Consider the following 119,120-nt stretch of genomic DNA (forward strand, 5'->3'; position numbering starts at 1 on the left):
GCACCAACAGCAGGAGAGCGGGAAGTGACTCGGATGAGCTGTCATGCTACCTTCATCATCATCGCCACCTTTCAGTCAAGTCGTACCTCACACAGGATTTGAGTGGCATTCCTTGCTCTCAAACGCTCCGGAGTTTCCTCCAGTGCATACAGCCCTTTACCCTTCACTCCCTCTTCTAGATCCCTCCTGTACTCTTTCTACAGGATGGAAAAAGAACAGAGAAACTGCCGAGAAGGGCACACAGACAGGCCAGGCCAAGGCATACATACAGACAGTACAATAGCCCTTTGAGCTCAAAGTCACCAAGGCTCCCAAAAGATAAAAACAAAGCAACTGGGTTCAGTTCTCTGCTATATTATTATTTAAAAAGACAAAATTGTAACAATCACTGTGGAGACATTGGTGACTTTGGCAAGAATCCTGATGAAAGACACTGTATGAACCACATTTGTCAAATAGAAAGTTGGAACAACAACAACAACAAAACAAGTCCACATTTCATCTTAAAAACACTGCTCATCATTCACATAATCACATGCATGCATGCAGACTTTATACTTTTTAGCTATTTGTAGTCCCCCACTGGATGAAAGGTTGATTGTGAAATTAGAAACCCAGGATGTCAGTGGATACAAATACAAATACCAGTACACTAAATGGGTAAATGTTTCATCATTAATAGTGTAATCATGCAACACATTAAAAATAAACTGCATTGGCAGACTTATGGTACAAGAGGGGAGGAGACACTCATGGGATTAAAGAAAAAAGTGGGACTGTAGTTGTGATGTAGTCTTAGTATGAAGATCCATTGTCAAAGGCACTTAGTATTAAGAATGAGTGAGGTAAAAATGGGAGGTTGTCAGGGATAAATTGTCCTTTAGTTACCTCACTGGCTATTTTGGTGGCGTGTCTGACATGTATCATTGAAGGGGTGACCTCCAAGCCTGAGAGGTTCTTGCCCCTCATGTTTTCCTCAAAATCCCTCTTATAGTCTTTCTATTGGTCGCAAAGATAAGACAAGGAACAGACAGAGCTCAGATGCTGATCCACTCAGGTACAGTACCTCATCCTGATTTTTACACTTATATAACACCCATGTCTGCATGCGAGGTCTCTTGTGGCACACAGTGCATTGCAGCAGCACCTATTATTTTTAAGGCTCATGGAATAATACAAGTCATATAAAGTGGATAAAATGATACAAAACACTGTTAGTTCTTTCAGAGACTGTGACAAACATGTTTAAGCTTTGTCCTCCCTGCACCATGGAAAGGATTGTTCAGCTACCAGAACTTTAAATATTAGGAAAAACCAAGTCCAAAAAGCCTGGAGCTTTTTGTAACCCATTTTAAATGTTTTAAAAGGCACATCCAGCAATGATAGACAGGTAGGGAGGGAGTATGTCAGGGATCGTAGTCTTTAATCTAAATTGTAAAAATAATAACAATAACTTGAAAACTAAAGTAAATTAGCAAGTCACAAAACTCTGTAACTAATCAGCACCAAAACCTAATTTATTAGCCTGGCATTAAACGCACCGTTAAAACTTCCACAAACCTTAGAAACATTCTGCAAGTCTAATATAAAGCAAAACTTCAACTCCAACAAGTTGAAGCATTTAACAGGACGTTAACGTAAAGTCTGGCACCGGAGAGTCTGCAAAGTGACCTGTAATGGAAAGTGTTGAAACACAGAGGAGAGTGACAGGATACAGTATTTACCTGGCTCTGCATGTGCTGGGCCTCCTTAGCAGTCACATATGTGGGTGTTTCAAAGTCCAGCATGGCCTTGCCCTTTTCCTTCTCATACTTCTCCTTGTATTTCACCTGGAACAGCCAACACAAATCAAATGACTAAAGCCTTCAGTGGGCAGGTTTGAAAATCCTGCCACTACATTTTACTGTAAACCTGTTTCTCTTCACTTCTATCCACTAAAACATCAAACAGAACGACTGCATTCACTTACATCAGCGCTCTATAATTTAAAGGGCACCTTCCTGATTCTAGTTTGGGTAGCGCATATAAATAAATTTGATTAAACTTCCCTCTAACCTCCCTACATTAAAATATCTCTCGACTTCTGGCTGAAAAATGCCTCTCCATGACATCACTTGGAAGGACCTTCAGTTCAGATGATGTCGTCTTGTTGAACAAACTATGGAGTTTGTAATTATAGTGTACTTCCTTTTCCAGGGCTCCTCCAGATGACATCATCTGACCTCCTAATGATGAAAAACCCCTCCGGGGGATGTCATCTGGAGGTTTTCACCAGAAGCAGAGAAATATTGTAATATAGGGAAGTCAGAAGGAAGTTCATAAGCATTAATGCACATTTACACCCTAAACTAAAGCCACAGAGAGCAAGTTGAGAATCGGTGAAGTCACCCTCCAAGTAAAGGACAACATGCAAGAATATGGTTGTAACTTCATTAATTTGCAGTTCTTTTTGAAAGAATGCTTTGAATGCATTATTCTATTTGAAAGAGAGCACATTCAGCATTAAACATAAATGTCACCCTTTAGGGTTTTGTATTAACTTGGAGCTAATGTCTCACCAAATGAACAGTATGTTTTACCGTCTCCAACACAATCCAAAAGTTAATGCAACACCACCCTCTTGTAAGTCCAGCAAAATGGAGATGGTGGAATCAAACATCACATACAGAAAAAAGGAATCAGCACTGGTGTGGTTTTGTTAGGCCCCCAAGTCAGTATAACTTACGTTACTCTGCAGTTCAGAGGCCTCCTTGAGATGGAGCTGCTCTGGTGTGTCAGCAATCATATGGTAGTGACCCTTACTCTCCTCAAATTTCTTCTTGTAGCAGTACTACAGGGAGAATTCCCAGTCAAGTAAGACAGCTCAGTAAGGCAAATGTAAAAAATGCACGGCGCTCTGCAGTTTACTCGGATTCATGACTTTATATATTATAGCCTTTACCGTGATAATTGCGGGGGGGAAAAAAAGACAAAATAACAGTTGAATTTTTTAAATGGTTGTTAAAAAGGATATGAAAATGAAGGAGGTTTGTGTTAAGTATTCATTAAAAAGACTATTTTTAGAAACTACAGGAGAAAAAAATCCAACTAAAAAGGTCAGAGTTGAGGTTACGGGAGGTGAAAATGTGCGTAGGTCAAGGGACAAAAGGTAAAGGATTAAAAGGGTAAGGATCACCACCAGATGAGGTCACAGAGTAATGGAGGTTTGGATGATGGAGCTTAGTAAATAAATCCATGAAAAGGTCAATCATCTGAAACTTGAATAGTTACTGATGTGGATGTAGGGATGATGGAAACACTGGGTTCAGACACATTTCACACCCGAGGGTGCACTGAAACTGAACTGACTCCCAGCAGCTTCCTGGGTGGTTATGAGAGTGGGTTAAAGGGGGACGGTGTCTTACGTCGCTGGACAGTTTGCTAGTGCTCAGGCCGTGCTGCATAGACAGGGACTCGGCCATGTCAGTCACGGGCTTGTGGATCTTCTTCAGGTCGAGCTTGTACTTCACCTGGGAGTTAGAAGAAGAAGTTGACATTTTATTTACACATTAGCAAATCGTATGGCACTTTGTATTTGAAATGGGGCCATTCTGAAATCACTAATGATACAGAAATAAGGCCAGAGTTAGCTGTGATGTGGGTTTTGAGGATAATTCTGTTTTTGGATAATTTAACATGTGTTTAATTAATTGTTAATTTAATGGAACATGTTTTAAAAAAGTTTAAATAGGGTCAACAAAACTATCCACAAATACAAGTTAAAATTCTAACATACATACAAACATACAACAAAACCCACAATTGTATTTTAAAAAAATGTTTAGAGAAATGATGTGGAATAATACAGCTTACCTCACTAGCCAGCACATTGGCATCCTTCATAGTCTTGTAAATCTTACTCTCTTTCGGGTCAAATTGTGGTTTCTTTCCTTTCATCTCCTTGTCAAACTTCTCCTTATACTTTAGCTGTTAGGGAGGGATATATGTAAGGCTCAGTATATACTTTCCTTGGAGACCAAAACCAGTGGAACATTTACACGACTCCATCACATGGTAAACATTTAAAGTACAACATAATGGTTCTTTGACTGTGTATAGCAAGGGATCTGTAACTCAGATTCTAATACGTTTGTGCACACTGAGTAACACTGCTGTTTATTGCATGCCTCTCACAGTTAAAGGGTAACTTCACCAACTTTCAACTTGCTCTCTATGGCTTTAGTTTAGGATGTTTATGTCCATTAATGCTTTCAAACTTCCCTTTGACTTCCCCATATTAAAATATTTTGCTGCTTCTAGATGCAAAACTCCTGGAAGAGTTTTTCATCATTAGGGGTTCAGATGATGTCATCTGGAGGAGCGCTTGAAAAGCAGGTTGTCCATGATTACAAACTTTGTGGTATGAGCAACGAGATGACATAATCTGAACTAAAGGTTTCTCCAAGAACCAAAAGAACCAAGTTAAATATCAGTGAAGGCATCCTTTAACACTTTGTTTATATCCCTTGTTATCCAGGAGTCAAATGGTGTCTTATAAACAATAATGAATATTTCCATGCATCAAATTCAATTCTTCACACTTTACATTAGAATGCATCTTAAGCAACACTGTGATTTGATTTTGTTTCCCTGCTCCTATTTGGTTTCATGTTTTGGAAACTGCTGATATACTTGAGAAAAAGTTCTACAATTTAAAAGTTAAAGATGACAAATTGGGCCTTTCAGGCTGTGTGTGTGTGTGTGTGTGTGTGTGTGTGTGTGTGTGTTAACACTAAACTACACGATGTGGTATCATTGTCTGGTTATACAAGTGTTATATATGTATTGTTTGCATTCATACCTATCTTTAGAGCTACATTACCAGCCTCTGATACCGCCACCGCCAAGATGCATTTTAAAGCTAAGTGTGAACAAAGCTTATAATACAGTAGACCTCTGTGATCCACGTAAAGACAATATCAACTTCATATATAATGAAGTACATATGGGAAAAAGCAAGGCCATATGATGGTGATTGTGTTTGACTGGGAGCTTGGGTTGTTCTTTGAATGCACAGATTAACCAGCCTATGAGAGAAGGGGTGACAAAGCAATAACTTTAAACACTGCCTCAGAAAAACTTGCAAATCTAGTATTATTAATTATAAGCTAATCTGCACTTTTAGCACATTTGTAAACTTGTACCAAATAAGCCTACGCTGCCTTCCAGTGTTCAGATTAAAAAGGAGCAAAACCTGCGAAATTAACTACTGGATGTACAGATTTTAGGAAAGAATTCAAATGCAATAGCTTGTTCATTTTTGAATAATCCACATATTTTACCATTCAGAGACAGGCAAAATGACTTACTGACAAAGGAAAACAGAAGACTATTAAACAGAATAAAAAAAAAAAAAGAAGGATTGAAATACAGTGTTTGGACTCTTGCAACGTAAAGCAGCAATGTTATGCTTGTCTATGCTTAGCAGTGAGCCAGAGCTTGTCAGGGAAATAAAGGAGCAGAGGGAGCACAAAATGCACGGAAGGTTTACAAGCCAAATCAAAGTAAAAACAACATAACAACTGAGAATGTGACTCAAATTATTTTTAAGATAAAACCTTCTTCTTATTTCTATCAATGAAGTTAAGTCACAGTAAATCCTGCAGTAACTTTAGGGATCACCCAAGTTTTCCGTCAATAAACAGATGTGAAGGGAACAGAAAGACAGAGGAGACACACCAGCCCAGTTTCAAAGCATAAACCTCCTTACATCACTAATCACGGCATTCGTTTTCTTAATGTGGCGCATCAGGGGGGTATCATAGGAAGCTGCTCCATGGAAGGAGGGCTTGGCCTCCACCTACAAAGCGCAGTGAGATGGAGGGATGAGAACACACAAACAAGGACATAATGGAAGGACAGAGGAAAGTGATGATGACTAAGGCAACTAAAAGAGAAGGATAGAGAAAGAGAAGGAGGACAGGTTCAGAGGTGTGGGTGAGACATGTACAATGATATGAGAAGTTAAACATTTAAAAACATTAAGACATGGATTATAATGCGGGATGGCAGAGGAAGCACTATGGAAGAGCTGCTAGTTCTATCGTTAGGCCTACAGGAATGCTACTAAGCATCTATCACAGCAATACTAGTCTGCAAATATTAGCTTATGGAAGCTGATGGTTGCTGGTGTAATATTCCTTCCAGTCATTGATTCCATCCATCTTCTATGTAAAATAAATTCAGGAAAGACACATGAGTGGCCCAGGGGTCCTGCAACAGATGGTTGATTAGGTTAGGTGTACCTGGCTGTTCAGCTTGGAAACCTCGGTGGCCAGAGCAATGTCTGGGCGGTAGGTCAGCGAGCCACCACGGCTTGCCTCCTCACGGGCCTTTTCACGGTAGCCGACCTGATGGAGACCAGGCAATAACAATCAGTGGAGCATGTACAAGTGTTGTTTTTCAATCATTAATTGCGCATTGGTGATAAGCCATCGCTGTTGTGATGACTGTGACACACACATATAACGATTTTCTGAAGAATTGTAAGAATTGCGTTTTTTTTAAAGAGATCATGCCAGTATGAAATATTTGTTATTATTTTCTGCCATTCTTCTAATAACCTGTGGAACAATGGGACATATTCACAATATATGCCAACATGTGATTAAGGGCAATTCGCTATTTATCCTATTTATCGCTCAATCTGGGACTGAAAATTAGGCTTATGAAGAACGACATTTGCAAAACATAAAATTGTTTCCATTAGTTAGTACTTCTGATGCAACAAGGACTTTGGCAGTTTTTTTTGTGTGCAGTTGTTAGTCTGATAACTATAGTTACCTGGCTGATAAGCTTGGCGGCCTGCGTAGCCTTCTTTATGTCCGGACGATCAGCAACAGTAGTGTAGGAGAGGTTGGCTTTAGCATCCTTCTTGTAGGCAATCTGAGGCATAGGGCAATAGAGAGGACAGAATAGGTTATGTGACCAAACTGACCCGAACATCTAGAAAGAAAGACCAACCAAAGGGGTGTGAAACTAATCCTAAACAGAGATGAGGAAAATTAATCGAAATGTTATTTTAGCACAATAGTGGAGAAGACTCACGCTGCTCTGTGCCTTGGCGACATCTATGGCATGCTGAACATCAGGTGGGACAACCATGTGGTTATACACTGACTTACCCTTTTCCTTCTCAAACTTTGCTTTGTACCGTTTCTGTAAGGAAAAAAAGGAATGTCGAGGCCAGCAGCCCAAAAATAGTGCAGCAATGTAAGATGGTTGAAAAAGTGTGAGTCAGTTGTACCCCGCTGACAAGCTTGTTCATCTCTTTGCTGTGGGCAGTGTCACGAGTCTCAGGTAGGGTGGTGAATGAGCCAGACTGCATTTCCTTCTTACTGGCCTGCTTGTATTTGCTCTGAGGACGAATATATAGAACTTATATCAATATTGATGTGGTGTTTTAGTCTGATGTAGCTTATACTAAACCTGAATCAAAGGTTCACAAAAATGTATTTTGTACAGATCACGTCTTACCTCAGATGCCAGAGTTCGCACTGCCTTGGCATGAAGGATATTAGGAGTGTCCAGGACAGACAGATAGTGGCCCTTTGCCTTTTCATACTTCTCTTTGTATTTCACCTGGGGGCAGAAACGAATAAATATATAATAATATAAATAATACATTCAGAAGTAGACTTATTTAAGTTCTCAGCACTTTAGTAATTTCATTTCATCATAGAATTGATAATAAAAAAACATGGGAAACCTTACATCACTGGCCATTTCAGCATTCTTCTTGCAGAGGACTGTGTACTTGTCATCAACTATAGGTATCACACAGCCCTTCAACATCTCTTTGTCATACTTGTACTCAGCCTGTTGGGGAAATAATCCAGTTGTATTTACAAAGCAAAAATGGATGGTATAAAAAAATACTGATTGCATGTTGACAAAATTAAAAATTAAAATAGCACATGTGAAGAAGCACCAACTCACATCACTCATTTGCAAGGAGTTTCTAGCAGCGTTGACAAAGTCAGGTCTGTCTACTGTCCAGATCCATTTGTTCTTGGTGGCTTCATACTTTTTCTTGTAGTCAAGCTTCAAATAAATCCCCACCCCCCCACCGTTATTTTGAGTTCAAATTAAATCAATAATAATTAGAACATGATATTGCCACAATGACACATCCTGTCATAAAGATACTTACATTGCTGATGTTCTTATAGGCCTCCTTGGCGGCACGAATCTCATGAGCCTCGGGGCCCATGTTGATCTGAGCCTTGCTCTTTTCATACACTTCTTTGTATTTCAGCTGCAAGATGTATGCAAAATACAGCATTAAAAATAAAAACGTACTTCATATTCAGGCCTCCATTCCACATGTGAAAATGTGCTGTAGGTAAAGGTGGTTTGTGGACGACTTACATTGCTGGTGATGTCCTTGACCCGCTTCATGTGCTGCTGGTGTGGAGTGTCATAAGGCAGAGTGTATGCCTTGGCTTTCGTCTTGTTGTACTCCATCTTGTAAATGATCTAAAAAGTAAATATCACAACAGAGTCAGCAGCAATTCAAAGCAAACCAAAAATTAAAAAAGGTGTAGAATTCCTGACATTGTGGACAAGAACAAAGCAACACAAAACTTACATCGCTGATCTTTTTGCTGCGTTTCTGGGTCTCATATTCAGGAGTTTCCAGAACGTAGGTGAACTTGTCCTTGACGCGTTCATACTGCTCCCTGTACTTCCACTGGTGGAGGATAAATGATGTGTCAGCACAAGAAAGGTGATATCCCTAATAATCAACATTTTTATTTGTGTGTATTCTGACTAGCTTCTCTTGGTTATTATTAAAGAAGCTTTAAGCAATGATAAATACAGTCCAAGAAAAGAAGCATATGAATTTATAAAATTAAAATTTTGAAAAGACAAATTGTTCTGATACTAAGATAGAAACAGTCGTATTCCCGCATCAAACGATGACCTTATCGTATTCAGCTTCAGATTTAATAATAAAAAAATTATATGTATAATGATGGAAGTGGTGTCATGCAGAACATGCCTTATGAAACATGCACAAACACAACAGGAATTATTTTCCAGGCGAAAATGAAGACAAGAACAAATTACCATTATTCAGTGATGAAAAGCTGCAGTGCCCACGCTACTCATGGTGAATAGCAGTCCATCTAATGCTATTGTTCACTAATCTGGGTTCAGTAAATATAGCTTACTCAAAAAAAAAATCATTTAAATTGAACTAATAAAGAGAAATGTCTATTTGGCACTTTACTAGTTTCAAAATGACAAAATCACCATCTGTCAACAATAAGATCACCATCTGTCTCTGCAGAAGCTGTAATGCAGCAATGTGCTTCATTTCTAATAACTACGAGTTAAATTAATAAGACATGAAGAGAGAGAAGTATGTGATCTAGGGATTAAAGCATGAAGGGTGGAATGTATAGGAGCAAAAACTGCTTTAGTAGTTAAAATGAGTTGAATGGAAGGAATGAGTTTCTACAGAATGAGATTTAATGTAATGAGGTCTTGTCCAGAAACAGCAGGGAGGACCAAAATAATTTTTTGACTTTCAAACCTGTAGGTTTTGAAACTATACAGGGGTTTCTCCTGTCTGTTTATGGACAGGGATGAGGGTTATTATGGTTCAGGCTTGGTGCCTGTTTACCTTACTGCCAATGGTGGACTGGTAAAGGGCTGTGAGAATGTCAAGGCGGAGTAGGTCATTGCAGCCAGTCTTTAGCAGATCCTTTGCTCTGGATTTATACCTTGACTGTCCACACACATACAACAACACACACGCACACACACAAAACATGCCATAGTTGAAGACACATGACAAATGGCAGTAACACTGGGAGGACTGGAGAAATACTCCTGGGATCCAAGTGTGCCAGTAGAGCTGCTTGTCCACATCTGTGCCCTCAGAGTGACAGAAATCCTCACTTATTCAAGTGTGACTCTCTCATTATTTGGTGATTTATTTGTTTGGATGCATTTCGAATTTCAAAAGAATAATTTAACCATGAGAGATAAAGCTGCCTTTCTAATGGCACAGATTACGGAGGATCCGGCTCACTCAAGAGAGCACTCCAGCTGCTATTTGAGTGGCACTGTTTACAGCAACCTACGTAGGACGAAAAGAATTAAGGAACAACCAGACACCGACAGACAGTGAGAGAAAATTCTCAATTTGGTAGAAGTATCATAGCCATGCGATGACGACCACCAGCAGATCTGTCCAAGTTCATGCACCAGTGTCATTGGTGTGAAGGACTGAACTGGAGGTAGCAGTAGAGGAGGCAGGCCAGTCATTAAAGGCGACCAAGGCGTTTACCTGGCTCATCTTCCTGTTCTCCCTGGCCAGTTGGTATCTAGGATCGTCTGTTGTTATGGTGAACTTATCCTTAGTCTTTTCATAGTTATCTTTGTAGATCCTCTACTCAGAATGTCAGAAGGAGGTTAAACACATATATCCAGAAAACAATGCACACTGTGTGGAAAATGTTAAACAAGCTGACATGAAAAACAATTAATACACTTTATAATGGACAATGAACACTTGCTTTTATCTTTACACATAAAAAGCATAAATGTCACAGACTAATAATATGAATCAACAGTCTTTTACCCCCAAGCTGAAAGTCTGGTTGAGGAAAGTGTGATTAACAAGTAAAATATAATTTTTTTAAGAAAAGAGATTCAACAAACTAATAATGATTTTGTATCAATTATTCAGTTATTGCATTGTGTTAGAGAATGAAAGGACTCACTTCATTGATGAGATTGGAGGCGTTCTTAACAGTCTGGAAGAACGGAGTGTCACAAGTGTATTTGAAGTTGCCTCTGTTTTTCTCATAGGAGGCTTTGTACAGTCTCTGTTAACAAGAAATGGAACATTTTTTAGAAACATGCAGAAAACACAGCTCTCTACTAAAGATCCCCGCATATGCTACAATACAAGACATTCTTGTCCGAGGACAATAAGAGAGCAAACAGTAAGTATTAAAATAGTATTTTCTTTAGTATGACATTATATATAGTTTATTCATGTTAAATAAAAATGTTTAAGAAAAGTTAAATAATAAATTAAATAGACACTTCACCTCACTGTACAGCTTCTTGTTCCTCTCAGCATGCATCAGGTCAGGTGTGTCCCATACATAGCAGCCAATACCCTTTAGCCAATCCAGGTCCTCCTTGTATTTGACCTAAAAAGAGACATAATAAAGAGATTTAAAGTATATATCACATGGTATCTCAATGATACTATGTGGCAGTCTTCTTGCTGTGGGTCAATATTTTATCCGAGGGTACGTCATTTTAGAATACTCACAGTGCTGACATTATCATTAACAATTTTGTTGAAGTAGAACTCAGGACGGTCAGGGATGGATTTCCATGTACCCAGCGAACTAATGTACTTCTCCCTGTATTTAACCTGGGAAATCACAATGGAAAGATGGAAACAATTATTTTTGATGTCTTAAATGAAAGGTGCAAAGATATTCATAACCATCCACCAGGTAATTTCTAATTGCTGACCTCGCTGATGTCATCGGTGACTTTGCGATGATAGACGATGTCCAGAGCATCTTTGACTGTGCGGTAGTGGCCCTTGGCGAGTTCAAAGGTCTCTTTGTAGCGCAGCTGAATAAATGAAGAACAAAATGTCTCACATATAATTTCTGTATTTTGTAGTACAGTAAACTTTGTGAAACAATATCTATATGATCATAGCCATCACATAATCCATTTTACTTAATCAAATTCCTCCTAAATTATAGCTTCTTCCAGTGAAGTAACACATTTTTTCTGGCCTACTCTGCTAAAATCTATTTAGCAAAACTGACCAGTTAATATTTTAAACTCTAATTCAATTAAGTATTAACAAAAGGGTCGTGCCCTGGTTCAGAACAATGATAAAATAATTGTTATTATAGGAAAAAGATATTCGGTGAGTATACTCACATCACTGGACTGAAGATAGGCTTTCTTGGCACGGATCAGGTAAGGTGTATCAGCAATGGCTGTGTACCTGTGCTTCATTTTCTCATACTGTTCTTTGTACTTGTTCTAAGGGAAGAAAGACACAGCAACAAATTACACAACACATTGGGAATCTGTTACATAATTAGTCTTATAATATTTTTCATAAACATTCACTAAGATGATCTACAGCAATTCACATTCTGCAGCAGAGAATATTCTGCAAAGACTTACATCACTGTAGACCACTTTCATCTTCCTAGAATGGCCCATGTTTGGAGTTTCAACCTCTTGAGTGAAGTGAGCTCTCTGCTTGGCAGCCAGATCTGTGTACTGGTACTGTACAACAAACACAATTGATTGTTAGATTATCAGATAAACAAAATTAAAAAAGTGTCAAATATTTCATTTAAATAGTAAAGCTCCATCTGAACTTACGATATTAGTCAGCTGTTGGGCCCATTTGGCTCTCTTGAAATCCACAGAGTCCACAGTGGTGGTGACCTTGGCCATTTCCTGCTTGCTCTGGGCTTTGTAGATCATCTAAAAATAAAGAAGAAGGAAAGAGTATCTTCTTATTTTATGTTTTTAACCTGTTTGGTCAACCTAGTTGACGCTTAACAATTTAAGTTACAAGTTACAAGAGTAAAAAAATAAACAGGATTTTACCTTTTTTATGAAAAACCGTTAAAGAAATTGTTATTTAAAAGCTGCTTAACCGCTTAGAAACTTTCATGATGTGAAGATATTAGAGTTACAAAAATGTGTGACTCACATTGCTCAAGTGGGTCTTCAGCTCAGTTACACGTTTATACTCTGGCGTGTCGAGGACCACAGAGAAGTTAGCAAGGTTCTTCTTGGCCTCCACTGGATAGTCCGTCTATAAAAGGGAAAAACCAGCCTTTCATATGGTCATACAGTAGCAAATTGAATATGTACCGACAACTAGTATTCCATCCAAAAATAAGAACATACCCTCAATTTGGTTATGTTGCGCACATGGACCATCTCTGGAGTGTTATACAGGAAGCAGCCGAGGCCTCTCAGCCACATCAGATCTTCTTTGTATTTTAGCTAAAAACAACAGGAGATTTTAAGAAACAATTTCTTACATATGAAGTTACTTTTTTTAAAAACGTTTTTCTTTACCATACCTCACTGCAGATATGATTGACATGGTAGCTGTGCATCAGCTCAGGTGTAATGGGCAAAGAGATCAGCTGGCCTCTGCTGTTGTAATATTTCTCTTTGTAGCACAACTAGAATGTGAAAACAAAAAGGTGTCATAAATGGAATGTACTTCTACCACCCCGTCAATCCTATATGGACACGAGTTGCATAAATTGTGAGAAAATTGTTTCATACGTCACTGAGGTTCTCCTGGTTCTTCTTGACTTGTTTGATATCAGGGGTGTCGTAGGTTGTGTGGATCTTGTCCTTGTGCTTGTGGTAGTCCTCACGATACAGACGCTGCAGAGAAAAAGAAGCTTCTGGATTGTTTTATCCCATAACAGTGTGCAACATATTATCGACTACTGTGTTGGGGTCAACACTATCTTACATCATTTATGATCTTGTGAGCTTTCCTTGCGCTGACAAAATTGACACCCTCTGGATGAATACTGTAAGACTTAGCTTTTGTCATCTCATAAGCCTCCTTGTACTTCACCTACACAAATAAAAGCAGAAGCATTATATTTAGAAACAGGGATATACACTGGCAACATGTCGTACTTGCTGTCATAAGAACAGATTGATTGGGTGATTGAAGAAAGTGAAATACTGACATTGCTTGAGACAATTCTATTTATCTTAGCCTGCTTGATTAGAGGAGTGTCCAAGGGTAGAGAGTAACCAGTGGCCATGGATTTCTTGTTTGCGTCTTTGTACAAGTTCTGAAAGAAGCACAACCAACACAACAGAATGAGACAGGGTGCAGCAGTTCAGCTCAATAAATAAATAAAAAAAACAATGTAATATTTTTAATACATTTGTTTTATTAAAAAGGTTAGAAATGTGTCTAAAATTATAGATTTGTGGCCAAAAGTATTACACTATGTTCACCTTTAATTTTTAAGGCACATACAAGTTTTCACACAGAAATAAAACAGGTTCTGTAGCAGATATTGTAAGAGTTGTGAAATTTACACTCATGCAGTGAAAGGATTGTGATTGTGTTATTATATGTGAATATCAAATCTCTGCTAAATACAGCATAATCAAATAAGTGGGGTAGTATGTGTAGGTTGCTCCATATATGTATAATATGTGCCAATATCTCTGAAATATATATAAGTATACTGTACACATAGGAGAGTAATTGTGCGGGTTCACTAAAAATGAAGAAACTTACATCACTCTGGATGTAGTTTGCCTGGCGTGCCCTTTCTGTTTCTATGGTAACAGCAGGGGCAGTGTTGGTGCCCTTGATGTTGGCGTTGTAGTCATAGCGGTAGTGCAACTGTAAAAGAAAATGAAAAATACGAAATGTATGGTCAATTTTATTTTGTTATGTTGAGAAACAAAGATAAAAATGTATTGACATCGTTTAGAAAATGTAAAGGGTCACTGACGTCGCTCAGGTTCTGAGCACTCTGCTTGACAGTCTCATACACTGGAGTCTCTGTCACCACCGAGTAGTTCTTGAAAGCCTCAATGCCTTTGGCTCTGTACTTGTTCTGGAATAACAAACAGAATAACATAGTCAGATTTGCTTCTACGAAAATCACCCTCGAGCAAGTCTATTGAAGTCTTGCAGGATCGGAAAGGAATATGATGTCAACTTTGTGCTAACAATAGAGGAATATGAAGAAAATTTGAGCAACAAAAAAAGCTCAAAGTTATAAACCACAATACTGACGAAAAAGACGAATGTATATATTGACTGGCCATGAGCTAACCTCACTCTGGAGCTCCATAGCATGCTTGACACGGATGATCTCAGGTGTGTCCCAGGCGTAGCAGCCAATGCCCTTCAGGTAGTTCATATCATCTTTGTAGAAGATCTGGCGAAAGCACAGACAAAAAACTATCAGGTTAAAGGAGCCTTCCTTGATACCGAACTTTCTTCTTTTAGGTCTAGTTTAAATAGTACATTTGAATGAATGCCATTAACCTTCTCTCTGACTTCCCTAAATTTAAATACGTCTCTATATCTAACAGAAAAATGCCTCCACATGACATCACTTGGAGGAACCTTTAGTTCAGATTATGTCATCTTGTTGATCTCACTATGGCATATCTAATCATGGTCACCCTGCTTTTCCAGAGCTCCCACAGATGGCATCATCTGAACTCCTAATGCTGAAAAACTCCTCCGGGTGATGTCATCTAGAGGAGTTTTCCAGCTGGAAAAATATTTTAATATATGGAAGTCAGAGGGAGGTTTTAAAGGATTAATGTACATTTACACCCTAAACTAAAACCACAGAAAGCCAGTTGAAAATTGGTGAAGTCAGCCTTAAAATAAAAGACAACATGCGAGAATATGGTTTTAACTTCAACTAATCTGTAGCTATTTTGGCTGCAAAGTAACAAGTACAGAAAATTACACTGAGGGCGGTTACTCACATCACTGAGCTGCTCATTGACTTTGCGAGCTTGGACGTAAACCTGCATGTCAGGCAGGCAGATCCACTGATGCAGATACTTGCGGTAGTTGACTTCACTGACTGAGGCCTGAGTGTTGTGGGCTGACAGGATCTCCAGCATGTCAGGTGGGATGTGGTTCTTGGCCTTAGTCTTCTCATAGCTCTCCTTGTACAGACGCTATAAAGATGGACGACAGATGGCTCCTAGGTTTAGCATTGCTTATTTTGGGCGTATAGTGCAACTTTTGTATTTGTCATTAAAAAAAAATGAACATAAGTAAAAGATTAAAGTGCAAAACTAATTTAACTTACATCTAAGACCAACTTTCCAGCTTTGATGCAGCGAGCAGTGCCAGGATCGTCCTCAAGACACTTGGGCAGACTGTAGAGGGATTTGAACTTCTCGTAATCTTCCTTGTACTTCACCTACATGGACAAGATGAGGCATATCCGCTGTTAAATGTCAATCAGTCACACTCTCATGCCAAATAAATCTTGGCACAGTAAAAACACTGGAGGAATTCAAAAGAACTTGTGGCTGAACTCACGTTGCTGAGAATGATCTTTTGGCTCTTGGCATGCTGCATGGCATGTGAGTCATGTGGAATCTGGTAGCTCGTGGCTTTGATTTTGTCCCAGGTAGCAGTGTAGTTTTTCTGTTGAGAGACAAGACATTTTCAATATGTAATATGTTAACAATAAATAAAAAAAAAAAAAAACGGAATCTTCTAGGTCACAAAAAATAGATATATATTTATCTGTATTTACGTTGCTGAAGAAGAGTTTGAAGTTTTGGCATCTAGCGTAGTCATGGGTATCCAGAACAGTGGTGTACAGGTGCTTCTGCTTTTGATAAGCCTCCCTGTAGTTGAGCTGTCAATATAATCAATGCAGTTGATTAGGTCATATTAAACTCAAAACAATATACATGTTTTCTTGTTTTTTTTAAATCAAGCTTACTTACATCACTGGCCCAGGTGTGCCCCAGGACAGCAGTCACATAAACTGGTGTGTCTGTCACAATGGAGTAATTGCTGAATTGTTTCTTGGCATCGTGTCTGTATTGCAGCTATAAGGGAAGATATTAGACTGGTTAAAGTATCACGGCTACACAAATAAAGCAATTTCTTTTATGAATTCCGTGACCAATCTTAAAATAAAATGGTCACTTCGTAAAAAACCAAATATCACATATAAATAGTTTTAAAAGTTCCCTATTCTCTTCCATGGTATTACTCACATCGCTCTGCAGTTCGTATGACTTCTTGGCGCGAACAATCTCTGGTGTGTCCCAGATATTGCAACCGATTCCCTTCATCCAGTTCAGATCATCCTTGTAAAACACCTAATAAATTACAACATCAAAAGGTACAGAATTATATGTTAAGTAATTGAGAGTTCACTTGGACATTTACACAATCTTTGCTTGTGAACATCAGCACCAGGGAAAGACCTACATCACTGAGAATCTCATTGGTCTTGCGGGCACGAATGGCGTCCTCCTGTTCAGGATGGCAGGTCCACTGGTGCAGGTAGGTACGGTACAGGACGTCACTTAACATGTCCTGGCAACGCTTAGCCACCTGGTTGGCAATGATGTCAGCTGGGATGTGGGTTTTGGTCTTGCTCTGATGGTATCCCTTATGATAGAGCCTCTGTGAAGACATGTCATGGAAAGTAGGAGATCTAGTCATTCAAAATGTGAAACAAATTAACCAAAACATATTATTATTACTATTCATATTATAACTAAAATAGATGTTTTAAAGGCTAGTATGTAGAAACATTTCATCTTAAAAGAAATTTCTATACCATTGTTTACCAGACTGCTTATATTGCGGTTGCATGTTGCATGTATTATGTATGTATTAAAGAATAGAACATAACTTTGGATAATTATTATCTTACCAGTCCCTTGTTTTTCTCCTGCTGTCCACAGTGCACCACTTCAGGGAAATCCACCAGTGTCCCAGCCATGTAATGACCTTTGGCCTTCTCATGGGAATTCTTATACTTGACCTAACAGAATCCAGAATAACAAATGTCAAAATTTCCTTTGAGAAGAAAACGTGATTGGATGTGTTTTTGTCTTATCAGTAATGATTAGTAAGTGTAAAATACTTACATCACTAGCGATTTCCCTGCTTTTTTTACCAATCACAAGTGGTATGTATTCATGGTTCAGCTGGTAGCTTGTAGCCTTTGTCTGGTCCCAGCTCTGTTTATATAGTTTCTGGAATCATACAAAGTAGTCACATTAAGAAAAAGGTGATAAAATATGTGATATATACTCTACAAATACAACAAATTAATCAGGAAATTAATGGATTTGCAAAGGATTTTACCTCACTAGTGATCTTGGAAACCTCCCTGCTATGGGCCAGTTGAGGAGTGTCATTTGAACCAATGTAATGACCTTTCTCTGCATTGAAAGTCTCTTTGTACTTGAGCTTTAGGAGGAATAAGATAAGATATTGAAGATTTCAGATTTGTTCATTATAATTGTTCATTATAATATATCGAGAAACGTGGCCAGATTTGATATTTTTCCATACATCACTGAGGTTGGCAGCATTTATCTTCGCTAAGACAATCTCAGGGCGGTCCACAATCAGGCTGAATTTGCCAAAGCCTTCGATAGCATTCTTCTTGTAGAGCCTCTGCAAGAGAAATTAAAACACCATGGTGAGACACCCAGATGAGCAAAATGTGCAGAAAACAAAGTAGCCAAATCCAATCAGAGTCAATCAGAGAGTCATATGGCCCACATACATCGTTGAGAATCTGCTGGGCCTTCTTGACCTTGACATGGTGAACTGATTCAGCTGGCATCCAGCCACAGCCACGGATCCATTCCATGTCAGCTCTATACACATTCTGAAAACAGAATCACATGTAAGTTTTCAGAGAAAAAGATCTCTCAAATTATTGTCAAAAAGATAAATGGGTCCTAATGTGATATGATTTTTATAGCACTCACATCGCTTTGAAGATCATAAACCTTTCTAGCCTGGACAACATCGTTCGAGTCTGGCAGACAGGTCCACTGGTGCAGATGAGTCCTGTAGTTGAAGTCATTGACTTGGATCTGGCATTTCTTGGCCAGTTCAAGATTAAGCATGTCCACTGGCAGGTGGAACTTGGTCTTAGACTTGTTGAAGTCCTTCTTGTACAGAACTTCACTGGCAATCTTGGCTGAGTTTATGGCTAACATGATTAGGGGGTCATCTTGGACACACCGTGCACCAATGTGGTGGCCAACCTGCCTACGATATCCCTCGTGGTACTTGTACTACAGGAGAGAAAAAAATCATTATCCACATATTGTCATATTAAAATAAAATAAAATAAGGAAACCTTCAGTCAATGTTATTTTTTTTTAAATCAAGTACATGTAACCTTCATCTGCTGCTTACCTGACTCTGCACTTTAGTTGTAAGAATGCACTGCTTGATTGGTACAGCATCTCCTGGCATGAAATAGCCGGTGGCTTTGACCTTATCCCACTGTTTGGTGTATAGTTTCTGCAAGAAATGATAATACGTATTAATATTTGTTTCATAATGTCCTTATTAGTGTGGTTTAATTAAAATACATATGAAATAAGTGGGGAGACATCTTACCGGGTGAATGTTCTTAGCCACCTCTCTGGCTGTGGCAAGAATTGGAGTGTCCACCAGGGAATACTTGGTCTTGTCCTGGTGCCAGGCCTCACGATACTTGGCCTGAAAACAGTACGAAATCAAAACTCAATTAATTTTCTTAACCACTTTGCTTTTAGGTGACAAAACAAAATTGTCCTCCTTACCTCATTGAGGACCTGGGCAGCATTCTTGGCGCAGACGAAGTCCATTCTATCGCTCAGAACTGTGTATTTCTGCTCATCTAACTTCAAACGGTAGCCTCTCTGTAAAAAAAAGGTAAGAAGCAAATGTATGAAAAACAATTCAGCGAATTTACTGAAGATACATATGTATCATTTTATTTCTTGCTTGTACTGCATACTTAATATTTTTGTAAATGATGATGTTTTTTATATGAACAGTAATTGCAGTCAGTGTTACATTTATCTGGTACAAACTTACATCAGCCAGGATCTTCTGTGCATGCTTAACCTTAATAACATCCACACTCTCATGTGGGAACCATCCACATCCACGTATCCACTCCATGTCAGCTTTGTACACAGCCTGAGAAAAAAATTCACCATTTGTATTTAAGTGTGTGGAAACAAAAAATGTGTACACTCAATTATAAGTCATCATATAACGTCAAACATTATTCATCATAAACCTACATTGCTCTGGAGATCGTAGGCCTTTCTGGCCTGGACCACATCGTTAGAGTCTGGCAGACAAGTCCACTGATGCAAATAAGTTCTGTAGTTGAAATCATTGACTTGGATCTGGCATTTCTTGGCCAGCTCAAGTGTGAGCATGTCAGCTGGCAGGTTGTACTTGGTCTTAGACTTGTTGAAATCTTTCTTGTACAAGGCATCACTGGCAATCTTGGCTGAGTTCATAGCCAACATGATAAGAGGGTCTTCTTGCACACACCTTGCCCCAATGTGATGACCAACCTGCTTACGGTATCCCTCGTGGTACTTGTACTTAAAGAGAAAAAAATGAAGCGTTAATCAAATTTCAGCAAGTAGCTTATTTATTAATTGGTTGCAATGAAATCCTATGTGTTTCATCTTCTCTTTTTTTCTTACATCGCTAATGATATTTCTGGATGCTTTAGCTTTCAGCACAGAGATAGCATCCTCCTTGATTTGGTAGCCCCTGGCCTTCTGGTCATCCCAAGCCTTTGTGTACAATTTCTGCAAAGAATTCACAGTGCAAGTACAATCAACAACGCTGTAAGCCGTAGTGTCATTATGGCATTAGAAATTTTCATACTTGATATTTATGACAGTGTCTTATTTGATTCAACATAGTCATGCAAGGTATACTGATTGTAATTATACAAACTTACATTGCTAACATTGATAGCATTGGCCTTAGACAGTTCAAAGGTGGGGGTGTTAGGTGGCAGGTGAATAATGAGCTTGTCTTTATTCCAGACTTCTTTGTATTTCCTCTGCGGAAAAAAAACACAACTTTTTTATTTTTACTCATTCATTTATACAGATATTTTTACAAAATGTTTATTGTTCAATTTAAATTACATTTCCAGGGAAAGCATTTAGAGTCCAAAAGGTTTTTAATACTCACGTCACTGAGCATGTCAGAATTTTGCTTGGACAAAACAATAGCTGGGAGGTCAACAACGCTGGTGAACTTGACAGTGCTTGGATGCTGGCGGTAAAGCCTTTCATTCAGAATAGTCTGGGCATGCTTAACTTTGAGGACATCCACAGATTCATGTGGTGACCAGCCACATCCTCTCAGCCACTCCAGATCAGCTTTGTATACGGCCTAAAAAACAAATGTGATTTTTAACCTCACCACTTGTCATTGTTTCTAACCTGATACTGTATGCTTTGCTATTATCTTTTGGTTCCATTATATTTGCGTGATGCATATCTATCTTCAAGTCAACGACCCTAAGGATGTGTTTGCAAGGTTAAGATGACTTTGGTAGAGATGGTGCAGTAATGCAGTTTTCATCATGTTCATTGGTAGCAGGTGTTGCAGTGAGAGTACGGTAAAAGCTACAGCCAAAATCTGAGCAATTCTCCTTTAGTTCGTCAACTAACCATAAGCCAAATATCTTAACACATACTTACATCACTCTGTAAGTCGTACACCTTTTTAGCCTGTACCACATCACTGGAGTCTGGCAGGCATGTCCACTGATGTAAGTGAGTTCTGTAGTTGAAATCATTCACTTGCTGCTGGCATTTCTTAGCCAGTTCAATTGTCAACATGTCCACTGGCAGGTGGTACTTGGTCTTCGTCTTGTTGAACTCCTTCTTATAGATGTTGTCACTCGAGATGTTGGCTACATGAGCAGCCAACATAATCAGTGGGTCATCTTTAACGCTGAGCGCACCAATATGATGGCCACACTGCTTGCGGAAACCAGCTTTGTATTTGTACTGAAAATTTGGAGCGGAAACATTTATAATTTTAATTTTTTAATACAAAAAACCCAGATGTGAAGTAAAAAAAAAAGAAAAACAAAACGCATGCAGTTTGGAAAGGGAGAAAATGAAGGGATATGAAATTTAATAAAACAGAACTACAGACTCACATCACTGACGATGTCTCGGGAGGCCTTGGCTGCTAAAACAGAAATTGCATCTTTGGGAAGGATGTAGCCTTTGTTGATGGTGTTCACAAAGCCTTCACGATAATATTTCTGGGGAAACAAGCATGATGCTGTGAAGGGTTCCAATAGTGTATATGCAGTGTGTGCTAATGATAGAAAATACAGCAGGTATACAGAAGAGAACTTCCTTTTAAATAGAATTTGTTCATTACTCAAACTGTTACACAATTTATTCCTTATGTTATGTAAAGTGAGTTAATTCATTCTTGATTTGATAACATTCTGCAATGGGCTTATTACTTTGTATTACTATGAGAAGAGGCAATGCATTTACCAGACTGGTGTTGAGTTTATTCTGTCTTGCCAAGAGGATCTCTGGTGTGTCAGGCATGATGTGAAGGATGGTCTTATCCTTCTCCCAGGCAGAAATATATGCTTTCTGTAAAGAGCAAGTTAAAATGGGTAACACAGTGAGACGTGACTTCATTTGACATTATTTTAAAACAAACTGAGGTTTTTCTAAATCAAGTTACTCCCTGATGTGTCAAACAATGGTAACTGTTGAAACATAATTTTTTGTCCTGTTTCCTAAGCCCACCCAATAGAGAGAAAATACAATAGAAAAAAAAACAATACAATGCAATCAAAGAACATCAAGTAATTTGTCCAATTTCTACCTTGTCCATGTTCTGGGCATTGGCCTGAGCAAGGGCATAAGGCATGTCAGTTGTCTTAGCAGTAAATTTAAAGTTGCTGGGATGCTGACGGTACTTCCTTTCATTCAGGATTTCAGCTGCTTTCTTGGCTTTCTCCACATCAAGTGAGCCGATTGGCACCCAACCTGTACCCTTGATCCAGTCCATATCAGCTTTGTACACAGCCTACAAGTAGGAGGACAAGAAGAGTAGGTGTATTCTCTAAATAAAAAGTATGAATACAATGCACAGCAAACATCAGATATTCGCAATACGTACATCACTCTGCAAGTTATAGGCCTTTCTGGCCTGGACCACATCATTGGAGTCTGGCAGACAGGTCCAGTTGTGCAGATGAGTCCTGTAGTTGAAATCATTGACTTGGATCTGACATTTCTTGGCCAGTTCAAGATTCAGCATGTCCACTGGCAGATGGAACTTGGTCTTAGATTTGTTAAAGTCCTTCTTGTACAATGCATCACTGGCAATCTTGGCTGAGTTCAGAGCCAGCATCATCAGTGGATCATCCTGGACACTGCGAGCACCAATGTGGTGACCGACCTGGTTACGGTATCCTGTTTTGTACTTGTACTGTGTAGAAAGAAAGAGTGAAGTGAGAAGTAGGAGAATGAACATTAACACACTTTAAATAAAAGAGAAAATCCTCTAATGGTAGGTGACGTACATCACTGATTATATTTCTTGCATGTTTGGCAGCAATAACAGATACAGCATCAGCTTTAAGGTCATAGCCCTTTCTGAAGATTTCCTCAACACCTTCCCTGTATAGTTTCTGAAAAAAAAATCAAATACATGAATTATATAATGAAAACCATGAAACCTATGACACTGATATTCACTGACAGGAAAGTTATATAAATACATCAGGACAAAAAACAAAAAAACAAAAGTACCTTGCTGATGTTGTAAGCATTAGTTTTGGAAAGCAACAGTTCAGGGGTGTCAGGTTGTATATGAATCTTAATCTTCTCAGCCTCCCAAGCAGCAATGTATTTTTTCTATGGTGACAAACAGAAAACGAAAGATAAAACACAAATGCAATCAAAACTGTGAAAATGTGAAACAATATATACATAAAGAGGTCAGCAATATCATTTACCTGGTTGATTACATCAGCATTTGCTTTGGCTAAGACCATGGGCATAGAAGTCATGTCAGTCTTATACTTAAATGTGTCCGGCTTCTGTCTGTAAAGACGTTCGTTGAGAATTTTTGCAGCATTCTTGGCCTTCACTACATCCAGTGAACCAATGGGGATCCATCCTACACCTACAACTTCATCCATGTCAGCTTTGTACACAGCCTGGTAGAGAGAGCATATACACCTTAACCACAGTCAACATGTTATGTTGAGTTATGTTTGATATGTCACAAAAGTGCTTACATCACTCTGAAGATTATAGGCCTTTCTGGCCTGGACAACATCATTGGAGTCTGGCAGACAAGTCCACTGGTGCAGATGAGTCCTGTAGTTGAAGTCATTGACTTGGATCTGACATTTTTTGGCCAGTTCAAGATTCAGCATGTCCACTGGCAGGTGGAACTTGGTCTTAGACTTATTGAAGTCCTTCTTGTAGAGGAAATCACTGGCAATCTTGGCTGAGTTCAGAGCCAGCATAATCAGTGGATCATCGTGGATGCTGCGAGCACCAATGTGGTGACCGACCTGCTTACGGTATCCTGTTTTGTACTTGTACTAATAAAATCAGCAGAAAATAATTGAGGTTAAGACTACAACAGCTCTAACTTTGTCTTATTCTAGTATGTCAATCGGATGTACAGGGATAGTATATGATGCCAAATGGAATACTTACATCACTTATAATCTCCCTGGAGGCCTTAGCAGCCTTGACAGAGATTGCATCTGAAGGAAGGAAGTAGCCCTTTTTAATTGTGGCCTCATAACCTTGTCTGTATTGTTTCTGCAAGGAGAGAGAGAGATTAATGATAAATGATCGATGCATAAAAAAACAACTCAATAACAACACTAAAAAAATCCATTTAAAGATTTCATGAATGGAGGTAGGTTATAACTGTGGCATTTAGACAAGCTTAAGGACTTGCAGAATAGGATGGTAAAGTTTTTAGTATGTTTAAGATTTCACATTTTTAGAACCACCCACAAGTATTTCAAGTCAGAGCAATCTGAATGAAGTTTAAGGTGGTAAATAGGTACATTCAAATGCTAGCAAGAGGCTTCTAAATATTGTGTTGATTATTTTAAACAGTTATGAGACTGCCACACCTCCACCATGACAACAAATCTTGTCAAACAGAGATATCCAGCTTCACATACCAAATAAAGTAGGATTCTTCTTCATAAGAATTATACTAACCTTGCTCATGTTGAAAGCATTCTGATGAGACAGGAGGATCTCGGGTGTGTCTGGGTTTATGTGGACCTTTGTCTTGTCCTTCTCCCATGCCTCAGTGTACAGACGCTAAAACAATGTGCAAATAGTCCCAGTGTTAATGGGTATAATTACTTAAAGAGACTGAGAGAAATATCTCTCTGCCAAATCCAGATATAGAGAATTCTACCTTGTTCATGGTCAGGGCATTATTTTTTGCCAGAACAATGTTCATGGCATCTGTGAGGCTGGTGAAGGGAACAGTGCTTGGGTGCTGGCGGTACTTTCTCTCATTCAGGATCTCTGCAGATTTCTTTGCTTTCTCCACGTCAAGTGAGCCAATGGGGACCCAACCCAGGCCCTGGAGCCACTTCAGATCTGCTTTGTATACAGCCTGTAATATGCAGTTGTACAAGATTTAGTTCTGGACACACTTTGTACAATGACAGAAAAGGACCAACAAAAACAAATTACCATTAGGATACACTCACATCACTTTGTAGGTCATAGGCCTTTCTGGCCTGGACCACATCATTGGAGTCTGGTAGACAAGTCCACTGGTGCAGATGAGTCCTGTAGTTGAAGTCATTGACTTGGATCTGACATTTCTTGGCCAGTTCAAGATTCAGCATGTCCACTGGCAGGTGGAACTTGGTCTTAGACTTGTTAAAGTCCTTCTTGTACAATACATCACTGGCAATCTTGGCTGAGTTCAGAGCCAGCACAAGCAGAGGGTCATCCTGGACACTGCGAGCACCAATGTGGTGACCGACCTGCTTACGGTATCCTGTTTTGTACTTGTACTGAAAAAAGAAAGTATTAAGGTTCCATGGTTATTGTATGTGTACAGTAATAAATGTGTGGAAACTCTTCACCAATGGTCAAATCTAACAGCTTACATCACTGGCAATGTCCCTGGAAGCCTTGGCAGCGATAATGGAAACGGCATCATTGCGCAGATCATAACCCTTCTTCTTGGCATCTTCATGAGCCTGCTTGTACTTTTTCTGTAAAAAAATGCAATCAACCCAGAGATATTAAGTTTAATCCATTCATCATCTGTGATGTGTGAACTCCAAGGAACTCCAAGTTAAGATAATAACTTAACTGTGTAATTTTTCACTTACCAAACTGTAGTTGAAATTGTTTGCTTTGGCTAATAGGACATCCATTGCATCAGGCATGATGTGTATCTTTGTCTTCTGATTTTCCCAGGCTTCAATATACCCTTTCTGCAGTTAGAAAAACCAACGACATGAAAATGTACAGACTGTATGACCTTTGCAAAGATGCATTTTACTATAACATAATTTACTTATCACATCCAAATATATGCAGCCGTTTTGTTATATATATTATATTATATTTCTACACATGATATGATACCTTGTTCATAAGCTGAGCATTTGCCTTAGCCAGCACTATGGGCATGTCTTCAGTAGTGAGTTTGAATTTGAAGCTGCCTGGGTGCTGACGATACTTTCTCTCACTCAGGATCTCACCAGCTTTCTTCGCCTTCTCAACATCCAGTGAGCCTATTGGCACCCATCCAATACCCTGCATCAAACTCAAATCCTCCTTGTAAACAGCCTAGATGAAATAATAAATTTTTAAGGTTACAAATGTTGCACAAATTCAAAAGTATACTTTACATCTACAAAGAGGAAAACATTTGAATGACTGAGTAAATAAGTGAGTGATGCATTTGAAATAAAGTTTAACATTCTGTAGGTCGGTGAAATTAAAAATGTATACAATAATCGATTAATAATCGTTAGGCTAAAGCAGGGTATATAATCCAAAATGTACATATTTAATTTCACCACAATTAATCATCATAAACCTACATCGCTCTGAAGATCATAGGCCTTTCTGGCCTGGACGACATCATTGGAGTCTGGCAGACAAGTCCACTGGTGCAGATGAGTCCTGTAGTTAAAGTCATTGACTTGGATCTGACATTTCTTGGCCAGTTCAAGATTCAGCATGTCCACTGGCAGGTGGAACTTGGTCTTAGATTTGTTAAAGTCCTTCTTGTACAATACATCACTGGCAATCTTGGCTGAGTTCAGAGCCAGCATCATCAGTGGATCATCCTGGACACTCCGAGCACCAATGTGGTGACCGACCTGCTTACGATATCCTGTTTTGTACTTGTACTGGAAGAAAAATTAAAGAAAGTTGCTTAGTTAAGTGTATAGTAGAAAATGTATGTAACTGTTCACCAATTGTCAAGTCTCAAAGCTTACATCACTGGCAATGTCCCTGGAAGCCCTGGCAGCGATGATGGATATGGCATCATTGCGCAGATCATAACCCTTCTTCTTGGCATCTTCATGAGCCTGCTTGTACTTTTTCTATAAGGAAACACAAACATCCAGCAGATGTTTTCATTTTTCTTTGTATATGGGGCTATGTGATAACTATACCAAAAGTATTTAACTTGAAGTTGTATTTTGACAGTATGATAACATATTACATTCTGTTGATTCCAAGCAATAAGAATAACAAATTTAGCTTATATTTTAGGTTTAGATATATTAAGAGTTTGTCCGAAGAAGTGCATAGTGGAATTACAGAATTATACAGAATTATTAATTATTATTAATTAAACAGAATTATTTCACAGGTAATTTAGTGCCTTTTATGTGACGTTGCATACCATGATATATATGTACCAATATCAGAAATGTACCGCTAGTAATTTCAAAATATTGATTTAAAGCACATCTCCCAGCTTAATCGAGAATAAACGTAAATAAGAGAAGCTGTACTACAACATATATATACATATATATATATATATATATACTTTCACTTACCAGACTGTAGTTGAAATTGTTGGCTTTGGCTAAAAGAACATCCATAGCATCAGGCATGATGTGGATCTTTGTCTTCTCATTCTCCCAGGCTTCAATATACGCTTTCTACAATCAGGAAAAACCAACAACTTGAGAATTTACTGACATTGCAAACTCTGCAAGGATGCATTTTATGACAAAATACTCCTTTATCATATCTATATGTAGCTTATATATTTGTTTGATATGATGCTATATAATGTATCAGAATACGATTTCATACCTTGTTCATAACCTGAGCATTTGTCTTAGCCAGTACTATGGGCATGTCTTCAGTAGTAAGTTTGAATCTAAAGTTGCTTGGGTGCTGACGATACTTTCTCTCACTCAGGGCCTCACCAGCTTTCTTCACCTTCTCAACATCCAGTGAACCTATTGGCACCCATCCAATACCCTGCATCAGCCTTAAATCCTCCTTGTAAACAGCCTAGATGAAACGGTTTTAGGTAAAAGGTTTTAATAGGTAAAAATGTTGTAAGGCATCACAAAATGTAAACATAAAAACTTTCCACAGTATAAATGCAAGAACTAATACTCACATCACTCTGTATGTCATATGCGTGTCTGGCCTGGACAACATCACTGGAGTCTGGCAGACAGGTCCAGTTGTGCAAATGAGTCCTGTAGTTAAAGTCATTGACTTGGATCTGACATTTCTTTGCCAGTTCAAGATTCAGCATGTCCACTGGCAGGTTAAACCTGGTCTTGGACTTGTTAAAGTCCTTCTTGTATAGAGCATCACTGGCAATCCTGGCTGAATTCAGAGCCAGCATGAGCAGAGGATCATCCTGGACACTGCGAGCACCAATGTGGTGACCGACCTGCTTACGGTATCCTGTCTTGTACTTGTACTGCAAATTATGAACAAAAGTGATCAAAATATTATGGGTTTTGTACAGCAATTATACCAATAGTAATACTGTTTTCCAAAATATATGTTGGCATACACTAAGCATATAAATATGCATGTAAACAATGTATTTTTACTAATATTTAGCAATAGTATAAATAGTATACTGCATGGAAAATAAATCTTTTAGTCAAATGATGGCTTTACTGCTAAATGTAAAAATGGTATTAAAATGTGAAATGTATATTACATTTTTAGATCAAATATTATTTGTGCTACTTGCAAAGAGTTGAAATTAAATGGCTTTACATCGCTGGCAATGTCCCTTGAAGCTCTTGCTGCCTTAATGGAAATGGCATCATTACGCAGGTTGTATCCCTTCTTTTTGGCCTCTTCATTTGCCTGCTTGTATTGTTTCTATATAAAGGGAAAAATACCACAAGAAATTGAAACATCTTCTGAGAAATGTTGAGGAATTTAAGAGTATATTATTTTAAAGCAAAGACAACAGCTCAACTTTTTTTTTCTTAATACTTGATAGTCACCTCACTGTAGTTGACTCTGTTTGCTTTGGCTAGCAGGATGTCCATAGCATCAGGCATAATGTGAATGGTAGTCTTGTCTTTCTCCCAGGCTTTAGTGTAAGCACTCTGTAAGGGTTATTTGTTCGTTAAGTTTCCACACAAAATTAAAAAACCAGAGATAATGTCATCAAGATGCATTCATATTAGAATGAATACTAATTTTAGACAAAAGTGTTGTTGGTAACATAGACTTTGTGAATTGGATTTACTATATTTAATCTAGTCGATCAGAGAAGCCACAGAACAGAATTCTTTATCACTGTTGTGGTGAATATAATGAACCTTTCACACAAAGAATTTTGGGTTAAATATCAGTAATAGTTAAAAGGATAGTAAGCACAGATCTTTTTATGTAGATGATGTCATTTTGTTTTTGCTACAGAGCTAGAAAGACTAAACCATTTGAATTATGAAAAACTGCAAAAGAAATACCTTGTTCATGATATCAGCATTGGCTTTTGCCAATGCCAGGGGCATGTCTTCTGTAGAGACCTTGAATCTAAAGTTGCTTGGGTGCTGACGATACTTTCTCTCACTCAGGACCTCACCAGCTTTCTTCGCCTTCTCAACATCCAGTGAACCTATTGGCACCCATCCAATACCCTGCATCAGCCTTAAATCCTCCTTGTAAACAGCCTAGATGAAACGGTTTTAGGTAAAAAGTTTTAGTAGGTAAAATTTTGTAAGAAATCACAAAATGTAAACATAAAAACTTTCCACAGTATTCATGCAAGAATTAGTACTCACATCACTCTGTATGTCATATGCGTGTCTGGCCTGGACCACATCATTGGAGTCTGGCAGACAGGTCCAGTTGTGCAGATGAGTTCGGTAGTTAAAGTCATTGACTTGGATCTGACATTTCTTGGCCAGTTCAAGATTCAGCATGTCCACTGGCAGGTTGAACCTGGTCTTGGACTTGTTAAAGTCCTTCTTGTATAGAGCATCACTGGCAATCCTGGCTGAATTCAGAGCCAGCATGAGCAGAGGATCATCCTGGACACTGCGAGCACCGACGTGGTGTCCAACCTGCTTACGGTATCCTGCCTTGTACTTGTACTACAGAAGCAAGTGTGAGAGTTTTCAGGACCAAAAACTGGTGAGAGCAGAAACATCACACATATGTAGGAGTAATAAAGCATAGAAATAATCACACTTACATCACTAGCAATAGCAGTAGAGGCTTTAGCAGCCTTGACCGAAATGGCATCAGCACGAAGATTATGGCCCTTCTTCTTGGATAGCTCATTATCCAATTTGTACAGTTTCTAAGGAGAGAAAATATATATTTTAAAAGGAAAGCATATGTACTCTCAAATTAACACATTAATACTCTAACTTGAGTATTAAAAAATTACTATATAGTACATGGTGTCCTTTGCAAAGATCCTTCACTTTACTTCTGACTTCTAAAGCTTTGGCACAGCACTATATATTTCTTTTCTATTAGAAACGTTGACAGATCTTTTAGAAAATGGGGAAATTCTGTAGAATTTTTTTAGATATTACGCTGTACCTCACTGTAGTTTCTTTTGTTTCCTCGAGCCAGAGCAATGTCCATTGCATCAGGCATGATATGGATTGAAGTCTTGTCCTTTTCCCATGCTTTGGTGTAGGATTGCTATATGGCAAAATGTGGTAATTTAATTACATACATACCAGGAAGGATACATTGAATCTCATTGAATATTGAATATTGAATTTTGTTTTATGACAAGTCTCATCCAGTACCTTATCCATAATCTGGTTGTTGGCAGTGGCCAGCATCAGATCCATGGACTGCATGTCCTTAGTGAATTTGAATTTGCTGGGATGTTGACGGTATCGTTTTTCACATAAGGCCTGGCCAGCTGTCTTTGCTTTCTCAACATCGAGTGACCCAATAGGAACCCATCCTATTCCTTTCATGAAGCTCTCATATTCACTCTTGTACTGGTTCTAATGAAGAATATAAACAGAAACAGTGATCCTTCACAATGCCGCACAACTACAAACAGTAATGGTTAATGTAAATGTAAAGAAGTCTTAGTTTTAAAATCTTCCAAAAATAAATATAATTTAAACTATTAAGTCACACCTCTATTGTACATACATCACTGGCAATGAACTGCTATTCCAAGGCAGCTTCTACCATGTAGAAAGTTTATGTGTATTTATTAATTTCTTCTACTGGATATCCATCAGTTATACTGTATAAGAACTATTTCTGCTAACATGCATCAATTATACTAACATTACATCATGCTAACGTACAAAAAACCTACATCACTCTGAATCTCCATCATGTTGCGACACCGTTGAAGGTGCAAATTGTCAGGCAGAAGCAAGAAGCTGTGGGGGATCTTTCTGTATCCAGCCATAGATTGAACAGCAGAGGCCTGCTTGGCTTGGACCACACTCCACATGTCCACTGGGGTGTGATACTTCAGCTTGGCCTTGTGGTAGTCCTTCTTGTAGTTCTTGTCACTCTGCATTTTGGCTACTTGCATGTAGTGAACCAACAGAGGATCATCCTGAACACTGCGGTGGCCGACATGGTGGCCTCTGGCCTTCTCGTAAGCCAGCTTGTACTTATACTGCGACAGCAAACACATACTTTATCAATTATAAAGACTCTAGCCTAGTGCTTTGTAATTTTAATTTAGGCCAAGGGGTACAGATATTCTACATTAGCTAATGTTCAAATTATGTTTTAAAATAAATTATAATGATATAATATAATTGTATTTTATAGGAATTTTTAGATTAACATGTATTCTACAACTTACATTACTGGCAATAGTGGTACCGGATTTGGCAGCAAGAATTGGGATGGCATCTGCTTTGAGGTTGTAGCCCTTGTTGGCCATCTCCACAAGACCAGCTTTGTAAAGTTTCTGTAAAATACATAATAGTAAGACAGCAACAAAACTAAGTTTCCATTTATGAAAACATCATACTTAACCGTATTAACCATTAAAAGCATTTTTGTTTTGTTTTTTATCAGTTGATGATGTTCCCTCTTACATTGCTCATATTAAGGGCATTAGCCTTGGCCAAGATGATGTCGGGAGAATCTGGCATGATGTGGACTTTCAGCTTATCTTTTTCCCAAGCTGCAGTGTACGCTTTCTGTAAATAAAGACATCAGAAAAACAAAAAGGAGTACTGATGACAACAACCTTCATGAAAATGTTTGTAGCACTGCACGTTCGAGTACAGTTAAGGAGGCTGAACCTTGTTCATGATCTGATTGTTGGCAGTAGCCAGGGCCACGTCCATGGAGTCCATCAGCTTAGTGGACTTGAAGTTGGATGGATGAGTGCGGTACTTCTTCTCACTCAGAATCTTGCCGCCAAGTTTAGCAGTCTCAACAGTAAGTGAGCCAATAGGCACCCATCCAATACCCTTGATATAGTTGTTCCATTCTGACTTGTAGTCCCACTGGAAACAAATGTAAGATCTCATGAATCATGAAAAGTGATCATACAACAATTATCTACATTTAGAAAAACAATACAATTGTTGTGGACATAGTACAGTTGACATTTCAAACTCACATCACTAGACTGGATGCTCATGTTGCGAGCCAGCACTAGGTTTAGGGCATCAGGCAGGAGAAGATTACTGTGATGGATCTGCCTGTATCCAGTCATAGTTTGAGCAGCAGAGGCCTGCTTGGCATGGACCACACTCCACATGTCAACTGGGGTGTGATACTTCAGTTTGGATTTGTGGTAGTCCTTCTTGTAGTTCTTTTCACTTTGCATTTTGGCTACTTGCATGTAGTGAACCAACAGAGGATCATCCTGAACACTGCGGTGGCCGACATGGTGGCCTCTCGCCTTCTCGTAAGCCAGCTTGTACTTATACTGTAAAAGTAATCAAACACATGCTTATCATTTATGAAGGGATTTAGTAGGTTAACTTTACACTTAATGATTTGATACACAAAGTTCCAACTTACATTACTGGCAATATTAGTACCAGACTTGGCAGCCACAATGGGAATGGCATCTGCTTTGAGGTTGTAGCCTTTATTAGCCATCTGCACAAGACCAGCTTTATAAAGTTTCTGTAAAAGACCAAAAAAAGTTTTATAATTACAAACATTATATCATTTGTAGCAAATATATACATTTTCAAATGTTATTTATCATTTTACATTGCTCATATTGAGGGAATTAGATTTGGCCAGGAGAATCTCAGGAGAATCAGGCATGATGTGCACTTTCAGTTTGGCCTTTTCCCAAGCTGCAGTGTACGCTTTCTGTGGAAAAGAACATACCAGAAAACCAAATGAATTCTAATGCTTATAGACAAGATTATTAGTAGCATTTTGCATCCTGCACACCACACGTAGCATGCTGCACCTTGTTCATGATCTGGTTGTTGGCAGTAGCCAGGGCCACGTCCATGGAGTCCATCAGCTTAGTGGACTTGAAGTTGGATGGATGAGTGCGGTACTTCTTCTCACTCAGAATCTTGCCGCCAAGTTTAGCAGTCTCAACAGTAAGTGAGCCAATAGGCACCCATCCAATACCTTTGATATAGTTGTTCCACTCTGATTTGTAGTCCCACTAAAAGGTGAGGAGGTTAAGATAGTTATTAATTCTAAACTTAAGATAAATGTGTGAATTTCCAATTCCTTAAACACTGCAGATTCAAAGTTGTTAAATTTCAAACATGTTTTTGATCTTAAAAGACATAATTCATGATCAAAACTGGCACTGCCACTCACATCGCTTGACTGGACGTTCATGGTGCGACACCGTTGCAGGTGCAAATTGTCAGGCAGAAGCAAGAAGCTGTGGGGGATCTTTTTGTATCCAGCCATAGTTTGAGCAGCAGAGGCCTGCTTGGCTTGGACCACACTCCACATGTCCACTGGGGTGTGATACTTCAGCTTGGATTTGTTGTAGTCCTTCTTGTAGTTCTTGTCACTCTGCATTCTGGCTATATTCATGTAATGAACCAAAAGAGGATCATCCTGGAGGCTGCGGAAGCCAACGTGGTGGCCTCTGGCCTTCTCATAATCTTTTTTGTATTGGACCTAAAAGATAAAAAGGCAAAGGTGTTGTTACCTGTAGATAATAGTGACACTTTCAGTTAAATGAAAGGAACTTCTAAATAAATATTGTGTTGCAAAGATTTATTATTTCCATACATTGCTGGCAATATGTCTGCCATGCTTGGCATGTAAAATAGGAATAGCATCAGGCTTCAGGTCGTATCCCTTGGCAATAGTTTCCAGCCACTTGTGTTTGTAGTGACTCTGTGGATAAACAGTAAAGTGTTAGGACAATGTTTCGAACACAAATGATGCTGACCTAAACTCAGCTTTTCATTTAAGTCATATTCCTTTGGCTTGCACATCAGGCCGATAAAACGGCATCAACAGTAACTTTAGCGTTCAGGAAATGTATTGTCTTCTAACCTCGCTAAGCGTCTGGGCATTGAATTTAGCTTGGAGGAATTGAGGGCTGTCAGGGGGCAGATGGTAAGTGTGCATGAACTTCTCACCAGAAGCTTTGTATGCAGTCTAGAGGACAGAGAAAGAACAGAGGATATGTGTAAGGCACTTGTAGAGGTTTTGGTCAAACATGCATTCATAATTTTAAATAATGTGGAGAAAAGACATCCTTACTTTGTCCAGCTGCTTCGTGTTGGCCATAGCCAGGACCATGTTCATGGCGTCAGTCTTACTTGTGAATTTCAAAGTGCTGGGATGCTGCCGGTAGTGTATTTCGTCCAGTGCAGCTCTGGCAGTTTTGGCTTTCTCAACATCCAGAGAACCGATGGGGACCCACCCTGAGCCTTTGTAGTAGTTGGTGTAATCTGACTTGTAGACATTCTGTGAACATAAAGACAGAAGAACAGTTCCTGTTTCAAGGTTTTGAGAACTTAGATTCATCCCAAGTGCATATTGCTTTGCCATTGTGTATACATTGCAATATTCTTTTATATCAAATATACTAGCATTACATCTCAACATTCAGGTAAAAGTGAAAACCTACATCACTCTGAATCTCCATCATGTTGCGACACCGTTGCAGGTGCAAATTGTCAGGCAGAAGCAAGAAGCTGTGGGGGATCTTTCTGTATCCAGTCATAGATTGAACTGCAGAGGCCTGCTTGGCTTGGACCACACTCCACATGTCCACTGGGGTGTGATACTTCAGCTTGGATTTGTTGTAGTCCTTCTTGTAGTTCTTTTCACTCTGCATTTTGGCTACCCTCATGTAGTGAACAAGCAGAGGATCATCCTGGAGGCTACGGAAGCCAACATGGTGGCCTCTGGCCTTTTCATAAGCCAACTTATACTTGTACTGTATAGAGAAAAATGTTACATATTATGAATAACTCTACTAAATGCAGTTACATTGGAAAAGTTTTATTAATGATATTATAGTAACATACATTACTGGCAATGTCTCTGGAGGTTTTTGCTGCAACAATAGGAATGGCATCTTCCTTCATGTGATGTCCTTTGAGCAGATCTTGACGGTGTTCATATTTGTAGTAATTCTAAATATATAGATATTAAGATAATTAGTGTTATGTTATAAATATGCTACCAACTTATTTCATACATGCTCAATGGCTGAAAACTATTATACAGGAAAGTTTAACTAACCTGGCTGATGTTGACAGCATTGTATCTGGCTTGCATTAGTTCAGGGGTATCAGGAGGGAGATGGTAAGTGTGCACGAATTTCTCTCCACTGGCCCTATATGCTTTCTGCACAAATACAGGGAAAAGATTGATTTATATGCATTCTGAGAAATAATTCCTGGACAAAAATGGTAAGAGCAAATTGTCTCGCTCCCCTCACCACATTTAGGGTCTTGGCATTAGTCTTGGCCAATTCCATGTTCATGGAATCTAGGGGACTAGTGAATTTGAAGGTGGCAGGGTGTTGACGGTACTTCTTCTCATTCAAAGCGGCAGCTGCTGTCTTGGCTTTTTCCACATCAAGGGAACCAATGGGAATCCAGCCAATTCCCTTAACTGAGGTCTCATAATCCATTTTATAATTGTTCTGGAAAATAATACGGACAGCAAAGAGAAGATTAAACAAAAAAGACTTCCCTACGTTTTGTCAGGTGTATAACAAAATTGGACAATTTCAGCTTACATCACTGGAATTGAAGTTCATTTTCCGAGCAAGTTCCAGACCCATAGCATCAGGCATAAGACAGTAATTATGGTGGTGCTGCTTGTATCCAACGTAGGTCTGCACTGCTGAGGCATGTTTGGCATGAGCTGCACTTATCATGTCCACTGGGGAGTGAAACTTCAGCTTGGCCTTGTGGTAGTCCTTTTTGTAGTTCTTGTCACTCTGCATCTTAGCTACCTTCATGTAGTGAACCAGCAGAGGATCATCCTGGAGGCTGCGGAAGCCAACGTGGTGGCCTTTGTCTTTCTCATAAGCCTTTTTATACTGTACCTAAAAGTTTAAGGACAAATTGCATCTTTAACTGTTAGGGATAAGAATGTTGTATTGATCACATGACGTTACCAGTAGTGTGGTACACGGTAAGTTAAAATGGAGACTGAGTATGAAAACTTACATTACTTGCAGCATGTCGGGCAGCTTTAGCAACAACAATAGGGATAGCATCAGGCTTCAAGTCATAGCCTTTAGCAATCATCTCCTGCCAGGCATACTTGTAGCAGTTCTGAAATTAAAAAACAACAAAAGACATGAACATTGAAAATATTTGACATGGATCCACTGCTTATTTACACACACAATTTGTTGCCTACAGCAGATGTCAGGAGCAGTGTTTTCCACCTACACAATACGCCTGGGTGGGCCGGACAAGTATATTTACTGCCTTCAAAGTATATTTCTCAATGCTAACTATTTATTTTATATTAGTTGGAATAATTCAAATGTTCATTTAAGTTGATCATATTTGTCTCAAGATCAGCATTGGCATTGGCCACCGAGAAAACTCATGTCGAGATCATGTCACGAAATCAATGAATCAAATTGTAGCTCTGTAATGTAAATACAAACAAATAGCATACAATCAATATTTGTACCACCGTCAATTCTGCGGGAAACACTGTAGAGAGGATAAAGACACACTGAGAAATTTTTCTTAGGTTGTGTGAAAATTACCTGACTGATGTTGTAGGCATTGCACCTGGCCTGGAGGAGCTCAGGGGTGTCAGGAGGCAGAGAGTACTTCTGATGAACCTCCTCCAGACCTCTCTTGTAGAACAGCTGGAAGGGAAAAAAAAGACAATGAGGGCATTGTGTGCTGTGCTGTAGACTCAAAAATGATCTTTGCAGAAAAAGTTTCAGAATTAATAGTGACAGTAGACTTACATCACTCCTCTGAAGCTGGTTGACTTTGGACTGCAACATGATGGGGTGGTCATCAATAGATGTGAAGGGGATTGTGTCTGGGTGTTGTCTGTATTTCCTCTGTAAGAAACAAGAATCATCAAAACATTATGTCACATCCTGACAGCAATCAGAGATAGACTTTTTTTTTCATGTGGGTCATTGTGCTACGGACATACCTCACTGAGGATCTCACCAGCTTTTTTTGCCTTTTCCACCTCCATGGAGCCATAGGGGATCCATGGAGTACCCTTGGTATAGCTGTTGTAGTCGGCCTTGTACTCATTCTGAGAAACAGAAACACAGGCCAACAAAATACTTTACATGGTTTCACTGGATACTTCACTAATCTCACAATAAGTATGTGAGTGAATGGAACTTAATTCTGAAGTCACTCTGTACTTACATCACTCTGGATGATTCTGGCCTTCTTGGCCAGGTCCAACAGCACACTGTCATAGGGAAGGAAGTACTTGGCACTGATGTTCCTATACCCAGTCATGCTGGCAATTGTCTGGGATTTCTTAGCCAAAGTGACTGACACCATATCCAGTGGTGTATGATACTTGGTCTTTATCTTTTCATAGTCCTTTTTATATTCACGCTGTTGAGATAAAGTCAAAAGGATAAAGGGTAAAAAAGGGTAGATATATTTACAGTATATGAATGTTTTTAAAACAAAACATTACCAAGTGCTTCATGTAAAAGCAGGATGGTAAAATGATATTGTATTGACAGAGAAACAGGAGAGAGCATACAAGGAAATATGCGCATGACTTACACTACTCTGGATTTTAGCCACATGGACAGAGTGCATCATCTTTGGATCGTCATTAATGCTGAGGGCTCCAACCATCTGCCCCTTATTCTTCTCATACTCCTTCTTATATTTCACCTGCAAGGAAAAAGGAATTTTTTATCAGTTGCTACAATAATAAAAAGTAATCCAGTGGCCTATATACCAAAAGTATCAAAAGTAACTGAAATACAAGTGAAGCAAGAAAGGCCAAAAACCATGCTGATACTGTAGCATACTTACGTCACTGGCAATGTTTGTGTGAGCACGGGCAGCAAGGATTGAAATGGCATCACCCTTGACCTCAAACTTTTTGGCTTTATCTTTCTCCCAATCGTACTTATAACAGTTCTGCAAAAAGAAAATAGCGAAAATAACAACATCTTTGTATTTTCTTTTTAAGTACAGCACATCCATTGTACTGACAGTAAAGATAAAAATTAAAGAAAATGAAGAAAATTACTAATGACTCTTCCATTACTTACATCACTGAGGTTAAAAGCGTTAACTCTGGACTGGATGAAGAAGGGATAGTCTAGGGGCAAACTACACTTGAACTTTGTTTGCTCATACTTTGCCTTGTAGTTTAACTGCAACAAAAGAAAAAAAAATGATTAACAAAGCTTGTTCTGTTCATAGCATCCTGAAGTGTTGTTTGGTTTTCTGTCACTGGAGGGCAATAGTGTGCCAGCGGGACTCTTGGAGATGTAATGATTGTCCCTTTCTCCACCTCCTCAGCCCCTTTCTGATCACAGGGTTTATTCTGGGCTAACTAAATGCTCGTTGCTATTTATACTTCAGAGAAATGGTTCTCCAGTTTCCATGGTGCCCAGAGAAGACAGCTGGGCTATGTGGATGATTGGGCACATTTTAAGGGGATGTGCATATCTTGGAGAATTTGATCTAGAGCTGATGATAGCAATTTACGTCAATAAATGGACAACATAAAAATAATAATATACACAACAATAATTATATGAATTATATGAATGGGAGCACAATAAAGAATTGAAAAACCAATGTTGATACAGTAGGTAATATTACTTCTATCATGACAGGTACTGTACCAATTTTAAATTTTTGATCCATTCTGTACATGTAGTAAGGTGATAGTCCATAAATTGTGCATACGTCACTTAGCTGTTGGGCGTTGATGGCGGCTTGAACCAGAACTGGCGAATCCACCACCTGTGTAAATTTCACTTTGTCTGGATGTTGCCGATAAGCTTTCTGCAAATCATAAGACAAAACCATTTATGTTTTTTTGTAATATAGGTATATGAGTACAGTATGTTGAACTGTAAAAAGGTGTTTTATTAGCCATGAGCACTTACATCATTACACTGCTGAACTTTTTTCTGAGCTTCATATTCAGGTGTAAGTGTTTGAGGGAAGAAGCATCTTGTTTTCATGTCTTCATAATCAGCTTTGTATGCGTGCTGCAAGGTAAAAGAAGGAAATTGAGAGGGAAAATATAAGAATATAATAAGTTCTTACACTAGTGCTTTAGAATGGAAAGGAAAATGTAGTGACTTACCTCGTTCTTTATCTCCTCAGCTTTCTGACAGTGAAGCATATAGACATCTTCATAGCTGCCAATGTAGTGGCCCTTCACCTCATTTTCATACTTATCTTTATAATGTGTCTGAAACCAAAAACAGTGTGTGAGTGCTGAAAAAAAGAATGAAAACGATAATGTTGTGATTTAAGTGTTTCGTCTCCGAGTATTCTTACATCATTAAACTTCTTAAGTACTGAGTCCATCTGAAACTTGGGCGTGTCACAGTAGTTGATACTGAAACCCCTGGATTTCTCATAGCTGGCCTTGTAAACTTTCTGCAAACAACAAACAATAAAACAAAAAAAGCACATATCAATTATGATCAACTATTCACACATCAGACCTTTTTCCTGGCTGCATAAAAGAGAGTACTGCATATAACGTCTGGATGCCTTAATTAGTACATCTAATAAGCAGCTCTTTTAAAGAACACTTCAAAGTGCTTCATGTCAGACATTGTCAAGTGTAAAGTCATTTCAAAGGTCACCCTATTTCTTGGTTAATCGTCTAACAAGAGTAATTGTCAAATTCATGCAGGCATCCTCTCTGTCTACACAAGAAAAAGACATTATACATTGTCATAGTGCTTTTGGTTTGGTTTTGGCTTTTTGAGCTTTTATCATTTGTTTTCCCCACAATGTTATCTATCATCTTTTATTTAAGAAAAATGTGTGTGATCGGAAAGTCCTTTCTGTGCAGGTTTCTTCGGACACATACATCACTGAGGATTGTGCCAGCATATCTGAGCTGCCTGAGGAGAGGATTCTCTGTGGCGGGGAGCGTGTTGTAATCAGACTGTGCCTTTGTCTTCTCATATTCCTTCTTGTATTGAACCTTCAAAACAGAAACATCGAGGTTACTTGGGTGAAAGAGAACAAAGTGTGCTGATCAGATCTATTCACATGGTTGATACATTGACCTGTAACATAACGCTTTTACTGTACAATCATTGTGGAATAAATTTCTTTGTTGTTCACATTGTGCGTAAACAGGTGGGTGGCAGCGGCTGAAAAGCATCTCTGCAGAGTTTGATATGCGGTTACTTGAGCTAAACACTGAATTTGTGCAGTACACAGTGAACCAAATGTAGATCTCTCAGTCATTCAGTGCCTATGTAGGCACAGTACGGCGCGTCCCTGCGTCAAGGTTAAACACAGTGAGTTGACTCACGCTCTGCTGTGAGACATGGGTCAACTCTCTGGCGTGTCTTCCGCGTGAGCTAGTACCTATAAAAACACTCCCAGACCTTTGTGTGTGTGCTCGTGTGGACTCACCTCACTGGATGCAATACGGGCCTTCTTGTTTGCATCGTAAACTGGCGTGTCTGTTTGCATGAAATAGATTTGGTCTTTTATATCCTCAAATTCTTGCGTGTATTTTCTCTGAAAAGAAAATTAACCAACAATTAGATACAGACAAATAACAAAATGCTACAACTAAAGAAATGTACTTTTGTAGTAGAAATTTCTTACATTGCTGAGGTTGTCCATTGCCATCCTGGCAGTGGCCACCTCAAAGTAGGGCGTCTCACACCATTGACCCTTCACATTTTTATTGTAATCTTCCTTGTACTTGAGCTGTGGGAAAACAAATACATCCAATATTAGAAGATGCATTTATAAAATCTTTATTTCTTGCTTTAGAGTAGTGTGGAGTGCACAGATACTAATCACTTGCTTATCTATATGTTTGAGCAAAAACTACAAGTTTGAGTTTGCCACAAATAGGCAACAAAGTATATTGTTCTCCTCTCTCTATATGACGCTGTTAGGACTTGCGCTGAACCTAACAATACTCCTGACGTGCAGCAGAATATGTTGGATTCTTCACAATTTCACACCATTTTCAAGTTTCCTTGGACAGGCGAAGACCTACACATGAACCTTATTGTGCCTTATTGTGAATACTGACTTCAGGAAGAATTGCTTACTATTAAGCTTAACAGTCTGGCTAAGGTACAAGCAACCTTGCCTGTAACAAATGATTTTGTCTGCATCTCTCCTCACGAGCTTAGTTTGTTCTGCTTACATCACTGCGCTGATTGTCCACTCTCCTGGCCAGCTCCACTTCAGGAGGATCAGCCAAAGAGGTGTATTTAGCCTTGCGTTCATTGTGACCCTTCTTGTAGTGAACCTGTGGGAGCACACAGAGTTGACATAAGTGGTTCAGCACAAACGAATAGACCCTGGAAAACACAGAAAAAGTAGGGCAAAGAAAAATGTCCCTGTCGTGGCTAAAAACAAATAATGCTATAATACAGTGGCCTTCTATCTCACCAATATGTAAATTGCGTAACATTACGTACATCTGCAATATTTATGGTAGCGTATAATTGGATCTTGGAAGTAAAAACGACTTACATCACTGAGAGACTCCTGAGCCTTAGCCACCCTGCGCAGCTCAGGGCTGTCACTGTAAGGGCAGAACATGGTCTTCTCTTCGTCCCATGCCTCAGTGTAATGTTTCTAAACAAAGTGTAAAGTGTAAAGTTAGTCCATATACACTAAACATTACAGATTTCATTTTTATTACCCAATGAGCAGACATCTAATTCAGTGCCTGAAAGCCACATTGTGCTTACTTTGCTAAAATTAGCAGCATTCTTCACAGCCAGAACGAGCTCAGGAGCATCAGGGGGCAGCATGTACCTGTCCTTAGTCTCATTCCATTTCTGTCTGTACAGAACCTAAAAGAGATCAGGCAACAACACTGGTGTTTTACAGTCAATATCAAAATGCATTTTTAAAATTTTTTTTTAAATTGCAAACATTGTTAAATAGTCAGGTAACTCACCTTGCTTAACAGTTCAGATACATGCTTGACATGAGATATTTCTCTAGCCTCACCATCATACAAGCTTGTGGTCCGAGCCTTATTTCCCTCCATGCGGTATTTAACCTGACGATGATTAATATTTATTATTACTCATGTCAAGAGCAAGATCAAATCACATTTAAGAAATGTTTCTTTACCCTTGATCTATTGCTGGCTGTTTGATTTAAATAAACACACAGAAGGGATTACAACCATGCATCGTTCGTTCCATCAACCCTCTAATCATCATTATTAAACTAATTGTGGGATACTATTGCCACAGTCTTCACCTCGCTAAGTTGCTCCTGGGCCTTCCTGATGCGAATCAATTCAGGGGTATCGGTGCTGATGGCAGGAGGTTGGCCTTTAGACAAGTCGTAAGCCTCCCGGTACTTGTTCTGCAGGGCAATCATTGAACTCAGCATAATAAAAGATTATTTTTTTTGATATTTAAGATTATTCATTTAAAATGAATAAGAGAGAGAGAGAGACTGAGAGAGACAGAAAGAGAGAGAGAGAGAGAGAGAGAGTTGTTTCTTACGTGGCTGAACTGCTCCAGCATTTTCTTGCTGTGGGCAAGGTAAGGAGTCATGAACTTGGAAGTATCCACCTTGGCCTTCTTTCTGACTTTCCTGGTGGGCAAGCCAGACTACAGGAGGACAGAAGGAAATACAGTTAACTAGCAAACTAAGAAAGGGCCTATGTTTCTTCTTTATAGCAAAAATATTAGCCAACATGACAAACTGCATCAGCTGCTTCAACTGCGACACAGCTGTCAATGTGACATTAATGTAAAGGGGAAACATTTCACCTAATTGACATCAATTTGTAAGTCTACATGATACACATTATATTACAGTAATTACTCACCTTTAATAACTGAAGTGATTGAATTGAAGACTAGCCAGGAGATACTAATAAACCACTTTTACATGGCAGTAAGCAAGTTAGAATTATCATGCTGGATGAAAGGTGACCCAGACAATTGAAATGGAGGCGACAAATACACAGGTGCTGAAAGCCTAATGCACAGTATTTACAGTATGAGCACATTGTGCTGCATGCAGTGTTAAGCCCAGCAATATGTATATATGAAGGTTATAGTTTCTCATGTATTGGGTGGTAAAGCCACAAAGAACTAATGTAAAAAAAAAACAAAAACAAGATGCTCAAGAAGCAGCTGTTTCTTTTTTGATGGCATAATGACACGTAAGACTGTTCATGCAAATGTTTAACTGATTGCTTAAAATAAAAACTATTCATTCAATGAGATAACCAGACAACAGAATAGCCATGGTGGCATGCAGATGAGGAAGGGGCTAATCCTTTACTGTTTGAACTATTACCTCTTGTATTCTTTACCTGAAAGAACTGAGTCTGTTCCCCAGTTACAGCCCTTGTTGATGTTGTTGTTGTTATCTGCTCAACGTACTACAAATATAGGACACACTGGGGTTTCAATAATGCCAGTAATGGGAGAAAAAGCACAGTATCTCTTTTCGATTGAGGGTGATTTTTCCACAGCTCTGGTGATCTTTATTAGGCTCTACTGAAACTTCTTGTACTGGATAATCATTGTGAAATCACTCGACACTACCCTTGAATCTAAGTACAAAACGATATCATCAGGGATCTTTGTTCTGTACTGCAATAAACTGATTCCTTATGTGCTCAGTGTCACTGAGTGAAAAGTCAAATCCTCAGAGGTGAATATTCTGTGATTAAACTGTAGTCTAATTAACCCTGAATTCATCAGAGGAACAGGAAGTATTAATATATTCCCTGTGCTACATGAGCCTGGCCACTCTAAATCTTTGATCCTCTCAAGTCTATAAACACCAGGTGCTCACATGACAATAATTCTATTCTTATTTATTAGTTCATAGCTCATTGTTCCTGTCATCAGTTGCTACAGCACACAGCAGTACACAGACTGTTTGGACAGCTCTATAATCTCCACGTCTGTTCACACAAAGCTCTGCTGGGTTTAAAGGATTGGTTTATCCAAAGTAGAAAAAACTTGTATCTGTCATTATGTTTAGTAATATCTGGCTATGCAAATAGTGGCTCTTTCATTTTAACACAATCTAATACAATTGTCCTTGAGTTCTTTGTCATCACTCCTGTACAGTGATTGAGAATACGTGGTGCTCACAGTACTGAAGAATGTAATTTAGAAAAATATCATTACTGTAAGCAGCAGAACAGACTGTAAACCATTTCTTACTGGAGGAAAACCCATATTCTAACTGTTAACAGTGTAAAATGATTGTGGAAAAAGATTCCGCGGTTGACATTTTGTCAAATACCGCTTTTATTTTCTTCGAGTAAAGAATATGGATATGATAGATGGATGTCTCAAAATCTGTGCGTCGTCAGGTGTTATAAAGTGTTGAAGTGAGAGAGATTTTCCCGCAATTTGGGAAACTATCTATTTATAGTGAAACATTCTAGGAGCACAGGCTACAGTAACAAACTGTATTCCCACACATAGCATACTGCTCCATGAATAGCATGTCTAACTTGGAGCCTGTCTGAACTACATTTGCCTCTACTTAAGAAGGAACATCGTGAAACATTGACAATGGCTAGAGCGGGTTTTGGAAGCTAACCAATTATCATTCAAGTCCATCAAAAAAAATCTAGGAATAACCAGAGCCGCAAGAAAGAACATCTCAATCATTTTGATTTGTAAGAGGCTTCGATATCTGAATCTCTCAGACAGAAGAGAACCATAGAGGTAGATTAAACACTCAACCACCATATTGCTACAAATCAACGCAAGAGTAACTTCCCACTATCTCACGTTACTTTTTTTTTTTTAAATATCTACCCGTTCTGATAAAAATTCTAGCACTGTGACCTTTACAGCACAGTCTCTTGGCTCCCTCCCTGTACAGTACTTCTCCTCCACTCCATGACTTTGCCAGTGTGCGGTGGACATCCACTTCTAAATGTGTCTTAATGCCAGGCAGAGAAATCTATACTCCACCCTTTTAATGACCTGAGAAGTTAAATCATTTAAATGTTAATGTAAAAAAAAAAACATGACCAGAGACATTTAAACACAAATAAAACTTTAAAATAGGAATAAATCCATTTTAAACTACATTTTGTGATAATATTTTTTCTCTTCATGACCTGTATAGAACTATGTTTCTCCTCATTCTGTAGATTAAATAAGAAGCCATCTTACTATTTGGTCAAAACAATGCAAATTTTCTCCACAGCGTGTAAATGAAAGTGCTAGTGAAATCAGAGTGTATTGATTTTGTGGGCATCTATCTGTCCCACCACTTCTTCTTAGTAAAGATGGTTAATTTTTGAAAAACAGTTGATATGTTATATGGGAGTTAAAAGATAGCCATAGCCTTATTGCCATGTAGGTTCAGATGATATTGTGGAGCCAATGATTAAGTTATCATTCACACTCCCCTATAATATATCAGCAACATTAAGTATGAATGAATACAAGGCAAGTTTTAATCCCGTTTCACTAGGAAATGTGGGATTAAACTGTTGGCCTTCTGTTTTCACTCTTCCATTGGACACTGACATGGAGACCTTCAACAACACAACAGTTCCTACACAACATGGATGAAGCATAAGAAAACATCCTGAAGTCTTAAAGACATGAGGGTGGATTATGTGATTTGGAAACAAATACATTGGTATAGAATTCTATAAGGAAAATGGAAACTTCAAGAAAAAGTCTGTATATAATCAAATCGAGCACTATCTACAATACACAAACGCCATTACATTATAGCAAAAATGTATTAAGATATGTATTCAGGTTATAGGTCTTATAAATAAGTAAATGCTGTAAAGTCATCTATATTGTGTGTCTGTCAATTGTGTAAGAATTATGTCACAATACCCCATTTTCTAATGTTGTGAGACTGCCTGTCATACTGCTAGGCCTCTGGTAAGACATCTGCACCCCGAACAGACACCAGAAAATGTTACAGTAAAATATTCTATCTTCAGTTTGAAATAGCTTTGATTTATAGTTGGCTGTTCAGGTCAATCCAGAACTTAAAAAACCATCAGATGTCTGCCTGAAACAGGATCCACCAGCAGGCATAGATGACCTGTTCCATTAACTGCTGACTGGAGGGGGTATCGTCACTAACTTATCTATTCATAGGGTCTGCGCCTGGACCTGCAGATCCAGTACATACCCTCAAAAGACTCAATAAAATGTCATATCAGTGACATTTCAATGATATCAATAATGATATTATTGCTGGAAATAACAGAATTGTATCATTTGATTTATGTAACCTAGTGAGAAGATGCCCACTTACCTCGCCAAAAATCTCCTCCTCCTCCTCCTCTTCTTCATATTCTTCATATTCCTCCCCAGTGTCCGTCATTTTGGGATCGTTAGAGAGGTTCTACACAGAATACAAATGACATCGTCAGGGATTTATTATTTATTAACTCCAAAAATGCATATCTAACAAGAAGGACTACAACACAGCAGTGTAAGGAATTATCAATATAAATTAAAAAAAAAACAACAACATATATAAATAAATTAAAGTCCATATTTGAAACGGCATGTGCTGGGCTTAGACAAGACAGAGACTCACGGACAACTGCACGGGAGATATTTTAGGATGCTGCCAGCCATCCCCTATTTAACCCAGTTACCTTATTCAAACAAACGAATAGCAAACAGCAAACACACCCTGGAGAAATATACAGTAAACACATGCTGATGCTTAACAACTATGCACACCATACCAGCAAAAGACTCCAGCAGTATTTCCTGACTGTTAGGAAGCCTCACTTGCCATCCACTAGGGTCTTGATAAACTGATAGTCCAACTTTGTGATTTGCCCCAATCCTAAACAAAGTAATAAAAATGTATGAAATACTTGGCAAGCTGTGCTACAAGTCTAAATCACTGGTTACACAGGGAGAATGGTGGATAAGGAAGGTGAGACACTGAATGCATTATTAACAGGCCTATGCTTTCAAATGAGTGACAGACACCCCTCTCCCCTCAATGGCCACAACACAGTTCAAAGAACTGTGCCTCCTGGCTGAAGGTTGGCGACAGCTGCCCAGCAGTGCTTCAGTTATTTGACATGTAAGCCAATGCCACATCCTGATTGGTTGACTCCGTTTAGCAAATGGAGATGCAATGCCTTCTGAGGCTGCAGTTTAAATATAGGATGGCATACTAACTACCTTTTTTAGTACTTGATTGCTTTCTCCTTAAAGATAAAATGTAATTTTCTCTGTAAAACACAATAAAGGTGGAACAGTTGAGGTAGAAGAACGAAATGTTCAGGTGCTGAGATTTTGGAAAGAAGACAAAAAGGCCAGACTGCTCCTGTTACTTCAGATGCATCCAGAAGTAATCCTGGTCAGATCTTCCCAGTGTCTTGCAGTTGTAAACTGTTTGGTTACTCCTTTAATGTGCAGCAATGAGCCTTAGCTCCTTATTTTTCAATTAGCTGTCCTCTTGGATCCACGCGGCCGCAATGGAAATTATTGAAGTCCAAGCAGACGAAAAGCCATGCAGGGCACAAAAAACATAGATATTTGTGCTTTTTCCTCCTTGTCTTTGCTTACCAATTATATTCAACTTAAATGGTCTCCCAAGCCGCCAAAGCCTCACCAGCTTCCCTCCAGAGAAACGCTGGGCGACAGCACACAGCTGCAGTTTCTACCCAGGTTATCATGTGGCCCACAGAGCCAATGAAAAGCCAGTGCTATCGGGTTGCAAAATCTAAATATACCTAAGTGATCCTTTCAGAAAAGAGCACCTGTTGAGGCCAATGCATCAGTGGTACAGTTATGAGGAAGGCAGTGAAGCATGCGTGGTGGGAGTCGCAAGAATACAAGAGTAAACCCCAACTACAACAGTACCACCCTGTGTGAATAAGTATGCGTTGGATGCGATCTTGTTTCTTGGTTAAAGGCTTTAACATAGGTCAAACTAGGTAAGAAGGTGATTAAGAGCCTGTGAAAAGAAGATGAGCTGGAGGCCTAGAAAGGGTTGTGAATGCCCACACTGTTGAGGTCATCTGTTAGTGGACCCCAAGCTGGCGAGGTAGTTTCAGAAATCAGGTCAACATCAAACTGTATGCAGTGTATGCAGTAAGAGATGTAATAAATCCCTACCGACAAATGAATAGAGATAAATCCTGCAAACAATGAATTAGTCACCGTAAACAAGTGCTCAAATTTGGTTTGGAGAAAGGTAGGATGTCACTGGGCAAGTTGGATTTTTGACTCATACTTACCTTTACTGTACATTTTTCCAAGTTTTTCCAAATAGGCAGCAATTCCAAATTTTGTCTGTGCTATTCAAAGTGGTAAATTATGACAATGATACCAATTACTAAAAAACTTGCACCAACAGATGCAGTATTATATGCAGTATATTCATGTGGTCTAGGTTAGAGGTTAGAGAAATCCTGTTCCACCTCTCGAGAGACCAGTGACTGATTCCCCGGTCCAAACATTCCAGTTAAAAATGTCTTTCTAGATAATTAAAAAGCTATGTCTAGATAACATACACCACACAGTAGAGGAGCAGAGAGGCCCATTACTAAATAAAAAAGAATGTATATGAATAAAATTAGGTGACAAATAGCTTCAACTCTGAACATGTAGATATGATGAGTCAACACTAACATAAAAATATACCATTTGTACATGTTCTCTTCAAATAATGTGTCACTATCTCTCTGGTGTATCATATCTTTACATTTAATCTTCATCAAAGGAGCAGGATGCTACCTGGGGATCAGGATGGACAGCAGCAGCTGAATGGCCTTCCATACTGTGATGCACTGCAGCTTGGCCCTCATTAACATCCCTGATGTTCTGATCTCGTCTAGTCTGCAAAACCAAATAAGTTTTTTTTTCTCATTTTACAAGGTGCATAACAATCACTATCACTTAACCTGTGGCATTTAGCCATGTAGGTAGTTTAATTGTCTGGTTTGTGACAAACTTTTATGTATTTCTATAAATGCAACATGGCAACTTTTCACAAATAGGAAAATGTCCTCTTGGACGAACTGACAGACTTTATGAAGACAGAGACTGGCATTTAGTGTCTGACATCACGGTTTGAATTTTACGTGGTCAGATTTTGAGCTCTCTGCGACCACGGTGAACCCTTGACGTTTGATTGCCTGTTAGGTGACCTGAGTATAGGCTTCTTGATTAAAATCCCTCAAATAAAATTGCAGTTAGTGCTATGGCTTAAAACGATGCTTCAAAACCTGGGACATAACACAGAGTGAACTGAGCTTTAAAAAAAACAAACTAGTTTTTTTATGTTCAAATAAGTTTAGATAGATTTGCAGCTTTTTGGAAATATTCACTGCGTTGCATTTCACGCTCTGAGAGGGTACTGCAGGCTTTTGGTGATTCTGGCAGCGGAAAGAACAACTTTCCAATGCCAAGGACACTTGGGTAGGGGACTACATGAAGCTTAGTCACTGGAAAAAATGACAGATGACCAGCGAGACTAGAACAGCTGCAAGAAAGACAACCACAACATAAACACTGCCAACTGTCGATCTCAGTCGTCCAACAACAAAACAATGAATTGTACTGAGGTAAGAGGCCCAAATTTAAATAAATTAAGATAGTGACGGAGTGGTGCTTATATTCTGGGAGCTTTTCAGTCCAAGACACATTTAACTTGACCTTTCAGCTCTGTAAGAACTAAGTGATATCTAAGGTGGTCAATGCTGGGGACGTACAGCTGGACTGATTGTTTCAGTCAACAAATGACTATAGTTTTTGGTATATGGTCTTTTGACAGATATGAACCATCTGTACTATTAAACACACCGTCTCTGTTTCAGAGATTATTAAAACCTCTACAAACAACTGCCAAAATATTAAGCTTTCCATTCACATGTATGGAGAAAATATAATGTTGACACATTAACAAAAATAAACTCTGGACTTCCAGGTCTTCCATTCTTCACTGTGGATTGGGGGCAAACACAAATTATTAAGGGCGTTGCTGCAGTCTACTGTATGTCAGTTATAAAAGTTTCCTGTTTTACCTTACCTGCTACAAGACCTGAAGGAATCAGCATATTAAACATTTTGGTGGATGACTAAAAAAGTTCTGCAGAGGTACATGGTTTGAAGATACTCCTCTGTAGGCTTGCTGCTCGAGAACTCGCTTATTACAGTATGAAGCATGAAGTAATGCAGAAAGTAAAACACATGTAAGGTTACAATTATGGCACATGGACCAGCTGTTGGATAGCAAAACTGTGTAAAGGTGACAAAGATGATCAGAAAATGTGAGGAAATGGTTCAAAGTGTCATTCTTGTGGTTTTTGAACCAATGCTCCTGGGTCAACTGCTTGCTGACTAATTCTTTGTATTGAAACAAAAACAGATCTGAGGACCCAGCTGAAGCCAAGGCACAATCCTATCAAGTGAGCGAAGACACTACAAATGACTACAATGCTACTTCTGAAACATATTTTGTCTTTGGTAAACTATGCAGCACTTTTTATTGTGCAGTGTTTCCTTCTTCTGTCAGCCACTCACTGTTTGCTGCTCACATTTATGAACTGGTGTCTTCTCCCTGTCATACTCTGGCTTTCTCCTCTATACTCCTGTGGCTGCCCATCATGGACCCTGGAAAAGGGGGCAGGGACTATGAGCTCATGTGACACATTCTGGCCCCTGAAGGACTTGTATAAAAAAAATAATAATAAAGATTACAAACAAAGCTTCATTTAGTTCACAAAGACAATCTAGTGAGTGACCCATACAAAATACTCATTCATAACAATGCAATTCATCTGAAACAGATAAAAACACTTTATTTCACTGATTATTCATAGGGACTGAAAGTAAGAGGGCATGTTGTGATGTGACCCTCCCTTCTGCATGTTTCAGTCACCATCAACCATAATTGTTTCAACATTCTGCTGCAGGCACCACGTTGAGAGTGAATACTGGGCTGTCCACACAAAGGGCAATTAAAACCACCACAGCCAGTATGGCAATACTGCAAGGCCACCATGGGCAAGACTCACACACAGCTGAAGAATAAGTCCATGTATAGTTCCAAGTTCCTTTGCTGACTTGTAGGTTTAGCTGAAAGGAAAACCGTGCAGAAATTTAAACTTAAATAATCTGAGTCTCTATTGTCCAATGTCTTCCATAAAAGGTCATGTTTCTTGTTCTGAGTTCAGACATCTTTTGTATAATAAATTATAACTGAAGAATATAATGTCCTGGCAGCGATCTGCTCACGTCAGCTTCACAGGAAAGAGGACAGGGTCATACATCAACTGACCTCACCCCCATCCTCATTACAAGCTCATGTCTGGAGGCCGAAAAGCAGAGAGTGAGGCTGCACTCTTGATCAAAGTCAAAGGTCATCATCTCACACGCAGCCTTGACATCATCCACTCAAGGCCCTGGCACAACCTGGAGGTAACCAAGAGATTGGGAGTGTCGCGGGGTAACAGGGATGTGGAAGAGAGAGGGACAGAAATGCAAAAAGACAGGCATTAGGACAAAAGCTCAGTATGTACAGGTGAACATTCTAAGTCATCCAGGTTTGATTATCCAAAGATTGAATCATGTCAACTGGACTTCCTTTTTCTTGGCTAGAAATGTTTCACTACTTATCCAAGTAGCTTCGTGAGTCTTCAGGATGAAGGTCTGAGGAAGTTGTCCTCGGTACCCAGTTGACATAATTCAATCTTTGTCAGACTCAGTATGTACAGTTTATTGCATTGACATGCAAAATAACTTAAAGACAATGACGTAAGCGCATACACAGTGTTCCTCACATTTTTACAAGTTGAGCAAGTGTTAAATAGAGTTCTCACCCCTCCCCAGTGAGCGCGCAGCAGGCCTGGATGTGCCACTGGTGATCTTTAACTGAGGTAAGCTGGAGGCTCTGGGAGATCTCAGCCACAGACATGCAACCTTTCACATCCTGCTTGTTGGCAAAGACCAACAACCCTGCCTTTCTTAAATCCTGGAAAGTAGATAAGAGACATCAAAAAGGAGATGCTATGAAAGATGAATTCTTTATTAAACATCATCAGGACTCACAAACTTAACCTTTATTCACACACATAACTGAAGGGTTTGCACTAGAGCTGAAAATACTGCTGTCATCTCATATTATCGAAGTTTTCTCGCTGACAGGGATCTTAAGCTGGTACACTCATGTTGTGCCTGTGCTAGATGCATCGGTGACTCCATTTCTTTCAGAAACTTTCAGTCCCTGCAGGAATGTTATGTTTATTTTCTCCAGTGGTAGCACAGATTGGCTTTGGGACTTTTCTCATGTGGTTAACTCTACGTATAAACTGATGAACTCTGAAATGGGTTCAGGGTTCCCTTGTATAACCACATTCTTCAATTGTCACTTTATCAGTTAAGCTTATTAGTGGCTCCTCGATGGGTAAGGAAACAAAGACTGCATAGGGAGAAAGACACAATGACTGTGTTTATATGCACTTTTCAAAAAAGAGTTTTTAACTCCAAAAATCTTTCCAAAAAAATTTTTTTTTTTTTCTACAAAAAATTTTTTTTTTTTGGAAAGAAATGCTTTCTCATGTAATCACAAAGAAGTGTACATGAATGTAAAATCTACGTACACATGGACACATGGAGCAAAAGTTTCATCTGATTTCTCCTCGATGCCTCGAAAAAAAACGAAAAGCTATTTATTTAGACCTTGACAAGGCAATTTGTGTCGGTTAAATTTTATGCAGAACTTTAGACTGATATATATAAATTTTTTAAACGAGGCAGCATTGTTCCCATCTGCAGCCTTTTGTTATGCACGTGTGCTGTCGGAGAAAGCTGATAAGAGTTAGCTGATAAGTTATCTGGACACATGGCAGAAAAATCTGCATTCTCCGGGAGAAGTCTACCTTGGGAAATCAGGTTTTCTACCTCAATTTCAGAAACCAGCTTTCCAGTTCACATGACAGTTAAGAAGTCAGCTTCCCTGAGCACAGTAACCTGGTTACTTAAGTCTATGTAAATACACTGAATGAGATAATTGCTCAGACATTGTAGCTGTGTGCTTTTGTGCTTTTGCATTTATGTTTTTATGTGAGTGTGTATGTAAGGATGGCTGGCACCATGTGTTTTGTTTCTTATATTAGGCCAATGTGTGTTTACAGTATGTGTTTTTATCCTTCAAACTCTCCTAATATGATTTATTTTAAACTGGCAAAAAGTAAAAGATGTGTTAATGACCATAATATTTAAATGTATGGGGATGCAAATTTAAACCTAAACCTAACATAGTATTATTAATGCACAGGTCGGACTTGAGTTTAAAGTTTAGTTTTATTCTGATGTTCTAATTTTTGTTTATATTACAATTGATTGCCCTTTTTTGCTCTCGACAACCACTGGGGCTATTAATTTTCCAAAGTTACTAGCTGCTCAGCATTTTCACTGGTCACAATTTTTAAATATTTTCAAATTTGATGAAGATTATTTAAACAAAGTATTGCACCTAAAAAAAAAAAATCAAACAAATAAACAAACAAAAAACCTCTCCTCTTCACTGGCATAATCCTACAATCTACACAGCGCTTCTTTATTGTAAAAGGGAAATAATCCAGTTACAACAAGAGGTGAGGAAATTTCAACTCTAATTAAAATTGTGAGTTAAAAGCATAATGAATAATTTAGTCAGCTGTTTGATTAGCTGCTAAATAGCATCATATGGTTTGCTCCAAAAACAAACAAACAAACAACATCAACTTCAACAAAATCGAAAACATGTCCATTTATACACATGGGTTTTGTTAGAACTTTTATGTGCCACCATATATCTCCTTTGGTTCACATCTCCACCAGGTTCTCAGCAGGGATGTGTTGTTTACAGTGTCACATGTCTTTGGTCCACTAGGCAACAGGCTTCACAATTGACAAATGTGCAAACAATGTGGGCAGGTAATGCTCTCTCTCGCTCTCTCACTCTCTCTAAAGAGAGATATATACGTTTCATATATGTGTGTTGTAGTAATAATATACATAGATGTATATTATTACAAGACACGTATACCTCGAGGAATAATTTACATCTATGACCAATATATGACCAATAAATTAAATAAAAAAATGTGTGATAAAGTAACCTGTAAGTATCATTCTGACTTCTTTTTATGATACTCACTTCGTGTGCTAGCATTCTGTAGAGTTCTTCTTTGGTCACAGAGATCCTTTCTCTGTCTGTACTGTCAACCACCACAATTACAAACTAGTCGAAAAAGATGGAGAGAATTAATTGACCGTTAATAATGACCAATAATGCATAGAGAAGGCATCTCAACTTTAAACACCATATTTGTTCTTGGTTAGCCGTAAGCACACCTGAGCCTTCATTACCTCTGTGTTAGTATAGTATGTATTCCACGATGACCTAAGGGACTCTTGGCCCCCAATGTCCCACATCAGAAAATGTGTATTGTTGACCACAATCTCCTCCACATTGCTGCCAATCGTAGGAGAGGTGTGTACCACCTCATTCATTGAGCTGTAGAAGACAAAAGAGGGGAAAAAAAGGCTTCAGTCTGGCTTATACAAGGAAAACTCATTTTAGTAAATTTATAAATGGACATATAAAGAAGTTTAGTGGAAGTAATACAGAATGTTTGAATACTTACAACTGGTAAAGAATAGTGGTCTTGCCAGCATTGTCCAGACCCACAATAATCACCTTGTGCTCTGAAAAGGATTAAAAGACACTTACAAAGAATTCACACAGCCAACAGTCACATTAGTGTGTAGCTAAGAGCTGGTGACGGACTGATTTATGAGTGTTATGTAAACAGCTGTGAAATGTGGTTAAAAGATGTCAGTTGATGCAGAACTGCATTGAAGGATCCAGACAACGGCCTTTTTTTGTGTTCTACAGTATCCTTCAGTACCGAATTGTGTAGCTTCACACATCCAGCATCACAGAGACATTGTGGTGCTCTGAACAGTGCACTTTCACAGCTACAGATGAGTTGGTGGGTGGTCTTAAGCAAGCTTGTAGAATCAGATTGAACCCAGCAGCAGCTGTGAAAATTGTATTATGTATGCCATCCCTTCAGTCTTTCCCCTCTCACACACACAGTTTTTTTTACTTATGAAAAAGACAACGAGATGTGACAGCTAGGATGAACTGCCTTTTACCTGTTGATGCATTAACGTGATAAATTCTGTATTAAGCTAAATATTAGGATTAGAGTGTCAGACACAGAGTACTTAAGCATGAGGAATCAAACAGTTGGCTGCTTTTCTATACATCTTTTGTAACATAAAAAGCCAGCTGTAATGATCTACAGCACAAAAGGTTCTTTCAAACAGAAAACTTTATTACATCATGTTCCAGATGCACAACATAGAAATCAGATGAGTTGTTATAGGCAAAATGTTAATTAAGGGAAACAGGAACTAGTCAGAGCAGGACCAAGTCCATATTCTTACTTTTTGTTTCTGTTGTGTTTTAAAGTGCGGTTTACTACTTCTTGTTCATGCTTAGTCTATGTGATTTTATTACTTTAAAAGATCTTGTAAATGGCTTTTACAATTTATTTTGGTAAATATTTAAAATTTGCAACTATGCAAACACTTCTATGCGTTGCAGGTCCGTTAAATTACTATGTATAGCTACAGTATTTTGTCACTTTTGATTTGTAGTTAGTAGGCAGCTGGCACTTCAAGTGTGATTAAAACCCCACTAAAGGTAAGGAAATGAAAGCTGCAAACTGAATTTCAGAAGATGTGGGCCTTATCTTTGCAACTTACAGCATATACAAACAGTACCCACATTAGACAACATACTAGACTGGATGCATAGATACAACAGCCAGCAACTACAGCCTCTTTTATCCTTGGAGGATTTTTAGAACTGGAGGAGGTCGGGGCAAAAACATCTTGTCTAGAAAAAAAAAAAGGGTCATGCAGGTGCAAGCTACGCTGCTTGTAGACGTGTTATTTAAAAACAGTTAACATAGTTATGAGCAGTTGGCACAGTAACTACATGGGTTTTTGGAGTCTGTTTTCTGTTTAGATTATTCTGCCATTTCTTATGTTTGGCTTAAATACTTCAATTTCTAGCTGTGTCCAACCGATAGCATAAAAATATATATAGATATTTGCAATGATTATTAAAATGATTTCCATAAACGAATAAATCATCCAATTATTTCCAAACATATGGACACATGGAATAGATAAACTGGAAAATCTGGATTCAAACTGAATTGTGAATTTGGCTGTCTGTCTAGAGTTACAGGCTATACACATCTTGTGTGACACTCTCCAGGTTCCTTTTCTCACAGTGAACAAAATACATGTTTTAGAAATTGGACAGCAACTTTAAATGCTTTAGAACAAATGGAAACCAGCAGCAAATCAACATTGTGGCAGCAGCAAAGTGGCTGTGTATTCCAATGGCTATACCAGTTTATCAGTCATTTAAAAGAGTAATGTTGGCTGCAAGAATCATTTAATTGTCACTGCACATCAAATAGACAGTAAATTTTCTGTTGGCATAATGTATTATTTGTGTCAGCACTTACAGTAGGTGTGTACACACCTGCATCTGGCCTCTCTTACACTTAACAGCTTATTATGCACAATAAGTGAACTCACCAGATGCACTGTAAACTCTGAATAAAAGTATAATGAAGAAGGTCGCAGCAATGGTTGCTGCTAAAATTAGGAAGTTATAGTTATTCCAGGACGTGAAGCAGTGTGCAGAGTTACCTGCATTCCTGACTTTCCAGTGGCAAGGTGATCTGATTACAGGTATCACAACGTCAGTATGATTCACTCTTGAGTCATTCATTGATCCTCGTTGGCCCATGCATTCTGCTGATGTGGCTGACTTCACTGGGCCATGTTTGTGTAACTGCCTCTAGTCACAACACCACTGGAGCAGGCTGAGCACTGGACCGTACGTCGGGAATCACGTTACACAGGTTTCGCGATTGCCCACATCGTTATCCGTTCACTGATTAAAAATCACTAGCGGGGGAACGACTGTGTTTCAACCCGTGAGAGCATAAATAATCGAACACTTGAGTTGGTAGAAAACACTGGGTCTGTCGGAAAACGGCAACATTCTTCGCCAGATAGACACATAAACATTTACACTGGACAACATCATGATAGCAATAGGATTTATTAAATGCCATGAGGAAAGCTGGTTCCCAGGCGAGTATGAACGGAGCACACTTGTCTTTCAAAGAAGGCCTTTTCGAGTCCATTAATTTCCCAAATGTTTCGACGGCTTCATAATATATGCCACGGTGCCATTCTTACCTTGGTGATTAAAAAGCCTCCATAGCTTCGTAAATAGTATTCCCATGGCTGACGATGAGGATTTTGTTGGCCAGCTTGTGAGAATCCGCTGTAACTTAGCCAGCGAGCGTTGATGCTATTCAGCGCTATCAACTTTACCTAGCTAGCTAGCTAGCTAGCTCGGTCACTACACAGACACGGAGCTGTCAAAACTCTTAAGTACCAGCGCCATACTTGCACAAATTAATCTTAATGTTGTTTCCCATAGGGTTTGAATTTCTACGTGACGGCTAATTTCCGTCCAAAATGCTAAACACTGTGGCTGTTAGCTCCTTGACATCAGCTGGCTGTTCAGAAGTGCGCTGAGCGACTAGCTGTCATTGGTGCGCATGCGTACTTGCTCCGTTAATGTGTCTCATTAATACACAGCTAATACAACATTGTATGTATGTTGCAGTATTATATATAATCAAAATATACAGGAAAATATATGTACTACTGCAAACCTTTGGAAAAGCAAATGTAACTCCTTTGAGATTTTTTTAAATAAGCCTTAGGCACTGAAAACCGACATAATTATTTACTGAGTTATTTTGGTTTTGTTTTCATTTCATAAACCATATGATTTAATGAGGTAGCATGTTACAGTTCTGCAGTGCTCGATTTGCATAGACTAAAATGTAAAGAACATGCATGCCTATGTTTCTTGATACAAGTGAAAAAAGTGCTATCCATACAACAGCATGTGGGAAGTTTATTTTCATTACATTTTTAAAATTACAGTGCACACAGAACTAATTAATGTATCATTCTCTCACAGGCAGTATTCAAATCTTTTTTTAAATTGTTTCTTATGCTCCAAAGTTCTGAAACATCAACAATAAAAGCTACTGTATGTGGCAGATAAGAACAGAACTGCCCTTGTCAATCTTTCCTGTATAACTGAAGCACAATGAGATTTCTGGCTAAAAAATTGGAAAACATATTTTTATTTACACAATGCAAGGATATCTGAAGATTGAATCATGTCAACTGGACTTCTTTTTCTTGGTTAGAAACGTTTTGCTACTTATCTAAGCAGCTTCTTCAGTCTGAATACAGCGGCTAGGGAACCCAGTTATAACCTCCAGAGTAGGCCTTTGTTCCACCCTGGCCTAAATAGACTCATTAAGGTGGGAGGTGGGAACAGGGTGGATTCATCAAGATGTAACAATTATGACCCTGGTGGATGTGTGAAGTGGTCTGAATCTTCACACATCCATCTTTCATCCATCTTGGGTGAAAGATTACAACCCTACCCCAATTACAACTCTAACCCCAAGAGCCCCTAAGATGGGGGTTGTTAGGTGTTGATGAGTGAAGTGGACGGATGGTGATGGATGAAAGGGCAGCATGAAAAATGGGAGACAGGTTGTGCCTGACACATCCTCCTGTGTTGAGAGAAGGATTCTCCATGTGAACATAAATCGCTTCACGCACTCTTCTCTCATACTATGTATTCTCTGTCCAAAATGTGGACATTATCATCCTCAAACGAGTGTCCTTTGACCTTCAGATGTAGGCACACTGCTGATTCTGGTCCTGAGGAGTCGCTTCTCCTGTGCTGGGCCATCCTCTTGTGTAGAAGCTGTTTGGTTTCTCCAATGTAAAGATCTGAGCGTTCTTCACTTCACTGGACTGCATACACCACGTTGCTCTTTTGAGCTGTCCTCAGGTTTTTGATGTACTTTATTCAGTCTGAAGAAGCTGCTTGGATACGTAGCGAAACATTTCTAACCAAAAAAAATAATAAGTCCAGATGACACGATTCAATCTCACGATAACCAAACCTAGATGACTGAGAATCTTCACCGACACAATACAAGGATATGTCACTAAAAGTTAATGATATATTAATCCTGTATTAGCTGTCAACATACAAGTGAATTTATTGGATTATTTGCCTTACATTTAAACAAAACTATAATGTAAAATATACGGCTAACGCATCGCAGCCTTGCCCAAGTGCTTTCTTATTAGGAGTCTAATGAAACTCAAACTGAACACAATGAAACTTCAGGAGGGAGCCAGTTTAAATTACTGCTTTATGTTATCTTTAAAAATTAGGGGTGATGGAAAGAATATTTTTAGTAGATGATGGAAAATGTATGAAAAGGCTTTGAAAGAAGAAATATACGGAATTCAATTTCATTAACTGAATTTTTAGACTGTACACATTTGGAAGCCCTCAGTAAAAATCATTCACTATAATCTTTCAATTTCAAATGATGTCCCGTCAAACACACGGCAGACAACAGTAGAGGATAAATGTATGGCATATAAAAAACATGCTGGCATGACCCTTATATTAATAATTTTGCAGTTAAAAGTAAATGATTAAATCTTGTACCAATAATTGACTCCCCATCAGATGGGCAAACACATAAAAGCTACATCTGTCAGCGCGCTTCTAGGTCTGAATGACCTCTCATTCCTGAGGTTTGAACTTTGTAACAATATCTGCATGATTTTAGTTGATTTTTTCAGTTTTAATATTGTTAACTACAAAAAAAAATTGGGCACAGGGAGCTACCATATGAACCCCGAAGAGCAAACAACACCACCGCCCATGTAACTAAACAAACAAACAAACAAATAAATGTTTAAAACTCTGGATTTGGGAACAGGCTTCCACAAGATCGATTACACTGAGGACAATGGCAAATACATTTGAGGAGCATTAAAGACTCATTGTATTCTGCTTGTACCAGTTTCTGAATGCGTGCAAACTGTTTCTGTGCTGATCATCACCACTAGATGCTCTCGCTGTCTGGCACTGAATTGAAGCAGGCAGTGACCTGTAATTACAGTCCTGGCTGGATGCTACAGTAACAGCTGAGATGGTGGGAAGGGTCCTGAAGAGCACACATTGTCTTCTGCCAGTGTACTTCAATCACAAGCCACGTCTGGGGTGTACTCTTATCAGGTCCAGGTTAAGGATTCCATTTACAACTTCTCTGCTCTTGTGCTACGTTCATATACACTCCCTTCCCGTGTTCACAACAAAGCAAGAGCAGGATTCTTAATTTTTAAGGTTCAAGTGCCTATTTGGCAGTTGCCTAGGCCAAAGAGAATATGAGGTACTACACATCAATACAAGATTGTACAAGACAGTCCAACGGAGTGTAGTAGTTTCACCATGTTATAGAAAAGCTGCCTCAACTCTTAGGTCCATGGCGGTTGTTCAGAGAGAGGCAGGCCCACGCTTTGTTTACTGAGGCCGCAGTTTAAAGGCGGTGCCTGGATTCCTGGCTGTAGCCCCCTGGCGATCCTCGGTTACGATGAGGCTTGTAAGAGTCCTGGTAGGGATCCTGGTAGTCCTCCTCCATCAGAGGCGAGTGGTCCCGACTGTGCTGTGAGCCTGAGGACAGACGGTTGCGATTCTTCCGTGCCCGTTCGTTATGGTAGTTCTCATCAGCAGGCATCAGGCTGCGACGTTGTACCTGTGAATTGTCTGTTGTTGTGTGATTGCTGTTCCTGTTTCTTTGGGCCTGTTGAAGGGAGGACAGACTGATTCTGTTTAACACAACATTTACCGCGACAGCTGAGTAGAATAAGTATGATGAACTTTGCATGTTAGGATTCAAAAAAGCAAATGCTGTGACTTCAGACTTAAAAATAACTTTTTGTCTATTTCACATGTTCACCTGAATGGCAGCTGGATAAGGAGAGAGAGCAGTGGAGCCCAGATTGCGTCCCAGCAGGGGATTGAGTGGTGTGCTAAGTGAAGTGTGTGTGGCACGCCAGTACGCCTCCAGGTACTCTGCCAGGTGTTCACATGCATCCTCCAGCTGGTTCTCATCCAGAATAATGTCAAACATCTCCTGAGGTTGTAAAGGAGGAGAGGAAAGTGTAGCTACTGCTGCTGAATATGGATTTCTTTTGCATGTTTCACACCCAACTAAACGGTTGCTTTTCCTACATTTAAAAGGATGTTTAAAGTTACTCACTGAAGGACATTGCGCCAGTTTTTCAGCTGCAACAAGCTGCACATTCAAGTGTTTACTTTGAGATTTCCCCCTCGATTTGATCAACCGCTGCAGGACCTGTGGGAAGCACACAACAGTTGATGAACACAAGGAAACAGCTCCAGTTATGCAAAGAACTACAAAGACCTACTTCTAAGTAAAAAGGCCACACTATTTCCTTTACTCTGTCTCTGTCTCTGATGACTTTCTGTTTTGCTGTGATTTCAAAGTGCACTCTAAACAGCACAGGTGCAAGTGTGCAAGCTTGGGAGACAAGTTTAAGCTTCCAGAATGACACTCTAACACAAGTAATAACATGCCTGTCACTTTTCCCATAGGTAAAACTGCAAGTGTGACAGTCATGCGTTCTGCTTCAGATTTCCCCTCACTGCTTGGTTAGGTTCTCTCATATTTCACACTGAAATGTAAATATCAAGGCATCGAAGCTGAAGCTGTCTCTGAGAGCATTTGTATTACTTTTAAATATCAACTGTAAGGTTAGTAGTTTGTGCCCTGACTCCCCCTGGTCATATGTGAGAGAGCAAGACATTGAACCCCCAACCTCAGCTGCTGAGGTTGCAATGGGCAGTGCACATTTGAGCAACTGTCCTAAAACCAGTAAAATTGGGGAGGTTTGCATCTGGTGATAAAAAAAAAAAAATACTGACATGTGGACCACATGAACTGCTGTGGTGACCGCGAGCTTACAGGATAAGCTGAAGGGAAAATATCGACAACGCGGTATGCTGCTGGGAGGAAGCAGTAAAGGTGAAAATCGACACTATCTAGCATCTCAGCCTTCAATCTTACCTTAGGCGAGGACACTTTAACGTGGACAATAATGGGTGCTAATGAGGTCTTGATGAGCTGTGCTGGATGGTTAATGGTGTCTGCATCCAACACAACCAGCTGCAGAGACCTGGCAAGCTCGAAGATCCTTTCTATTTCACTCTGGACCTCCGCTACAACAACACAATAACATATACAGCAGCAGAACATCTATGAAGCAATTACACAAAAAAAACCCACAAAAAAAACGTAAACACCTACAGTACAAGACATGCACATCATTGAGTGAGACAGTTCCTGTAGCTTTACCAAGGCTGGAGCGCGTGTTGGATCTCTCAATGATGGCCCTCTTACTGGGGTTGTTTAGTACTGACCTCTTGGCCAACGATATGTCTGCTGTCACTCTTGTAATGGATATCCTGCAACAATACAAACCATACATGTTGAACAGAGAAAAGCAAACTGAACTGAAAGATGATCTTTCGCTTTGACTGCTCACCTCCCATCAAACCTGTGCTTGAGGAAGTCAAACAACGCCTTCTGCATCATATCCGTCACCTAGGTTGAGGAATGGTGGAGAAAGCAGAGCGATGAGACGAAAAGGGAAGAGGAAGAGAGCGGAGCATGTCAAGCAAGTTATGAATACACTAAAGAGATAGACAGCGTCAACATCCCTATGCATTCTTAGTGAATATGCTATGAAGAAGCAAACAACTGGACTCTTATTATTCATTCTGATGCTGTTCACGCAGGTTGCTGCTGAGCTGGGTCTGTAAATTACACACTTGATCAAGCAGTTTGTCTACAGTGAGCATAGTGGCTTTGTGCTGAACAAACGTTTGCCACATTAAATAAAGTTATTAGGAGCTACAATGAAAGGCCAATGCTCAGGTGATAAATTGGGGCAATCACACTACGCAGCCTCCAATGAATGTTTGGCTGATGAATGTGAGTGGCACTCTGAGGCCTTGAACTGAAACAGAAATGTGAGGATTTCTGAGCAGAGGTAGTCGCTTCTGTTCATTCTGTTGATTTAAGGCCATAAATACATGGATACGTGATTCCAAACAGGCAACGCTGTGCCAGCTGTCACGCTGATTCGCTCAATGAGTTTGGCAGTGACAGAGTGTTGACAGCGGCTTCATGTCCTTTGAGCTAAAACACAGAGCAGTTGTCAGATGAAAAATTGCAGTATCGACTGCTATTTTATGTGTCCAAATCAACTGGACAGCAGTGGAAAGTAACTAACTCCACATACTCAAGCTGTTTTATGCTAATTCAGAGAGATATATTTTACTCCTCTGCATTTATCTGATAACTAAAGCTTTCAAATTACTTCTAGGATCAAAATTTGATCAGTTTATAAATTATGATATACCATTATGGATCAAACAACTAAATAGTTTATAAAGTAGACACTTTTCAGCTCAACCAGATGCAACATTAAAATGTTGTTTGTACACATATTATGTTAGTATTAATGCTCCAATACCTACAGTAGTAATGTAACACCATCAAGAATCATTTGGCTGCAAAATTTGCATTTACAATGTGCAATCAGAACTTAAGCACCATTTCAAATGCACAGTTTGTTTCTTGATTCCTAATGAATGATTTGGGGTATTACTAAATAAAATAATTATTTAAAATATAGCATTTGATACTTCCTCTACTGCTCCTCTACTACTGCAACTGCAAGTTTGATATAATGCATGACGTGATGCTTATTCATTACCTAATTTTTGATAAAGGTAACATTGGCGGAAAAAAAAAACATCACTAAACACATCAAATCATGTTGATCAGAGGCTTTATTACTTGAAGAATTGATTTGGCTTCTGTTGCTGTGGCAACCAATAAAATGTAAAGATGTCTGAGGTAATTAATAGCTAAGATGTGTTCTTCTTAAGGAAACACAACATGCTGTTTAGCAACTCGTCTCTAATAAAGAATGAGGATAATTTCATCTTCAGTACACATTATTCTCTGTTTCTAATTTCAAAACATGCTCCACTTTTTCATACTGGTGCAGTTCAACCAGATGGTTGTTACCACGGCAACACCAGAAAGGGAGGTGAGGACAGTGATTCCATGACAACTGACTCCAGCTCCCACCTGCCACCCCCTCCTTGGCCTTCTTTATTGCTTGTCTTTTCACTGGTAACTGATAATCAATGAGAAGTTCCACTTTAAATTCCAGAGGGATTAGTCAAAACCAACAAGATGGTGCAACTAAAGGCGTGAGTCAGCTCGGTCTTTGGTGCTAAGGCGGACTACACTGTGGACAGGTTTTATTACAGGGCTGACAAAATTACATTGATACAGTAACAGGTTTAGGGCTAACAATTAATCTAACTAACCTAGCATGTCTTTGGGCTATGGGTGGAAACCAGAGTACCTGAAGGAAAGCACACAGGGAGCATGCAAACGCCTCAATGAAAAGCCTTAGCCAGCTTTGTTGTATCAAATGAAGCTAAAAGCAAATGTTACTTACTCACTCACTATACAAACACACTCACCTTGAGCTTATACAAAAATATAGTAAATGTCTTTGTGCCATTTAATGCATTTAAATTACTAGGAATAGAAAACAGCTTTCTAGTTTCAGCTGTGGGTGTGAAGAAGAGGATGAATCAGATGGCTTTAGGAGCAGCAGTGTGTCCTACCTCATAACCTTTTAGGGAGGGTCCCACCAGGACAACAGGCCTCATGGAGGGAACCACGTCATACGGGGGGATGTGCTCAGCCTGGAGAAAAGTGAGAACATGCAGTCAAGCTTTGATATTATAAACAAGTGTCACCTACGAGTAGTCGATAACGCTCCATTTCCTACATGAAATATCAAAATGTATCTACACCAATAATTTAAGCAGTAGAAATGTTATTGCGCTCACGGACCACAACCTCTTGGTAGTGCATTCGATTCAGATGCACCAACTACTCAATGTAATACAACCTAAAGCCTTCATGCACATATTTAGTCCAGGCGTGTTGAATTCGGTTAGTGGTTTAAGGGAATATGGCCTTAGTTGGAATAAAATCAAAGCCTGGTCCACAATGTAAACATGTATCCAATAAAATACTTCCATGTCTTGTCTACCACTGCTGAGATTTATTGTGAATATGACCAGAACTACAGTAAAGCACATAGCCAGATTTTGTCAATAAAATATATGTTTTACTACAAAGTAAAATTTTCAGAAGAACACAGTTGGCTTAAAAAAACAATGACTTGATTTATTGACACATACATTGTAGTAAAATCGCTGGTACATCTGCTCCAACAATGATAAATTTAATAAATAGTCCAATTTTTTAAAATATTTTTATCACATTTTGAATGTAAACAAAGAGGACGCATACAACTGCGGTAGCATTTACCAGAGGCAGACTTCGAATAAGTGTGGGAAGAGCCACAATAACGTGTTCATTCATCTTCTGTATGTGTCAGAAATCGGGTGTTCACAAATACTACACAGTCTGCATCTGTCAAAACAGAAATTGGACAAGATGTCCAACATGTTTTGGAACTGCCCATTACTGGTTATCTACTGGAGCGAAATCTTTCCATCTCTGTCTGAGGTGGCAAACAAAACTACTCAAACCAGATCCAATTCTGGCTGGCGTGAAAGCCGGTGACACTGAGTTGTCAGCTAACCGTTATAATTAGATCTCTTTTGTTAACACTGTTAGTACATACAGGGATTCTATTAAACTACAAGCAGAAGAACCCACCAACACACTTGGCAGCATTAAAAAACACGATGTGACAAAAACGAATAATTAAATTTACAACAAGTGAGAATATGCTGATATTTGACATGGCAACCTTTTAAGCACACAATCTGTTGTTGATAATAAAGCCTCCTATGGTATCGTTCTTTCATGTATGTCCTACTATATTTAATTATTTGGGATTATATACTGTAGTACCAATATTTGTCATTTTTTGTCTGTATTAAAGCTACAATTTCTATAGTATTTGGCCGTTAAAAGTGTGATAATTATATTTGAAACATGAAAATAATAATGCACCCTACTCACCACTTTCTGTTTCTGCTTTCCTGAAAAATAAAGGAACACTCAAGTAAGTCAGTAAGTGCATACTTGTCTGGGATCAAAATATCACAGAAGGTGAATAAATACTCACAAATACAAAGATGTTACAGAGACATACAGTACAATTCCCTCTAGGAATCTGACCGCAGTGTTTACGCTCACAGCTAAATGGACTTGTGTGTTTGGGACCAACCTGCAGAGTTTGGGTTTGGCTTGAATGTTCCCGACACCATTTCTCCAAGACTGGAGGAGGAATTCCCACTGGATTTACTGCTACATTGATAAGAGAGGATAGAAGGAGGATTGTGTTAATGTGAAATCCAGCAAGAAGTCATCAGTCAAACACTAGCAGCCCCTAGGAAACAGACAAACACACAGAATGTCTTCACACTACAAAATAGATAAAGACAGGAAATATTGTTTGTGTTTTCTTGGATGGATAGAGCCTATTAGAAGTGCTGATTTCCCTCCTCAGCTCCTCTCGCATACGTACTGGCCTGTTTTGTTGGATTCCGTTGCCAGATTGTCTTGTACCATGAGCCTCCTACATGTTTTGCTTGTCATGGGCTTTGGTTTTATGCCATCCTGTTTTGCTACATGCCTGCCTCACCTGTAGCTGTTACCTGCCATTCTACCTGACAATATGCTCTACCTACCATATGTTGAGTTAGCAATGAGCTACGAGACATTAAGGTAAACAAATATGGAAAATAACTAATACAACGAAAGGATATACTGCATTGGAATGAATCATATTTATTTACATGAATAAAAGCTCCAGTGTGCTTTTATTCCCGAGGCTACAGACTTGTTGTAATTGATTCCAAACCCAAAAATGAATTTACTCAAGGTGACATCTTTTCCTATAATAACTGTAATTGAAGAAAGATGATGGCATTTAGCTTTTCTTATTTTCCTGTTTACTCTAACTGATAGAAAAGTCTCTGCTGGCCACAGTCCAGACACACCTCTGACAGTCTGGGCCACACAACATAACTTGGCTTTCTTCCACCTGACTTCCTCCCTCGCTGCCGGCTCTACTCATATCTAAAGTGGCTCACTCCTTGACAGGTGAATCCCTCCAAGCTATTCCATTGATCCCTTTTGATCCACGTGTCTTCTCTACAAAATCTGCTACCGCGTCTACATACTCTCATGCAGCGGTTCTCATGGGGTCCACTTCTACTACTCACCCATGGAATCGCCCTCTCTTCTGCTCCTGCTGAAGTCGAATGTTTTCCAGCTTCAGGGGGCTGGGGATGAAGCCGATGTCACAGCCCTCCTTCACCAGGCGGCCAATCCACCAGTCATTGTTGTACTTCTGTTAAATTAAGAGATAAAAATTAAAGAGCACATGTCAGGAAGCACAATATGGATAGAAAATGATGACTGAAGATGAAGAGAGACAAGAATATTTTTTAGAATTTCTCGTAATGTTTTTTGAATGAATTCCAATTAAGATAATGATCCAGGAAATTCCCATTTAAAAGACAAAATATCTTTAACTTAGCACTGCAATATTTAACAGCTTTATGTGAAAATACACCTGCCTTAAGAGGAGAGAAGTTTAATAAAAGGCTGACTTGTTAAAGACTGTTAGATACTAAAGTCTCATTAATTTCCCAAGTAAGAAACAAAAAGGTGAAATCCAATTGTGGCTTCCATTTGTCATAAAAACGATACCATCACTTCAATCTGCAGTAGGGCAACAACCTAAATTGCATTGCCAGATTTATAAAGAACATCCTTCAGTGGGACATTCTGCAGCAGGTGGTTTGAAAAAACTGTGTGCGCACCTGCACCTGTTTATTGAATGATGAAGATAAATAAAAGCTACTTACCAATTAATACTGGACAATATTGTACAAGTAGTGAGGCCACTAATGACGTAATGTGAAGCCAACTACCATCACTTTGTTTATCTGCAGTTTAGTACAGCAAAACCTCACTAGTTTTGGATTTTAGGACTAAAATATACTATTTTATTGGACCGTTGTCATTAAATTGAGGTGAAATTTTGTAAGTCATGAAACAGAAATCGCATACAAGTTCCAACAAATGACAAAATCTACAAAATATACAATAGCTGGTATAAAACTATCCACAGTACATGTTTAAAAACTAGACTGAGCAGACTAAATTTAATCTTTAATATAGTACCATAGAGTAGGTTACATAGAGCTGGATGGTGGCTCAGATGTACCTCTTTGATGTGGAGGAAGTCCTTGGCATCAAAAGAAACAGCCGTGCCACCAACAGGAACATCCTCATCCAGCGCACCACAGTAGCTGACATTAGTCCTCACAGCAAACGCCACTGATTTAGTCTGTAAGACAGAAGGGAGGAAAAATTCATCACAGCAATGACGTAGCAACATGAGTGGTGATAGGTGAATGGAATTACAAACCCCTTTAGTCTATTACAGCATTAAAAAATATAAAATCGATCAATTTTAATTAGGAAATTGCTCATAACATGAGCAGAGAGTTATTACAGTGCTCATGAAGCTCCAGCATCGTACAGAGATTCTGCAGTGGTGGGTGGGGTTGGGAGCTGCTATACAGATGCTATTTCAGACCTCCTGACACAGGTAGCTGCCAGAAATCAGCAGGGGCAATAAGTTAATGGCTCAGTGGTAGTGCATATTGCTGGGATGCAGAAGGCAATGGGTTCGAATCCTAGCCCACCAGGTGTGGCCCCAAAATGGGAGGGATGCGCCAGGAAGGGCAGCCGGCGTAAAAACACATGCCAAAGTGTGTTTTTGTGGTGATCTTACTACAAAGCTGCAAAGAGCCAGAGTTCTTCTTAACACTGCTGGTGTTTGCTAATAGTACTATTAGATACATTTACTGTAGCTCTACCACCACTACAGAATAATAATTATAGTATTAGTAATAAAAACTACCAGATAAAACCGGGTATTTTTGTCTAATGAAGTTACTAAGATTTCCAACAAAACCAAGACACATTTTGTGTTACTCTAGAGTCCTGCTTACTGCAAAAGTCTGAAGATTTTTTTACAGAAGATGTTCAAATGTCAGTGTATGGAATAGACAGGTGTAAAGTCAGTGAATCAAAACAAGTCTTTCCCAAAACTCAAAATACAATATAAACTGCCTGCATTACTTTGTTTTCTTTTGAGGAAAATGGAATATGTGGTTACTCAAATCATAGATACGTGTTTTCACCCCAACAAAAAATAATAGTGATAAATCTACTTTGTAAGTGTTTAGCCTAGTGTCATCAGAAATAAGAAATCCATCCTAAAACTACAGAACAGGTGTGAACATGTCATGTCTTAACTGCTGGAGATTATCTGTGATTATCTGTGTTCTGATGTAATATACTGGACACTGCGAAGCTCTGTCCTGTAAATAGCTCCCAGCCAATCTGACCTTTGCCCTCTCGAGCTGAACCGTGGCCTGCTGCTCCCTCTCCTGCCGACCACCCTCCTTCTCCTCTTCCAGGGACACATCCGAGTCAGACGGTCGGCTTGTGTAGGAATCAGCTGAGCCCTGGTGGAAAACGGGACGCAGACGATTAACATGTTAGAAAAGGAGGAACACAAAGTGACAACTTTCTTTATGTGATGCAGATTCAATTCATAGAAATGATAATCAACAACTGTAATGCATAATTTGATACGTCCTACTTATAAGGAACACATTTAAATGCTAAATAATGCAATTAGATGCAGAACATAATATGAGCCTGTGTCTTAAACCTCAGAGACCAAGCAAATGAAGGAGTGGGAGGTTACAGAAACCCAGGTGTGTGTGTGTGTTTGTGTGTGTGTGACATGACTAGATGTATTCCTCTCTGTACAGGATCAAAGGCTGACAGATTAAAGATGGAGAACCGGCTGGAAAGCAAAGCTTCAGCAAGATGGTGTTTTTACAGATAAAATTAGCAGCTCCACGGGAAGACACAGTACTCTGTTGTTGGGATGTTAACACAATAAGGATGTGGACTTAACCACAGATACAGATTTACGACAGCCTAAATAAAATGTCCTATTAAAGTGTTGTTCAACCACAAGCCTCCGAAACAGCTTCACTGATCTTTGGCATAGATTATGTCCTCCAAGTCTCTGAGCTCTACTGAAGGGATGAACGTCACCATCTTTCTTTATGTCTATGTCTGAAAACATTTTGGTCATTTATAATTATTGGTTGTACTGTATCTAGGACTCAGTGGGTGTTCTGACCCCCTAACTATTCAGTCCCATAGTATCACTATCACTGGTGTCATCTCCTACCTAACTCACCCAGTCCCATACTGTACTTATTATTTTTATTAATGACACGGTTAGAGGAGCAGTAAAAAGGCCCACCCACTACTTCAAGGCAGAGAAAGACAGACCGAGAGAGAGGAAGAAATAGTGATCCAGAGAGACAACATCTTTATGACCGACTAGCTGAGGAAAATGTACAAACATAAACAGAAGCAACAGTGGATGCACAGACAGGCAACCGGAGAGCGAGTTTCTCCTCAGTGGAGAGAATTATTGCGGGGCCACTATGGTCTCAAGGCTCCAGCATCGTATGCAGCGAGTTGTCCACCCTGCAGTAAAGGGTTGGCGCTGGTGAGGAAAGGCTATTTTAGACCCCCTGATGGAGGCATAAGCAGTGATGATCACACCATATCTACTGTGCAGCACACAACAGGAGCATAACTCTGTGCTGACTTTAAAATTTCACCTTAGGTAGATAAAATAAAAAGAAACAAAGCAGCAAACGCAATGTTAACGTCAGCTTAATATCACAAGTATCATTATAAATTCAATGCTTTGACGTACAGTTCTTTTCAGCATTTTGTATTTAAACTGTTATGAATCTGTACTCGCATTGAAATAAAACATAAAAAAACCCACCTCTCAATTCCCTACAGGCTCCACAAACCAAATATTGAATACGATCGACAACATTTCTAAAGTTGTTTCAATTATACAGCATAAACTAAACACCCTAACCTTCATGTATTGCAGTGCCGATGTATTTTATGACAAATGAGTGTATACGCAAATGTCACCCTCACAATATTTTACAATGGCACATATGCGCATTGAGCAAAAATCATTTGACTTTGCCGACGCCCTCGAAACACATGAGCAGGGTGAATGTGTCAGTGAAATGCTACTTCCTCCTGAGCGTGAAATGAAAGGCACACGCACGCTTGAGTAGGGCCTTGTGAGTGGATCCCTGGCTAATGGACCTGTACTATAGATCCATCAATCCAACATTTTCAAACACACTGCTGACTTAGAGTACGCTCACATTGTCCACACACAGCGATGGTGCATGTGTAGCCATCTTGGCTCTGAGGACTTCACCTTTGGCAGACCATTACTGTAGCTGTTTGTGCTCCCATGTGGGATATCTGGCCTCAGGTCCAATTTGTTACAACTGCCTCAAGTAATAAGGGCTCTGTGTGTTATGTACAGTGGAGCTGTACACATAAAAGTGGCATTTGAGTTTTTTTCTTTAATGCATCACAATAATGAACAGGTACAAATGGCCGTTCTGCAAACTGCTGCAACAAACAGAGGGTTCATAATTCAATTTGCAAAAATAGTAAATGACACAGTATATGTCACTGCAAGGCATTTTAAAAACAGTAGCATTCCTATGCTTTACCAGTACATCCAAACGGAAATTTGAAATACATGATTATGCTGTTGTTATTGCAACTGTAATAATCAGTTGATTAATCATTTTTGAGAGGGGTTTCTGCCTTTACTGAATAGATCCAAGTTAAGAACTGCTAGGAAACAGAGGAGAGAGATGGGGTGGAGATGCAAATGTCCCCAGTACTGCAGTTACATGACATGCACCTTATCCATTTTTTTTTTTTTTTTTGCAGTTTTGGGCTGATTGTAGAACAAAACAAGATTGCTTTATGACACTGTGATGGGCAAGCTAAACTTGTTTTGGCACGTTTTTATAGACCTGCTTTCCCAGACCTAATTAGTGTTAACATACTGGTTGGTTTTAAACTCCCGATTGCATGTGTTGTCTACACCTGTCCTCAACTGATGTACTTGCAGAAGCATAGAACAACAACGTACTGAACAACAATTAATAGCTTAACTTTAATTTATTGTAATTGACTTCCACGTAGGTTAAGCACATCACAGCCTCATTTTTCACTCCTTCACTGTGTTAAAATCACTATATAAACAGTGGAGGTCTGCTCCATAGGCAAAGAGCAACAAGCTCTCTGGGGGCCAAAAGCTAGTTAACTGCTCATGCTTTCATGTACAGGCTCAGGCAGTGCATTGTGAATTGTGGCCAGAAGGCTGCCAAACAAAACATCACCCCCCAGGGTCAGGACTAGAGAATCCCTTTGTCACCAACGAGAAATGAAAGGAAGGTCTGAACGATGAGAATGAGCATGGCTGTTGCTACAGCAGCATCCACCACTGACACCAGTATCCTCAGTGATTCATTGGCCACACGGTGTGTGTAACCTGCCTGTCTGTTGCATTTTCTAAGATTCTTTGGTTGCCAGTCCGTCCGCCTCTATCTGTCAGTCAGTCCAAACATATTTGTTGGCCAGCTTCTCTTGCCTTCTATTTGCAGCGACAACAAAATCATTTTCAAAGGCATTATAGAAACACAGGAGTACTGCCATTTTCCAACTGCCCATCCATATCAAACTTATATTTAGTGGCTTGAACAGGGTGCATTATATAAAGCTGCACAGTGCAAAAGCCATGACATGAACCATGACAAAATACATGAATATGTTCATCAATTTTAATGACTTTTATCCTTTTAACTGCAACCATCAAAGCAGTAGTCTCTGGGTGACACACATTAAGAGCGGAATTACAGCACTCTGTACTGCTTACTACAAACATGGTTTTCTATTATTTTAGAAACCACCGGCCACCAAGAAGGAGACGAGCTAACACATTGTTGTCTTACTGTTAAGAATGTGTCCTGTTTTGCTTCAGTAATAAAAAGCTTTTTCAGCAACAGGAGGAACGTTTTATTTTCAGTTGTGCAAAAGAGTGAGCTTTGCTACGATGACAAAAGGCATGTTTGGAAGGCTGAAGGTGAGGCCATGAAGAAGAACATACCTACCGTGCCTACTGTTAGGAACGGTGGGGGTGGCATCATGCTCTCAGGCTGGACCTGGTGCACTGTACAGAATAGATGGAGGGATTACCTCAGAATTCTTCGGCATAAACCTCGAACTATCCTCTAGATGGTTAAAACTTCAAACTAACACAAAAATGTGTACCCTGTGCTTACAGCAAATGTCAGGTCTGTGCTAGAAAAGCAGTAAATGTAATTGAGCTCCAACAATTCTGCCAAGACGAGCGGGCAAATATCCAAACCGAGTTCTGCCAGAAGCTTGTTCATTGCTAATAAAAGGTAAAACCTGCTGAGGGACAGGTTTCATGTGCTGTGTAGTTTAGACCCTGTTTGTGTAATTTCGAGCCCCAAAATATCAAACTCTCTGCTTCACATTTTTTAAGGGTTTTGTCCAGTCCCTCAGAAAAAAAAGAAATAATTTTCTTTGTGTACTGTATTTAGCTTTATATACTACAGTAAACGCCAATTTCAAAGAGGTTGTGACAGTGTATAAAATGTAAATAAAAACAGAATGCAATGATATGCAAATCTCCTCAACCCATATTTTATTCACCATAGAACAAAAACAACATTGAGATGTTGAAACTGAGACATTTTAGCATTTCATGGAAAACATTAGCTAACTTTGAATTTATGTCACCGACACATCTCCAAAAAGTTGGAACAGGGCGATGCTTACTATTGTAGCATCCCCTCTTCTTTTAACAACTGCCTGCTTGGAAGTGAGGAGACCAGTTGCTAGAGTTTCAGGAGAGGAATATTGTTCTGGCTAGAATCCTGGGCCTTTGTTGCTAGATTCTCTGTTTTATGATGCACCAAATGTTTTCCATAGTGAAAGGTCTGGACTGCATGCAGGGCAGTTCAGCACCTGGACTCTTCTCCAATGAAGCCATGCTATTGTGATGGAGGCAGGATGTGGTTTAGCACTGTCTTGCTGAAATAGGCAAGGACTTCCCTGAAGGAAACGTTGTCTCGATGGGAGCGTATGTTGCTCTAAAACATCTATGTACTTTTCAGCATTGATGGTGTCTTTCCAGATGTGTAAGCTGCCCACACCACAGGCACTAATGCACCTCCATACCATAAGAGATGCAGGCTTCTGTCCAATGATAACAAGCTGGATGGTCCCTCTCCTCTTCGAAAAACACAGCCTCATGCTTTTCAAAGAGAATTTAAAATTTTAATTGATCTGACCACAGAACAGTTTTCCATTTTGCCTCAGACCATTTTCAATGAGCTTTGGAACACTCCTCAGTTTCAACACCTGATATGTTGTTTATGTTCTATTGTGAATAAAATATGGGTTGATCATCATTGCATTCTGTTTTTATTTAGGTTTTACATATCCTCCCAACTTTTTGAATTGGGGTTGTACATTTGATGGCATTCTGTGTAGATGGTTGGCTATCGTAAAGCTGTAAAAATCCTCATAAATGTTCCACTAATTAAAACTTGGTGATGCTTTGTGCTGTCAAACTAGTTTGTCTCTGGCTCGTCAGGTTGAGTTCATTCTGCTATCACGTCCACTTTAAGGTACAGCCAGCTGGCGGACATATGGACTCCTGCAAACTCAGCTAAATGAGGTGAAAAATGGGCCTCAGCACAAATGTTTATCTAACAGATAAAGGCACAGTCTGTCGGCTTCGTGAATGCTGTCACATACTGTACTCTGTCCAACACAAGCCATTAAAGGCATCCATCCCTCTAAGTAAAAGGGGTTACAGAGGTACATGCACAGTGTTAGACATGAAGCTTCAGTCATCTCAACATTTACCTAGAGTTGGTCATTCCTGCGAGCAACGGATCCATAAGGCCAAGTTATAATACTGCAATTATGGAAAACGCTAATGAGGTGATGTTCGGGGCAATATACCTTTTCACCGTCAGTTTGGATGGTTTGGATGATTTGGTTTCCCATTCCTGTTTCAACATGTTGTTTTTAGTTTTTGTTTTTATTTACAATGATAATAAAAATCATCTTGAATCATGTGGACACAGCTGGAACAATGTGGGCCTGTGCTAAAAAAAATCAAGCACACGGGAGCAGGTTAGTGCTTACAGTACAAAGGGTTGCTGGACATCTCTGGCTTCATCAGCCACTTTAACAGCAGAACTGATCCCCAGTTGCATTTTGTGTCATGATCTGCCATTTACATGCTCTAATAAAGTGACAGAGGAATGTGTTTTTGACAAACAGCCTGATCATTATGACTTAAATTGTCACGTTTTAGACTTTGTCTAGTCAGTAGTGTGGCTGCCTATTGACCGTAGGGTTGGTGGTTCACACCTCAACTCTTCCTGTCCCTGGACACTAAAAACCCAAACCTCCCAACTCCAGCCGTGCAGTGTATATCTGAAGGCCAATTCCAAGCCTGGTAAAAAAAAATTGGTGAGGTTTCCTGGTATAAATATCTTCCAAAATCAATGTCCAGACCTATAAGCTGAAAGAAAAAGAACATAAAAGACTTGGGACCCAAGTTCATGGAGCATGTACTAATAATCTAAGATGACCTAAAGACACGTGACTAGACTATGTGTAGACTAGTAGTTAAAACTCTAGAAATTACTTCTGAAATGGGCCATCTGGGTAATGCAGGGAAACCTCTTATATGGGCACTAGCAAGGCCACTAACATGCAGCAATGGACACTGAGAGGATTAACGCCTTTGTCCAAGGTTTCCAGGCGCCTCTGCTAATGATCCACACAGATCCATGGGGGTCTTTTGCTTGATACAAATAACTGTGATTTGCAGCCTCGTTACAAATTAAGTCTATCACTTCAGCACTGAAGAGAGAGGCAAACGAAAGCACCACACCGCTGCCCACTATAGCAGCTTCATGTTTTACTATGCAGAATAACTAAGGGGATCAATACAGCACTTCCAGTTTTAGCAATTATACCAGCAGTAGTAGTAGTAGTCTCAAAAGATATGATGATACAATTCAAAGTTAGCAGAAAGTTGAGCAAGGGGTTGAGCCGGGGATCAAACAGCAAACTCCTGAGGTGTTTTATTCAAATTTTCCCAAAGCTCTACATAAACATATGTGGTTATTTTAAGACAAGAGCATTATGTCTTTGTTTGTTTCTTGTATTAGGCAAAAAACTTCATGCAAATGTGGTCATTTAAGTTCTGACCCACACAGTTAATATTTCGGAATTTGTAAACGTCTGAAGTACAAAACTGATGTAATCCAGCTGAAGCTGGGAGAAAGGGTTCAGAGGATGACATACTGTACATTAGAGCTCAGATCCCAACGTTACTATCCAGTGCACTGATAGAACACCACTGTCCCTCTTTACTGTCTGTGTCCTGTCTCCACACACACACACACACACACACACACACACACACACACACACAGCCAATGATTTGTTTATGAGGTTATTATCTAGGAGTGTCAAGTGGCCAGTCCTGAGTCCATCGTGCCACACTCAAGCCTTATCTATTCAGACTCCCCCGCCCCCCGGCCTCTGTGACTATCAGACTCATGCTAAAAGGCTAAAAGCATTTTTCCTTTGTTACGTACACAGTCACTAGAAAAAGCACCCGGAAGGTGAAAGGCCAAATGTCCGTATCCAGAACTGAAAACCACTTTATCTAAACATGGGCACTGGGCTAACAATAAACACATAAAACTTAACTGCTAAGGTTTAAAAAAATCCAAATTACGATGCACACAGAGTCTTTTTATACTTACTAATCAGTCTGTGCAGCTGGTTTACTATCTGTACTTGTACTTTGCATAATAGCTTTTGTAAAGGTGAGTCATGCATTTAACAAGACTGCAAAATGTGCAGAACTGTTGTAACTGGGGTACATCATTCCTGCAAGCCAGGACTGGGACTGTGCAATTCATCTGTGAGATGTGAAAATAGGCAATAAAGCATTGATCCATAAACTGGACAGAGATCACAGAGATACTGTTAGATAATTGTGAAAATATGGGTGGGAAAATTGAAGTAACGACACTCACAGCAGCAAATTTCAAGGTACGATTCATCATTTTTCGTTTTCACCTTGCTCTAAAAATATATTTACATGATGTGACGAAACAAACATCTCTGGAACAATCGATCTCTTGACGGGAAATTGTCCAGCTGCATGAAGATCAAACACAGCGAACACACATTCGCAGTCAGACAAAAAAAAAATGTGTTTGTAGCTCATTACACATTCATAAGTAATCAACTGGAAATGAGTCACACAAGAGACCTCCAGGTCATTAGAGGTTGAGGATGCAACAACTGCATGTGTTTCCCGACTGTACCTGTTGCCTCAGACGCTGCTTGGAAAATGTCTCACTTCCTAAATATCCAAACACCCACAAGGTGATGGCAAAGACGTCCTGTGTAGTACTGCCAATGCTGCCGAATGAACGAATGCATTTTAATGGGTTTGATGAAAGCAGACCAGTCAAATAAAAAAAATTAATGAGTAGGTCTAAATGAATCACACAGCATCAAAACAGACTGGAGTAGACAGCCGCCTTGGAAATATTCCGATTTTACACCGAATCCATTTCCTGAACAGTCTGCGGAGGTAAAGAGCCTCATCCGTTATTCAGACTCATAATAATGGAAGAATACACATGATAACAGTTGACGCAACAGGAAACAGATCATCTTTCTGGATTGTGTTGTATTATTCAGAACATACCGTGTACAGTAACACGCTTGACTGAGTTATTTTGAGTTTCCCTGGTTCTTGAAGTAAAGGTCCTGTTCATTTTGGGCACTGACAGTGTTTGCTTACTGACAAAGCCCTTCCAAAGCCTGCACAGACACCAAACTCTCCCGGTTAGATTGGAAGTGCAATAGATGAACAAACCAAGATAAAAAAAAAACAAAACAAAAAAAACATTCAAACAGACCAGTGTCTAATGCTTTCGAAGGTGGCTTTGGAGTGAACCTCACTTAAAAGACAGGCTGGAAATATGACTCCAACTGACTGATAATGTTGACCTGTGTCTGCAAGAAGTGTTGGCAACTGACGCTAACACTATAACAACTACACAGTTATTGTAGGTCAACTGATCTAGGTTTTTATTTTCAGACTCCAGATCAATTCTGGATTATTAATTGTAAAAACAAACAAACAAAATTTTTTTTACTGTAGCAATGTTCGCTGAACATGATCTGTCAGACACAAAGTTTGACATTTGACATCAACCATATGACCTTTATCCTGTGAATCTGGTGTTTCTATGAGAATATAATCAAAAACATCACAATTTACAATGTCTATCTATCCTAAAGTGGGCTTTTCTATTTTAACAGGAAAATGCCAAAGAGCATAAAGTTCCACAAATGGTTTTGACTAATGGGTCTCAGTGATGCTCTTTTGGTTGAATAGGAGCAAATCCCTGCAGCCAGGCTTCAAAATCTGATGTGAAGAGTGGAGGCTGTTACGCTCACAGTTACACAAAAGACAATTTTATTTATTTATGTATATTTGCTAGGACTTAACCTTCTCTCCCTCATTAATGGTGTGGATGCGATAGAATGTGTAAAAAAAAAAAAAAATCCCTTCGTCTTTAATCTGTAAAAGGCAGCCAGGATGTCAGGTGGAGTTACAGAAAGGTCTTGACAGATTCTGGCACAGTGGGATTCCCTCCGCCCCTCCATCCGGCAGCAGCTCTTACATTTATTGCCTTTGTAAGCATTTTTTCTGCTACTCTGTCACCTTTTTATGCCATGAAAGCTCCTCAACATTATTACTCGTATCGAAGGCAGTGGAGGTCTGTGTGTGCTGACACCTGCGTGAGAAAGATGAGAATTCATACTGGGTGGTATTTGTCTGTCGTGCACGCATTCCTGTATTCCTGTATGCAACAGCATTGTCACACGAAAAGCGATGGTGTGTGATCATTATGACTGTAGCTGTTGGTCATTACAGTAAACCTTGATGATGCATCGTGGGGTGTGACTAAGAGAGAAGAATACAAATCGAACCACAAAGGAAAATGGATGTTCCTGGGAATCACACAGATATGTTGACATAGAACTATCCACAGTGGCTTGCTTACTGGCTATTCATCGATGTGAGGTAGTGAAAGAAAAAAAAAAAACACTGCTCAGATCTGCAGATGCTCAGGCTGTGATTAGCCGCATCTTTAAACAAACTGTGCACATGGTTGCCTTTAGACACACACTCCCTCAAATTTGCGAACACGCATACATCGTGCACACCCTTCCCCCAAACCCTTCTAACTCCCTCGGGAAGAGTGCACGCTCAGGCCACTCAAGTCTACATGCATTATGTGGGTGTTTATGTGGGGATCAACCAGCCGTGACACAACAGAGAGGCATGGTTTACAAGTGTCAGACGCCCCCTCCACTCACCGCCTCCGAGTCTTCAAATCCATGTAGGTACAAGTTATCGTACATGGAGGAGTGGGATTCCAAAAACAAGCTCTTCGGCACAAAATAGACAAAAAAAGAAAAGAAAAGATCAACCTGTTCCACAGGGGACGGATGAGGAGGAGCACCATCTAATTCCACATGAAGGTAGACCACAAAGCAACAAGACCACCACAGAGCAGCAGATAGATAAAAAAAAAGCTGGGATCCTGTGTTCTCCTAATCCTGAACTGTATCTTACTGCTCCTGTGCTGAATTAGTGCTGGTTCCCAGTAAAGGGCAGCGTGGTTGTCCCCAGAGGCAAAGCAGACCTGGCATTTCATCTGCCTTCCAAGCGCCGATCACACAAGCCAATCCCTTCTTCCAGCACTGTCTGATGACAGAGGTGAGATGCCGCCTGCTGATTGGCTACTGACGGCTCCAGTCAGCCTGCCTGGGTGTGAATAAGGAGCAGGCACAAAGGGAGGTGGCGTGTGCTCTGCAGCCATCAATAACCTGTAAGCTGTGTGTATTCTGTGCATGGATGTATGTGCTTGAGTTAATCTCATAACCTCAACAACCCTTCCGCAAAAACTGACACAGAATCGCAGCAGCCTTTAATCCCAACAAGCCCTCATGTCTTTACAGATTTGAGAAGGCACAGCGGCCCAAACATCAACAATCTTTAAATGTCTGTAACAGGGAAATTCTATCAGAAATCCATAGAAAACAAATTGTCTTGAGAGGTGTGACACCTTGTATGAACAGTGTTGTTTAAATGCATTTAGAATAAGACTGTTCCTATTTAAATATTCTGCGTGTGAAACGACTGTGCACTTATTATTTTAATAAGCGGTGATTTGTTGATCAGTAAACGTTTAATTGCTGAGAGTAAAATGCCTTAATTACATACAGTTCAAAAGGTGTTTTGCTGAGCTCAGACTGTGTATAGAAACAACACGATAGGACTTGTTGAAAGGAAAAGAATCCACTTTATCGTCTTTTTTACATTATCGTAAAATACTGTACTAGTTTGTACTTTTAATGCAGGGATTACAGATGTCAAATAATGTAACTGTCCCTGTTCAAAATGAAATTCATACACACACACACACACACATTTTATTTAAACAACAATGAATTGAAACTTGATCTTGGTTAAAAAATGTCCATCTTACGATTGAATCCAGGTGAAATTATTATAGACTATGTAATTTTTTTGTGGTCTGAGTTGTAGATGCTTATCTGAAAATAAAAACCCAAACAGAATAAAAACATGGAACAGGAGCACCCTCTACTGACAGGCAATGTTACTGCAGGTGCACCTGCTCCTCAGAGGTGATGGAGTATCGTCGTCAAGCCTGCCACCTTTTCCTTTTTACCTTCTCTTAACAAGCACATCTAAAAACATGAGATGGCTTCATAATCACCTGTCACATATTCCAGTGGAAGGCCACAGGGGACACATCAAAGAGCTGTCTCTGAGTTGACTTCACACACGTGTCCGTCTGAAGACACTGTATAAGGTACAATCCAAGGCACAGCAGAGGGAAACAGTTCCTTCAGAGTAGGTGCTGCAACACTTAGTTTCCACCTGACACCAGTGCCACAAGGCTGCAGGTGCATCAGGCAGCACGTCAGGACTGCATTTAAGAGGAGTGTGAAATAAAGAAGCATGGACCAGACAGGTGTTCAGCAGCAATAACCAACAACGCTGAGCAGGGAAGAAACTCAAATGTCAAATTCGCTGTATTTGCTGTGTTAGCTCAGGGGGCAGTGGCAGAGTAGAAGAGCCGCTCATGGTTGGGCCCCATCAAGTAATTTGCGAATTAAAGGCGTTGAGCCATGTGACCTACATAACAGGGCTTAGCAGTGTGAAGAAGCTTCATCCTTATCACTGTGTTTTGGGATTCAGAATTGTAATTTGTGAGAGGACGCCGAAACTCTGCACGTTTGACATCGTGACTTAAGTTTCAGATTGGCATATCAGGCAGTAAGGAATTAAACCCCATGACCCGCGATCTGAGACTGTAATTCATATGGTTTTTAAAAGGAGCCAGTTAAGGGACAAATGGTTCTCCACTGCAGTGGTGAAACAAAAGGCAGTTTTCTGGTTACCCTCATGAGGCCATTCAGGTTCCTACAGATTAATCGGTGAACAATATCAGTATATCACGAATATTAAAGGCTGTCTGACATAGAGATTGGGACATTTAATATATCCGGTATTGTTGGGTAAATTGTCCTGTGCTATTCACAGCAGTAAATCTCTGTTTACTGCTGCATTAGCTCTTAACCTCCACATTCTGCAGTGGTATTATATGTCATATTATCATCACTGCTATTATTATTTAGTTAACAAAGCACTTCTGATGAAAAACCTTTACTCTAACTGTTGCTGATTTCCCCACCATTGTTGTGGTCGCATGTTCCGAACAGGGTGGACACATACAGTTCAGACATTAATTCATTTTGCAGATACAGAGTTGATCCTTGCAAAGCCCACACAACCAGTGCTCCGGTGCAGAACGTGCGCGGTAGCCATCACGTGCGTGCAAACACGCAATCAAAAACAAGCCTCGCATTGGCTATCTAGGTCGATGAGCACAAATATCAGAGAATGTCACGAGGGTCGCCACTGCCATTTCAACGCTGCAGCGCTGGGTTATTCCCGAGAGCAAACATCTGCCGAGCTCTGGCATCCTCCAATTGAGCTTTGCCCACAAACTGTGCGGGCGTCCGCTCACCGACCACGCACAGAAACGTCCGTCCACGTGAGTAGTGCACGAAGATGGTCGGCCCACCATCTGGGAGAATCAGCTTTCGACCAGCATCTCTCTGTATCCCGTCCAGTTATTTGCTCTGCATGACTCATAGTCATATATCTTCTGAAATACATTCTGTCCTCTTGAAAAGGACAAAATGTCTGGATTTTCTAGAGAGGTCTAGAAAATCTCTCTCTTTTATCCTTTCTTTGTCTCAGTTTTCCTGTTTTCCATTCACAGACTTATCTCTGTGTGAGGTTATCCAGCAGATTCTGGCACTGACAATTTGTGTCACTCATCCTCACTAACCCTAATACTTGGAGCCAATCAGTACTAAATTGACTCTTCGGAGAAACCTCACTTAACACTGTCTGGCCATGCAGTTCATCGTCTCATTTTGCTGTGTAAGTCAGGGGATCAGTGGACGGATAAGTATGAATAACCCTTCTGTCTAGGCTTTTGCTGTGCATTTCAAATCAAAATTTAAAAGCACGTGATGTCACATAACCTTTAAGTCTAATGGTGAATAAATCTGACACACCATAAGTGAGTGTCTTTTACATTCTCCTCAGCTTTTCTCTTATTTCATGTGAACACTAACTGTAAAAAAAAAAAAAAAAGGAAATTATAAAAAACTACTTTGTGCAGAAACGGAGGAGGAGGTGCATTTTCCTCACAATCAAACTTCTGGGCTTGACCCCTGTTGTTTAAGGGCGGCTGTTACTATGGATACACGAGGGAATCAAAGAGAGCCCACTGCTCCTCTTCTCACCTGATGACGATCAACACCGGTGATGACACAAATCACAGCGGGGGTGTTACAGAAATCTGTGAGCATGTAATAAAGAAAAAGGAATGAGCAAGCGCTTTTATCTGTACATTGCTCTGCCCTTCTCTCTTTCTGTGAGTGTGTGTGTGTGTGTGTGTGTGTGTGTGTGTGTGTGTGTGTGTGTCCTTATGGGTATTATATCTTCTTTTGCTTCCTCTCAGTGAGCTTCGTTATCGTTCAACACCGATTTCAAACAGTGGGCTTTGAATAGGTTCTGTGCAATGCAAACAACAAGAACACATTTGGAATTACAACACAAAGCCACAGAGAATCCATTCTCTCCCTGCTATAACCTCGGATGCTCTATAGATACTATGTACGTGAACAAATTCAGCTAAAAGTGCAAATACTAAATCAGGCTAAATATAATTTTGTGACAACTTAGGTTGTGTACACAACCTATTTGCAGAACAGCTGAGACTCTGTAAAATGTAACTACACTGTTTCCTCCATGCTAAAGAGCTGAGGGACCATCTGATTTATTAGCAGTGCAGAGTTTATAAGCTGTGTCGATGTGAGGGGGCATTAATACACGTGTGCATCTGTGATGGCCCCATTAGAACAGCAACCTTTACTGACATTGTTGTTACAATGAAATTCCTTTTCTGCCTTTAACACCCAGGGACACACCTGGTGGGTAAGGCTGGGATTTGTTCCCGTAGGCTTCTGCATCCCATCCTGCTGCTCTACCCATCGAGCTACCAGGCCGCTCTGAAGCTTAACAATACGCACAGGTTTTGAAGCGACATATGATGCCACCCAGAGGCTTTTTTGGGGGGAGGCAATTATTTTTTCAGCAAGACGAGGAGACACCAGATTCAGCACGTATTTCAACAGCGTGGCTCAGCAGTAAAAAAGTGTGCTGTTAAACAGGCCTGTCTGCAGTCCAGACTTTACCCTTTACCCCGTCCTTATAAATTATACATGCTTCATAAGCAGCAGCGCAGGCTGAAGTCCCAGGTTGATACAAATCAAGGCACCGGTTCCCCGAACCACAGCAAAGCTCCAAAGCTCCCGTCCTGGCAACATTTTGTCTGATGTCACTGTCATTTTGTTCACTTCCCACTTGACATTTCAGTTGAATGTTTGACGAGTGAAACTATGAGGTTTTGGAGTGTGATGGATTGAGGTCAGAAAGCAGCAGTGGCGCTCTGGTGCCAGACCCCTCACTTTCTCAGGTGTCCTAAAAGGATGAGGAGGAACTTTAACAGCTCGCCTTCCTCTGTCAGTGCTGGGACTGACATCATTCATAAGTTTATGAGAAGTTGGTGTTTTTGGTTCATTTTTTGTCTTATTATTGAACTGGTTTAAACAAGAAAAGGAGGCTCTGGCCCATGAGCCACCTGACCTGACAGTCAGGGCTTATAAACTCTGTTATTCCTTGGTTCTTAACACTCGTCGGGCTACAAAAGCTAATATTATTACCTGAATCAAAAAGGTTTAACATCTTTTTGCTGGTCATTTTAATGCACTGAAGGCTGTTGATCAGGCCCAGATCTTGCTCAGCCTAAGCAGAACATGACAAGTATCACAAATATTACTGCGGACATTTGCGGATTGTGTGGTACTGACATGTCAAATATAGTGCAATAAAAAATTCATCAAAGAGCAAGTTTTGTTTTATTCAACTGTAAAACCCTCCAGATTATGATTATTGTAATTGTTTTACTTTATATTGGCCAATATATTTATTTTAGATTTTTTTTACATTTAGCTGGATGTTGGCTTCAGCCTCATAAGCTCCAGTATGAGTCATGCTTTGATGACCACTGTGAGCCAGATGTTAGAACATGACATGGTAACAAACACTCTGCGTTACAGCGTTAACATATTGACTCATTAAAAGGTGAATGACCATCCACAGAGCCAATGTGTTCAGAGGAGCTGATGTGTCCAGGTGTCCTACCTGTCTGAGGATGAAGCTGGTGGAGGTGGTGCTGCCGTCAGACCTCTTCAGTCTACTTCGTCTGGAGTAGGTCCCTCTGTTAGCCTGCAGAGGCCATGAAAACAGACACACAAATGAAATCCTCTCTCTCCCCTTTTCTTCATGTTGTATCCTCCCTCTATGCCTCACTCTCTACCTACACTAACTCAAAGTCACCTTCCCTCCCGCACCTGCATTAAAAGCAGCACCTGGGCCCCTGGGCTTGATGAGACTCAAACTCCATCTGTCTGCTGTGATGACCTGATTATGTAAAGTCAATATTTCACTGCTTTATCAGACTACCACTCCAAAATCGATGAAACACGTTGCCTGTAAGATCACTGCCGTAGCTGCACGGATTCCCTGTTTTGACCTGTTGTTTTTGATAGTGCGTGACCGAGGAGCCAGCGAAGTAAATGGCTCCAACACTGGGGAGCAGCTGAGGTAAAGTAGGTGCTTTGCAAAAACTTACTTATACTGTATTCATTTATTTTATTCCCTCTGGGACTTTTCCCCTAACGAATTCACACTGTTCCCATGAACTCTTGAGATCATTTACACTACAAAAACGTCCTTCTATGTCCTCACTGTTTGTTGTCTCCCACCTCTTAACAAATACCCGAGTGTGCCGAATACACACTCAGATCTTTTTGAATACCAGCACATACTTACTCCGACAGCTCTACAGCTGCACTATTACTGTGCCAAGGTACCATATCTAAAACTGCAATTGCCCTCTGTGCTGGATGAGGTGCTGTTGGGGCTGGACGACAAACAGATATTGTCACACACCTATCACATTGTCATGTCCCCGCATGAACCATATGCTGGGTTAAGCAAAAACAGATCCTATCATTTTTTTGGTTTTTTTGTGATATTCCAAAAAATACACAATGTTAAATTGTGTCTAATGTGAAGAAACACGGTATGTTGCCTATTGCATCTGTTCATTTTTCTGTATACATTGAATTCTGCTTTAGAGCAACTACAGTTACAGCCTCATTCAGTAATGAGCAGCAGATCCCATTTCCTCTGTGGGAAAGTGACAACTGGATCAGCGTATTCATCAGGACTGGAGCTCCATTAGAAAATGGTTAATTATTTAAGCCGCACCATTTCTTTCTTTATTCATAAATCACCACACTGTCGGACCTGGCTCCAGTTTGACTAATGACACCTCGGAGGATCATCAGGGAGGATGAGGAATGGAGCTTCAGGTGTACTGAGAGCTCGTGTGCTGCGGGGATTCATTTTTAAATCAGTTTTCAGTGCTGCCTCTTTTATTTGGGCTTTCTCGTCAATATTATCATTATTTATATTCAATTGGATATTCGTGCCGTTTAGTCAAAATAAGTTTTTTTTTGTTTGTTTGTTTGTTTTATTTACCTGAAACGCGGGCTTCTGCGGTCCGTCTCCTATCCCGTGTCGGGTGTAGATGTGCCGGGACATCTCAGCTAGTTCGTCGGTCCAGGGCGGAGGCTGACGCTCGGTGCCGCTCCACTGGAACTGCTGCGGCTCCGCGGGCGCACAGTGAACCGCCGACTCCAGCTTTGCTACGGTTCACGACGAAGAGAGGAGAAGGAAAAAAACTGGTGCTCGGCGACCGCTTCAAGATGAGTCCTGCTCGGCTGTAGGCTCGCACGGATGGAGCCCGTTTGTCAGTACAGATCCAGCGACCCTCCCCCCCCTCCCTCCACACAGGGTTGGAGTAGTGCTGCGTTCGAGGACCAGGCAGAATTTCGGCACTCCCAGGTCGAGCTCCACGACATAAATAAATAAAAATAATCAAAAAGATAAATCAAGAATCAGTCAAAAATAATAATAAATGTATTTTCATACGACGTTGTATCCACTCTTAAGCAAACATATGTAAACATTTTTACACTAACTTATTAAAGCTTAGGGTTTACAAAGTCTATTTTCTTTCAGTTTATATTTTTTGTATTTGTTCAAAATTGTTTTTGTCTCCATTTTATCATCATTTGCCCTCTGTACTCTCTTTTCACTGGGCCCAATTGTCTAAATGATTTTGTGTTACATCAGCCTTTACACTTGAGATGATCATCCACGCTTTTTGACTTCTGCACTGATTTGTTTTTACTTTTTGAAAAGATAAAACTAATATTTACCAAAAATGTCAGTCATCCCTCTCAATCACGTGCTAAAGTGCCACTAGCCGCGTTCACTGTCATCCCGTAATTAAAGTTTGACGGTTGCTCAGGTTTGGACTGAAAGCAAATTAAAAACCAAACAATGGAATTGTTATGAAGCAAATCCTAGGTTTTAAGGCAGCCAGTAATATCTCAGTAAATTCACCAGGACAAACAACAGATGACAAAATCGCTGAAGTCATGCGGAGCAGACCGAGCTACAGGCTGTGCAGTTTTCAGACGATCCCACCACAGGACTGTGGAAAGCATCCTGGAGAACAGCCCGTGGTGTCAGGCATTTAATTAAAGAAAACTCCTTTTTTAAACCAGCACTTTGCCAGCCCAATGACACTGGCATTTACAGCATCTCCACTGCCTCTTTTTTAAGTAAAGAGCAGGAACTATTAGAAAAAAAGCCAAATTTAATGAATAAATCATGTCATGTTTGCAGGAAAAGGTTAAAAAAAAAAAAAAAAAAAACACTCCTATACACAGGTCAATTTTATTTTTATTTCCAAGAATATTTATTTCTTTGCTCCATTACAAAAGCAGTTTTAAAACCCTGGACAAGGAACCATTCCTGGAATATTTTAAATATACAGAATTATACATTTCCAACAGATGGAGAGAGTTGCTTGCCAACGTTGGATCCGTGCCATTCTTTGATTCAAACAGAAAAAAAAAAAAAAAACAAGGCATCCAGTGGTAAATAAATGTTTACAAAACTAAGGTGCAATGTCAATGTCAAAACCAGGTATTTTACATCTAATATACAACACCTTTAATAACTAACGCAACTATGGAGCTACTGCAACAGGACCGGAGATTCTATTAAAGTTGCTCCTTAATTATAACCCCAAACTGAAGATATATCCCAAGTGGGTTTAAAACATGATACGTCACTTTCGATTCTTTATGTTAACAAGAAATAACTTCTGAACCTTTCCACCATTTTGGTCCATTTACATTTTGCTTGTGCATTACAAGTAAAAGCAGAGAAAAGTAGTAATAACTATACGACATTCGCCAACCATGTTAACTGCACACGTATATTGTCTCAATATACATAAATCAAAGTACAGCCAATGTTGCTGACAATATGGACATGAAACATTGCAGTATTGTGCATTTGCATAAAATATGGACTCCTATCAGGATTCACTAATTTGTATTTGGATAGAGAATCCAAATACGAGATGCAGGAAAGTCCTGATGTAATAATCACAAACAAATGCCGCTTTTTAGATTCACACACAAATTGTTCCTTCTACCTACATCTCAGTTCAACCTTAAATCTGATGAGCAAAATCACTGTCGTCTTACGATGAAGAGATCTATTATCCCTAAGCCCTCAAACACATAAAGATGTGACATAAAACACACACAAATAGATACACACAAAACATCTTAAATATTCCAATTCAACCACAGAATGAATCTTTTACAAGGCAGAGAGTTTGAAGAGATAGCAGATGCAGAGCTGAACCATTTACACAAATATAACTGTTAACGTTAACTACAGTTGGGTGCAGAAGTTTGCATTCCATTTATTTAAAAGGGCAAAAACAGCTTGAAGATTTTTTCCTTCAACATAATATTTAATGCACATTCAGCTAGTAATTTTAATTAATTTTTTTACCAGGGATAAATTATAACACCTGACAATTTGTGTTACTTCTGATGATTAAGAACATACTTAAGAGCTGAATGTGCATTTTATTTATGTTTGATTTAGGGTTAAGTTTTTATCCCCCTACATGCAGTTTCAACGTAAGGGGATGCAAATGCAAACACAATAACAATGCACCATCTCCAATAGCTCCGTTGGCAAGGCAGTAGTCCATGGACCGCAGTGTCAGGGGTTCGATCCCCAGCTATGCATCGAAAGTGTCCTTGGGCAAGACACTGTACCTGGAGGGTGAGGTGAATGGTGAATAATATACAAGCTGCATAAGCAGCCATTTATCTCCTAGTACTAATGTTTCATCATCACAGGAGTGTATATATATAAAAAGAGTAATAGTAAAATAAACATTTTGCTGAAACTTTAGGAAAATTACAAAAGTATTGTTAGATTAAATACTTTAGTTTATTTTCTGGTGAAACTCAATTTGTACTAACTAAATGTGATATAAATATTATGTTGATGAGTAATGTTTGTTGGTTTTTGCCATTTTAAAATAAGGAGATGCAAGGTTTTTCACCCAACTCTGTTTGAAAATAATAGTTTGTACCAAAACACAGATGAGCTGGTGATGCAGAAAATTAAAAAAAAAAAAAGAGAGAGAAAATGCTCCTACCTTCAAATAACTGCACCTTTTAAGAACCTGCACCCTGTGCACATACGTAATAGGCGCTGGATTTACAGAGGCGTGAGCTGTCATATCAGTGTGAGTGTTTCCTTCATTGGTGCAACATTTAACTGTCCCTGTCTTCGGATGAATTCACCAACAGTCAGGAGAAAGAGTTATTAAAACTTTAGAGGAAAAATAACAAGAAAAAGTATGACCATGTGCACAGTAATGCAGATAAATGCTAACATGCCATTTGGTTACCAAGCTGGCAGGCGGCCTTACATTCTTCAGCCAGTCACCTGTCTCAAAGCCATCTGTCAGAACAGATATGGGCTCAGTTTTGATCGATGCAGCTGTCTGAAATGATCATTCATTACACGAGGCTTGTATTAGGGCTCACAGTGCTGCAAAGAGGATTTTAGCCAATTTTTGTTCCAACTTCCAGCAAGCATCTTGTGTATGTGTCCTGTCTACGTGGGCTGCTGTGCTGTTATCTCCTTACAGTTGGTGTAGAAGGTAGTGTACATGAAAAACAAAGCCATGGTACAATTAGGAAAAAGGTTTTTTTTTCTTTCTACATTAGTGTGAACCTAGCCTGACCTTCTGTAACCACTCGAAGAGATGAGACGCATTGTTATTTATTAAGGACAATCAACTCATAAATAGCTTTGTGTGGGAGCAGCACTGAGAAGAACTCTGGATTGTGAAATGCCAATTTCCTTAAATTAGACAATGACTGGTTGCAGAGTGTACTGGTGAACAAACCCAACTTGTCCCGTGTTGCCCTGTGACGTTTGTCTTGTCCAGTGTCACTTTCCGTGTCCCATGAAATAGAAGTATTGGACAGGAAAAAAAACTCCTGGCACCATGTTTAGACTCAGATACAATAACAGAGTCGTGATTCACTTGCACAGCAGGCCTCGATTATAGAGACACCTCAGTTAATTTAACTTTCCTAGGTTGTGTTCTGTCTAGCTTGACAGGCCTCGCTTACATATGCTCACATTTACAAACGGCAAGCCAAAAAGAACACATCGCTAGCAGTTGAAGTATCTGAGGTGTATGTATTCATCTCAGGTCTGCTGTCAGTTGGAGTTTTACAGCAGAGGCTGCTGATAATATGCTGCCTGCTGCTGCTGCTGAGGGGCCTGGTGGGGGGGACCAGCCACAGGATAGGGCACAGGAGGCACCGAGGTTTGATAGGTCGACATGTCCATGGTCACACCTGTCTGGGGTGGGTAAGGAGCTCCTGCAGGGTGATTCAGGTAATGAGCATTCATTCCACTGCTGTGAAGAAAACACAGATATGACACTTAGGAACAGCAACTATGGAAATGTAAACATTTGGTTCTTTTAAGCCTAAGTACATATATGTAAAGATCATAATAAATAACTCAAGACAGCAAACTCTTTGAGTACATCAGCATGCAACCATTATCTTAACCATTTATAATATATGTAGGGGTCAAAGGTTTGCTGGAGCCGATCCACCCGTCCTTGGGCAAGAGTCTGTACACATCCTAGCCCATGTGGCAGCCCAGTGATGGACACAATAATAATCACCTATAGTATTAGAGTCCACTTGTAATGATACTTCTGTTACCATTTCCAAAATTCAGTAGCCCAAATAAATGATTTCATGCCACTTGTAATTTAAAAAGCTAAATGAGTTGTTAAAAAACTAGGACTTCACGTTTCCTGAGGTAACAGTTACAGTTAATTTTTGTATCCATTTTGTATTTTTTATTAATTTTTTGGCAAACCATACCCATTTGCCAAACAATGATAACCAGACCAATATGAACAATATGAATACTGGTGGTTTGTCACGGAGGACAAGGCTCAGCATGGCAATTCTAGGCAGTCTGACTAGACAGCCCCACATGCAATAAGATTCTGTCTGAGATTATTAAAACACACTGTGCTGAGTTTTGCTCTAATTTGCTTAAACAGATAAACGCCACCCTAACACAGCCACAGCAACGCAGCGCCTGGCAGGGCTTTCCTTACTTCATATATGGAGGCTGAGCAGCTTGGCTGTTGGGTGGGGCAGAGATATTGGGGGGTAGCGAATGAAGTGGTCCAGGTTGATCACTGGGCAGAGTGTAAGGCTGCGTAGGAGGAACCTGGGACATCGTTGTGGGCATGTAGTTAGCCCCTGCTGGCCCGAGGTAGCCCTGAACACATCAGAGGAAGACAAACAGGTTGGCTATAAATAATGCTCATAAAATGTTTTTTAATGAGAATTTATACGTCAGTGATTGAGAAGAAAATCAGTCAATCAATCAATCAATCAATCTTGGGTTAAGCTTGACTAAGCCAAGATTATCGCTTCTACGCAGAGGTTGTGCAAGTGACCTAAACTGTTGTGAGCATTTATAGCTTTGATTGTGTGTTTGTGTTGCACTGCAATTACACAACCAATCTGGTAGTTGGTGGTTGAGTGAAACTGAGCAGATAACAGTTGTTACTTTTACTGAATTTACTGCAAGGCAGAAAAGAGAGTAGACAATTGAAGAGATGCTCCGTACATCCACTGAAAAGGCAGAGAGACTGAGTGGACCAGTAACAGTTGTCGTGGTCACCACAACAGTTACGCTTCTGAAGAGATGCACATCAGGTTTGTGCATCGTGGCTTAGTGACTGGGTTTTAGATTTTAAGAATTATCTCATCAGGACAAGACACATTAGCCACTACAAGATCCCCCTCCAAGCAAAAATTACAAAATCTAAGTACAGATCAAATGTTATATAAACTGTAAAAAGTACCAGTGAAGGCATCGGCCAAAGGATCATTGCAATTGCATAATTCATGCCTGGATCTATTTCTAAGCATGGTGGGGGTGGCAGCGGCTCAGTTGGTTGAGTGGCCACCTACTGAACGTAGGGCCGGAGGTTCATGCCCCGCTCTCCTCCACCATATGTTGAAGTGTCCCTGGGCAAGAAACTGAACCCTCAACAGCCCATCTCCATCCCCAGCCGTGCAAAGCTGGTCCCAAACGCAGTAGACTTTGGGGATGGTTGTGTCAGGAAGGGCATTGGCATAAAAACTGTGCCAAATCAACATGCAGACAAATGCTCCACTGTGGTGAAACGGAACTCACATGATAAACCCAAAGGACAAAAAAAAAAATTATTATTTTTTTAAAAAGTTTTTATACACATTTACCAAATGAGTTGTAATGTGGTAACCAGGGATGTCCTAATAAAACTACCCAGACTGATAGCGAGTACCAATACAAGTACTAAACTGCTGGTACAAGATACTTTATACTTATAATTATTTCATCAGCTGTCACAGTTTTCCAGTCTCTGAAGGATCCCACCCGACAACTGGAAGTTCTGAGGTAAACGAATCCACAGATCACAAGCCAGGAGCATTAAAACGCTAAACTCAAAATCTCATTTAATCCTCTTACATCTATTTTCTCAGTAGAGAAGTAGACAGTACATATACATCCATCAAATTTCTATCCGTTTCACCACAAAGTCAATATCATCTTCGGATGTCGCTGGTTGAGACAAATAAAAGAGAAATCCAAAAATGAAGAGATAGAAACAGAATAATAATTATACTAAAATGAAGCTGGGCTAATGGAGAGCAGGCTACTTTAGAAAGATGAGGAACAGAGCACACTAACTTTGTAGACATTTAAATTGTTAGTACCTGTCGATAAAAAATGGATTTTCTCTTAAATTATTTGAAACTAAAAAAAGTAAAAAAAAAAAAGATTAAAAAGAAATTAATTTTGCATTTTCACTTGTTATATTCTTTAAAATATAAAACAAAGTAAAATGTTTATTTATTATGTTTTAATATTATTTGGTTTTTATTTCTATTGACATTTCAGAGAAAAGTGTGGGTTTCTTTTTTTTGTAGGTTACCAACAATTTATAAATAATAACATCAATCATTACAGAGAAAACGGACACTGCCAAGAAAAGCCCAGGAAGCCTCCAGCTTTCCAATGAAGAAAAAAAAAGGCTGAATACCAAGCTCTCAGCAAGTGTCCAAGAATACAAAAATCCACTGCTTTACTGGCCAAAGTTATCATCAGTGTAGAATGTGACAATATAACAACAATATAAGAGTATTAGCAAGAGGTAAGGATGTGACTGCTCTGATTTATTTCCTTCACACCTGTCACGTGTCCATCAAGCAAAATCAATAAAATCAATAGACTATAGCAGGAGTCTGCTCTTAATGCAAAAAATATCCATGTCTGTACATGTCTGAAACCAACTTGGTAAAAAGTGTAAAAATTATTTACATGAGCTTAGAGCAGTGGGTAGCTTATCCATGTCTTTTTGTGCTGGTGTTCTTTTCATTTGGTTGTGCATTTCTATTTTGTGGTTGATTTATTGATTCATAGGCTTTTAATAAGTTTAAATCATTAAATGACACTTTGGTCCTTTTCTAAATCAATCATATCTACAATCCCAATCCAGGGACTAAAACCAATGATGAATCGGCTACTCAGGTATCGTGTTTATCCGTCTGGATTAGCTTATTTGTCTGTGCTGTTGCTCCTTATTGTTGTCTAGAAACATTAAAAACATTACATGTTCCTTTATGATCTGTATTGCTGTATTTCCTTTGAGATCTTGATCATGTGCAAGTGTCTCTTGTTAACTTCAGACTAATATTTTAAGTTTTTAGAGATTTAAATATTTTTGGGGCCTTATTTTAAGAAATTCTCTGCCATACATTTTAAAATAAAAAAATGTCACTTAGTGGACTGGTGTATCTTCCCAAAATATTTGTAATAATTTTTTGACAACAACGAAGGACTATAGCACATACTAATAAGCTAATACAGGTTGCAAACAGACAATTAAATTAGAAAATAACCTATTTACTCTTTTTTGGGCAGCACAAACAACAACTTTGTTTTGCTTCTGACCTGCATAACCACAGCTGAGCCAGATGATGCATACTGGTGCTGCATCTTGGAGTAGGCAGAGTAGAATGGAGCCTCATTCACGAGCTTGTTGTAGAGCTCCAGTGCCTCCAAGACTTTCACATTCAACTCTGACAATTCAGAGTGCTTCCTACAGGACCAAAAGGCAAATATAGACATAAACTGAACAATGATATCTTTCATTTGTGTTAAGAGACTCAAAAAAAGAGGCTTTAAACTAATTTTGATTAAACATTAAAACACACTAACCTGTCAATCTCCTGCAGCTTCTCATCAATCAGTGGGTTCATTTGTTCACATGCACCTGCTCAATCAGATATTAAAAGTTAGGAAAAGCACCAAAACAGAGTTAGAAAACAAGAATGTATGTGATGTAAACTGACTGCAGATGTCACAGGCACAGCAGTGAGATATATGACTGCATTAAAGTTTATACCCTCCAGCTGGATCAAATCTGGGGAGTCAGGAGCTGGATCTGCAGGATCTACATTTTGAAGCAGTGCCAGTGCTTTGTCCATCTTCCCCTACACAGAGAAGAGAGCAGGTTGGGTCCGTAATTTAAATAAGAGGGGACTTGAGTTAGTGAATGTTTTATGTATACAAAGGAAATGCAGTACCTCATCAATGAAGACAGGTTCAGGTTCGAGTTTGGTTTCCAGGGTTGTCTCATCCGGACTGGCTGTGTTTTCAACATAAGCCACTGTGGGGGAAAATATTCTAGCAGTTTAGAAACTAATTCACTCCAGCTGAAATCAAACGACTGAAGAACATACATCTTCTATAATTCCAAAACAAAAAAACACACATCCAAATTGAAACCAGAAATAATATGTGCAGCTGAGAATGTGGAGTGAAACAGACTAGATGTTTACTTTCGGGTTCAGTAAAAAGACCAACCTGTCTCTGGTTCAGCATTCAAATTTGTTGTGACAAAGTTGGAGGGGAACAGCCCTACTCCTCTGTGGTTCTCTCCTTTCCACCAGTTTGGATCACTGCAATCAAAGAATGCAATGGGTGTAAACAGCTATGAGCGAGTCACAGTGAGTGTCTGGGTACCAATAAAAAGCCAATGGAAAATGTTGGATTAAGTCACAGTCAAACCTCAGCGTCATAGTTTTTGATTGTTCTGATAAAGTCTGTTATACAATGTGTTTTACTTTGCCCAACTACTCATAAATCTATAGTTTAAAATTTAGCCAAGAAACCAGGAAGGGATGTATTCTCTTGAATACCTCAAATGAATACCTCCCCCCCTTCCTTTTTTTTGTAACAGATGATGCCTGTGGTCACCATCAACAAGTGAGAAATCAGAATACATATTCTCTAGAGAATGTGAAGCTGGGGCGAGTGGATGCCACCTAGAGAGATTTGTTACAGTTTTCATGTTCCGATTTCGAAAGGTGTCACCACTGCAAGTATTGCTGTTGACGAATGAGCCAATCTTGCATTAAAACGTATCTTATGTATCGTAATGTTTTATAATATTAGTTTTTCCAAATAACGTTGCTTCATATCATGATCTCTTCCCATCTCCAACAAATATTAACAATTAAATTTTTTTTTTGTCAAACCAAGGATATGCAATGAACCCATTCTAACCACTGTAGAAGGCAAAGATTAACAGATTACATAATTCACAAAATGGCATCTGAAGTCCCCAACATTTGTTTAATTAATTATAAATAGATTCTCATTCTTTTGGTATAAGTTTAACAAAAGTAGGATTTATGGCAAAAGTGTTACTGTACTACCTGCAGCTCAAGAATAATTTAAGCTATAAAGTATGTCTGTATTTCAGTTTGAGCAATGTCACTGTTTAAAAAACACTGATCAAGATGTCTGCAACAAAGACCTTCCAAAATTGGTATTCCAACATGTTTTAACACTTTACCTGTCATCCAAAACCAGAATAAGTTCTCCAGCTTTGAAGGTCAGCTCATTATCTTCAGCTGCTTCGAAGTCATACAGAGCACGCACCTTCCGGGTCTCCTGCCCCCCTCCACCATTCGAGTTGTTTGGGTGATCAGACGTAATGGTCAAAGGCCGTGTTTCTGCCTGTTGTTTCTGCTCCTGCAAAGACAGCTCGATGGCTGGGTGACGTGGTGGTTTGGGTGGGAAAAGGAGAGAAAAGAGGGATAACTGAACTGTTTAACTACAACTTGTCTATTGAGAATCCTGGTAGAAACTGAAAACCACAAGCCTTAAACAGTATGTGTACGTCAAAGAAAATGATACTTAGTTATATACTGAGCGATGGCTTCTTGCTTTACCTTTAGCCAGGTCGTCATCATCTAACACTTTGGTTGCGACAGTGGTGCCCACTTTTGTGGTGGAGCCCTGTGGTCGATACATAGAGAGAAGGTCACATTTGTGCGTGGGTGTGTCTCCATACAATAACGGGAAACGGAGTGAGAGTGAAGCACATAGTGTTATAAATAGAAGTGAGACCCTAAATCCCAGTGACTGTAGTGCCATCTGCAGTTTATGTGGGTCATGCACATCAGTTGGAATTCAACACTTCACAAAGTAGTATCATTATGTTCTCTCTGTGGTGTTTTAAAGCAGCTCTTTGACATTAAGCTAACATAAACACAGTGGGTGATCTCTGTTTAAAAGTGTCAGTTGGAAAAGGCTCTTTCCCACATGTAGCACGAGGAAAAATAACCATGTAGCACCAAGTGTTCAAGTGTTGTGGCTTAAAGATGAAATAAGAGGACCAAAAAAGTATTATATTATATTATGAACTTTTGTGTGATGACAGATGCTAATTAATAAGGTAAGCAAACAGCTAATGGGATATTTCTCTTCAAACTCAGTTTGGGTTGGTAGTTGGGATCAATATTGTCTCTTATTGTTGTGAGCAGACTTATAGTAAGTAAGTAAGGTGTCTGTCAGACCCAGCAGCTCTGGGGCTACATCCCCTCAGAGAGCTCTTAACTTGGCCAAAAAATTCTAGACAGGAGTCCTAGCTGAGGAGTGTATTCACATACACACTTCCAAACACAGACCCACACATCAGGCATCCTATCTAAAAATGACCTTAAAGTGTGAATGATGGTTACAGCAAATACTAGAAGCATTGCACCAGCTTGATTCACACCACCTGCTGCTGTTTGCTTGTGTGCTGATAGAGTATAAATGTCATGCCAGCTGCCTCATAAGCTACCTGCTCTCCATTAAAGCAGGTTTCCGAGCCCTTCCCACAACATAATACTCAACACAGAAAAGGCACGAGGAACCAAACACTTTAAAGTAAAGACCAGAAAGCAAATTACATCCATGAGATGTCTTATTATTCCTTAAGGCCACAAGGATGTTGATTAACAAATGATCAGTTGTCTGTTGATACAGTTGAGAGGGAACTGTATTAAGTTCAACACCATAAAAAACAACAACCACTACAATAATATTAACTTATTATCTATCTAGGACAGTCTTTAGATAAGTTAGAATTCGGCTTTTGCATTAATTTATGTTTTGCAAGAGAACAGAATGAGGGGACCACTGGGCTTTAATATAAAAATATTATGTTATGTATCATTATGTGTTAACCACCTGTCGGCACATAAAATGGTTAAGATCAGCTCCACCTTTACCAACAGTGATCTTTGACCCTTTTTTTTATTAATTACTGTACTGTTTTGCCATTATTACACCCTGAGAGCAAAGTCCACTTCAACCACTGACATACACTACTCCAAAGAAGTTATGGATATTCAGCTTTCAGGTTAATTTTATGTAAAATGTTCATGCTACTGTGAACTATATCATGAACGTAGGGCATTTAAGTAGAAGCATGTAATGGTAACTTCTTCATCTCAAACTATTTATTAAAACAAAAGCCAGCAACAGTGGTGGGTATACTGCACCAAAAAATGTCAATGTCTCAATAACTTGTCAATTGTTAGGTGCCGTCCTGTTCTCATGATGTCAAAATGTCAACAGCATGAAGGGGACTGTTTAAATACAATATGTCATTAAACCAGAACGTTTAGAATCACGTTGTGATTAACCGCCTTGTTAGAGAACATGTTATGCAATAAGCACTGAAACACTGAACAGTTAGACATGTGCATTCAAACGTTTAGAGAAGGAAATTAAGCATTCTGAAATTTCACCCGATAGTTGAATATCCCTAACTTTTTGTGAGTAGAATAGATAGTTTGATATATAACAACTGCCGCTCTGTCCACTACAATCAGGAAGACAGTCCTGATCCAGGGACATCAACAGAATTATGTAAAACATGTGTAAAGGAAATTCCACTCTACGTTCTTTCCATACAGTGCAGACAGACGAGCTTCGTCCAATCTGAATCCTCACGCTCGCAACACGCAGGTTTGCATATTAACAGCTTCATGCAAAACAAAAAGGATCTACAAAGACTTATGTTGTTACTGTTTTCAAAAGACAGAAAGCATAATTAGGGAATAAAAAGCAGCAAGGTACATAAAATGATGCTCCAAAAATATGAATCCTAAAAGTATTAGGATGCAGCAGGATAGAACAAAACAGCCACTGTGACAAGCAAGCAAGTTGTAGTTTGCTGACAACAGTAACATTTACAAAAGAAAGTTAGGGTTCAGTGTCTTGCTAAAGTACAGTTTTACATCTGGACTGCAGGACCTCGTCACTGGGAACAATGGGGACAAGATGATCTACTTTCTGGGCCACTCCCACCAGAGAAAAGGAATTAGCTACCAACAAGATAGCATCATGTCATGGACTTTACTGATTCAAAACTATTTAATACAGAACAATATTGGCCAGTCAAAGTACAATGTTAATATACCTGTGAGGATGCAGTGGGGAAACTGATGCCATCCTCTTTCAGAGATTTAATGGTGGCGCCGATCAGACTGAGTTGTGGATCCTTCTGGAAGTCTTCTGCCCACTCCACCATCAGAGCCTTTAGCTTTTCACACACCTTAGGATGGGCCTAGATAGGACATGCAAACAAACAGCTGTGTTGTTTTCTCCTGTGTTTTTACGCAGGATGTAGACCCTAATGCCAGCAAAACACATCTCTTATACAGATACACAACAGATAATTAAAAGATAATAGTTATAGTTCAAGCTGCGACACATCAAGATCTTTACTCAGAGTGCAAGGGAGTATGTGTGAGAACGAGACTGTCAATAGTGCAGTGAGATAAAATATAGCAGTTATAAAATAAGAATTGTGGAGAAAAAAGCAGATAAGCTCACATACCTTGCTGAGCACATACCGTACTTCACTAGCAAACTCTCTAGAGCAGATTTCTAAGTGGAATATTTTGCCACAGTTTGACACACAAGCACCCAGCAACTGCAAGAGATCAAGTCAAATTGGAGAAATGAGAAACAATAGCTGGTACATACAGTGTTTGAGCAAGTTTTTTTCAAATGTATTTTAACCAAGGAGGATGATTTTTTTTTTGGATCACTCACATCAGTGATTATTATTCAAAGCACATACAGTATTAACAGCAGGTGATGCTTTCATAATGTGGTTCTGATGACAATGGGCTTTAATTGGCTGAAGTGAATAAAGAGCTAAAAATAGAGCAGGCCTGTGACAGTATTTGGTTATTATGACTCAGACAGAGAAACAGTGCTCACACTATTCATCTGAGTTAAATCACAGCAGTATGAATATATGCATATATGAATACAACATTTGGCCCTGGAAAACTACATTTTCAATTTATCATCAGCTTGTTTAATAATAATAATAGGCTCAATCCATTTTGTACAGTAAGTACATTATTTTTAACTGATGGTGGCCATAACACTGATAAGACAATGGTAACAGAAAGAGTAAATGTCATGTCACAGTAAGTAGATTTAGTGATGCCATGTCCTTCCCCAAAAAATACAAGGGACATCGCAACATCCTAACAAACTCACATTGAGGGCCTGCAGGGCAACATGAGGTACTTTGTTGTTGACTCTCTTCATAATAGATCTCAAGCTGTCCTTTGGTCTATAACAGAAGAGAAAAGAATAGAATTAAACACCAAACATAATGTCCCTACATATTTAAATTCTGATAAAAATGTGCTGTACATAAAGAAATAGTTATTTCAACCCTGTTGCAGCTCAATTGAAATGAAAATGCTTTTATTCCAGCTTACCCATTTGGGGTTGTTCCAATTTTATCGCAGATATCCATAATGATCCCCCAGTCATCTGTTGTGTTATTTTCATTGGTTGCCTTCTCTAGAAATATGACAAATATGAAAAGAGTGCATATGGTGCAGTGAGAAAATTATCCTCGCTGGCATCACGACTGCTGGGCAGACATGCCAGTCACAGTGGGCAAGTGTTAGAGTAATGAATAGCAAGCACTACATTTGTGTTACATTTTATAAGCTGTTAATGTACTGAAGTCTGTCAGGCTACAGCTAAAAAAATAAATAAATGTTGGAGGGGTCCTAAAAGTCAAGTAAATTTCACATTATATGCTCTGCGCTGAAATAGGTAGTCAAACCACTCCAGTCTTGAAGCATTTAACTTGAGCAGTTTAGTAGGGGCCAGGCTAAACAGACACACTTATTAAAAAGACTAATAATTTCTGTGTTGAAAAGCACATCTGATTGTGTCCCTCAAAATAAAAAAATACTGTTTTGTGTTAAAGTCTGCGATATTTAATAAAATACATGTTTACAACGATGAAGACAATCCACTACTGCTTTGTAATAAAAAAAAGCAGAAAATACCTCAAATTCCCAACTCGTATTTAACCCCATCGTGGCACTCATGACTCATCATGTAACAGACAACCAGTTATGTGTAACAGTGCACTACTGTCCAGACACAAAAGAACTGTGGTGTTATGGGGACAGATGGGGTGGTGACTGAGGAAGTTTGCATGAAAATTGAATCATATGACTATGAGATCCAAATATCTACAATACAAAAGATGAATTTAGCAATTCTAACACATCGATTTATAGTACGGAAGAGTCTAAACTGGAGTGGAAGCCATGAGTTATTAATTAAACCACTGACGGATGAGAAATTGATTTTCGCAGTAGCAAACAAACGTCTGTATCTCTCATCGACTAATGTGCAGTTTATTTGCTTAATTCCTGATTTGTTTGGTAAAATTCTAAAAATAAAAGTTTATAAATACTATAAAATACTTGGAATACAAATTGGATAAACATTTAAATTATTGAATTGTAACCAACAGTACAAGACTTGAAGATATTCACTGAAAGCCAAAACAAGCAACACATTTCCCCATTTGAAAACTGAAACGGGAGAATGGTTGGCTCTTTTGGGTGAAACATTATTTCAACCAGTACATCAACAAAAGTTGCTTATTAATTTTACATTGTCAGACTAACCCAAAAAAAATAAACAAAGAATTTCAGCCATCATTGGATACTGGATTAAGGCTCCAACTAATAATTGATCTTCCAGTTATTATCTTAATTAATCAACTGACCGGCCTCCGAAATGTCCGGAAATATTGAAATATCATTTCACGTTATCACCAAATGTCTTACTTTACCTCATTAGTATTGAAAACTCAAAAGTATTACACTTTCCCTCGTATAACATATTACAAGAAATATGTAGGCAGAACCAAATAGTCAATCATGTGGTTCAGAGGATTATGTTTTTCAACAATAGATGAGCAAAATCTATACAAAAACGCGCACCAACTAATTACATAAGTAATTATTGGACTGTAAAAATCCGTATAATTTTTCTATTAATGAACTAATCAGTTAACTTTTTACCAATTGCAGCTCTTTGTTAAACCATGTGAGGGTCAAAATAAAATAGGCTATTCCTCTTAATTCAATATAATTTCATTTCATATCATTATAAAATGGATTTTGGACCATTCAAGAAAGGTGTGATGGGTATTTTTCACTACTCATAAGCGGTTTCTGTTTTTCTGTAAACGTTATACACAATATGCCCTAATTTGGGACCAGGGGATTTTGTAACTGCCAGTTACAAAATATGAATCACACCTCCTAAGTTATTACAGTCGCTAACTCTGGCAAATTAACTGACCGGTAAACTTAATGAAAGTCATTGACAACCAGTGAGCTAGCTAGGTGTACACTAGGGAAGCCGACGCTTGTGGGGGTTGTTGCTACCAAACTGACGATGTTTGTGAAATAAAATTACAAAGCTTCAACGAACTAAAAGCTCGAGCTAAGCTAACGCGAGCTAAGCTACGTGTTATTGGCCCGTTCGGTTGCTAACTAACGCTACCTATGAAAAAAAAATTTAAGAAACCGCACTTCACTTACCGACATCTTGGTCAAATGGGTTTTGGGTAAATAAAGGCATGCTAATGATTGGAGAAGAGCCAGACTATTGACAAAATCCTTATATACGTGTTCTCTGGACTAAAGCTAAAAAAATATCTCTTCCTTGTCCATTAAACTCAACACTGGTTTACCGGAAACGTGGCTGTCTCCAATAATGCCTGAACAAAATTGGACAAAAACACCAGAGTGTTACAAATTAATTTTTTTATATCAGTTTAAAGTTTTAAATCAGTGTTATTTTTTGTAACTAAAATTAAATACGTTGACATCTATTCCTAAAAAAATACAATAACATAGCACTTGGCACTTGGTAAACACCTCTGTTTACCTTTTCATCTGTTTTCACACTGGAGAAATACTGACACCTAAAGGTGAACAGAGGACGATAAGCACACACGCACTCTGGATTTTAAATGTATCATATTTATTTAAAGAACCAAACAAAGAATTTAACCCAGGAGATATTTAAATGGCGCATTTGAATCAAGTATATCCTGGCCTTTAATGTGTATGGCTCAAACTTAGAATAAACTCCCAAATAAATTGTATAACTAATTTAAGGCATCTCATTGTGTACATATCTCGCTAAACCAACAACACCCACAAAAAAGTGGGATTGTAACCAGTGGCCTTTAAGCTTGAATACCTGTTTATTGCCATTGTATATTTTAGAAATTCAAGATCTTATCCATTATACAACATCAGGGAGGTGTTTAATCTGTCAGAAATTCAGTCTGCGGCATTATAGCAACCGCAAACATGCAGCCAGAATAGTTAGGGATTATCTTCAGCCACAAGAATATGGTATCCCGTAAAGACTGATGTAACCCCCACCAAGCTTCAATCTCAACACCGTTATCTAAAGGTAATTGAAGGTAAAAGTGAGAACAATCTACAGTGGACCATCCCAATGCCTTCAAAGTTATGTGCAACCGAACCCAGGAGAATTTGTTATTTATCCTGCCCTCACACGTGTACACAAAATAAAATAAAAAACCCTAACTTGTATTATACATCATAACATGCATATATATAATGTGTCATATGAGGCAATCTTTTTATCATTGTTGTTCTAGATTTCGGAACGCCCAACAGGGGGCGTGCCTCCCAAAGAGCAATTTTACAGTCAGGTAAACTGCCAAATTTTAAATGTAAAGTTGAAATTAGTTTGACCGATCTAGAATGATTTAGATTTGATTCTCGCAAATATATACTGTTTAAATCAACATATTAAATATTGTTTGTGAGCGTCTCAAAGCGAAGCCGGAAGAACGGGGAGGTGAATCGTCTCGCGTGAGGACGACACTTCCTCCTTTGGCCCATGGTCAGGCCACCTCTGTTCGTTTCCTGACTCTGAGAACCTGACAGCCACCGTCGATCAGGACCAAAGACCATTAAGGGTTGTAGTCATGTCGGCAGCTGCCCCGGGGATTAGCAAGGCGGCCCACAGCGATGCGGGCCTCAAGAAGAAGAAAGGACCCGGTGCCCTGGCTACGGCCTACTTGGTCATTTACAACGTTGTTATGACAGCGGGGTATGTAGCATGCTTCCTCCTGCTAATGCTGCTGTGGTGGAGCATGAGTGTGTGTGTGCGCGCGTGTGCAAGACAGCACTGATTCACTGGAGGAAGCTTTCACTGTCACTGCATTATTTATTTTTCATTATTAATACTTTTTATTCAGTTTTATTCCCTGTTTATTTTAGAAACAGAGATCGTATACTGTGCAGTGGAATTACTTTGAATTGGCTTCCCACTGTCTCCAGATTAACGTTACAACCACCTGGTGTGCACATTAATTGGAACTGACTCGGACGCCATCCTAAAATAGTAGAGAAATATTAAAACTGATGCTTTATTGTGTGCACTCCGTGTTTATTTACACCACCCAGTGAAAGTTTTAATCTTGCATATGATAGAAAGATGGAAATGAAATGAATCAAGGGAAAGATAAGATTCAAAGGGTTATTCGTTATTCCTAGCAAAAAAAAGAAAAGAAAAGCCTTTGGGTAAATTTTTTAGTTGAGAACATAAAAAATAAACGACCTTATTAAACAGATGTTAGTCTTTTTTAAGGACCAAAGGAAAGAGAAGATTGGTGCCTAACTAAAACATCACATAAAATTAGCAAGTTGTTTAGTTATGCAAAACACAGTAATAAATATAATAACATAAAATAAAAATGTAATACTATAGTTTCAATGCATGTTGAACAAAGGAAGATATTTTAAGATGTCATCTGAGGTTTTTAAAATTTGAAATTCTTCACTTTTTAAGCATGTCAGACTAATGACTTATATATAATTTAAGGATTTCATAGTAGCAGCCCTAGTTAGGACCCTGAAACAATTGGAGACCAACAATGATTCAGCATATCTGCATTTACCATGTATGTAAACTTTACTGTACAGCTGTTTTTATTTTATTTTTTTGCCATTTACGGAATGCATTTTCCATTTTGAATGATTACACATAGATTTGTATTTAAGTTGGCTGGTATGAACAGAACACATTAGATCATGTTATGACCTCTATCTGGCTGAAATACCCATAAATGTGACAAATCAATTACTGTATCTTGAACCATGAACTCAGAAATCTCTCTGTCTTTTATTGCACTGCATTTTAGACTGTTGCACAATTGAATGGTGGGTGGTGTTAGCTCACTGTTCTAACCAGTCAGGTCACATTGTGTCCCGCTCCGTATTGATGGGTCACACAGAGCCTGCTTTGTACGGAGCACAAGTTAGGGTGTCGCACACACGTTTTCCCTTGTTAAAATGCAGCAACTACATTCAGACGTTGCTGTAGCAGCTTAGACCCTGCTAAACTGGTAATATTGGTTGTTATCACTTCTCCTGACTAAGGGCCTATTGGATACAAGTCATATGTGTCAGTCTGTTAAACGGCTACTCTGCACAGAGCTTCTCTAACAGTCAAACAGCTCATATCTCCATGAGCTCCATGCTGCAGTTCGCCTCTCATCCCTCTGTGGACCTATGCAGTAAATTATTATGCTCAATATGATATTATATGATTATGCATTTGAGGAGATATGTAAGCATGAGTTTGTTTGCAGAAGGTATGTCCTGTATTTTCCATTTCCTATTGTATTTTATCTTTATTTAAAATATCAAAACAAGCTAATTTAAAGTTTAACTGTCTTCAAAATGTACTGTCGAATTTTATTGTATAATATTAGTGCGATCGTTGGGAATTAAATGGCTTAATGTTATTATCCAAAGGTCTGTTAAAATATCAGAGCCTTACAGGTAATGGTAATGTGTACAATGCCACAACATTAATTCCACCTGGGGGTTTTAATGTCGTAGTGGACAGGGGTCAGCAGCTGCACGGCAAACTGTGATGCACTGCGTGTTCTGGCACCTGTTGGCCATGAGCAGCATTACACTGTTTTCATGCAGACCCGTGTCTGATTTATATAACTCTCCTTAAGATGGTAATATTAATTTTGGCTGCAATACAAACAGGTAGAGGGATATTGCACTTTTATTACTGAATTCTTTATTTTAATCAGAAACTGTGGACAAGGCAAACACAGATTTCCCCTATACCATCGTCTGGTAGAACTTTTTTATCCCTTCCGCTCTCCAGGTGGCTGGTGATTGCTGTAGGTCTTGTCAGAGCTTATCTGGCCAGAGGGAGCTACCATGGGCTGTACTATTCCATAGAGAAGCCTCTCAAGTTCTTTCAGACGGGAGCTCTTCTGGAGGTGAGATAAGCACAAGAGGCATAATTGCAAAATTAAAATGTTTTTAATGAAATACACATATATTTGATTCAACAATATAAGACAACTATATCTATATGTGCACAAAATGTGCCACCTTAATGTGGATAATTCATTAGTAATGTTTTCCATTTTATTTAATAATTTTACAGCATCCTTAATGACTGCAGATGCAGAACATCTGTAAGTGGTCAAATCATTAAACTAGAGTTGATGATTTTGTGGAAAGCTATTGCAAATTGAGTCTTGGATAAACAAATAAGCAAAAATGTAGTTTTATGTTTTGAAATAATTCAGCTTTTTTTATTTCAACAGAAACGTGTGTCTTCGATTTATGTGTGGATGTACTGAGCCATTAAGCACAAGCTCATTAACTGTACCTTGTTTGACATGTGCTGCTGTAACATATGAGTCTAGTAACCTAACATGCCTGAGCACACCGTGTTAAAGCCACACAGCTAAAGGATACTTTGGCATTTCATAATGGCTTTTTGTAAGATTTCAAACTAATAAAACTATAGTCTGGTTAAAAAATTATAGATTAAATAAAGTCCCCTGCTGTTTTTCAAAAGGGAGTCATGGAAGTAAACCCCAGCGTTGTCTGGATCTCTCACTCATGTTAAAAGGTTGCCTATAGACGTGCACAGGCTAAGCATCATTAGGTGGTGCAATGATCCTTTCTAGCCACATTGTACAGTAGGTCAATGATAGTATCTTCCATTCATCCAATAGTCTAAGCACAGATTAAACACTACAGACACTGCTATATTTTATTGTTTTGAGGTTTATTGACCCACACAACTGACAGGTCAACTGACAGGCCATTTTCTGTTATTGATTTGTGCACCTGTAAGTGATGGGTTATCTGAGAATATGGACGAGAAATCATTGCTAATCTTAACTGTCTTAGAAAGGCATCATTTTTCAGCAATCATCATAGTGCAAAATGACTCCCTACAATGCACGAACAAATCACCAATTAAGCCATACTTTCAGTACCAATGCCAATAAGCTCTTCTATGCTCCACTTTCAGAAGCACACTGAGTAATTGTCTGTTATCATTTGCTTTTACAGATACTCCACTGTGCTGTAGGTGAGTTTCTCTTCAGCCTCCACCTCACCTCCACTGCTCTGGCGACTCAGATTGCTTGAGACAAAGTTAACATTTAGGTGCTTCTGGATGCTTAAATGTTTTTATTTTTATTTTATCTACCAGCTGGTCTTTTTATCAGAAATCTGTTTATTTGACAGGCTGAAGTATGTGTTGATTTATAAACTTAATTTAAATCCATCCTGTCTCCAAAAGACACGGGTTGTCTCGTTGCATTAACAGGAGCTTCAGAAATTATTTAAACTCCTTCATTTGTGTCTAGAACATGACCAAAGTCCACTTACTGCAAATTGAATCGACCAGACATAGTTTTGAAATTCACTGTATGTATAAGGTTCCACATTTCACAATGTGTGTCAGGAAAAAAAAACAGGCTATGAAGGTCACAGAACTTTTTATAGACCTCAGTGATAAAACTGTGGCATAGATTAGAGCAGTTACATAAAGCGATATGTAAATCTTTGAGTGTTTCTATGTGCACAGTTGCTCTAGTAAAAGGAAAGAAATTTGGAACCAACATGGGGCCATGTGGAGATGGACAAGCTGACTTATAACCCAGAAGTCAGTCTATCAGAGCCTTAGAAGTCCTTTTGCAGAATTAGAAGAACCAGCACAAAAATGTCAGCCAAGCACACAGCCAAGACAAATACCTCAAGACGTCTCTGACCTGAAGATGGCAGTCCACAGTGTCCACAGGCACTTCCCAGCAAGTCTAATGGAGCCTGAGAGGATCTGCTGTGAAGAATGAGATAATCTGCCCACATTGGCAGTTTGTTACTTAAAAATTAAACCTAGAACATAGTAGGATGCAAAGAGTGAAAGGTTCTCAATACTTTCTGAAAAAACAATATGTGCATGAAGATCCCAAAATGTCATCAGAAGATGATTTGAAAGTTTCATCCTACAAAATTCAATGCTTTAATGATACTTAATTTAAAGCTCTCAGCCGAAAGGAGAGTAGTAGTCACATCCTGCCCAAGTCACAACTACAATTACAAGGAAAGTATCATTTTGAATAATGTAAGCAGATCCATCATTCTTTCTAGGAGGTGTTTGATATGTTTGAAGAGCTCAGTAACCCAATCCGTAATATGAAAAAAGATATCTAAAGTTATTTTGACAGGCTCAGACATGTTTGTATTATCATCCAACGCCTTGTAAAAACGTAGACTCCAGTGGCTGATATCTGAAGTAATGATTTTTGACTGGTCACATGGTAATTATGACTCATCAGATTGCATTTTCAAATACAATCTACAGTTAGACAAACAGAAGCTTTTCACATTTGAAGTGTTTGCCAAAGAGGGAAGCAAGAAGCTGTTTGCTGTAGTGGTGCTAATGTGATGAGAGACTGTGCTACGGTTCACAGTCCATTCTCTTCATTATCAGAGGTTTGAAGCTTAAGCTAGCCGACCTTTCCTATTGCAAACAGGCTCCCAGCAGCTGCCATCCTCTCAGCACGCACACACACACACAACTATAGGTTCCTACCTACTGGCTGGAAGAAGACGCTGTCATTAGTTTCCTTTTTATGTGCATCTGAGAGCTCAGTAATAAAGGCTCAGTTTTCCGTTTAAAACTCTATAGGAAATGCAGCTGTTAGTTTTTGTTGCTTCTCTTTCATATAATCCGGTATCAGTTTCTCTATTTCCTAACACATCATTACTTGTGACCATCGGTGTCATGTCTATCATTCTATTCTATTTTCCCTAGTAATCATTGATTTAGTCGGTAAAATGCTGAAAAGCAACATCATTGTCGTCATATCAAATTTTCCAGAGCCCAGTTTGACATATTCAGATAGTTTCATTGTGACTTTTTTTGAATCACATTTTCCACCACATTTCAAGTGGCTAATCGTGTAATAGTCTATTCAGATGTCTTGTTAGAATAAAAATCTGTTACACTTGCATATTAAACGTATGAAATAAAAAGCATCATTCCAGTCTCTTGGTTTTAGAAAATGTCCTCGTCCTGTCCCATAATAATTGGCATAGTTTTGTGAATGCACAAGCTAATTCACGCATTGCCTGTCTTTTGTCTCATATGTCAGGGATCGTACCGTCCTCTGTGGTTCTGACTGGATTCCAGGTCTTGTCCCGCGTTTTCCTTACCTGGGCCATCACGCACAGTGTCAGGGAGGTGAGATCATTTTCTGTGCATTCAATATAAACCACTCCTGCAATATGTCAATATATATGTCTAGTGATCAACATATAAAGCAGGAGCAGCGTCAATATTTACATGGCTTCATCTTTGAAAATGACCAATTCCTGTACTGTTTGCCTTGTTATTAGATTGGAGCGGAGTAAACGTGTAAGTAATCTCAGATGGTCTTCGTGTAGGGCTGCAGGAATGAATCTGCTGAATATGACTAGTGAATAATTCAGTGTTAATGTTGTTTTCTCTGTGGGTCTGTTGTGTGAGGATGTACTGACGAGCTGTCCTCTCTCTCTCTCTTTCTCTCCATTTTATGTCAATGTGTGTGGAAAGCTCTTCAGATTGAGAGTGTATATAATACTATATTAATTGTGCCTTTGCGCTTAACATCTTACTTGCATTAATTTTAACCTGATATGTTTGAGGATAGGGACCAGCGGCCTGCAGTGTGATATGATCTCTGAGCATCTGAAACAAACAGCATGGTTCTGTGATGAAAACTCAAAATACAGCACAGTAGTACAGTGCTATCCCGTCGGTTCATCTGTTTTTATAAATTATTTTTCCCATCATTCTGCAGGTGCAGAGCGAGGACAGCGTGCTGCTGTTTGTCACAGCCTGGACCGTCACAGAGATCATCCGCTACTCTTTCTACACCTTCAGCCTGCTCAATCACCTGCCATACCTCATCAAATGGGCAAGGTAGGGAACCTTAGAGACTGACATCAGAACAGGACATATTTGTTATGCTGACTGAAAAACATGGCGGAATCATTTTAAGATTAAAGTCTTTGATAAGAGCTACAGTAGGTCAAGGCTGAACAGATGGGCTGAGCCCTTACAAAGGTCAAGTTGCGAAATTTTTAACGCGTTAACTTGATTTTATCATGTTTTTCTGTATTATGGTGAAACTCATTAATATTCTCTTATTGGTTAAGTGAGTCATGATCAGCAGCTGTTTGAACATACAGTCCATCCAGCACTTAAATCTTTCCACATTTTGTTATGTTATTGCCTTATTTCAAATTGGATCAAATTCAATATTTTCCTCAAAGTTCTACAAACAATACCCCATAATGACGACGTTTGAAATCTTTGCAAATTTATAAAAAAAATAAAAATTAAAAAAAAAAAAAATCACATGTACACAAGTATTCACTGCCTTTTTTTTTTTAATAATTTGTTGAAGTACATTTAGCACCAATTACAGTCTCAAGTCTTTGAGTATGATGCTCTGACATGCACTGTTGGGACCTTATATAGACAGGTGTATGCTTTTCCAAATCATGTCCAAAGAACTGAATTTCCCTCAGGTGGACTCCAGTCAAGTAGTAGAAACATCTCAAGGATGATCAGGGGAAACACGATGCACCAAAGTTAAATTCTGAGTATCATGACAAAGGTGGATATGATTTCTTTTTTTTGTTTGTTTTGTTTTGTTTTTTTAAATAAATTTGCAAAGATTTGCAAGTGCCTGGATGCACTGTAGGGTCCCAAAGTTTGGGGGCTGGGTAGTTACAGACAGGTCAGAGTCCACATGTTGATCCCTGTCCTCCACAACTTTTAAAGCATCAGCTATGTAGTTATACTCTGTGTGAGAAATTATTATGCAATTCATTACTAACGAGAACTAAATTAGCACCAGCTTTCTTTGGCTGCCCCTTTTGAATATTTAGTGGTTTGACATTTAGTACACAAAATATTTAATTGATGGTGAATACAATCATTGATGGCATCTTATTTTGCAGTTTATTTCACCAACTAAACTTGATAAAATGTTGTAGTTTATATATTTGATACTGAACCTTAGGGGCTCGTGTTGGAACCAGTAGGAAAACATTACAAACTATTTCAGCCTGAGTGATAATAAAATGGGATAATGTAGTTAGTTTCTAATTCAATTAGTAATACACATTTTGTTTATTTGGTAAATTGCTTCATGAATTGCAAAAGTGATTTGTAGTGCTTGTATATACATCACCTCATGCTGAAAATCCTATTTTTGTATTTGTACCTTCTGTAGATTCTACAATAATGAAACAGGAGGTTTTCAAACACTGTATTATTCACTTGACTGCATTACACTGCATTATTCCAAACACTAGATATTAATTTCACCATCAAACCTAGAGTAAATTTTATGCTGTTTCTAATCTGATGGGATTCATCTGCATCCAAAGCCAAGGCAACAGTTGTTAAGTGCCTACCTCCCTGTGGTCTTTGTTGCTAGGTAGCAAATGAGGTCGTCGCTATATTGGTAATCGACTTGAGTTTGACTGAGACACAGAAAAATTGACCGTGCACCAGTGGAAAATCCAGTGAAGCATCAGTGAAAGCAGCCTCTGGATTTGGAGTGTTGGTTAAAGAAGTGACAGATCTTCTTCTTCTTCTTTTTTCTTCCCCTTTCTTTAACGTTCATTTAGCCCATCTCTCTCCTCAAAAGGCCTGATCCCACAACAGCCCTGTAATTAAAAATCTAGAAGCATAGCAGAGGCAGCATTACATCCTTTTTAGTTGCTTTTTTGAACTGTCTGTCAAACACTTAGAATGGGCTCCCTTTAGTACCTAAATGTACAGTTGTCTTTAAAGGAAATGTTTGACATGAGTGATTTTCTGCTCGAATTGTCTCAGAGCCTGATCACAATCTCAAACATTCCTCATACTCGTCCACTTTCTTTTAAAGAGATACAAATGTTTCTGGTGTTGCCGTCTTTGGCAACAAGTCTTTTTTTTTCTCTTCTCATCAAAATACTTTTTTTTTCTTTTCTTTTTTTTAACTTAAGCCATGTCCAACCTACTTATGAGGTGCCTTTTGTTATTCCCGTCTTTGTTGTTTGCATTTTACACCAGCTGTACCTCCCAGCATCATGTTGCAGGTACAATGAATAATGAATCTGTCTAATTTTTGTGTTTCCCCCGCTGCTGACTACTGCAGGTACACCTTTTTCATCGTGCTGTATCCCATGGGAGTGACTGGGGAACTGCTGACCATCTATGCAGCGCTGCCATACGTGCAGAAGACGGGCCTGTACTCTGTCACTCTCCCCAACAAATATAACTTCTCTTTTGACTACCACACATTCCTCATCCTCATCATGATCTCCTACATTCCTCGTAAGTTGACAAAGGCAGGACTTATTTATTTTCCACAACCCAGACATTTGCTGTGGCAATATATGCTCCTACTTGGTGTGTTGGTGCAGGAGCTCAGGTTCTGTTTTTAAGTGAACGTTTCTGTTATTTCATCCAGTCTCTCTCCTTTTCATTTTTGTCTTTGTTCATCCATATACTGAAATCGTAACCCCTCAAGAAATGGGTGAATATTTACAGTAGCTCTACTCGAAAAATGCGCAGCTCTCCATTAAGGACTTATCTTAATTTTGCAACAACAGCCAGAGCAATGAGTCATCTGTTCGGGCCCAGTTGGGTCTTCACATTGACTTTGTTTTGTGTCACTTGGATTTAGTTTTAAAGTACTTTAACAATCGTAAGCCTGTCATCATAATATGAAAAGGTTTAAAACTAATAGTTTTTGAATGGAGTCCACAACTAGAGTAAAATGTCTCCTGTTTCTTTTCTGAATCACGTATAACGTTACATTTTAACAAAAAGAAATACGCCTGTGTCTTCTTGTTTCAGCTGCTGTTGCAGCCTGATATAAACATCTCTTATTTACTTACTGACCCTCCTCTGCCTCACCCCAGTCTTTCCCCAGCTCTATTTCCACATGATCCGACAGAGGAAGAAGGTGCTGGGCCACGCAGAGGACTACAGCAAAGTGGAGTGAGCTGAACAGTGCTCAGAGGCCTAATGGAGGGACAAGAAAGCAAAACAACGAACAGAAGAACAAAATCATGTTTGCGCATTGAAACACAAAGCCTGACCAGTTTTCAAACTGCCAGAACTGACCTGGCCGACGATTCAGTTATCAAAAAAAAAGTTTAATTTCAGCTGTTGTCTGGGTTGTATAGATCTTCACAAGCTATGAATGAACTAATGTTATTTTTGTGTGGTTGTTTTTATTTATGAACAAAGTGCGGTTCTTCTTGTGTAGTCGGAGAGAATACAGCTACACACAAACTGAATTTGGACTCGGACACAGTTGAGCTGCCGTTTGAGCAGTGAGCAGAACTCAGTCGGGATTCACTTTTAGATGATACGATACACAAATCTGTAATAGATCCTTTACCTACTCAAGGCTTGTCTTTCCTTAAGAAGCATTTTTTTCCTTTAGAGAATAGTGAGAGAAATAGCACTGAACCTAGTAGGTTACTGCAGGTTTTGCATCTACGGTGTGTTTGTTGAAACAGACTGTTGTCCAGATTTGTACGTTTCTTTATTTTCTTTCATTCATTACAGTGAAAGGGTTGGTTTACATTCCTAATTTAGTCCAATAAATCCTGTTTCATTCTGTGCTTGCATGATCTTCTATCTGTTCTCCTCGTGTTAACTGCTCTTGGTTTGGTAATTGTGACTTTCATCTCAGTGATCTGACACTGATTACGCTGACTCACACCCAGTTTCCCAGTTTTCCCGGCCATGCTTGTGAGCGGTGTTTTCATAGTGTCATTGTTTTTCATTTACGGGATTTATACTCCAAAGTAGCCCGAAGATGGTTGAAGAGAATAGTTGTTTTTCCTTTAGACATATATCAAAATTCACAACCATCCCTCATCATGTGATTACATGTTAAGTTCTTTATCTATTAAAAGTGACTTGTTTTTTTTATGTTTGCCATCTTCACCTCATCTTCACTTAAAGTAGATATTGTGACTTATAAATGGGCACAATCCTTATTGCAAAAGAGCAATGAAGACATCATGACTTTAAGTTATGGAACACAACCAAAAAAAAGAAAAAGCAAAGCATAACATACAGTAGCAACAGTGTTTTCAGATCAAATATACCTTGATATGTAACACAAACAAAACTGCATTGTAGCCCAAATATTTGTATAATTAAGTAGAAAAACTGGTGATCATTCATTTATATAGAGCTGTGTGAGCATAAAGTACAAAGAGAACTAAATGGGCATAGTTTTACAGTTTGTCTGTTTTTTAACTGATGGGGGGGGAAAAAGATATTTAGTCCTAGTTTATGCACATTACATAATGTTTTCTTGTTTTGGGCAATGTTTTATATATTTTTTTAATTTTTGAGCTGTAATCCTGAATGTGTGTTGTTTTGGGGGGTTACTTTGCCAAAGAGTAACTTAATAACAGGTTGAAAGCATTAGGTTGCTGACGTCTTTCATTCCAAAACTTTAGTCTGGTGCACGTCTGCAATGTGCATTTCAGTACTAATGCAGAAAAAGCAAAAACATCAACCACTTGAGGTCAGCAAAAACAACATTTTCAGCTTAAGTTACTATTTTAAATGGTCTATTTACCTTAATTACAAGGACTATTCTTAACAGACCTCTTCTGGTGTACAGCTTTGCACATAGTTTTTTTTGTTGTTGTTGTTGTTGTTGTTATTTGGTTATTTTTTCCTCAAATGCCCAATATAGTTTCCGAGATTTCTTTCTCCATGGTGGCATATGGCAGTGATTACACACTTTTAATGTGTCCAGGTGTAGCAATTAACAATGTAATCAATAGTGTGTTTGACAAGGTTTGTGAAAAAGATATCTTCTGTAGTTTAACTCTGGTCTGGTGCCCTCCTTCGTTGTCTCCCGTGAGTCTCACAGGTCCCACCCCACAGTTTTAGAACCACTTGCATACTCCTGTGAAGCTTTCAGGTTTTGTGTAGGTCTTTATTTCTCCAAGTATCGTTCTACTAGCACAGGAGTGTTTGGTTATCTCAGTGAACCCTTTAACATGTCCAAGCTGAGTCGCTTCTGCTGTGACCTCTAAAATCTCACTTCCATCAGCTTGCCTTCTTTAAGCGTCATTATTCCGTCATTATAATATGAACTTGTCTCACACACCTTTACTCTGTAGCAAGGTGAGCAGCCGATGGTGCCCTTCACTTCCCCGTACATGGTTGAGCATGATTTGGGATACTTGGCAAAATGTCCTGCAGGAGCAGAAGGGCAGCCCGTTGTAAAACTGCATGAAAGAGGAATTCTGGAATGGAAATATGGGTCACATCATGACTTAAAAAACAAACCCCACAAAAGCATGGCAATGTTACTTCAGAAGTGGTTAATAATAAAGTTTTGATACTAATGTTTTGCATGGGGCCAGCAGACTTTGTACAGGTATGAATAATGAGTATATATTTACAATAAACCTATAACATGGGGAGCATATTTACTATTTTTGTATTTTATACAGTATATTGGTTGATTGACAGACACTCACACTGAGATATAGTGAATTTTGTAATGGTTCGTAGTTTAAATGTACCAGTGATCCATTCACTTGTTCTGTGTGTAGGTGGGAACCCGGCACTGGTTGTGTCCCCACAGCGAATCTAACTCTATCCTCTGCATCCTTTTCTCTCACACCAACTAACTTTATGTGCGACTGTCTCTAAGCCGAACAACATCTCTGGTCTCACCACCGTCTTGAACACCTTTCCTTTCATTCTCGCTGATTGTCTTTTATCACACAACACACCTGACACTTTTCTCCACCCGTTCCAACCTGCTTGCATTCGCCTCTTCACCTCTTTTCCACACTCTCCGTTGCTCTGAACCATTGAGCCTATGTACTTAAAGTCCTGCACCTTCTTCACCTCTGCTCCCTGTAACCTCACCGTTCTACTTGGGTCCCTCTCATTCACACACATGTATTCTGTCTTACTGCAGCTATGCTTCATTCCTCTGATTTCCAGAGGAGACCTCCACCTCTCTAGATTTTCCCGGCTGTGATTTAAAGCATTGCCAAACAGTCCATTGTTATCAACTTATTTCTAAGGGACTATTTACAATAATAAAAATAAAGTTTCTCATTTCATTTATTAATTGGTGAACAATATACAGGTAGTTAAAACAAATATTACTAACATTTTCATGTAAAATATTAATTATATAAATGATTTTGTTCATTGTAAATTTTTCCTCTCAACCTTCATGACTGTGTGTGATAAAAAAAAAATCGACCATATAGCATTCTAATAATTCAGAGAGCCTATATTAAACATGTCCACACAACGCAGGGCTTTTGCTACAGTGAACATTTCTAGTACATTTCAATTAATCCCTATGACAACATATCGACATCACTAAGGGTCATTTACTCAAACTTGACAAAGCTCCTCCACAGCCAGAGAAGACATTATGCAAGAAAACTGTGTCTGATGAATGATTATGTAAATGATTTTTCAAGTTAAACCATTTTCAACAGCCATGAGTGGGGGGAGCGACGCTGACTCCGTTTGCACTGAAGGCTGCAGCCAGCCACTTACTCTCTGATATTTCTGAATATACTTTTAGAGGAATCCCTGCTGTGCATAATGCTGGATATGACATAAGGTTTGTCTAAACTCTAACTCTCTGGAAACAAAGGTCAAAATCAATGTCCTGCAAACTAGTAAACGTGTATTTCTTTTTATTTGCTGAAATATGAACTTCACCTGAACTGACACATCATGCCAGGCTTTCAACCAGTCCTCCAACCTTAATGGCCATTCCAGCTTTTGGTATGTTGTTATTCTGTGTCAGTGACAAAATGAAGTCTGTACCATAAAATAGACTGTTACCCAGAACACATAACAGTCCAGTATGACCATTCCTCACACAACCATTTCCAAAGAATGACATCAAGCTATGGCTATATTAATCTCCACACTGAGTCAAAAAGCATATTCAAAGTAAATATCGAAGATATGTGGGTGGCTCTGTGTGACTCCCATTCGTTGCATACACAGTGTGCACAATAGCAGACTGTATAAATGGCTGTGTGTGTGTTTGGTTGTACATTTCCCTCAGTGATTGTACAGGTCACCCTCCACTCGGATGACTCACAACACTGCAGCAGTTGTCATCCTCTCCTTTTTGTGAAAAGGAATAAAACTGCACTGACCAAGACTGAGTGAGAGGATTCTTGGCTCATCAGTACTTGGCCTCATGATGTAGGCTCGTAGCGTTACATCGGTCCACCCCGTCATTCGGTGGCCGGACCACACGTGTTGCAAATAACTAGAATGTCTGACGCTTTTTTCGATGTCGTCAAAAGAATCGTGTGGATGGTGCAGTTTTAGTTTTGGTGCAGTGTTCGCAATGCAAATCCAACATTTGCAACTGTTTATCTTTGTGCATGTTGTTTTTCTTTACACGACTTTGTATCCGGTGTCAGGCATCTTTTTGTCTGTGGCTGCTACGACTGACTGATGGCAGACCTTTATTTAGATTTCATAGAACTTCATTCATTTATTTTTATTGGGCCAACGGCTGAACAACGTGTGGAAACTGATTCAGAGGGATGGAAGCAGACTAAACAGACATCTTCAGCTGCTGAGCTGACCAGTGTTGCCATGGGTGCATGTGTGTGAAAGCTTACTTTACGTTCACTGATTATTCGTGCAAAATTTGCAATTTAGAATTCTGCCATCACACATTTACTCTCATTTTGACCTCTTTCTGCGTATTTGCGTAGTCTATTGGAAATATAAAAGTATTATCAGTACATTTTTTCAACATATTTTCGGTGGAACCAGTCTTGACCACAAATGTAAAGGACTGGTATAAAGTGTTGGCTACTTAATATTTCGAATCTGTTTTCAGAGGGTTCTG

At 39.2% G+C, this 119,120-nt stretch overlaps 5 protein-coding genes across 36 annotated transcripts in view; 1 reads left to right on the forward strand and 4 right to left on the reverse strand.

Annotated features, from left to right (window-relative positions):
• The window catches only part of neb (nebulin), a 58,228-nt gene extending 9,858 nt beyond the window's left edge, over window positions 1-48,370 (reverse strand). For 15 of the 28 annotated variants that reach the window (XM_067516270.1, XM_067516269.1, XM_067516267.1 and 12 more), the window contains exons 1-124: window positions 48,260-48,370; window positions 46,980-47,069; window positions 44,032-44,100; window positions 43,211-43,318; window positions 42,960-43,067; window positions 42,649-42,753; window positions 42,437-42,541; window positions 42,216-42,320; window positions 41,884-41,988; window positions 41,328-41,432; window positions 41,130-41,237; window positions 40,573-40,689; window positions 40,029-40,130; window positions 39,832-39,939; window positions 39,629-39,733; window positions 39,426-39,524; window positions 38,780-38,884; window positions 38,538-38,645; window positions 38,280-38,393; window positions 37,905-38,102; window positions 37,678-37,785; window positions 37,481-37,579; window positions 37,271-37,375; window positions 36,714-36,821; window positions 36,278-36,589; window positions 35,975-36,181; window positions 35,776-35,880; window positions 35,559-35,666; window positions 35,156-35,467; window positions 34,786-34,992; window positions 34,576-34,680; window positions 34,306-34,413; window positions 33,880-34,191; window positions 33,512-33,718; window positions 33,304-33,408; window positions 33,106-33,213; window positions 32,699-33,010; window positions 32,376-32,582; window positions 32,166-32,270; window positions 31,928-32,035; window positions 31,424-31,735; window positions 30,891-31,097; window positions 30,676-30,780; window positions 30,320-30,427; window positions 29,907-30,218; window positions 29,592-29,795; window positions 29,121-29,225; window positions 28,885-28,992; window positions 28,265-28,576; window positions 27,949-28,152; window positions 27,687-27,791; window positions 27,114-27,221; window positions 26,712-27,023; window positions 26,251-26,454; window positions 25,992-26,096; window positions 25,764-25,871; window positions 25,356-25,667; window positions 25,055-25,258; window positions 24,850-24,954; window positions 24,328-24,435; window positions 23,898-24,209; window positions 23,613-23,816; window positions 23,407-23,511; window positions 23,178-23,285; window positions 22,772-23,083; window positions 22,475-22,678; window positions 22,132-22,236; window positions 21,780-21,887; window positions 21,313-21,624; window positions 20,798-21,001; window positions 20,559-20,663; window positions 20,296-20,403; window positions 19,879-20,190; window positions 19,667-19,771; window positions 19,390-19,488; window positions 19,205-19,306; window positions 18,998-19,105; window positions 18,562-18,873; window positions 18,354-18,458; window positions 18,137-18,241; window positions 17,927-18,031; window positions 17,707-17,814; window positions 17,490-17,600; window positions 17,039-17,236; window positions 16,822-16,926; window positions 16,546-16,650; window positions 16,350-16,454; window positions 16,130-16,237; window positions 15,894-16,007; window positions 15,562-15,759; window positions 14,892-14,996; window positions 14,565-14,669; window positions 14,345-14,452; window positions 13,779-13,886; window positions 13,553-13,660; window positions 13,357-13,461; window positions 13,146-13,250; window positions 12,967-13,065; window positions 12,767-12,871; window positions 12,430-12,534; window positions 12,226-12,330; window positions 11,974-12,078; window positions 11,548-11,652; window positions 11,339-11,443; window positions 11,109-11,213; window positions 10,776-10,880; window positions 9,671-9,775; window positions 8,630-8,731; window positions 8,410-8,517; window positions 8,192-8,296; window positions 7,978-8,082; window positions 7,753-7,857; window positions 7,516-7,620; window positions 7,286-7,396; window positions 7,087-7,197; window positions 6,823-6,924; window positions 6,285-6,389; window positions 5,750-5,839; window positions 3,853-3,966; window positions 3,405-3,509; window positions 2,726-2,830; window positions 1,725-1,829; window positions 889-999; window positions 87-197 (exon numbers count right to left, since the gene is read on the reverse strand). In XM_067516270.1, the coding sequence (XP_067372371.1) occupies window positions 87-197; window positions 889-999; window positions 1,725-1,829; window positions 2,726-2,830; window positions 3,405-3,509; window positions 3,853-3,966; window positions 5,750-5,839; window positions 6,285-6,389; window positions 6,823-6,924; window positions 7,087-7,197; window positions 7,286-7,396; window positions 7,516-7,620; window positions 7,753-7,857; window positions 7,978-8,082; window positions 8,192-8,296; window positions 8,410-8,517; window positions 8,630-8,731; window positions 9,671-9,775; window positions 10,776-10,880; window positions 11,109-11,213; window positions 11,339-11,443; window positions 11,548-11,652; window positions 11,974-12,078; window positions 12,226-12,330; window positions 12,430-12,534; window positions 12,767-12,871; window positions 12,967-13,065; window positions 13,146-13,250; window positions 13,357-13,461; window positions 13,553-13,660; window positions 13,779-13,886; window positions 14,345-14,452; window positions 14,565-14,669; window positions 14,892-14,996; window positions 15,562-15,759; window positions 15,894-16,007; window positions 16,130-16,237; window positions 16,350-16,454; window positions 16,546-16,650; window positions 16,822-16,926; window positions 17,039-17,236; window positions 17,490-17,600; window positions 17,707-17,814; window positions 17,927-18,031; window positions 18,137-18,241; window positions 18,354-18,458; window positions 18,562-18,873; window positions 18,998-19,105; window positions 19,205-19,306; window positions 19,390-19,488; window positions 19,667-19,771; window positions 19,879-20,190; window positions 20,296-20,403; window positions 20,559-20,663; window positions 20,798-21,001; window positions 21,313-21,624; window positions 21,780-21,887; window positions 22,132-22,236; window positions 22,475-22,678; window positions 22,772-23,083; window positions 23,178-23,285; window positions 23,407-23,511; window positions 23,613-23,816; window positions 23,898-24,209; window positions 24,328-24,435; window positions 24,850-24,954; window positions 25,055-25,258; window positions 25,356-25,667; window positions 25,764-25,871; window positions 25,992-26,096; window positions 26,251-26,454; window positions 26,712-27,023; window positions 27,114-27,221; window positions 27,687-27,791; window positions 27,949-28,152; window positions 28,265-28,576; window positions 28,885-28,992; window positions 29,121-29,225; window positions 29,592-29,795; window positions 29,907-30,218; window positions 30,320-30,427; window positions 30,676-30,780; window positions 30,891-31,097; window positions 31,424-31,735; window positions 31,928-32,035; window positions 32,166-32,270; window positions 32,376-32,582; window positions 32,699-33,010; window positions 33,106-33,213; window positions 33,304-33,408; window positions 33,512-33,718; window positions 33,880-34,191; window positions 34,306-34,413; window positions 34,576-34,680; window positions 34,786-34,992; window positions 35,156-35,467; window positions 35,559-35,666; window positions 35,776-35,880; window positions 35,975-36,181; window positions 36,278-36,589; window positions 36,714-36,821; window positions 37,271-37,375; window positions 37,481-37,579; window positions 37,678-37,785; window positions 37,905-38,102; window positions 38,280-38,393; window positions 38,538-38,645; window positions 38,780-38,884; window positions 39,426-39,524; window positions 39,629-39,733; window positions 39,832-39,939; window positions 40,029-40,130; window positions 40,573-40,689; window positions 41,130-41,237; window positions 41,328-41,432; window positions 41,884-41,988; window positions 42,216-42,320; window positions 42,437-42,541; window positions 42,649-42,753; window positions 42,960-43,067; window positions 43,211-43,318; window positions 44,032-44,100; window positions 46,980-47,048 (17,319 nt within the window). In that variant the 5' untranslated portion in view covers window positions 47,049-47,069; window positions 48,260-48,370. Of the gene's footprint in view, window positions 1-86; window positions 198-888; window positions 1,000-1,724; window positions 1,830-2,725; window positions 2,831-3,404; window positions 3,510-3,852; window positions 3,967-5,749; window positions 5,840-6,284; window positions 6,390-6,822; window positions 6,925-7,086; window positions 7,198-7,285; window positions 7,397-7,515; window positions 7,621-7,752; window positions 7,858-7,977; window positions 8,083-8,191; window positions 8,297-8,409; window positions 8,518-8,629; window positions 8,732-9,670; window positions 9,776-10,339; window positions 10,442-10,775; window positions 10,881-11,108; window positions 11,214-11,338; window positions 11,444-11,547; window positions 11,653-11,973; window positions 12,079-12,225; window positions 12,331-12,429; window positions 12,535-12,766; window positions 12,872-12,966; window positions 13,066-13,145; window positions 13,251-13,356; window positions 13,462-13,552; window positions 13,661-13,778; window positions 13,887-14,344; window positions 14,453-14,564; window positions 14,670-14,891; window positions 14,997-15,561; window positions 15,760-15,893; window positions 16,008-16,129; window positions 16,238-16,349; window positions 16,455-16,545; window positions 16,651-16,821; window positions 16,927-17,038; window positions 17,237-17,489; window positions 17,601-17,706; window positions 17,815-17,926; window positions 18,032-18,136; window positions 18,242-18,353; window positions 18,459-18,561; window positions 18,874-18,997; window positions 19,106-19,204; window positions 19,307-19,389; window positions 19,489-19,666; window positions 19,772-19,878; window positions 20,191-20,295; window positions 20,404-20,558; window positions 20,664-20,797; window positions 21,002-21,312; window positions 21,625-21,779; window positions 21,888-22,131; window positions 22,237-22,474; window positions 22,679-22,771; window positions 23,084-23,177; window positions 23,286-23,406; window positions 23,512-23,612; window positions 23,817-23,897; window positions 24,210-24,327; window positions 24,436-24,849; window positions 24,955-25,054; window positions 25,259-25,355; window positions 25,668-25,763; window positions 25,872-25,991; window positions 26,097-26,250; window positions 26,455-26,711; window positions 27,024-27,113; window positions 27,222-27,686; window positions 27,792-27,948; window positions 28,153-28,264; window positions 28,577-28,884; window positions 28,993-29,120; window positions 29,226-29,591; window positions 29,796-29,906; window positions 30,219-30,319; window positions 30,428-30,675; window positions 30,781-30,890; window positions 31,098-31,423; window positions 31,736-31,927; window positions 32,036-32,165; window positions 32,271-32,375; window positions 32,583-32,698; window positions 33,011-33,105; window positions 33,214-33,303; window positions 33,409-33,511; window positions 33,719-33,879; window positions 34,192-34,305; window positions 34,414-34,575; window positions 34,681-34,785; window positions 34,993-35,155; window positions 35,468-35,558; window positions 35,667-35,775; window positions 35,881-35,974; window positions 36,182-36,277; window positions 36,590-36,713; window positions 36,822-37,270; window positions 37,376-37,480; window positions 37,580-37,677; window positions 37,786-37,904; window positions 38,103-38,279; window positions 38,394-38,537; window positions 38,646-38,779; window positions 38,885-39,425; window positions 39,525-39,628; window positions 39,734-39,831; window positions 39,940-40,028; window positions 40,131-40,572; window positions 40,690-41,129; window positions 41,238-41,327; window positions 41,433-41,883; window positions 41,989-42,215; window positions 42,321-42,436; window positions 42,542-42,648; window positions 42,754-42,959; window positions 43,068-43,210; window positions 43,319-44,031; window positions 44,101-46,979; window positions 47,070-47,421; window positions 47,526-48,259 lie in introns of all 28 variants that reach the window. The other 13 variants (XM_067516244.1, XM_067516246.1, XM_067516247.1 and 10 more) reach the window with 13 other exon arrangements.
• Window positions 48,371-51,472: 3,102 nt separating this feature from the next.
• On the reverse strand, window positions 51,473-58,353 carry arl5a (ADP-ribosylation factor-like 5A). The gene is made up of 6 exons (XM_067516283.1): window positions 57,980-58,353; window positions 55,330-55,390; window positions 55,052-55,199; window positions 54,840-54,923; window positions 52,519-52,670; window positions 51,473-52,111 (listed from the first exon to the last, which is right to left on the reverse strand). Exons 1-6 carry the CDS (start codon window positions 58,023-58,025, stop codon window positions 52,063-52,065), a joined length of 540 nt encoding a protein of 179 aa, XP_067372384.1. The 5' UTR covers window positions 58,026-58,353; the 3' UTR covers window positions 51,473-52,062.
• A 335-nt stretch (window positions 58,354-58,688) lies between these two features.
• On the reverse strand, window positions 58,689-90,347 carry cacnb4a (calcium channel, voltage-dependent, beta 4a subunit). 4 transcript variants are annotated; one of them, XM_067516278.1, is made up of 15 exons: window positions 90,225-90,347; window positions 87,161-87,532; window positions 85,757-85,840; window positions 70,209-70,328; window positions 69,017-69,139; window positions 68,007-68,134; window positions 67,007-67,083; window positions 66,799-66,818; window positions 65,421-65,501; window positions 63,254-63,312; window positions 63,064-63,173; window positions 62,776-62,927; window positions 61,948-62,043; window positions 61,645-61,821; window positions 58,689-61,488 (listed from the first exon to the last, which is right to left on the reverse strand). In XM_067516278.1, exons 2-15 carry the CDS (start codon window positions 87,221-87,223, stop codon window positions 61,225-61,227), a joined length of 1,554 nt encoding a protein of 517 aa, XP_067372379.1. In that variant the 5' UTR covers window positions 87,224-87,532; window positions 90,225-90,347; the 3' UTR covers window positions 58,689-61,224. The 4 variants fall into 4 exon arrangements, with proteins under 4 accessions (XP_067372379.1, XP_067372378.1, XP_067372381.1 ...); XM_067516277.1 differs by having other exon boundaries at window positions 67,007-67,086; XM_067516280.1 differs by lacking the exons at window positions 85,757-85,840; window positions 87,161-87,532; window positions 90,225-90,347 and adding an exon at window positions 80,260-80,648.
• Window positions 88,413-103,566, reverse strand: stam2 (signal transducing adaptor molecule (SH3 domain and ITAM motif) 2). 2 transcript variants are annotated; one of them, XR_010915206.1, is made up of 15 exons: window positions 103,399-103,566; window positions 101,257-101,341; window positions 101,030-101,105; window positions 100,353-100,448; window positions 99,933-100,079; window positions 97,411-97,477; window positions 97,032-97,230; window positions 96,038-96,132; window positions 95,758-95,840; window positions 95,577-95,664; window positions 95,390-95,444; window positions 95,123-95,270; window positions 92,229-92,395; window positions 90,225-91,505; window positions 88,413-89,835 (listed from the first exon to the last, which is right to left on the reverse strand). XR_010915206.1 is itself a non-coding variant. In XM_067516281.1 (14 exons), exons 1-14 carry the CDS (start codon window positions 103,436-103,438, stop codon window positions 91,316-91,318), a joined length of 1,536 nt encoding a protein of 511 aa, XP_067372382.1. In that variant the 5' UTR covers window positions 103,439-103,566; the 3' UTR covers window positions 88,413-91,315. The 2 variants fall into 2 exon arrangements, 1 of the variants encoding a protein (XP_067372382.1); XM_067516281.1 differs by having other exon boundaries at window positions 88,413-91,505.
• A 1,161-nt stretch (window positions 103,567-104,727) lies between these two features.
• hacd2 (3-hydroxyacyl-CoA dehydratase 2) lies at window positions 104,728-114,855 on the forward strand. Its single transcript, XM_067516155.1, has 7 exons — window positions 104,728-104,953; window positions 107,033-107,150; window positions 108,244-108,262; window positions 110,334-110,422; window positions 111,021-111,142; window positions 113,376-113,554; window positions 114,145-114,855. Exons 1-7 carry the CDS (start codon window positions 104,829-104,831, stop codon window positions 114,225-114,227), a joined length of 735 nt encoding a protein of 244 aa, XP_067372256.1. The 5' UTR covers window positions 104,728-104,828; the 3' UTR covers window positions 114,228-114,855.
• The last annotated feature ends 4,265 nt before the right edge of the window (window positions 114,856-119,120 follow it).

This window comes from Channa argus, chromosome 9, assembly GCF_033026475.1.
Source record: "Channa argus isolate prfri chromosome 9, Channa argus male v1.0, whole genome shotgun sequence".
NCBI classification, from domain to species: Eukaryota; Metazoa; Chordata; class Actinopteri; order Anabantiformes; family Channidae; genus Channa; species Channa argus.

Coding starts and splice junctions, on each gene's coding strand:
- arl5a (XM_067516283.1), bottom strand. CDS start 58,025: ATGGGAATACTATTTACGAAGCTATGGAGGCTTTTTAATCACCAAG. Junction 55,200..55,329: donor ACCACTATTCTTTACCAGTT/GTAAGTATTCAA, acceptor TGTCTTCTACAG/CTCAATGAATGAGGTGGTAC. Junction 54,924..55,051: donor CATACTATACTAACACAGAG/GTAATGAAGGCT, acceptor TTTTTCGACTAG/TTTGTAATTGTGGTGGTTGA.
- stam2 (XM_067516281.1), bottom strand. CDS start 103,438: ATGCCTTTATTTACCCAAAACCCATTTGACCAAGATGTCG. Junction 101,342..103,398: donor CCCATTTGACCAAGATGTCG/GTAAGTGAAGTG, acceptor TCATATTTCTAG/AGAAGGCAACCAATGAAAAT. Junction 97,478..99,932: donor TCCCCACTGCATCCTCACAG/GTATATTAACAT, acceptor TATCGACCACAG/GGCTCCACCACAAAAGTGGG.
- cacnb4a (XM_067516277.1), bottom strand. CDS start 87,223: ATGTCCCGGCACATCTACACCCGACACGGGATAGGAGACGGACCGCAG. Junction 66,819..67,006: donor GCCAAACCCAAACTCTGCAG/GTTGGTCCCAAA, acceptor TTTATTTTTCAG/GAAAGCAGAAACAGAAAGTG. Junction 63,313..65,420: donor CCTCCCTAAAAGGTTATGAG/GTAGGACACACT, acceptor TCCTCAACCTAG/GTGACGGATATGATGCAGAA.
- hacd2 (XM_067516155.1), top strand. CDS start 104,829: ATGTCGGCAGCTGCCCCGGGGATTAGCAAGGCGGCCCACAGCGATGCG. Junction 110,423..111,020: donor TCACGCACAGTGTCAGGGAG/GTGAGATCATTT, acceptor ATCATTCTGCAG/GTGCAGAGCGAGGACAGCGT. Junction 111,143..113,375: donor TACCTCATCAAATGGGCAAG/GTAGGGAACCTT, acceptor TGACTACTGCAG/GTACACCTTTTTCATCGTGC.